The sequence below is a fragment of the Corvus moneduloides genome, chromosome W, assembly GCF_009650955.1.
Source record: "Corvus moneduloides isolate bCorMon1 chromosome W, bCorMon1.pri, whole genome shotgun sequence".
NCBI lineage: Eukaryota > Metazoa > Chordata > Aves > Passeriformes > Corvidae > Corvus > Corvus moneduloides.
Window position 1 is genome coordinate 6,288,655 of NC_045510.1, and position 144,179 is coordinate 6,432,833.

The 144,179-nt window shown below is 45.1% G+C and overlaps 1 protein-coding gene across 1 annotated transcript; it reads left to right on the forward strand.

Annotated features, from left to right (window-relative positions):
• The first annotated feature begins 38,837 nt into the window (after nucleotides 1-38,837).
• On the forward strand, nucleotides 38,838-89,306 carry LOC116437454 (creatine kinase S-type, mitochondrial). Its single transcript, XM_032095099.1, has 9 exons — nucleotides 38,838-39,007; nucleotides 54,972-55,170; nucleotides 56,556-56,651; nucleotides 58,635-58,856; nucleotides 62,776-62,861; nucleotides 67,737-67,860; nucleotides 85,776-85,910; nucleotides 86,240-86,365; nucleotides 89,075-89,306. Exons 1-9 carry the CDS (start codon nucleotides 38,856-38,858, stop codon nucleotides 89,192-89,194), a joined length of 1,260 nt encoding a protein of 419 aa, XP_031950990.1. The 5' UTR covers nucleotides 38,838-38,855; the 3' UTR covers nucleotides 89,195-89,306.
• Nucleotides 89,307-144,179: the final 54,873 nt, after the last annotated feature.

The window sequence follows — 144,179 nt, forward strand, 5'->3', positions numbered from 1 at the left end:
TGTCAGACAACGCAGCGGGGGCAGGGGCCGGCAGAACGGCCGCGGGTATCGGGACCGGGGCCGGAGCCGGGACTGGGGCCACCACCAGGGCCGGAGCAGGGGCACGGGTGGGACGCCGTAAGGGGATGCTGGTTTGCCGCCGGACCCGCAGGGGCTGGAGGGGGCGACGGGAACACCGGGGCTACCGGCGGAGCCGCCGCTGCTGGGACAAGCGGTGGAGCCGCGGGCAGTGCTATAAGAGCCGGGACAGGCGGGACCTCGGGCTCCAGGAGCGGCGGCGCAACAGGAGCCTGGGCTTGGGGGGGGGGGGGCAATGCTTCCAGGGGGGCTCAACCCCTCTCTTCCTTGTTTTCCTTTTTCTCCTTTCCTTGGGTTTATTTCTCCTTTCGGGACAGTCCCCCCCAATGTTCTAGTATCCAGCCTAGGGACTATTTCTCGGGATTTTAGGTATCCCTTGTTCCTTCCCACCCCCTGATTTTTCTTGGGGTTTTCTCGGGATTTTACTCTTTTTCTGTTCCATCTTAAAGAAAAAAAAATAAATAAAAAATTACTTCGCTAGCGTATCTTACCTGGATTTTGTTGAGTCCTCTAAATTCCTGAATTCGGTACCGTTTCGAATTTGTATTTAATTTGTTATCGGTCTAGTAGCCCTCGCAGAGGACTGCCCTGGGGGTTTTCCTCCGGTAACTGCTCTCGAAGTTCTGACTTTTACCTGGACTAAATATGTCCGAGACTAGGGGGCTTACCAATCCTTGAACTCGATAAAGGACGTACCCTTCCCCCTAGCCGTCCGCGGTCGATCCCCCGAATTTCTCGATTTATTCGGGCTTGACGTGTGGAAAAGAATTAGGTTTTTCTTTCACTTCCCCCGTGACCGACCTCTTCCCTCGCGGGAGAGAGGAACTGCGATCTTGGGGTCTGCACTCACTTCGTGATAATATCAAGTCTCACACACACGCTCGACCGCTCCTCACTCAACCACGCGATACTTACGGTCCATTTTCCTGCGTGGATTCTTCGTGCACATAGATTTTTATGAGTGAATTACCCTGCCGTGGCTACGGGGATCCCACCCTGGGTCCCCCCCGAGTTCCCGGAGAGCTCGTTTTATTTCCTTTTCTTGATCGAGGTGCCACTTTAAATTAGATTCGTTGATACGATTGGTCCGCGGGATCCCCTGTCCGGCCAGGCCGCTAGAAAAATTAGCGGGGCGCCTCGTGACCGAAAAAGGGGTCCACGATACCCCAAATCACATCATGTCGGGATCACCATTTGAGGTAAAGAGATTCAGCCAAATTAAATTTAATTTAAAAAATAGATTTTATTCTGCGACCGAAAGATCGGTCACACAGAAAGCCACGATCGAGAAAAGCAGCTCCGAGCCTGGGGTCGGAGCTGGGTGAACACGCATAGATCTGATCTCTATCGCACCAGACCTCCCAAGTCCACGACTGCTGCTTCGGCTGGTCCCTTCTTATACAGTTTTTGAGCAGAGTCTGAATTAATTCTATTCTTCTCGTAATTTTAGCATATTCATGAACTTTTCTTGTCCCGGAGTTGGGCTGCACAAAGCCTTTCCTGGGTCCGATGAATTGTCCATCCTGGGTGATGAGTGGGCCATTTCTGGTGATGGAAGGGCCATCTCTGATGATGAATGGGCCATCTCTGGTTCCTGGAACAGTTATTTTTAGTTCCCAGAATATCCGATTCCTTATCAGATGAGATGTAGATATCAGAAGGTGGTAATCAAGTCGTCATGGTGCAAATGTCCCGGTGATAAGATCTAACCCCACCTAGGTGGAATCCTCACGTATTGTGAGAGAACTTCTTTTAGTGTTGTGAAATTTTTCTCTTAGCCAGGCTGGTGGAGGGATTTTGAAACTCTGTCTCTACATGGTCTGATTACATTCCAGTTTTATACATAATAGCATGAATTACATACTTTATTTATAACAAGGAGGAACATGAACAAGTGACACGTGCTGAAGAAGCTCCACCATACAACCAACTGCCATCAGAAGACACACGCTACACTCTTTTCACTGGCGGTTCTTGTCGCATCGTAGGGATGAAACGAAAGTGGAAAGCAGCCGTATGGAGTCCCACACGACGGGTTGCAGAAGCTACTGAAGGTGAAGGTGGATCAAGCCAATTCGCTGAACTCAAAGCTGTTCAACTAGCCCTGGACATTGCTGAAAGAGAGAAGTGGCCAAAGCTCTACCTCTACACTGATTCATGGATGGTAGCCAATGCTCTATGGGGATGGCTGGACAAGTGGGAAAAAGCTAATTGGCAGCGTAGGGGAAAACCAATCTGGGCTGCTGAAGAGTGGAAAAACATCGCTGCCCGAGTAAGAAAGCTGGTTGTAAAAGTCCGCCAGGTAGATGCCCATGTCCCCAAGAGTAGGGCTAATGAAGAACACCAAAACAACAAGCAGGTAGATCAGGCTGCAAAGATAGAAGTGTCACAGGTAGACTTGGACTGAAACACAAGGGAGAGTTGTTCCTAGCTCGATGGGTCCATGATGCCTCAGGTCATCAAGGCAGAGATGCCACCTATAAGTGGGCACAAGATCGAGGGGTGGATGTAACCATGGACTGTATCTCCCAGGTTATCCATGACTGTGAGAGATGTGCTGTGATCAAGCAGGCCAAGCAGGTGAAGCCCCTGTGGTATGGTGGGCGGTGGTCCAAATACAAGTATGGGGAGGCCTGGCAGATTGATTACATCACACTGCCTCAAACACGCCAAGGCAAGCGCTATGTGCTCACAATGGTAGAAGCCACCACTGGATGGTTGGAGACCTACCCTGTGCCTCATGCTACTGCCCGAAACACCATCCTGGGCCTTGAAAAGCAAGTCCTTTGGAGGCATGGCACCCCTGAGAGAATTGAATCTGACAATGGGACTCATTTTAAGAATAGCCTTATTAACACCTGGGCTAGAGAACATGGCCTTGAGTGGGTGTACCATATCCCTTACCATGCACCAACTGCAGGCAAAGTGGAAAGGTGCAATGGATTGTTGAAAACCACTTTGAAGGCACTGGGTGGGGGAACCTTCAGAAATTGGGAGCAGCATCTAGCAAAGGCCACCTGGTTAGTTAACACCCGAAGTTCCACCAATAGAGCTGGTCCAGCCCAATCTGAATCCCTACATACAACAGATGGAGATAAGGTCTCAGTAGTGCATGTCAGAGTTCTGTTAGGAAAGACTGTGTGGATGAATTCTGCCTCGAGTACAGACAAACCCATCCGTGGGGTTGTCTTTGCTCAGGGACCTGGTTGCACATGGTGGGTGATGCAGAAAGATGGAACAACACGTTGTGTACCGCAGGGAGATCTGATTGTTGTGTGAAAACCCCCTCTAATGCGAAATACTTGTATACCACTGCTTGCTGAGTGTCACTGTCACTGTTCGCACATAGCTGTGTGTATATATATATATATAGATATATGTATTAATGTGTGTGTGTAGAATTAGAATATATTAGTTTGGGCATTGAGCCAACAATATGGGATAAGGGGTGGAATGTCTTGGGGTGACTTTGTGATGTGTATCCCATATCGCTGCCCTATGCCCAGAAATTAATTCTTGTGCCTTTCTATGCCTTTAAACTGAGTCTGAGAGGGGGAAGGAAAAACTGAGCAAAACTTTCTCAAAGCAGTTTGCAGCTTGTTCAAGGTCACATAGGGACTTTTTTTTTTTTCAGATGCAGCAGGGGAGCGAGGAAGCACCCAGCTTGCTGCTTCCCAGTCAGCTTTTGGCCAGTTGTTCAGCTTCTTTTTCTCCAGAGAGAGACTGAGAGTCGAATTTTTTTTCCCCTTCCCTGGAATTTCGGATTTTCTCCCTTTTCTACTGGACTGCTTCAGTATTAGAACACATCGGGAGGACTTTCCACCAAGCGCAGAGGGCCTGGCCCTGGGCCAAGCCCCAGCTCTGAGGAGACCAAAGGGAGGACTCTAACACTTTCCCAGGTTTTTTCTCCACAGCGAGAGATTTTATTATTTAGCATTATTTTCCTTTTCCCGTGTGTTTGTTAAATAAATAGTTTTTATCTCTTTCATTTTCCTTTGAGGAAAATTTATTCATTCCCGAACCTGGTGGGGGAGGGGTGGTGACCTGCCTTCTCTCAGAGGATATATTTCTAAATTTGGCCAAACCGGTACACCGTCGGACTGATCAAAAGTTTTAATTTCAGGTCTGGCAAAAATTCCCATTCCGCCTCCGGAATGGCCGCACTCCCCCCCCCCCCCCCCGCCGCCGCCTGTGGTGCCTGCAGGAATTCATAATCGCTTTTGCTAAGAATCTCGGGGACTTTCGCACGAACATCGCGTTTTCCGCCCGTCTCTGAGGGTGGGAAGGGTTCGAGCGGGGTTTTAAAATCTCCCGCTGCTTTCACGGGTGTCAGCCAAGTCTCCGTGGGAGTTTTAAACATCTCCTCTTCGTCAGAAGCAGGAGGTGCCAGCTCTAGAAGCATTTCATAAATTACTCTAGCTGGTGATAGTAATTTCTGAGCTGTTTCATCTCTTAGACCCGCGTAATGGAATAGAATAGAATTAACATTCTCCCAAAAAGATGGTAAATACAAATCTCCAACTACTGCACCAGGAAACTGTCTTTTTACCCAGGACAGCAAACAACATATTTCTTTTTTAGATGCTGGTAAGGGATGGTTACGAACTAGGTTTTCAAAACTATGTATTATATTTGCCTGCGCTTGGGACAGAACTGCACCCATAATTTGTTTCTTGGTCTAGTTTTGGATAGCTTACCGTATTTTTGGTAGATGTTATCGGCTCATGAAATCCCAGTCCGAGTTCCGTCCATCAGTCCATGGCTCCTCCTCCCCCCTGTGCACCGAGGTTAGGAGATCCTGGAGTTTCAAGGCTGACCCCGGGGTTTTCTTTTCTTCTGTTTCTGGTCGCGTGCTGCTGTCTAAAACGTTCTGGCTTGCTTCGTTCCGATGAGGCTGAACACGGGGCACCAAATGACACTGAACCGTGCCATAAGTCCCTCCTGATGGGAGATAATTTTCTAAAAGTCCTTGCAAGGAGTTTCAAAGATAAACCGAGACTTTTCCTTGATTTTCAATACTTCCAGATAGTTGTTTATGAAGTCTTATCAGAGGAACAGAGCCACTAGCTTGACCCAGGTACAGCATAGAGCACAGAAAGCAGGAGTGAAGTCTCTTTATCAAGATTTACACAGCCTTTTAAAGATAATTTAACCAATAGTTACTAAAAATGTATATTATTTTCACTTTCCTACCAATTATTCAGTAACACGGCCAGGAACTGCAGAATTCTCTATCCAATCATTCCAAACTACTTTTACTGCAGAACATGGAGTAGTAGAAGAAGGAGAAGAAGGTTTAGAGAACAACAACAAACCTCCATTTTGATATTTTTTACTCTTATCTATTTACTACAAAGAGAAGCCCAAAACCTCTAAATTTTTCACCCTGTGACAATCTTACATAGTAGTCTATCACCTAATTCACACCACTGTATTTTCTAGTTCTTGTCTGAACATTGGTAATTTTTTCCAAGGTTGGTTGGAGGCTAAAACAGTGTTGTTCAGGGGGGTAAGAACCCTTAAAAACAGGCAGAGAAATATTCTCAGCACTCTGGGTTCCTACAATGATTGTCCCTTTTTCAGCTGCTTTAAGGACCTCATTCAAAGGTCTCACCAGTATACCGTAGTTTGATATCCACAGGCGACATCAACCTACCATCCCGAAGAAGGCCTAACGCAACCGGGGGCTTGTCACCACAAGCCCCGGCGTGCCCTCGGGCAGAGGGGACGCAGCGTTAGCCTCCACAGCGTCCTCGCTGGACGGCTCAGTGGAATCAGCGTGAGATGGGTGCATGCGCTGGCTCCTCCTCAGAGGAAGCACGTCGTCGGGCAGCCGATGATCAGGCTGGTGTTAGCCCGGAGGCAAAGAAGGCGGGAGGGGCTTCTGGTGTGAGTTCCAACAGATTTATTTGCAGGAGGGACCAGGGACCAGCAAAAGCCCTGAGGAGACGCAGGCTCGCCCCTTTATGGGGGAGTGGAGCAAGGCAGGGAAAGAGAAAACAACCAATGGGGTACAAGCAGAGGGGAGGATACAATTTTTCAGAACAAATGGGGAAAACAGGGAGGCAGGAGTCATAACAGGGAACCAATTAATAACTACAAAAGGGAGAACTTTCTGGAACAGGGGGAGGTAATTTAGGATTGGGAGCCACCCAGGGGGAGGTAACCTAGACCTCAGTGATCTCTTCTGGTGACTGACATTTGATGGTTTCAGCCCGAAAGCAGGCTGAGCCACCCCAACAAAGGCCTGCATCTCCCCTTATGGTATGGGGCTCTGGAAGTTGACAGATGGCTTCCTTCCATTCTCTGCTGAGTTGTCGATGTCCACAGAAAATTTCCAGGCCCAGGTATACTACTGTTTCCCTGGCAACCTGTGCCTTCTCTTTCGAGACCCGATACCCACTTTGGCCTAAAAAGTTCAACAGACTTACAGTGAGTTTTATGCAGTCATCTCATGTCTTGGCCGCTATTAAGATATCATCAACATACTGGAGAACCGCTCCTCCTGGTTCTTGTTTCCTCCAGTCCTCAAGCTCCTTTGCCAGCTGGTTTCCGAATATGGTTGGGCTGTTTTTGAATCCTTGTGGTAAAATTGTCCAGGTGAGCTGGGTCTTTCTCCCTGTTTCAGGATTCTCTCACTCAAAATCAAAGAGTTCTTGGCTATTCTTATGCACAGGAATGCAGAAAAAGGCATCCTTGAGATCTAAAACAGTGAACCACCCTAATTCATTTGTTAGTGTTGTCAAAAGTGTGTAAGGATTCGCTACCACTGGGTATATGTCCTCTGTTATTAAAAAATGCCCTAGGGTATATCACCGTGTCCCGCAGCCATAGGGAGGAGGAGAAGATTCAGCACGCAGGAATTGTGCAGCCAGATTGATCTATTTAATTATTTTACAAACTCTTTTATAGACTTTTTTCTTCATAGTCTAATTGGACAAGGATCAGCCACCCCTTGGGGGTGATTGGCTAGAATCCTAAAACATCCATTGTCAAAATATTTTTCTACTATACTATAAACAAGACTTCTCAAGGTTGCAGGTGTTTGGTTGTTTACTGTTGAGGAATTCCTTGTGGAACGGGGGCATATGATACCCCAGGAGAGCTTGGGCACCCCAGGGTTGTTGCAGAAGTACCCCTGATGGGGCCTCAGGCTGAAGATAGGCTTGCAAGGCACCTGCTAGCCGGCAGCCTTGAACAGCCTTGGGAAAAGGTATACACTGGTCAGCTCCCCCACTGCTTAGAGGCTTTCTCATGAGAAAGGGGCGTGAACTTTGCAAAGTATAACTTGGTGTAAGTAAACGATAAAACTGGAGCACGATGCTCAAATCGCATCGGTGTTTGTGTCATGACTGGCTGGTTCCCCTGCACCCAGGACCCGCCTCGCTAAAGTTTACAGAACTCTGCTACCTCTTCTGTGAGAGAGAAAATTCTCTCACGGACTTAGAAAATAGCAAGAAAACCCTTGCTAGCAGCATTTTTGAATCCACACTCTGTTATCTTGTTGATTTCCCTCAAATCCTGTACCAACCTGTAGCTTTTATCATCAGCTTTCTTTACTGGCAAAAGTGGTCTGTTGTACCCGGATTCACATTCCACTAACTACCCAAATTTGAGAAACTTTTCAATCCAGGTACTAATCCCTTGCGAGCTTCTAATTTCAGAGGATATTGTCTTTGCCTTACTGGTGTAGCCCCTGCTTTGAGTGTGATACTCACAGGTTCAGCTTTTTCGGATCTCCCAGGAGAATCATTGGCCCACACTATTTGAATGACAGCCTCTTCAACTAATTTGGGAATTTTTCCATTGCATTCCTGTACAAGTATAGCAGCTGCTTTGATAATTTTAGATTCGGGGATTATAACTTTCACTCCCTCCTCCTTGGAAAACTTAATTTCTGCTTCCAATTTTCCCAATAAATCTCTGCCCAATAATGGCATTGGGGAATTTGGCATATACAGGAACTGGTGAGTGACCCAGTGTTTTCCCAATTTAAATTTTAAAGGCTGGAAAAAAGGCTTTGTTTCACTTACCCCTATAGCTCCGATCACATCCACAGTGCTGTGACTCAGTTTAAAGTGTTTAACACAGAATACGTTACCCCTGTATCAACCAGAAATTTAACATCATCATTCCCCAGCTTAGCTACAACCGAAGGCCCTGCTGGGGTAGTTGCCTTCGGTCCCCGTCAGTCTGTATTTACAGTTAGTTCCGGAACTGGGGGCTTCTTTTCTGCTCGTGATGGACACTCATTTTTCCAGGGTTCTGGTTTGGCCAAATTTAGAAATATATCCTCTGAGAGAAGGCACAACCACCCCTCCCCCACCAGGTTCGGGAAAAAATAAATTTTCCTCGAAGGAAAGTGAAGGAGATGAAAACTATTTATTTAACAAACACACGGGAAAGGAAAATAATGCTAAATAATAAAATCTCTTGCTGTGGAAAAAAACCTGGGAAAGTGTTAGAGTCCTCCCTTTGGTCTCCTCGGAGCTGGGGCTTGGCCCAGGGCCAGGCCCTCTGTGCCCGGTGGAAAGTCCGCCCGATGTGCTCTGATGTTAAAGCAATCAAGCAGTCCAGTAGAAAAGGGAGAAAATCCGAAATTCCAGGGAAGGAAAAATTCAACTCTCAGTCTCTCTCCGGAGAAAAAGCAGCTGACCCACTGGCCAAAAAAAAAACTGTCCTAGGAGCAGCAAGCCGGGTGCTTCCTCCCTCCCCTACCGCAGCTGGAAACCAATTGCTATCTGTGTGTGACCTTGAACAAGCTGCAAACTGCTTTGAAAAAGTTTTGCTCAGTTTTTTCCTTCCCCCTCTCAGGCTCAGTTTAGAGGCATAGAAAGGCACAAAAATTAATTTCTGGGCATAGGCAGTGATATGGGATACACATCATAATGTCACCCCAAGACATCCAGTGCCCCCACTTTTTGCAAATTGCGCATTAGTCCTCAGCTAGGGGAAAAGGGGGACCCCTTTTTGATTTGTCAAATGACTTTCCCTTATCATACTTCTTCTTGTGGTGGGGTTTATTATGTTTATCTTTGTCTGCTAAGTCTTTGTTCTGGTATACCTTCCAGGCTACATTCAACAATTTACTTATGTCCGGTGGCCCATCTATCTTTGCAGCTTTTTCTTTATGTCATTAGGAGATTGACCTATAAACAGGTAAGCCAGGTGGATCTGCTGCTCAGGTGAGTCAGGGTCTAAGGTAGTGTATTTTTGTGCAGCCTCTTTAAGCCTATTTAGAAACTCTGGGGGGGTCTCATTTGCATTTTGTTTGATCTCATATAACCTAGCCCAATTCACTGCTTTAGGAACAGCACATTTTAACCCAACAGCCACACATTTCTGGTATCGCTTCAGCTTTTCCATCTGTTCTGGGACATTGGGATCCCAGCCAGGGTTTGCTAGGGTATAGATATCATTAACTGACCCTTGGAGACTCCCAGTTGCAATTTGAGTTTCTATAGCAGATATAGCAGCCTTGTTGACCATTTCTTTCTCCGTGTTATCCAATAATTCATCTAGCATAACATTTAGATCACCCCAATCTGGGTTTTGGGATTTTATGGCCATTTCTACACGCATAGCTACTCTCTCCGGGTTGTCCCTGTACTTCCCAATTGAGTTTTCCACTGCTGTAATTCTCCAAGGGAAAACGGTGTCTATATAAATGACTCTTCTACCACCCTCCCCGTGAGAACCATCTGTATCAGAATCATCCCATTTGCTTTTAATTGAAATTGCTTCATTGGTTTTAAAGATTGTTCCAGGCGAATGTTGATCAGGAACTGTCTCGCTTTTTGCGGCAGTGGAGGGGTAGGGAGGAAGGGGCTGCAAGCAGCTTCTCCTGTCCCTAGCTCTGCAAGAGGCACCTGGGTCGGGGCCATCCCATCTGCCTTCAGCTTTAACATTGGCCGCGCCGCAGGGTGGGGAGAGCGAGCGGCTCCTCCTGTCTCTGGCTCGGAAACTTGCGGTTCTCTGTACCGGGGAATGCCGCCGCAATTGCCCATGTCCATTTCTGCCTTCACTTCCGTCTTCAGGGTACTCGGGGAAAGGTGGCCAGCCCACCCCTTCCCCATCTCTGCCTCTGGAAAAGACAGGGGGCGGTGGCCAGTCTGCACTTTCTCCGCCTCTAGGGAAGTCGGGGGTGGTGGCATACCCGCATCTCTCCCACCTCCGTGCCCGCCCTCTGCCCCGATGAAGCTGGGGGCGGGGAGGCCCTGCGCCGCTCCTCTAGCTCTGAGCTGGCTGCTCTCTCCCTCCCTCCCCTGACCCCCCTCGGACAGCGGCAGCGGAGCCACTGCCCCTCCACCTCCCAACCCGACCCCCACCTGTGCGGGCTGCCTCGGCGGCGGTTGAACAGGGTGGGGAGACCCCCCCATCGCGCAAAGCTGGGCCCACCATATCTAGATCTGTCATATCGATTTCTCTGTCCGTATTAGCATATGAGCTAGCTTGCTGCGGCTTTTTCTTTCCCTTTCTCCTCCTTAACGTCATTTCCATATTACTTTTGTCTACTACATATGCTTCTTCCCTGTTCAGATACACAGCAAAAAGTTCTGCATATCTTAGTTCATCAAACCTACATAATGATCTCAGTTCTATCATCAGGTCAGTAATGATGTTACTTTCCAAACTCCCATAGCGAGGCCAATTTCCTTGACTTAATTTTAAAGTTGGCCAAACCCATGTGGACAGTCTGATCAATTCTCAGGTGTCCAAAGTAGTTTTTCACCCTGTCAGCCATTTCCAGTGTTTTATTATCAATTCCAATGGGCTGTTAGGAGGGATATTTCATTTTCATCTGAAAAAACACCACCCGTGTTTGCTCACAGACAGAAAAACTCTGCCAGAGGGAAGCTTTTAACTCTGGAATTCAGCCTGCAATCTGGCCTTGGAATTCTGACTTCCCGGGCAGTTTATCTAGCTTACTACACAAACACTTCAAAACAGCACTTTAAAATACTAAAAAGCAACTAGTTTTAGCAAACAGTAAATGCGCACGCGCGAAAATCTGGTCTCAACAGGATTCGAACCCACAGCCTCCCGAGGTCCCAACCAACCAACCTCTGAGCCACTCCTGCAGCTGTGTAGGGTGCAGCCTCTGGGCTCCTGTGGACTCCATGGAGGGCGTCCCCTCCTTTCCACAGTTTGCAGGGGAAAAGTTTAAGCTTTCCCCTTTTGTGGGCTTCTATGCCCCCAACCTTTCCAACCCCCTCAGAGATCTTTCCTAGTGCTAGCACAATCTCGGTAAAATCGGTCCCCTTTTCACTCACCTCTCTTTCCGTGCTTCTGCCTTTCCTTGCTGGGTCCTAAAGTCCTGTTCACAGCCTTAGATTGTGGCTCTGGTCCCTCTGTAATTTGCCAGCAAAGAGAGGGGCAAAGCAAGATGTGTTCCAACCCAAGACTGTGAGTTTCAAGGTCTTTAGTGTCCCTTCGTAGTCGCCAGCAACTGATGTTTTTTCCGGTCTTAAAATCAAGAGTCATACATGGTTAGAAGGGGAAAAGGGATTTTACCTTGGTGTTTATTTTAAGGATCCTTAGGTGCACACGTCCAGGTCAAATGCATCGAAATGCACCCCACAAAAAAAAAATGCCCGCCCCAAAAGATCGGGTATAACATTATAGGTCTTACTAATTAGCATAGCTATCAAAGATTTCTCAATGAGAGGGTCAAGTGAGCCCCCCTCTCCAAGGAGCCTTCTCCTGGATGGTTCTATCTTAGTTTACAGAATGTGTTCTGGAGAGGACCTTGGGGTCTGGGGTGCACTGATCCCTAGCTACGAAGCTTCTAAAATGTTTAGTCTCTTAGCTTGACAAGTCCAAGAATGTAGGCAAAAAGCACTAAGAATACAGAAGTTGCAAAAACGGTATCACAGGGGTATAAAAGAAAAGGCAAAAATCTTCATGGCATCACTTCAAGGACAGGCTGCTCCAGCATGAACCCCTCTCTGCACAGGTCTCCCATGGGTTCACAGCCTCTTTCAGGCATCCACCTGCTCTGGTGTGGGTCTACTTCACAGGCTGCAGGTGGATCTCTGCATCCCCATGGACCTCCTTGGGCTGCACCTGCTTAACCATGGTCTTCACAATGGGCTGCAGGGGAATCTCAGCTCTGGTGCCTGGAGCACCTCCTCCCCCTCTTTCTCCACTGACCTTGGTGTCTGCATAGTTGTTCCTCTCACATATTCTCATTCTGCTCTTCTCTGGCTGCAATTACAACTGCACAATAACTTTTTTTATTCCTCTTCTTAAATATGCTATCATAGAGGTGTTACCACTATTTCTAATTGGCCCAGCCTTAGCCAGCGGCACATCGGTCTTTGGAGCCACCAGGGAGGACACAGTCTTAAGCTGCACCAAGGGAAATATAGGTTGGATATTAGGAAAAAGGTTTTCACAGAAAGAGTGGTGAAGTACTGGAATTTTCTGGCTGGGGAGGTGGTAGAATCACCATCCCTGGAAGTGTTTTAAAAAAGATTGGATGTGGCACTTGGTGCCATGGTTTAGTTGAGGTGTTAGGGCATGGGTTGGACTCGATGATCTTAGAGGTCTCTTCCAACCTGGTGATTCTGTGATTGGCTCTGTTGGACACTGAGTGTTGTAGTGAAAGCTCCTCTGGACTCAGGCCCAGAGGGAAGCCAAAGCACACGGGTTGAATTAAAACCTTTGGACAAGCTGAGATACATGAAGCCACACCAAAGTGAAATAGAAATAGAGATTTTTAACTTTTAGTAGAAATACATGCTAAGTGCCTTAAACATTAAAAAGCTGTAGCAGAGATCTTAAACACAGTTCTTGCTGCAGCAGTGTTACCTTTTCACAGAATTCTTAACTTTAGAAAAAATATAGATAGAACTATACTGTTCACATTTTTTAGCTAGAGTGTTCACATAAACAATAAGAACTGATAGAAACTGTATACGCAAATCTGTGTAATACCTATGTAACACTTGTGTAATATAGGAGAAAGTTTCACGAAGGATGTCTGGACTTCAGATGGCTCTCTTGAAAGCTGTTTATTGCATAGGCGAAGTTACAGCATTTCAGGGAGTGGGTATCCAGAGCCAGCCCTACAGCTGTCAGCTACAGCTTGTAGGCACACCTGAAGCCCCTTTCTGTTCAAGTTACAAAGCATTTTATACCTTTCTTTGCAGAGTATCTTAATACATAACAACCAATAAGCACCATACACAATACCTTTACATTTGCCTATAGCCTATCATAACTACTACCATCACCATATTATAGTCATTATTATCCAATCACAAGAGTAAGTAAGTTACAATTTAAGCTTACAATGGAAAATTCTCAGACCTCTTTTCTTCTTGCTACATCAACATTTCTTGTTTGCCTGTGATATCTCTCTTTTTGGTAAAGACATGTTTTCTATTTACTTATGCTCTTCTTGAGACTTATTTACTTGGTGAAAAACATGTCTTTGTTTGTAGTCACATACCTTTGTCCTATTCCTAAAAATCTCCTTCCAACTCATCTCCAACCTTTGCCTTCTCAGTTATTCAGTGGTCAGTGTTTCAGCCAAACATCTTTTACTCTCTATCAAAACTTGCTTTCGTTTCTATTTCATCCTCAGTTTCTATATTCAGAGATCTTTCTACCAAGCCTACATATCTGTGAAACTTTCTTACTAAACTTTCATCCTCTCCAACAGTGTAAGACTTACAACTGTTAGAATTAGACCAGGATAGGTTAAGAAAAGAAAAACTAGAATCATGTGTTAATCTTATTGGTCAATTAACAAATATAATCCACACTTCTCTAAGAAAAAAATATAGAGTCTAGAGTATATAGAGCATATAGAAGAAGCTGATTTTGCCTGCTGTTTGCTGTTGCTTCTTGCCTTTATCATGAACCCCCTTCAAACTCTGCCTTCAAGAAAGCTATGAGACTATGAAATAAAGAACTTAGCAAAACAACAGCCTCCTCTGCTCTCTTACCCTGGTCCGAGAAGGAAAGGTACCCCATCAAAAGCTCAACAACAGAGGAAGCTTCCAGCAACTTCTCACAAAAGCTACTCCTACAGCCACCACTCACTCACACCTCCCCCCAAAGCTTGTCCATGCAAACCCAATATATTAGCTCACAAGTTTTCTCACTTTTACTCTTTCAATTCTCTCCCCTATCCCACCTGGAGGAAGTGAATGAGCAGCTGTGTGCTGCTTAGTTGCCAGCTGAAGTTGAACCACAACACCCCCCTCATTACTCTGAAGTCATAAATGCTTTAGGGGAGAGATACATATATTTTATTAAGTTTCACAAAGCTGACATTTGGGTTAGGAAATTGCCAAGTATAATTCAAGAAATATTAAATGCAAAAAGGAAAAAAGTGTTTTAAAGTCTTGGATTTTTAAAAAATATGTTCAGCATTGGCCTCTCTGTTCCTCTGTCAACCTCCATAAATGTTCAGCTTCAGTGGGAGCAGAGTTTTGTGAATTAAATGGCATTTTTTTTCTTTGCACTTACACCCATCATGTATTATTTCTTCTAGTACACTACCACTACGCAGCTATAGTAATTCTAAATTGAAGGCTTCATATATCCTTAACAGTTGTTTTCTGTCATCACATTTTAGATTTCATGCTTCTGGACTTCTCTGCCAGAAGTCTGTCAAATTCACAGTCAATTAAAAAGTAATAAAAAATCATATAGGCCCACTGTGATCTCATCTCATTCTCCTGACAACTTGGGTCCAGTTTCCTGCTCTGACCAGCTTCCATTTGGGGTGTTACAAGTGGATTTCTCCTGCTCTTATGCATATCTAAGGGGTAGTTCGGGCAGGTGAGGCAAACCAGCACAGAAGCTGCTCATGAACTTTCTCCTTTCAGTGTTGCCAGATAGGCCTTTGGGGTGAAGCAGTGGAGAGGCATCTCATTGCAGTTAAGCATCTGGCCAATCATTTACTAATGTGATCTCTTTCCCCTTGAGAGGTCTTTGAAAGATGATGTTGCTATTACCCAACTGTGCCAAAACTTGAGAAGACAACTACTAATGGGGTCCTTCAATGTACTTCACAAGGTGTTTGCTACAATGAACCACACTTGAAATGTTTCTATACCAGCAGATGCAGCATGAGGAACAAACAAGAGGAGCTCAAGGCTTTGGCCCAGTCCCAGAGATTTGACATCATTGGCATAAGTGAAACCTGGTGGGATGAGTCCTGTGACTGGAGTGCCCTGTTGGATGGTTACAGGATCTTCAGGAGGGATAGGCAAGGCAGAAGAGGCGGAGGGGTGGCACTGTATGTAACAGAAGGGTTAGAATATATGGAGCCCACAGTTGGCAGTGGTGCAGTTGAGAGCCTCTGGATAAGAATCAAGGGGCAAAGAAATAATGCGGATGTTATCATGGGAGTCTTCTATAGACCTCCTAGCCAGGATGATGATGATGCCAACGAATTATTCTTTTAGGAGCTAAGGGATGCTTCCAAGTCAACTGCCTTTGTCCTTATGGGGACTTCAACTTGCTAGAAATTAACTGGGATCATCACAAAGCTGGTACAACCCGGACCAGAAGATTCGTAAAAAACTTGTCTGACAACTTTATGGAACAGGTCCTAAGGGAACGAACTCAGAAAGATGCCCTCCTTGATATACTGCTTGTCAACAGACCGGATCTCGTGAGCGAAGTGGAGATTGGCAGCCATCTTGGCCACAGTGACCATGAAGCGATTGAATTTAAAATCTCTGTTTACAGGAGGAAAAGTGCCAGCAAAACCTCAACTCTGGACATGAGAAGAGCAGACTTCAGGCTGCTCAGGGAACTAGTGAGTAAGGTTCCCACGGGAAATGTTTTTGCGGGTGCTAGGGTCCATCAGTGCTGGTCACTTTTTAAACCTCACCTCCTAAGGGCACAGGAGCAGTCAATTCCTAAATGTTAGAAGTCTAAGCAGGCAGGGCAGAAGGCCCGCTTGGCTGAACATGAATCTTCTCTTAGAAATAAGGCAAAAAAGGAAGGTGTGTGCCCAGTGGAAACAAGGTCAGGCGACATGGGAAGAATAGAGATATTGCTCGCCAGTGTGGGGAGAAAATTCATGTGGCCAAGGCTCAACTGGGGTTGAAGCTGGCCAGAACTGAGGGGGACGATAAAAAGCATTTTTTAAAATATGTTAATGGCAATATACAGTATAAAAATAACATTGGCCCGTTACAGGATGAGGATGGTCACCTCACAAAAAGGGACAGACATGGCAGAGATGTTTAATGCATTCTTTGCCTCTGTCTTCAACACAGATGACAGACCAAGGGGGTCTCAGTTCCCTGAACTGGAGGACCATGACTGTGAGAATGATCAACTCCCACTTGACCAAGAAATTGTGCGGGATCTGCTGCATCAGCTGGATGCCTACAAATCTATGGGGCCTGATGGGATTCATCTAAGAATCCTCAAGGAACTGGCTGATGTCATCACAAAACCTCTCTCAATGATTTTTGAGCAGTCTTGGGAATCCGGAGAGGTTCCAGCTGACTGGAAGTTGGTGAACATTGTCCCGATTTTCAAGAAGGGCAAGATGGAGGACCCTGGAAACTACAGGCCTGTTAGTCTCACTTCAGTGCCTGTTTAAGTTATGGAGAAGATTATTCTGGGAGGTATTGAAAAACACCTGAAGGACAACACAGTCATTGGTCACAGCCAGCTTCATGAGAGGAAAGTCTTGCTTATCAAACCTGATTTCCTTTTATGACAATGTAATCCACCTAGTTGATCAAGGAAAGCCAGTTGATGTCATCTTTTTGGATTTCAGTAAAGCTTTTGATACTGTCTCTCACAGGATCCTTCTGGAAAAAATGTCCAGCCCCCAGCTGGATAAACACGTCATGTGGTGGGTGAGCAACTGGCTCAGGGGTCAGGCGCAAAGGGTTGTAGTAAATGGGGTGACATCAGACTGGCGACCTGTCACTAGTGGGGTTCCACAGGGCTCCATCCTTGCCCCTGTGCTCTTCAACATCTTCATTAATGACCTGGACACAGGACTGGAAGGGATACTAAGGAAGTTCTCAGATGATACAAAACTGTGAGGTGTCAACTCCCTCAAAGCCAGGGAGGCTCTGCAGAGAGATCTCAACAATTTAGAGAGATGGGCAATCACCAACTATATGAAGTTCAACAAAGCAAAGTGCCAGACTCTGCACCTGGGACAGGGCAGCCCTGGATGTACAGATAGACTGGGGAATGAGATGCTGGAAAGCAGTGCCCCAGAAAGTGACCTGGGGGTCCTGGTCAACAGAAAGTTGACTATGTGTCAGCAGTGTGCTCTGGCAGCCAGGAGGGCCAAGCGTGTCCTGGGGTGCATCAGGCACAGCATTGCCAGCTGGTCAAGGGAGGGGATTGTCCTGCTTTGCTCTGCACTGGTGCGGCCTCACCTTGAATATTGTGTGCTGTTTTGGGCACCACAATATAAGAAAGACATTAAGCTACTAGAGAGCATCCAAAGGAGGGCAACGAAGATCATCCTTGAGGGGAAGCCTTAGGAGGAGCAGCTGAGGTCTCTTGGTCTGTTAAGCCTGGAGAAGAGACTGAGGGGAGACCTGATTGCACTCTACAACTTCCTCGTGAGGGGAAGAGGAGGGGTGGACACTGATCTCTTCTCTGTGGTGACCAGTGACAGGACCCAAGGGAATGGCCTGAAGTTGTGTCAGGAGAGGTTTAGGTTGGGTATTAGAAAAAGGTTCTTCACCCAGAGGATGGTTGGGCATTGGAACAGGCACCACAGGACAGTGGTCACAGCACCAGCCTGACAGAATTCAAGAAGCATTTGGACAATACTGTCAGGAACATGGTGTGACTCTTGGGGATGATCCTGTGCATGGCTAGACATTGGACTCGATGATCCTTGTAGGTCCCTTCCAACTCACCATATTCTGTGATTCTGTTAAATGGCCTCCTTTTGCCACATCCTATTTATGTCCTCAAGGGCACCCTTGTGTGAGCAAATGTCATTGCCATAACTGAGTGAAATAGGATTGGCCACTGCAGCAATTATTTTCCCTTCTGTCTCCTCCTTTCCCGTTCTCATATTACCTGGAATCCCATGAGCACACCAACTTGTTATTCTCTTTACACTCTGGGCTCACTGCATGTAGCAGGACGTGTCTACCTTCAGCTTCAAGGTCAGTTTAACTAACTCCATTGCTTATCTTATTTGAGGTAACTCAAATGGTGGCATTTCAAATACAAGGCTTAGTAAAAATTAATTGAAAGCACCACAGGATTTGATGTAAGTTTGTTATAATTTATTGATTTGCATAACTAATTAGTGCAGAAAAACATGTCAGCCCACTGTGAAGCTGTTTCAAATGTCAACCCTTAAATAACAATTTAATTGAGGGGAAACATAAGTTCCTTTGCAGAGGTTCAGTGAAACCATCTTTCTTTTGGGAAGTTACTGGAGAGTTTATAACTGTCTGCACCGCGGGGATTAGGTTTTCATATTGTAAAATAGTGGCTGACTGATTCAAAAAGGCAAGTACTACCAACACCTTTGACTGGCTTCAGCAAGACAACTTGGGGTTCTAAATCTCAACAGGTCAAATTTAATGGAGTAGATCTTTATTTGGTAGAAATCAAAAAGAGTGTTTTGACTGAAGAGTAGTTGTGTGACCTATTAAGAGTCACAGTCTTTTCCTTATCTCCTCCTTTCATAGCAAGGAATTTTGAATTTTTTGGTTTATTTTTTTTAAAAATAGGCTTTGATTTTTATACCAGTTCACTTAGCTCTGGAATTATGAGGAGAAAAGAAAACTGAATTTTAGTTTATTTTTCCTAGAAACATTCCATGCTATGATGAAGACATACTTAGCATGATGTCTGCACTAACATTATTTATGCACTATGGAGATTTTTATATTAAACAGAGATCAGTCAGAAGGGATCACATCTTGCTCAGGCTGAGCTATGAGAAACTGTTGCAGCAAGGATTTCTGCAACATGTATAGACAGCGAGGCCTGTGGAAAGAAATAGAGACTGATTCTTGATAGATGTTTCAGAGACCTTTATTCTCCAGCCACATGGCTGGGGTACTCCCAAAGAACTGAGCAATCATGGGACAACCAGGGTCCTCCCCGTGCAGGGGAACACAAAACAACCAATGGGGAACAGGATTGACCAGGGAGTAGGGAAACCCTGTAGGCCGTGCCTCTACTCCAGGGTCCCCTCCCCCTGGACCCCACACCAGGGGGGAGGAACCCCAACAAGAAACTGAAAAAAAACCCCACCAATATTGTTTTATGAGATTTAATGTTTTAATTTAGATCTTATCCTCTGACCTTGTAGAATGATATAGCAGATCAAGATCAATGTAAACTGTTTTTTAGGCATCTAAAAATTATATACCAGACATTTAGTCACTTATGACATTCCTTGCAGATGTTTCTAAGGTGCCCACAACTGCTGTAGAAGGGCAGAGAAAAATTTGCACTGGGTTCTGTGGATTCTAGATCAAGCTAAGGATGACTCAAAGGAATTATTTCTCAAATATAAAAGACCGGTATCTTTTGTAACCCATTTCTCGACCACATGGAAAGTTCTGCTCAGTACAGTATCACCATTAGACAGCTAAATAGTTTAAAATTTGCGTATGTGTTGTTTATGTATCTGTGTGAACTTTAGCTATGACTCTGCTATTCCTCTAAAATGTCACTCAGGATCACATGGTGTGGTACTTAATATACTCATGACATGATTCAAATATTTAAACCAGTCCTATTTCTAGAAATGTCACCAGTCAGTCTGTAACCCTTGTACCTTCTTTCCATCCTTGGCTAAAAGAACATGTGCAGTCTAGTCTAAAATAAAAAATAATCAACATTTATGTTCAACTACATGAATATCCACCTAAGAAAACAAAGCTGACAACTTTCTCTTTAAAATAAGTTCAAGAAAGTAAAGGGTTAATTTCAAAAAAGTTTGTTTCTATTAATAGTTCTGCAAATTCCTTGAAGGGTAAAGTAGTTGTTTGTGCATTTATGATGATTCAATCTCTGAAATGGATGGACTGGTTTCACCTCTTTGCAGGTCACAGGATCACTGTGTACAACATGACACTGCTGAAATAGTTTGAACAAGGTTGTAGACATGAATCAAATGTCCTGAAGCTCAGTTGGTTAGAGCATGGTGCTAATAAAACCAAGGTCATGGGCTTGATCCCTGTATGGGCTATTCTCTTAAGAGTTGAACTTGATGATTCTTGTGGGTACCTTCCAACTCAGAATATTCTGAATAGCAAGGGGAGTTTTGGTTCAATAGAATTTTCATAAGTTATTGATTTAAAAAGGTATCTTTTTAGTGTTGGTAAGGGACCTGTATTTCTTTTGAAGCCTATATTCGCCTTTGACAAAGTCTGTAATCTAGATGTATTGTGAAGAGGGAAAACTGGTTTAATGCCCTAAAAGAGGCATCATCTTTTTTTTTTTTTCTATCCTGTGATTCAGAAGCTCCACCTTAAATGATGTTTTGAATCCTTTGGCCTGCTTATCAGCTATCCCCACAATTTCTGCAGTGACATTTACTCAATCTTGGAGCTGGCTTTTGTCTCTGCATTCTATGTATAGTAGGTTTTATATATATAAATAGAATTTTGAAACATAATACACTCCTGACAGAACACTAATGTTCTAAAGGCTGGTTACAGGTAGCTGAGCAAATCCTGGGGAGACAAAAAAGGCTATGACCTCCAAGACCATGACCTTTCAGATTGCTTTTGCTAATTCACTGGAAGTCATAGATTACTGAATATTGCTCTAGAAAAGGCAATTCCAATTTGGCTCTGAATTTGCTTACCCTATATAGTGCTGATGTAGTGGGAGATCAGTAATAATTGTGTTCAGCTATGAAGAAAACTTGGTTTTTGCAGACACAATGCTATATGTTGTATGGCTTAGTGACTTTAAGTCAATATAGCATTTAATCCCCTCATAATTAATCACTTCACACATGAAATGACCACTCTATTAACTTTATCCACAAGATGGCTTTTAAGGAATTAATCAAAATTGTTCACTATAGGAGTAAACATGTTGCATGGAAAATACATAGCAGCTGTTACTAAGCAAATTTTTCTGTATTTCTTCACTTCTGTAGAACAATATTTCTGCTTTCTTCAAGTTATAGTACAAGTACAAATGTCCTTTGAAATAAAAGTTTAAAGGACTTATTGCCGGTGACAAATTCCACTCTCAGAACTATTGAGCCAAAGGAACGCATAGTCCTGGAGGGATACAAAAGATATATTAACTAGTTATCATGAGGCAAATACAGCAGCAAAATTGTGAGCAGAATGACATAATAAAGGCAAAATGTATAAGGCTAGTTGTCTAAGCATTTTGTAAAGCTGTAAGTTAGATTCAAATCCCAGGCGTCATCAAAATGTCTTGCATCACACATGGCTAACAAGAGAAAAATTCCTCTATCTGACCCACAGGAAAACCACCTGATGCTGGATACCAGCTGATACATGTATATCTTACCCTCCTCATTCAGCAATTAATGGATACACAATTGTGGTTACTGCTGAAGCTTGTATCTGCCATCTGCAATGGAAAGAAAAACAGAAATATTATAGGCTCTGGGCAACAACAGAGCACAACTGTGTAGGGTATGGGACAATCACCCCAGGCAGTGGTAAGGAAAAGCAGAATATCTAATGACTTAATTAAGACTGTCACATTATGACCAGTAACCGTTGCAAGCCACTTGCATTGAATAGTTGTCAAGCCAAACCCAACAGTGATGCCAAGTGCAGTAAACACAGATGTACCCTCCCAGTTGCAGCATAGACTGGTATAGCAGTGCACGAGGTACATTTTTTGTATCTCTGTGACCTGCTATGGTATTTGAGAAGCTCCTGCTTTTTTCTAGATGGCATTCTCTTTCTGCTATTCTTTTCACCAGCCCGCAATAACATCAATGATGTCTTAATCTTTGGATCTGAGTTAGCATTCCAATTTATATTTCTACACTGTGAAATAACAGTTCTCATTTATTTACTCTGGACTGTTGTGTTTCTTGATGTGCTAACTTTTGCTTATCTGCATATAGAATATATACAGTGCTCTAGATTCAACAGTCTTACACTGAAACAGTTCATTTTCAGTCACTTTCCTGAATATTTCTAATACAGTGTGCAAAATAGATTAGGCGCAGAAATCCCTGACATCATCCAATTAATAAAGAAAGAAGCTGTGTGTAATGCTTTGGAAAAACACTTATTACTATGAGAGTATCATCTGAGCGACATATGGTTGTGGTCTCTTGCTACAAATCCTAAAAGTGTCCTTCAAATATATAAAATAAAATTACTAAACTTTATACTTAGTTAAGATGCAGTTCAGTCCTATATGTTTCCAAAATAAAGTGCAAACATGTATGTAGCTTGTGGTGCATTGAAAGAACTCATTTCTACCAAGATTGATGCAGTTATAAACCAACTAGCAGAGTGGTGGGTTAACCCTGGCCAGCAGCCAAGCACCACACAGCTGCTCATTCACTCTCCCAGCCCACTGGGACAGGGGAAGGAATAGGAAGAGGAAAATGAGAAAATTCATGGGTTGAGATAGAGATAGTTTAATAAGCAAAGGAAAGAAAGCAAAGTGAGTGATGCAAAGGCAATCACTCACCACCTTCCACAAGTAGACTGATGCCCAGCTAGTCTCCAAGCAATGGCTACCTTCCAAATCCCTCCTCCCCTAAGTTTTTATTGCTCAGCATGATGTTGTATGGCATGGAATAACCCTTTGGTCAGTCTGAGTCAGCTGTCCAGGTTGTGTCCTCTCCCACTCCCAGCCTACTCACTGCAGAAAGCCCTGATACTATGCAAGCACTGATCAGCAATAGGTAAAACACTAGTGTGTTATCAACACTGTTTTAGCTACAAATCTAAGTTACAGCACCATACCAGCTGCTATGAAGAAAGTTAACTCCACTTCAGTCAAATACAGTACAACCTCTATACATTATTCCATACCATTTATGTCATGCTTGGGTCCCACACTATCCGATACATCCTCATTAATCACCACTCCCCCTTCCTGTCTCTTGCTATACACACAGATATCATTCCCTTAGTCTATGGGTGTAGCTGGTTCAGTTCGAAAACCAGGCAGAAACACCATTTAGAGTGTAGTGGTTTGGTCCAAAATACTCATTACTATTTACCTTCTGTGAGATAAGAATTAGGAGAAAGCAAAGCAGGCACAAAACTTTAAAGAATATAAAGAAGTTTATTAATAGACCTAAAAGAAGGGAAAAAAATAAAATAAAATCATACCATACCTTCAGAACACTTCTCCTCCCCCCACCTTTCCCCCTTCTCCCACTGTAAAAAAACCCTTGAGATGTTTACCACCTTGAGATGTCTGTTTACCACTTCCATAATAACCTTGTTCAGTTCACTTAGGGAGAGGAGTCTCTCTTGCTCATGCTATGGAGACATCTCCACAAGAGGTTCTCTCATGGCTCAGTATCACAACGAGACAGCCACCCGGGTTGGTTCTCTGCTCGCATGTGAGAGTCCCTTCCCCCAACTTGCAGCTTTTCCCACAACTGCTTTCAAGGGTCCAATCTTGAGCTACTGGGGTACCATTTTAAGGATGAGCTGTTCAAAAACAAAGGTTCTCTTCACCCATCTCTGGGAGCATTTCATGTCTAAGAATAGAGGCCCTCCTCCTTTCCTGGGAGAAAAGGGTCCTCATCATCTTCATCTCTAAGACTATCTCTGGGAGTATCTCTAGGAACAGAGGTCTTCTCCTTCCGATTGGAGCAAAAGTCCTCACCGCTTCCATCTCTCCCTGTTCAAACTTCTCATCAAATTACAGCTGCTTCAGCATTTACTTATTCCAGCACAGGTGCTTTTGCTCACAAGTACAAGTTGAACGCTCCACCCCCCATGCTTTCATGAAATTACAACGGGTACTCTGATATAGCATAGTCCATCACCACCATAGCTTTACAACAGAATTTCAGCTTTAAGCATCTCCTCTTTCTCCTCCCTCAGGATTTCAGCTCTTCTTTCTTAATGTCTGCAGCACTTACAGCATTAAAAGGGTTAATCTCACCCAGGCCTTGCAGCTGGAATTTCGCTTATCGCTGCTGGTCACATGATCTTTGCCGGACAGCAGGGCAGCTTCAGCTGAATCTTCGGCCGCACTGGAGGGGGGAAGCCAGACCGCGCTGTCTGCACATAGCAGGGCTGGGGGAGGCCGTGGGTGGAACAGGGCCCATCGGCTCCAGGATGGCTGTGTCCCAGCCTGGGCCCGGCCCAAGCAGGTCCTGGCAGGGCCCGGCAGGGCCCGCTGGGCCCTGTATGGGCCCAGCCCAGTTACCAGTCCCCCAGCCGGAAGCAAGAGAGCCAGCTTCCCGGGGTTTGTCCATTCTTAAATGTGGACCACAGAGGCGGTCAAAGTTCTAAGTGGATTAAAAAGTTGCCAATATTCAAACTAGCCAGTTGATAGGTTCTGTCAGGTCATAGAGGAAGCTGTCAGAACCTCTTTGCAAGAAAATCACTTCCGGGACTATGCTTGTGTAGTGGTTTGGTCCAAAATACTCATTACTGTTTATCTGCTGTGAGATAAGAATTAGGAGAAATGCAAAACAGGCACCAAACTTGAAAGAATATAAAGAAGTTTATTAACAGACCTAAAAGAAGGAAAAAAAATTATACCACCTTCAGAACTCTCCTCCTCCCCCCACCTTCCTCCCTTCTCCCACTGACAATGTGAAAAGACAACCCTTAAGATGTTCAGTCTGTTTACCACTTCCACAATAACCTTGTTCAGTCCATTTAGAAAGAGAAGTCTCTTCTTGCTCATGCTATGAAAACATTATCACAACGAGACAGCCGCCCACTTCCAAATATTGTTCAGTCCATTTAGGAAGAGGAGTCTCTCTGCCTGCGTGTGAGTCCTTTCCCCCAACTTGCAGCTTTTCCCGCAACTGCTTTCGAGGGTCCACTCTTGAAGTTTTTTGGGGTACAATTTTAAGGTTGAGCCGTTCAGAAACAAAAGCAGAGGCCCTTCTCCTTCCCTGGGAGCAAAGGGTCTTCATCATCTTCATCTTTAGGACTATCTCTGGGAGTATCTCTAGGGACTGAGGTTTCTCCTTTCCCGTTTGGAGCAAAAGTCCTCATCTGGTTCATCTCTCCCTGTCCAAACTTCTCATGCAATTACAGCTGCGTCAGCATCTGCCTATCTGAGCGCAGGTGCTTTTGCTTACGAGTTGAACACTCCACCCCCCATATCTTCATGAAATTACAACAGGATACTCTGATATATCATAGCTTCACAACAGAATTTCAGCTTTAAGCATCTCCTCTCTCTTCCCTCAGGTTTTCAGCTCTTCACAGCAATAAAAGGGTTAATCTCACCTCGGCCTTGCAGCTTTGCAGCTGGAATGTTGAATTTTTCTTATCGCAGTGGAGAGGGGGGAGAGCCGAGCCGCTCCGGCTGCCCACGGCAAGGCAGTGGGGGGGGTTCCACGGCTGGAACAGGTCCATTGGCTTCAGGATGGCCGTGGCCCGGCCCGGCCTGGCCCAAGCAGGGCCTGGCCGGGCCCGCTGGCCCCCACACGGGGCCCGCAGCCACCTGTCCCAGCGCCGGAAACGAGAGAGAGCTTGGAGGGGGAGTTTGCCTGTTCTTAAATGTGGATAACAGAGGTGATCACAACTTTAAGTGGCTTAGAGAATTGTCCATATTCAAACTGGCCAGCTGATAGGTTCTATCAGTTCCCAGAGGAAACTGTAAGCACCCCTTAGCAAGGACGTCCCTTCCGGGACTATGCTTGCTAACCTATGACAGCTTGCTAACCCACGACAATGGGCCTCCCCTGTAAAATGTCCATAAAATGTCCATAAAATGTCCATTGAGTTCACTTAGTCTGTGATTCAGGCTCCATTCATTATGCTGGTCACTCAGGACAAGAGAGATTGCATGTTATGTTGAGTTATTGGATGCTAAATCCAGCTCAGATTGGGTCACTGCTGTACTTGCTTGGTTTCTTGCAAGGCTTATTCTCTGTTGGTTCAGGTGATTCCTGCTGTTGTACTTCCTCTAATATACAACTCAAATCATGCATTATTTTCCCCTAGGGTTAAATCTCCTTGAGGTGCACAACAGATTTCCCTACCATCCCTCATTATCCAAAATTTATATCTGGGTCCTTGACTGAAAGCAATCTCACGATTGGATTTGCCCATGATATCTTTCCCAGCCAGTTCCCTACATGTACTACAGGGACCTTATCTCCTTCTACAGCACATAGGAGTTTTGTTTGGGCAGGGCCCGGTCAGTTATTTGATTCTCTGGTATTAACCAGCCAAGTGGCTTTGATAAATTTGCATCCCAATGCTTCTATGTTCCAGCACTTATTGCTTTCAGTACAGTCTTTAACAGTCCATTGTATCCTTCAGTGTTTTCAGAAGCTGGTTCATGATAGGGAACGTAGTACATACAATCTTGTTTGGCAAAATGCTGGAACAGGTTGCCCAGAGAGGTGGTAGATGCCCTATCCCTGGAAACATTCAAGATCAGGTCAGACAGGGCTCTGAGCAACTTGATCTAGTTGAAGATGTCCCTGCCCATTGCAGGGGTGTTGGACTAGATGACCTTTCAAGGTCCCTTCCAACCCAAACTATTCTATGAAACTATGATCAATGCCATGTTTCCTGGCCCAGGTGTTCATGAAGTTGCTTTGGAAATGAGTCCTGTTGTCTGACTCAATTCTTTCTGGGGTGCTGTGCTGTCACAGAACTTGCTTTACAAGGATCAGGATGGTGTTTCAAGCAGTGATATTAGTTACAGGGTGTTTTGAACCCTCCGCCGATCACCTCCATCAGGGTAATCATGCAGTGCTTGCCTTGGTGGATTCATGGCAGTGTGATATACTTGATCTTCCAGGCCTCCCCATATTGGTATTGTAGCCATCGTTCCTGTTACAGCGGGGATACTGTAACATGCATATATCAAACCAGGAGTCCCGTGGAAAAGAAATACATATAGACAGATTCTTGATAGATGTTTCAGAGATGTTTATTTCCTCAGCCGCATGGCCGGGGCTCTGCCGAGGAACTGTTACAGTCACGGGGCCAAGGGTCCTTTTCCCGTGCAGGGGATCACAAACCAACCAATGGGGAATGAGGCTGACCAGAGGCAGGGAAACCCCGTGCCTCCCCACCAGGGCCCCTCTCCCAGGACTACATGGCAGGGGAAGGGACCCCAACACGTTCCCTATACCAGAGAGGCTTTACTTGGCTTGCTTGATTATGGTGCATGTTTTGCTTTCATGGATGTCTTGGTTTGAAAGACAGGTGTCTGCTAAGGAAGGCAGAAGCCTCCCTTGGAATGGCAGATGTAACCCCTTTCCCTCTGAGTTATTATAATTTTGAAATCAAGGGCTTTTAGGCAAAGATGTGGGAAATAGGAATAACAGTTCTTTACTATTATATATATAACCAGTCAAACAAGCAACAATAACTATGGCAGTAACAGCAAACAGAACCACAAACCCAGTCCCAGCCTTCTCGGCTGTCAGGACCTTTTCCCCTCGGGTGCAGTTCTGGTTGCAGCCGGCAGGGGCGCTGGCGGCTCCCGGTGAGCAGGGCAGGTGCGATGGTTCCCCCGCGGCTGCAGGGGGTGCTCCGGAGCGAGCTCGGGGAACACGCGGCGCCGGTGGTCTGGGGTCCCGGGGACGGATGGAACAAAGGCTTCACAAACCCCTGGCCAGACCCTCGGGAACAGCAGGCTGGAACGGCAGGCTGGAACGGCGGGCTGGAACGGCAGGCTGGAGCGGCGGGCTGGAACGGCGGGCTGGAACGGCAGGCTGGAGCGGCAGGGATGAACACAAATCCCGGGTGGCAGACACAATGTATCCAAGCGGGGAACCCCCCGGAGGTCTAGGCAGGCAGGGTGAGCACGGCTACAATGTAGCGAAGGCTTGAAGCAGCGGCGGGGCATGGCGGCCACAGCCCGGCCTCCAGCGGGGCAGGGAAGGTGGCTTTGGGATCCCAGTGTTGTTTCCAGCAGAAAGAAAAGCGGCCGAAAAGAACCAGCAGCTCCTCTCTCTCCGAACGCTGAGACCCAACTGCCCACACACGCAGGTGAAACAAAAGGAGCAGCCAGGTCTTTTGTTTTCTCTTAAGCACCCAGCGATTTGTATCTTGGTAACAGTTTGGGGGAAAATTCCTTTAACAGAAAAAAACTAGACCTCTTAAAACCCCAACAATGGAAAACCTGTGTGATGGCTTCAGTGTTCAGGCCCATCCCTGGATGTGTATGTTGCATTTCTTCCTAGATGTGCAGATGTTGCATGGACCCACTGAGCTACAAATACCTCATCCTTATACTCCCAATCCAGGTCCATCTGAACCACTTCAATTTTACAACCTTGTCTATCTGTTTGTTTCAATGTTCTTCAGTAGCCCAGTTCTTAGGCACATGAGCATCTACATGACATACCTTTACAGCAAGGTTCTCTACCTGGGCAGCAATGTCCTGCCACAATGCATCAGCCCAGATAGGTTTACCTCTGTGCTGCCAATAGGTCATCTTCTACTGCTGTAGCCAACCTCATAGTTCATTTTGCATCATCCATGAGTCAGTAGAGAGATAGAATACTGCCCACTTTTCTTATTCAGTAATGTCTAGGGCCCGTTGAACAGCTTTCACTTCTGCCAACTGACTCAACTCACCTTCTCCTTTGATGGCCATTACTGAAACTTGGTGGGACGAATATCATGACTGGTGTGCTATCACCAACTTCCAATGGTGACAGGCTTTCCAGAAGGGACAGGCAAGGAAGGAGGGGTGGAGGAGTTGTCCTCTGTCAAGAAATTGATAGATTGTGAAAAGTTGTCTTTGAAGAATAGCCATGGGCAAGTTGAAAGCTTATGGGTAAGAATTAGCGACCAAAGCAACAAAGGGAACCCTATGGTTGGTGTTTACTACAGGCCGCCCCATCAAGGGGAGCCTATTAATGAAGCCTTCTTGCTCCAGCTACAGGAGGCATCGTGTTTGCAGGCTCTTGTCCTGCTGGGGGATTTCAACCACCCCGACATCTGCCAGAGAAGTATCACGGTGAGCTGAAGGCAATCCAGGAGACTCCTGGAGTACATCAAGGATAACTTTGTAAGCCAGGTAATAGACAGCCGTACCAGAGGGGATGCAATACTGGGCCTGATGGTCACCAACAAAAGTGAGCTGATTGGTGACATCAGCATTGGAGGCAGCCTGGGCTACAGTGATCATGTGCTTGTAGAGTTCGCAGTCCTAAGGTATATGGGTCAGGCAAAGAGTAAAGTCAAGACCCCGAACTTTAGGAAAGCAAACTTCCAGCTGTTCAAAGAGTTAGTCAATAGGACCTGCTGTGAAACTGCACACACACAGAGGCATTCCAAGCATCCCAAAATGTCTCAAGACATCAATCTTTTCCAGTCTCTGACAGCTGGTCAAACTAAAGAACAAGAAGGAAATGCACAGGCAGTGGAAGCAGGGACAGGTATTCTCAGAAGAGTACAGGAACATTTCCCAGTTGTGTAGGGATGGGGTCAGGACGGTCAAGGTATGGCTGAAATTGTCAAGGGACACAAAGAATAATAAGGGCTTCTACAGGTATATCAGCCAGAAAAGGAATGCCAAAGTGTACCCCCTCTGATGGACATGACTAGCAAACTGGTAACAATGGACAAGGAAAAGGCTGAGGTACTCAATAAATTTTTGCCTGTCCTGGGTTGCAGTGTATTCTATTACCATCCTCATGAGCTGTTGAAACCAGGTGGGGCAGTGTTTCCTTGCCTCCTCCCTTCGGACTATTTTCTGTTAATGGCCCATCAATGCCTTGCCTCATGACTCATCATCCCATTGTGAGATGCTCCACCCAGAAGGAGGAACCAAGCATTCCATCCTGGATATAATCTGTGATTCCAAACACCACAGAGATCCCTTTCCACTGGATTTCCAGAGGACAGGAGCTACATAGCCACCACTGGACCTTCTGAGGAAGAGCAGACCTTTTCTACAGGATCATCACTTCAACAGAACCACATCCACCACTTCAGGAGGACTGCAGCCACCATTTTATTGGACTGCTACCGCCACCCTGACTAACAGGGTGTCAGGTTGTATCCTGACTCTGTCAGTATAACCCAGTGTTTTCTGCCTTTTTTTTCTTTTTTTTTTTTTTTCCCTAATTTCCTTATTAAATTGTTATTCTGACTTGGTGTCTCCCACTAGTTTGTTTTCAAGCTAGTACATTGCCTCAGCCTTCAATGGTAATCTCTTCCCATACCTCTTGAGTGGATGAGGGGATGCAGTCCCTCCAACTGTAAGAGAAGATCAAGTTTGAGACCACCTGAGGGACTTGAACACACACATGTCCATGGCCCCCAACAAGATGCTTCCCAGAGTTCTGAGGGAACTGGCAGATGTAGTTGCAAAGACACTCTCCATGATATTTGAAAAGTCCTGGCAGTCAGGTGAAGTCCCAGGTGACTGGAAAAAGGGAAACATTTCACCCATTTTTAAAAAGGTTAAAAAAGAGGACTGGGAACTACAGACCTGTCAGCCTCACCTCTGTGGCTGGGAAGATCATGGAATAGATCTTCCTAGAAGTTAGGCTGAAGCCATATAGAAGTCAGGGAAGTGATTAGAGACAGCCAACATGGCTTCACCAAGGGCAAATAATGACCGACTCATCTAGTACCCTTATATGATGGAGTGACTGCATCAGCGGACAAAGGAAGAGCTACAGATATCAAATATCTGGACATCTGTAAGGCCTTTGACACAGTCTCCTATCACATTCTTGCCCCTGAATTGGAGAGAGATGAATTTGAGGGATAGACAGATGGATTTGGGTTTAACCCTGGTAGGCAGCTAAGCTTCCTAGTGTACCTCCTCAAGTTATCTCTCTGAGGAGAAAAGGGTAAAGGTGTAATTTCTGACTGTCTTCATGAGATGGTGCTTGGAGTACTGAGACAACAGTAATGTAGGGCCCAAAAGCAGATGAGCATAATGTCCTAGGTAATCCAAAATTTTATTGTATTCTATATCTATCTGTGCCCAAGAATTGTTAGTGTTTAAGGCCCAGTGGTACAGCCAGAACTGGAATTGCAGGACAGTCGGGCAGTGCTGGTCCCTTTGAAAGGTCAAGGCACCCAAGCTGACTTCCTCTTTTGCTTGGTGGCTTTTGAAGGCAGAGGCTCCACTTTGGAGGGGGTTGTTTTGGGCAGGTTTCTGGGCTTGCAACAGTAGCAACTCAGAAAAACTGCATTTCACAATTAGAAACTGTTTCAGAGTGAATTTTGCAAACCCTATCAGCAGCGCAAAGCTTGAGTCAGTCCCTGGGGCCAGGCCACCCTGTCTCAGTGCTGACAGACCAGTTCTTCTCCCCCCAACACACCCGCAGTGTGTATGACAGCAGCACCAACACCGGCGGAGTCCAGCAGGTGGCAGGAGGAAGCGGCGAGCAGCAGAGCTGACTCCACACACTCCGGTAATTCTTCATCTGCCACTAGAACTGGTCCATAAGGTCCTACCTTCCGGGAAGGGGGTTTTTTTTGTCCGCCATCTTTCTCCCTTTGTCTCCCAGACTGGCGCAGTAGACTGGAGCACACCATCTTGGGGGAGAGAGCTGATGCCATTTTCCCTTTGCTGTTTTGCTTGTTAGTAAACTGCTATGTTTTCACTCATATCTACTCATATTTTGTTTTTCCTTATTAGTGGAAAGGGATTAGTTGAAACTAAGGGGAGATAACTCATTTTAGTGTTCAACTTTAAATTGTCCTTAACCAAGACACATAGCTAACACTATAGCTTAACACTGCGAGCCAGAACCTGGGCAGAATGGGGGAAGACTACAGAGCCCTGGGGGTGCAAGCAAAAAGTATTGGTGCCCAAGTTATCTTTTCCTTCATTTTACGATTACAGACAGAAATAAATGTATAATTCAAATCAACTTCTAGCTTTTTGGCTAGTGCCTCTGTGAAGGTTTTGACTTTTATTACAGGACATTCTTCAATGACTATAGCTTATTAGGGAGGAATGGGTTCCACCTGTCTAGCTGCCTCCCACGATGAGAACCAGAAGACCTCAAATGTATGTATACCAATGCACACAGCTTGGGGAACAAACAGGAGGAACTGGAGCTCTGCATCCAGTTAGAAAGTTATGATATCATAGGAATAACTGAAACATGGTGGGACAACTTACATGACTGGGGATTAACAATGGATGGCTATAGGCTGTTTCGTAAATACAGGCAGGGAAGAAGAGGAGTCGTGCTCTATATTAAGGAGAACCTTGAATGTATAAAAGTCAACTACAATGCCTGTGGAAGCCTTATCAAATGCCTCTGAGTCAAGATTAGAGGAGTTGTCTCCAAGGGGTGATCTTACAGTAGACATCTAGTACTGACCTCCAAACCAAGATGCTAAGACCAACAAAGCAATATTTGGGTCACTTAAGCAAGCTTTGGCCCAACAGAACCTGTTTTTTATGGATAACTTCAACTATCCTGACATTTGTTGGAAGAACAATACAGCAGCTCACATGCCATCCATCAAATCCCTGGAATACATAGAGAACTGCTTCCTCATACAAATGTTGGATGTGCCAACCAGGAATGAGGGGATAGCCTTGGCTGCAGTGATCACAATATTATGAAGTTTGGGATCCAGCTGACCATGCTTAAAGTTAATACTAAGACAAAGGTTTTAGATTTTAGAAGAGCAAACTTCAGCTCACTCAGAGCTCATTTGGGAGGGATTCTGTGGGAAGCTTCCATGGAGGATAAAGGAGCCAGCGAGTGCTCAGAGTTTTTCAGGAACACTCTCCTGGAAGCACAAAGACAGTTCATCCCCTTTAAAGGTAAGGGAAGTAGGCGGAGAAAGAGACTCTTAGCTTAACTGCAAGCTTCTGAATCTGCTCAAAACCAAAAGTGAAGGATACCAAAGATGGAAAAGCAGGCTTATACATGTTGAGAATTACAAGAGCATTGCCAGGGTGAGTAGAGATGCAGTTAGAATTGAAATCAGCCAGAGATGTCAAAAAACATAAAAAAGGGTTCTTCAGATACATAACCAACAAGCAGAAGCGGAAAATACTGGTCCACTGTTAAACAGGAGATGTGAATTAGTTACCAAAAATGCTGAAAAGGCAGAGGTTCTCTGTCGCTGTTGTACCAAGGAACGGCCAGAATCACGACACAAGTCCAAGGAGAAAATGGAATTCCTTTATTAAATACAAGCTAGGTTTATATGCCTTTGTACGTAAGAGAGCATGATATGATTGGTTGCTTGACCAGCCACCCCATAGAGAGATTGGCTGAGGTTCTCTAACACCCTTTCAAAATATTTTCTCTAGTGAACCATAACAACTTGCAGGTGCAGAGATAGAGAATTAGTTTACAAAACCATCTTTCACTGTTTCTCAGCTAAAGCATGAGAAAGAAAAACTTCACAAAATTGTGCAGCAGCTGGAAAATTCCTCTGCCCCAAACTTTTTAGCATCCACAGTTTTCAACATTTTCTTCATCTCTGTCTTTACCAGCACTGTGCAGCCCCAGGACCTGGGAACAAAAGTCTAGGCTGATGCAAACAGAGACCCAGAATCAGTGAAGGAAGAGTTGGCGTGTGAACTATTACAGGAGCTTGGCCCCTGCAAATCGATGAGCTCTGCAAATATCCACCCGAGGGTGTTAAAGATGTCTGATGTCATTGTGAGGCCACTCTTTATGATGTTTGAGAACTTGTGGAGATCAGGGGATGTGCCAGAAAACTGTAAGAGGGCTAATGTCACCCCTATCTACAAGAAGGGCTTAAAGGAGGATCCAGGAAATTATAGGCCCATCAGTCTTATTTCAGTCCCTGAGGAAGTTATGGAACGAATCCTTCTGAGGGCTATCACAACTCAGATGAAGCACGGGATTGGGAAAACTAGCACGGATTCGCTAAGGGCAAATCGTGTTTGACAAATGTGATCATCTTCTATGACAAAGTAGCCTGCTCGGTTGATATGGGATGAGCAGTGGATGCCATCTACCTGGATTTCTTCAAGGCTTTTGATACAGTTTCATGCAGACTCTTTTTAGAGAAATTGATGCATTATGGTCTAGACAAGTTGTCTGTGTGGTGGGTGGGGAACTGGCTGACAGGCCACACCCAGAGGGTTGTGGTAAATAGTTCCTTTTCAAACTGGCAACCTGTCACAAGTGGGGTCCCTCAGGAATCGATATTGGGCCCAATGCTGTTTAATATCTTCATAAGTGATCTGGATAATGATGGGATCAAGTGTTTGCCAATGATACCAAACTGAGTGGGGAAGTAGACACCTCATAAGGGAGATCCACCCTGCAGGAAGACCTGGATAGGCTGAAAGAGTGGACTGACAAGAACCTTATGAAGTTCAACAAGGACAAGTGTAAGGTCTTGCACCTGGGAAAACATAATCCAGGAGTACAGCACAGGCTGGGATCTACCTGGCTGGAGAGCAGCTCTGTGGGAAGGGTCCTGGGGATTCTGGTGGACAAAAAGCTCAATATGAGTGATCAGTGTGCTGCTGTGGCAAAGAAAGCCAACAGAATGCTGGTTTGCATCAACCAGCAGAGGTGATGAAGTCATTATCCCACTCTACTCAGTGCCACACCAGGAATACTGTGTCCAGTCCCCACTACTCAAAAGATGTGGACAAGACAGAGAGGGTCCACAAAAGGGACACAAAGATGATCAAAGGAGTGGGAAGCCTGCCATATGAGGAAAGGTTGAGACAACTGGGTTGGTTCAGCCCTGAGAAGAGAAGGCTTAGGGGACACCTTATCACCATGTTCCAGTATTTAAAGAATGACTACAAAGAAGATGGAGACTCTTTTTACAAGGAGTTACATGTAAAAGACAAGGGGTAATGGATACAAGTTACTCCTGGAGAGATTCTGATTGGACACAAGAAGAAAATTTTTCACAGTGAGAACGATCAACTATTGGAATAATCTCCCCAGGGAAGTGGTGGATTCTCCAACATTGGGCACTTTTACAATTTGGCTGGACAGGGTGCTGAGCCATCTGGTCTAGACCTTGCTTTTGCCAAGAAAAGTCAGACCAGAAGATCCTTGAGGTACCTAGTATTATACAATTCTATGAAATCTGAAACACATCTCCTGTATTTCTCATCTGACATATCATGACTGAAGTTCAAAGTAGATATTGCTTTGCAAGTCAAATTCATAGGAAGAAAAAATATGCATTCTTTTCTTCAGCCTTTTATAGAATGGGCCATTTTCTCTGTTAAACTCCAAGGTCTCCTGTACTCTAGACATAATCCCAAAACCATAGCTGCACTGTGAACATACTGCTGGGAATAATTAACACAAATTCCTGGTAAGTATGTTCCTGGATTATCTTCCCAGAGCAATGTTGCCCACAATAACTTCCTCTCTCTAAACAGCTCTCTCTTCCCTAGCTCACTGAAAACATACTACAGGAATTTTATAGGAACATGTCATGAGGCAGGCTCTACACATTTTCATCTTTAAAAGAGCCCTCCCTCTACCCCCCTACTCCTCAAACTAAGAACATTATTGAATTGCAGCAATGCCTCTAAATTTGAAATCCTTTATGTTTATTCTTATTTTAAAGTTTTGTGCAGTACATGCGGTATAAATACAAAGGAGATTCTCTCTTTGTCTTGAAGAATGAAATATCTCCATTTCTTGAGAGACAAACATAATCCTAGTTTGGTGCCTCAAGACTGATTGTCATGTGAAAAAGGGAGATTTCCTCAACCCTTAATATTTAATTTGTCTGTCAGTGCCCCAGGAAAGCTGAGACCCTTGTGCCCGACCAGTCTGTCAGCATCCCCTTATGGGGACCCTTCACTGAACAGTCCTGCTGGATTGGAGGGCAATTCAACTGATTTATTCAGGGAGATATGCCAACAGCATAAGGGAGACCTCTCAGTGGGTCTTCCCGCTTTATGACCCTTCAGTGGGCCTTCCATTGTATTTGAGTATGTTCCCCGCTGCCAGCGATTTCCAGCACCCATGAAGGACTCACACTAACAGCTTATGGAATAACACTCTTTATTAATAGAAAATTGTGACAGGTTAAGGTTCGAGGATTGTCAGTGATAGTTTCCGACTGCAAAAACATATTCAAAGCAACACACAGACAAGCTCTAATCCCCTGTAAAAGTATTCAGTGCACATAGAATATGGTTCCTACCCAACAGACATCCCTATGGGAGAGAAGACAGGTTCAGCCCATCGACTGATCCTAGCAGTTAGGATGGAGTTTTCCCTAACTTCCCTCCCCATTCGTGACTTACTTTTATACTATTTCTTTGTTTTTAAGTGGAGCTTGAGTGACTCTAGTCATGCATACCTTTGTTACTGAGTGGTGTAAAATTCTCTTGCTTCACTTTTAAAGATACAGTCAAAAAAATATAGAGCACATTCCCAGTGAGGGGTGGTTGTACCTTGGAGGTGGGTAACTTTGTGATGGAGGTGTGCTCTAACATTACAATTAGACTATAATGACCCAAGTTCATCTGGGGAGAACAATTTCACCACAGTTGTTGGCTCAGCAGTAAGACATCTCCTATCTCCCCTGGTTGACAGGTGCTATGTGGTTTATCAGCTGCAAAGTACAATTGAGCTCCCCTCCCTGCAAGGATTTCAATACAGCCTGGCTGCGGTGTTTCCACTCCACTACACCCTCTGTTCCATCCCCCTTAGCAGGCGCTATGGTTGCAGATTGTGTGTGTGTATGGGGAATCATTGCAGAATAGGTCTCGAGCATGCCAACCACATTCCATTTAGGGAGCAGCAACTGTATTTTACCCTATAATTTCTGTACCATTATAACTTCTCTTAGGATGTGAATATAACTTCTCAGTTTCCTCTAATTTTACCCCCAGCCATCTTTCCACACTGATCCAGAAAATGCTACTTATAATGTGCCTCTAAGTGACACCTTGTGGCTTGAAGAAGTCATCTTACTTTGCTTTCTTTAGTCATGTTTGTTGTTCTGAAAGATGATTGTATACTTCCATAGTAATCTAAATGTCAAGAACAATAGTACTGATCCAGACCAGGGGTCTTCATAACCTAGTACTCTGTCCAACAATGGCCATAAATTGATGCTCAGAGAAGAGAGCAGAACAAATGTGATATTCCTTGATACTCTCATAGCTTTCAGATATTTTCAGATCAGGGAATTCTGTTAGCCTGTTTTCATGTGTCTGTTTAAAGCTCACAATGCATTTCTTCCATGTACTTGTTCAGTCTCCTGTTGAACCCATGTGAATGTCTTGCATATACATCAGCCTTTGAGAAGGGGGGTGTCCAAAGGAGAGCAACAAAGATGATGAAGAGTCTTGAGGGGAAGCCTTAGGAGGAGCAGCTGAGGTCTCTTGGTCTGTTAAGCCTGGAGAAGAAGAGACTGAGGGGAGACCTGATCGCACTCTACAACTTCCTTGTGAGGCGAAGAGGAGGGGCAGACACTGATCTCTTCTCTGTGGTGACCAGTGACAGAACCCAAGGGAAGAGCCTGAAGTTGTGTCAGGGGAGGTTTAGGTTCGGTATTAGAAAAAGGTTCTTCACCCAGAGGATGGTTGGGCACTGGAACAGGCACCACAGGGCAGTGGTCACAGCACCAAGCCTGACAGAATTCAAGAAGCATTTGGACAATACTGTCAGGCACATGGTGTGTGACTCCTGGGGATGATCCTGTGCACAGCCAGGAGTTGGACTCGATGATCCTTGTAGGTCCCTTCCAACTCACCATATTCTGTGATTCTGTGAGATTGCATAAAGATTCACCTACCTTTGTTTTGAATGTTGCTCCCACTAATTGCCTTTAATGGACTGTATTCTTATATTGGAAAAGGCAAAGAAGAGTTGATCTCTATCCATGTTTCCCATGCCACTCAGGATTCTTAGGTCCTTACCATATTCCTCCTCCAAACTCTCTCTTTTTCAGGCTGATGAGTTCTGGCCTACTTCAACTTTGTTCAAATGGAAAAAAAAGCACAGTGTTTAACAGGTCAGGCTAGTATGAAAAGGCACATGAGTTTCTGTAGGTGATAGCACTGAAACTTAGCACCTACCTAATGCCATATCCTGCCACATCTGACTTTTCTGACTGGACAGCCACTTACAGCAGTCACCTGGAAACATTTTCAATAAAAATATAGAACTCATACTTCTGACTTTGCAGGATGCCTTATCTCACTCCATGCCACAAATCCATGCAATCTACAATCATCATTATATAATTGATTATACCATGAAATATTCATAACCTCCATATGATTTCAACCTCCTTTCATCTTACCCCTTTCACCAAAATATTCCTTTCACTTTAAATGCTTTTGTCTGCCATTTCTTACTACAATATTGCACCTTTTTGGTCAGCAGAAAGACATCTCTGTGTAATGCATTTTTGCTATGAAGCAAGCTAAAGCATTCAATTATGGCCCTAAATCATTAAGACAATTAAAATACTCTGGGTGTTGTTGGGTTTAGAATTGTATGCTCAATATAGCACTAAAAATCAATTGATTTCCAAGTCTAACAGAGGTATATATATATATATATATAAATACAGCAAATTCTAACCATTTTTCTTAATGCACTGTTTCAATGCAAACCAATAATAAAAATTAATTGCTTCATTTATTGGACTACAGTTAAAAGTGAGGGTTTATTTTTCATTTGCATTGCCTGAGGTCTTCTGTGTTGATTTCAGGTTGTCTTCTCTTTTAGAAATTGTGTCCTTTCAAGACAAATGGCTAGCACATTCTGTCGTCTTCTGACTGGCCGTGCAGCTGCTGCATCCTTTGCAGCAGCAGGGACAGGAATCCTAACTGCTGGGTACCTCTTCAGTAAGCAAAATGTTAAGGCTACTGTTCAAGAAAAACGAAAACTCTTCCCTCCAAGGTAAGCTCTTTGGGTTAAGTAGTCAGCTGAGCATAGGGCCCAGCTAACTGGGCTAGGCATAGCATTTAACTCTTTGGGGGAGAAAGATCTCCATTAAAGCTGCAGAGCACCTATTCCCTCACTCAAACACACCATCTCTGTGTCTGCATACAGATTGTTAACTGTCAACCTAAAACCCAGTGGGCTTTATTAATAACTCCAGTTTTAGATAGCACTGACAATGGCCTTCAAGGATAGAAAATAAGGATGCTAGATCATATCAACATACTTACAAAATCATTGCGAAACAATTACAAGCCTGAAAAATGGTTCAATTTTTTTGGCAAAGCACCAAATCAGTCCTTATTTTATCTTGTCAGCTCTTGAATGTTTACAATGTCAATTGGACTGGCTGATTGCATAGATTCTAATATTAGGAAGCATAAAAGCATTTTAATTATGCAAGTAGTAAAGAAATGTCTTCTATAACTACTGAACTTGAAATATTCCTAATTCTGTTTAAAACCTAGTTGGTTGATAATTAGAAACTAACTACAAATATGTAAGTTGACTTTGCTGGCCATATTTGTGAAAAAAAAAAACAACCCCCCCCCCCCAAAAAGGACCAGGCTTTGACATACTTTTTTTTCCTGTGGCAGATAGTTCAAATAAACCATTATAAAAGTGTTGCAGTGGGGATACTGTAACATGCATATATCAAACCAGGAGTCCCGTGGAAAGGAAACATATATGGACAGATAGAGTCCTGATAGATGTTTCAGAGAGATGTTTATTTCTCCAGCCGCATGGCCGGAGCTCTGCCCAGGAACTGTTCCAGTCACGGGACCAAGGGTCCTTTGCCCGCGCAGGGAAACACAAACCAACCAATCGGGAATGAGGCTGACCAGGGGCAGGGAAACCCCGTGCCTCCCCACCAGGGCCCCTCTCCCAGGACTACATGGCAGGGGGAAGGGACCCCAACATTTCACCCGTTTTATTTTAATAAAAGGAGAATGAAAACAACTGGATAAACATAACAAGAACAGTTTCAAAACAAAACAAGCCACCCTCCTGAGTCTTTAAATGTCCAAACAGATTCTCTGGAACATCTTAGGGCTGACAGAAGGGACACAGGACTCTCTGAGCATGCTTTGTGGGGAAACTGAGGCAGGAGAGGGTTTAATTTCTTCCCTCCCCCTTTTCCTCCCCCACTCGGCATTGGAAAGGGATTTTTGGGGAAACAATTGGCAAAGGTATGGTTTTTTGAGGGAAACCATGGATGAAAAAACGGATTGGGAATACACTGGGGGTAATAGGATATAGGGTAAAAGGGAAAGGTGGGATTAGGAAAGGGAGACTGTAGAGGGGGCTTACAATGGAGATATTGTCTAACATGACTACGATTTTTTGCATATATACTGCCTTTTACAGGAACACCATCAGGCCCAGTGACCTGCGATGCTTGTAACCCTTTTCTACCTTGTATAATTTTGAATTCCACCACCTCTCCATCTCCCGAGCTTGGGATGCATTTTTCAGGGTTATTCTTTTTAATAGCAGTTCTATGCAGGAATATGTCTTGCTGGTTGTCACACCTTGTTATAAAACCATAATTTTGCTTAACATTATACCATTTTACTATCCCTAAGATCTTAGCTACTATGATCTTTTCCTTTTTCCGAGTGGCTGCTGTTTTCTGTCTCGCTGCGTCTTTGCTCTCTCTTTCGGTCGCTCCCGTGTTGGAATTGTCGGGGCTGCTGGTGCCTGCTCGCTTTTCCCAGGGTCGCATTCGGGGCTGCGCGGGCCGGGCCGGGCCGGGCCGCGCCGCTCAGTTCTCCGTGCGTCGCCTCCTCTGGTCACAGCTTCGCTGCCGTTGCCAGGTGCTGCATCTCAGCCGGGCCCCCAAGCGATGACTCCCCCGCGCCCTGCTCCAGCGCGCGTCTCGGCTGGGCACGGCTCCACTCTATCGCCACCACTGCCAGCTGCCACCTGCGAGCCGCCCCTCTCAGTCGGGCGTTCACGGGGCTCGCTCCACCACGCGCTGTGCGGGGCCGGGCGGGCACCGCTGGGTCCCACCCCTCCCTCCGCGCCTGGCTCCGCTGCTGACACTGCGGCTCGCGTGGCTCTGCCCGCGCGCGGGAATTGCCTCGCTGCTGCTCGCAGAGCGCTCGGCGCACATGGCCTAGGTCGCACGGTCCCTGAGCCAGGCTTCCCTTCACCAGGACACAGCTGACATTGCTCAACAGTCTCGGCAATTAAATAATATTCACGAAAATATTCTTCCATCGGCATATATTTTGACTCAAATATTAACTGTGTCCAAACGGCCTTCCAAAAGTTCTTGGTAAGAATTAAATCTCAAGAAACATAGAAAAAGTTCTTAAACAACCATGAAAGGAAGTGTTTCAGTTCTTTTTGAGCTTGAATCAAGCTAAAATTTACAAATTGTTGTTCAAGAATCATTTTAAGTTTAAGATAAATGTCCATATGCGGCTCTGAGAGCCAACAGTCTTCCCACGGTTCCTCCATAGTTTAGATATGGAATAGCAAAACAAAAACAAGAAGAGGAATCCAAAGTTTCTAGGGTTTACTCACACAAATCAGTCGCTTAGGGATTGGGGATCATTCTGCCTACATCATCCACCATTTGCTACAGTGGGGATACTGTAACACGCATATATCAAACCAGGAGTCCCGTGGAAAGGAAATATATATGGACGGATTCTTGATAGATGTTTCAGAGAGATGTTTATTTCTCCAGCCGCATGGCCGGAGCTCTGCCCAGGAACTGTTCCAGTCACGGGACCAAGGGTCCTTTTCCCGCGCAGGGGAACACAAACCAACCAATGGGGAATGAGGCTGACCAGGGGCAGGGAAACCCTGTGCCTCCCTCCCCGGGCCCCTCTCCCAGGGCTACATGGCAGGGGGGGAGGGACCCCGACATAAAAGCAGTGGGGTTGTGCATAAAGCAAAGTGCTATCAAAACAAGGCAAATGTGATCTGACTCACAAAAATGCTTTCCTAAAGCATATCTTCATTTTCTCTGCTTTATTATACTGTACAGCTTTTGGTAAATAAAACCATTAAAACAACCTCAAATATTGTAAAATAGATTTCCAGCTGATATAGATCAGACAGTTACACTGATGTCCACAAAGCTGCAAGAATATCTCAGTTCAGAATGAGAGCTCTTATCCAGTTAAACATAATTAATTTCCTACTTGAACAAAATAATGTTAGAGTGCTTTTAATTCACATTAAGTGTCTTAGAAGAGATTTAATAGGCTTTAATGCACTTTCAAGGATTCATTTTTCTGGTTGCTCCGAGTAACAAAAAGCTGCTATTGTCTGTTAGTGGGGTTGCCCAGCAGTGCAGTGTGGAGTACTTTGAGTGACTTCAATATTCCTCCCTTCTGAAATTTCAGTGCAATGTATTGTGATGGGTTATCCTTGTCTGACTGTCATACGCCCACACAGCCACTCTCTTACTCTCCCTCGTCAGCAAGAAAGGAGAAAATAAGATTAAAAACCTCACGGGTAGAAATAAGGACAAAGAGATCGGTCACCAATTTCCATCATAGGCAAAACAGACTTGACTCGGGGAAGAATAACTTTAAAAATTGCCAATCAATTGTAACAGAGTAGGATATTGAGAAATAAAAACAAAACTAAAATCACCTGTCCCCCACACCCCTTTTCTTCCCAGGCTTGACTTCACTCCTAATTCTGCTACCTCCTCCTCCCCAAATGGCATAGGAAGGGATGGGGAATGGGGGTTCTGATCAGCTCATACCACTTTGTCTCTGCAACTCCTTCCACACTGTTCCCCGGATCCAGAGTGGGTTTCCTCCCATGGGATACATTCCTTCATGAATGTGTTGGTTTTGCACAGCCTGGTTTTTGATAGCAGGGGGCCACGGAGGTGGCTTCTGTGAGAAGCTGCTAGAAGCTTCCACCATGTCCAGCAGAGCCAATCCCTGATGGTTCTGAAGATGGACATGCTGCTGGCCAAGCCTGGGCCAGTTAGAGAAGTTGGTAACGCCTCTGTGATAACATATTTAAGAAGAAAATCAAAACAAAGTGGTGCACTGCTAATTCCAGCTAGAGAAGAGGAGGAGGTGAGAACATGTAAGGGAAACAACATGGAGACACCAAGGTGTGTTGGTTTGAAAGACAGGTGTCTGCCAAGGAAGGCAGGAGTCTCCCTTGAAATGAAAAACAAAATTGCAGCCCCCTTCCCTCTGAATTATTATAATTTTGAAATTAAGGGGCTTTCAGGCAAAGATATGAGGAACAGGAATAACAGTTCTTTAATATTATATATCTATATGTGTATAACAAGGAAAACAAACAACAATATCTATGGCAGTAATAGCAAACAGAACCACAAACGCAGTGCCAGCCTTCTCGGCTGTCAGGCCCTTTCCCCTCTGGTGCAGTTATGGTCGCAGCCGGCAGGGGCGCTGGCGGCTCCCGGTGAGCAGGGCAGGTGCGATGGTTCCCCCGTGGCTGCAGGGGGCGCTCCAGAGAGAGCTTGGGGAACACGCGCCACTGGTGGCTTGGGATCCTGGGAAGAGATGGAACAAAGGCTTCACAAACCGCTGGGCAGCTGATCCCGGTGTCCGGCCGGACCCTTGGGAACAGCAGGCTGTAACAGCACAGACGAGCACAAATCCCAGGTGGCAGACGAGGTGTATTGAACTCTGGAGCTGCGGTGGGAACCCCCCAGAGGTCTCAGTAGGCAGGATGTGTGGGGCTACAGAGTAGCGAAGGCTCAAAGCAATGGCGGGGGCAGGGCGGCCACAGCCCGGCTCCCAGCCGAGCAGGGAAAGGTGGGCTTGGGAATCCCAGGGTTTCTCCGGTAGAAGGAAGGCAGCCAAAAAAATCAGAAGTCTTCAGTGCTGATGATTTCCTTCCAGCCTCTCTCTCCGTCCAAACGTTGGGAACTAACAGCCCACAAGCCCAGATGAAAGAGAGTAGCCAGATGGACCCCTCCCTCTGTGGCCAGGTCCTTTGTTTTCCTTAAGCACCCAGTAATTTGTCCCCCTGGCAACATGTATGGGGAATATTCTTTAAGAGAAAAAAGAAAACAGAAGGAGAACTCCTAAAACACAAACACAAGGCCAGTGGAGAAGGAGGGGGAGGAGGTGCACCAGGCACCAGAACTGAGATGCCTCTGCAGGCCATGGTGAAGACCATGGTGAAGCAGGTTGTCCCCCGAAGCCCATGGAGGTCCACGGGGGATACAGAGATCCACCCACAGCCCGTGGGGGAGGTGCTCATGCCACAGTGGGTGGATGCCTGGAGGAGGCTGTGATCCAGTGGAAGACCTGGTGGAGAGAGGGAGCTCTTACTTTGAATCGTGCCAAAACCAGGCCAGGAGACACTTCAGAGACAGAGTCAGAGAAGTGGGTATTTGCTTTATTTGGCGCGCCAGGTGTGTGGGGATCGCTCCTCCAAACACACACACACCAGTGCTCCCTACAACACAGTACTAAGGGTTAAATTATGAATATTCATCACATTCCTTGGGACAGGTGTGGTTATACAAATTATTTCTTGGATGTCATTAATATCATTAGCATATGGGTCACGCATGCGCTGTGTGTCCTGGTGGTCGCACTGAGGAAGACCTCTCCTCTTCCTCGGGGGTCTTTCTGATGAAAACCAGTAGTCATCCTCTCATGAACTTTTCACCTTTCTCCCTGGGCATGCGTAGTCCTTTGAGGAATGATTCAGCAGTCTCTGAGATGATCCTTGTCCCCTCTATCTTGACAAGATTAGGGTGAATTCGGCTTCTTAGGTTTTGCAATTAACATCTGCTGTCTGAACTAACATTTGTTGTCTCCCAATAGTTAACTTGTGCTTACATGAGTTAGTTATTGACTGCCCTTTCCTCAACCCTCCCTTTTCTTTGGTTATTTGTAATTCTTTACAAATCTCGCATATGTTTAAAGTAAGTACCTTTTTCTATCTTATTTCTAAGTTTGTGCTTGTGCTGTTGGGCATAAGCATCACGATTCCAAGTACATAATATCATACAACAGTAACTACTAGTACAAACACTAAGTAACAATGCAATAACACAAATAGCTATTACAAACAATTGTTTAAGCTAGGATAAGTTGGGTAACCATGATGTAAGTTTGTTTTATACCTCTTTAAACTTTCAAGAAGTGTCATCTAACGTGATCTGATGCAATGTTTGTACTGATTGTAATTTTTGATCTAAATGCTTTATATAATCTATTAGGTAGCTTTGCCCTACCAGAGCCACACTGTCATTGTGAATCACGTTTGTTCCATAGGGCTTTCTATACAGAATTTCAAAGGGACTTAATTTTTCTTTGAGCCGTGGTTTTACCTTAATTCTTAGCAAAGCCATGGGCAGAGCTTGATACCAATATAAATTAGTTTCTTGACAAATTTTGGCTAATTGTTGCTTTATTAAGTGATTCATCTTTTCTACTTGTCTACTTGCCTGAGGCTTGTATGGTGTATGCAACTGCCAGTGTATGCCTAGTAAATGACTGACTTTCTGCACCACCTGGGCTACAAAGTGTGATCCTCTGTCAGAATTAATTTCTCTGGGTACCCCAAATCGTGGAATAATTTCTTCTATTAAAGCTTTAACAACTTCTCTAGCTTTATTTGTTTTACAAGGGAAAGCTTCTGGCCAACCTGAGAAAGTGTCTGTGAGGACTAGAAGGTACTTGTATCCCCCCCTTCCTAGGTAGTTCAGAAAAGTCAATTTGCCACACATCCCCTGGTAAAACTCCTTTAGTGATAGTTCTTGTGTTTAGCCTAACAGTGGTATTAGGGTTGTTTTTAAGACAGATTTCACAAGTGGAAGTTATGTCCTCAATTCTTTCCTTTAATTTTGATGCCTTCACTTTGTCCTTCAAATGGTTATATAAAGCATCAACTCCCCAATGTGCCTTAGAATGTTCGCTTTGGGTGAATAATTTTAGCCGTTTTCTGGGTATTACAATGAGATCTTTTATTCTAGCCCACCCATCAGATCCTATTTGCTCCTTCCCTTCTTGTATCCAATTTAAATCATCAGTGTCATATGGTGGGGGTTTTTCACCCATAAGGATGTGAGGAGGTATCTTTTCAGCTTTTTACCGGCTAGTGCTTGTAGTTCAATGCCTTAGAAAGCCTCGAGCAACCCAGAGAGGTAGCACGGGCAATCTAGCACTTTAGTAGCTCTAAAATCGGTACCTGTATCAGCTGCAAAACAAATACCACCAGCAGAAGCAAAGAGGGAGAAATATAGCTCTCTGCTCACTCAATTTCCCGCAGTTAGAAGCTTTCAAAAGAAACAGACTACAAGAGATCTTCGCAGAAAGGGTAGCAGAGCCAAGAGAGGCAGGGCCTCCCTTGATAGTCTCTTTTATTCAGAGAAGGGGAAAGGGGAGGACTGGGGGCAGACCCGGGGTGACCGGCCAATCAGACTCTGCTAAAGAGTTTGAGTTACATTTGGTTTTGCCTGGGCTTAGAACAAAGGAGCTCAGAGCACATGACAGAGACAAGTGTCTTAGGGAGGGGGAGGGGAAGCTCAGAACAGGCAGCAACAAGGATGCTAGAAGGGATTAGAGCTAGGGCTTGAATTTGATCTCCACCAGCAACTGCCTTTGCTGTTTTTTCTGCCATAGCATTAGTTCAGGGATAGTGTTACCCTGGGAGTGTCCTTTACAATGCATTATAGCCACTTTTGAAGGTTTTATCACTGCTTCCAGTAACTGTATGATTTCAGTAGCATGCTTGATTTCTTTCTTCTGTGAGGTTAATAAACTCCTTTCTTTCCAGATAGCCCCGTGAGCGTGTACCACCCTGAAAGCATACCTTGAATCAGTCCAAATGTTGATAGGTTTTCCTTCGGCCAACGCCAAGGCTCGAGTTAGGGCTATTATTTCAGCCTTTTGAGCTGATGTCCCCACAGGTAACGGTTTTGCCTCCATGACAGCGTCTGTGGTTGTAACTGCATACCCAGCAAGCCGCTTACCATTCTTGACATAACTGCTCCCATCGGTGAACCAGTTTTCCGCATTTTCTAGCGGAGAGTCGTTTAGGTCTGGACGGCTGGAGTAAACTGCCTCCATGGTTTCAATGCAGTCATGCTATACGGGCTCCTCAGTAGCCTTGCCCTGGAGGTAAGCTGCTGGGTTTAAAACATTAGTTACTTGGATACTCACATCCTCCGATTCTGCTAGGACAGCCTGGTATTTGAGAAAGCGAGATGGGGTTAACCAGTGATTTCTTTTCTGTGTGAGCACTGCTGACACTGTGTGAGAGACAAAAATGGTTATCTGCTGGCCCAGTGTGAACTTGCGAGCTTCTTCTATGTTCAGGATCACAGCTGCCACTGCACGCAGGCAGGCGGGCCATCCTTGGCTGACCACGTCCAGCTGCTTGGAGAAATAAGCCACTGGCCTTCTGTATGGTCCCAGCTTCTGTGCCAAAAGTCCCAGCGCCAGTCCTTGTCTCTCATGTGAGACCAACAGAAAAGGTTTAGTGACATCTGGTATGCCCAATGCTGGAGCTTGCATTAACTCACGTCTCAGAGTTACAAATGCATTATTAGTTTCTGGTGTCCAGCATAGGTGAGTTCCCCCAGTCTCTTTTAGGAGTTGGTATAAAGGTTTCACAATGAGTCCATAGTTGTAGATCCATAATCTACACCATCCTGTCATTCCCAGAAAAGTTCTCAGTTCTTTGGTTGTAGTTGGCTGGGGCATTTGACAAATTGCTTCTTTCCTGTTGTCTCCCAAGGCTCTCTCCCCTCCTGCCAGTTCATACCCCAGATATGTAACGTTCTGGAGGACTAGCTGAGCCTTTTCAGGAGAGACTCTATATCCACTTAGTCCCAGAAAATTTAAAGGACTTACAGTCCAGTTCTTGCAGTCTTCATGGGTCCTTGTTGCTATCAGTAGGTCATCAACATACTGCAGGAGTGTACCTTCCCCAAGTGGTGGCATCCAGGCTTCCAGTTCCTTGGCTAATTGATCTCCAATTATTGTGGGGCTATTTTTGAATCTTTGTGGCAATACACTCCATGTAAGTTGGCTTTTTCTCCCTGTTCTGGGGTTTTCCCATTCAAAGGCAAAAATTTCCTGACTGCTTTCAGCTAATGGCAGACAAAAGAAGTCATCCTTTAAATCTAAAACTGAAAACCACACCCAGTTACTTTGTAATTTTGTGAGTAAAGTGTAAGGATTGGCTACTATGGGATGTAGGGTTTTTGTTATTGTATTTATTGCCCTCAGGTCCTGAACTAACCAATAACTTCCATTTGGCTTTTGTACTGGTAGAATTGGGGTGTTGTAGGAAGATCTACACTCTCTCAACAACCTCTGATTAATAAATTTAGTAATTATTGGTTCTATTCCTACTCTTGCTTCATGCCTTAGTGGATATTGTTTAACTGACACTGGTTGTGCCCCTTCCAGTAGTTCAATAATCACTGGGGGAGCCCATTTTGATCTCCCTGGAATTTCAACATCTCATGCTAATGGGATCACTTGATTTGTTATTTTACTGTCTATGGGTATTTCTCTTCTTTCAGTCTTGTTTGTTTGGTCGGTTGGTTTGCTGGTTTTTTTGGGGTTTTTTTGTTTTTTCTTAGGCCTGAGTTGATCAAAGAATGGGTTTTCCCTTTATCTAATCTTAGGCTTCTTTGGTTGTAGCTTCTTTATACAATTTTTGTTATAATAATATTGTTACTCTGCTGTATAATTCTATACATTATGAAGGATTAGTTTTTATGATACAAAACTAACACACAAAACATTTTCATACAAAATGTTCCCATGCAAACATATCTTTATATCAGGGCTATGCTCTGTTTTCTAGGAGACAGATTATAGCACTCTTGTCATTTAATCTTGACACAAACTACAAACTGTGACTTTATTTTTGGTGGGATTAAAACTGAAATGAATTTTCTTTCAAAATTATTTTTTTTTATCTCAAGTAGCCTTTTTTGTTTGTTTGTTTGTTTTTAATTTTAGTGAATAAATTGCCTTCATCCCATTCTGCACCTACAACTGAGACTGCAGAATGTGCTATAAATAGGAGGGGTGAGGAAAAGTTAAAATACCCTCTTAAGACATATGGCATGAGATTCAACAGTACATTAGTTTGAGAGCTGGTAGAAGGCTTTTCTGTATCCCTCTTGGTTTAGGAAGGGGGATTCAATCATTTCTCATGTAGCATTTGCTTGTGTTTTGTCAAGATTCTTTTTAATTCACTAATTAGAAAATCCAAAAAATTTAGCCAGATTATAATAATTTTGAAGCCTTCTGAGGCAGAACTGGGAAGGTTAGTACATATTTGTATGATTTCAAATATGTATCAATTCTTATACCAACTCTCAGGATAAAATTGGTTGAGACAAATTATACATTCATAAGACCTTAACCAGACCATTTTTCAGTAAAAAGACAAAACAAGTTAGACAGAAATTAAACTCAAGAATATGTAGAATGCTTTAACTACTATTTGATCTTTCACCAAGTCAGTTGCAATGAAAACACAAACAAATTACAAACATTAACAAACTGACAATGCGAGCAATTACGGTGACACTTTAAATTTCATTGGTTTTCACACATCTCTATCTCATGTATTCGTAGATTCCTATAAAAGAAAAGTGAAAATTTGGCCCACTAGACTGATTATTAAAAAAGAAGTAAAACTTTTTTTTTTTTTGGGGGGCTAACACAAAGTGACAGTGAAGCAATGGTTATCACATTTAGGTGTGGTTTTGCTGCTTGCAGTTTCCTTGCTCTCAAACTGCTTTCTTTATCTTTGATGTTGGGACATTTGACATTCCTAGAAAAGAGAAAAGAAACAAACTTCCCAAAAAAATATTAAAAATATGTCTGAGTGAAACAAGAGTTTAATTGCATTAACTTATTCAAGTGGAGTTTTAGTTTTTATTCTATGAAGTGCTGGTTGCACCACTTTTGTTGTTTCCCACAGGTTTTCGGTGGGGTTTCCTCCAGTTGATTGTTCAGCAGAGGGAGTGAGACTGCTTTTAAAAGTTTTGCAAGAGTTGCAGTCTGTGAATCAGGCATTTGAACTGCTTTTTCTTTTTCTTCAGGGTTTTAGTAGGCTTTTGCTTTTTGCCCTGGAGCTGTTTGCCTTATCAGTTTGGTCTTCATGTTCTAGCGATTTTCCTTTTGGACAAGATTGAGTTTGGCGGCAAGCAATGCTACTGCCTAAAACCCCCCTCCTTTTTTTTTCTTTAATAACTAATCACATTTTTAGTAATCATTCATCTTTTAGTAACTAACTGCTCCTTATCTCAATTTTTTTTTTTTTTTTTAACTGGCCAGTCAGGACAGGCATTTTCCCTAAAGCTTCTCTATAGCCCCCACAGACGAGGCTGCATGACAAATACTTAGGCCTGCCTAGGGACAACAACATCCCCACAAGGCAGCAGCTGCGGAATTGGCTTTAGGATTAGAATCTGCCAATTCTAGTTCTCCACAATAAACCACAGACTGGTGGGGGGGTTCTCCACAAGACAGGAGCTCCGGATTCACCTAAGGACTGAATCCTGCCAATTTTGGCTTTTCATAACAAAACACAAAAGGCACAGGGGCATGGGTCCCCTCCAAACAGGAGCCTTTCAGCTCTGCATAAGCACTACTGTCATAGGTTAGCAAGCATAGTCCCAGAAGGGATGTCCTTGCTAAGGGATGCTTACAGCTTCCTCTGGGACCTGACAGAACCTATCAGCTGGCCAGTTTGAATATGGACAATTCTTTAGGCCACTTAAAGTTGCGACCGCCTCTGTGATCCACACTTAAGAATAGACAAACTCCCTCCCCCCCCCCGGCCCCCAAGCTCTCTCTCTCGTTTCCGGTGCTGGGACAGGTGGCTGCGGGGCCCGAGTGGGGGCCAGTGGGCCCGGCCCCTGCTCGGGCCAGGCCGGGCCGGGCCACGGCTCCAGGATGACCCCCCCAGCAGGGCTGTGGGCAGCCAGAGCGGCTCGGAACCGCCCCCCCCCTTCCCCCCCCCCCCCCCCCCCCCCCCACTGCAGCCAAGATTTCAGCAAAGCGGCACCGCTGTCCAGCAGAGGTCAGGTAACCAACAGTGATAAGACACATTCTAGCTGCAAGGCCGAGGTGAGATTAACCCTTTTATTGCTGTAAAGAGCTGAACACCTGAGGGAAGAGAAAGAGGAGATGCTTAAAGCTGAAATTCTGTTGTGAAGCCATGATATATCAGAGTATCCCATTGTAATTTCATGAAGATATGGGGGGTGGAGTGTTCAACTGGTAAGCAAAAGCACCTGCGCTGAGATAGGCAGATGCTGACGCAGCTGTAATTTCATGAGAAGTTTGGACAGGAAGAGATGGAAGCGATGAGGACTTTTGCTCCAAATGGGAAAGGAGAAACCTCAGTTCCTAGAGATGCTCCCAGAGATAGTCCTAAAGATGAAGATGAGGAGGACCCTTTGCTCCCAGGGAAGGAGAAGGGCCTCTGTTCTTAGAGATGAAATGCTCCCAGGGAAGGAGAAGGGCCTCTGTTCTTAGAGATGAAATGCTCCCAGAGATGGGTGAAGAGAACTTTTTTTTCTGAACGGCTCAACCTTAAAATTGTACCCCAAAAACTTCATGAGTGGACCCTCGAAAGCAGTTGTGGGAAAAGCTGCAAGTTGGGGGAAGGGACTCGCATGCGAGCAGAGAGACCTCTTCCTAAATGGACTGAACAATATTTGGAAGTGGGCGGCTGTCTCGTTGTGATACTGTTTTCATAGCACGAGCAAGAAGAGACTTCTCTTTCTAAATGGACTGAACAAGGTTATTGTGGAAGTGGTAAACAGACTGAACATCTTAAGGGTTGTCTTTTTACATTGTCAGTGGGAGAAGGGAGGAAGGTGGGGGGAGGAGAAGAGTTCTGAAGGTGTGGTATAATTTTTTTTTTCCTCTTTTAGGTCTGTTAATAAACTTCTTTATATTCTTTCAAGGTTGGTGCCTGCTTTGCGTTTCTCCTAATTCTTATCTCACAGAAGATAAACAGTAATGAGTATTTTGGACCAAACCACTACAACTACATAACAGGAGCCTTACAGCTCTGCACAAAACACCAAGCAGAAAAGGGAACTAAACACTCAAACCTATTAACCACAATGTCCACAATTCTTACAACCTTTGCCATCACCTTTGCCATTGCTTTTGCCTTTTCCTCATCTCTTCTTACATACACTTGCTGTACTTTTCTAACCAGTTCCTCTAAAATTTCTTACTATTCTCTGTCACTCTCTCCTCACTCTAACATTATCTACACCTTCATTTTTTTTTGCCAAGTTCTTTATTCCTGCTCTTTGATACCAAGCTCTCTCCTCTGGCAGCTTGGACACCACCCACTCCATCTAGTAGAAGTACAATACCACTTCCTCTCACAATTAATACATGCACACAAATACAAGCTTCACAACTGTTTTCACACACTAAACACAGGATTTCAAAAGGGAAATCAGATGGAGCTATATTAGAAAGGCATTGGGGGTCTGGATGTTTTCAATTCAATAGCTAAAATCCTTCTCTTCTAAAATCTGCCCCCCCTTTGGACAGTAAGGTTGAATTCCAAACCAACAGTTTATATGATTTATCCTCATTCACTCTTTGCCAAACGCTTCGCTTTTGTCTGGCCGAGCCCGTCGCCGGGGTACGGAACCGCAGATAGAGCTTCTCACTCGCTTCGTACTTTGACAGCACGTCTCATGCACTCTCACTCACACAGCAGCAGAATAGCAACAGACAAAACAAACAAAAATAGCAGTACAATAGCACATGACAGTGGGATCCAACCCCTTAAAGGTACCTTTCACAGTGGGGTCCAACCCCTGGGGGTCCAACCCCTTTAAAAGTACTTTTCCTCTTGCCCAGGACTAATTTTGGGAGACCCAGTCTTCCTCGGGACTTTCAACCCACCCTCAGGGACTCGAACCCTGGACCTGAAGGTATTTCTGTGTTTAAAAGGAATAGCAAATACCTTAATTTGGTGCAGATGGTCCTTGTCTGCCCCTGCTGTGAGCCAAAGGAAAGCTGAGCTCCCCCTGAAAATTCAGGGTCGTGACTGGGAGGTCTGCTTACCCCTGGATCCGGCAGCTGGGCAGAGAGGGTCCCATCTGGGGTGCCAGATTGAATCACACCAAAACCGGGCCAGGAGACACTTCAGAGACAGAGTCAGAGAAGTGGGTATTTGCTTTATTCGGCGCGCCAGGTGTGTGGGGATCGCTTCTCCAAACACACACACCAGTGCTCCCTACAACACAGTATTAAGGGTTAAATTATGAATATTCATCACATTCCTTGGGACAGGTGTGGTTATACAAATTATTTCTTGGAAGTCATTAATATCATTAGCATACGGGCCACGCATGCGCTGTGTGTCCTGGTGGTCGCACTGAGGAAGGCTCCTCTTCTTCCTCGGGGGTCTTTCTGATGAAAACCAGTAGTCATCCTCACAGTGCACTTTTCACCTTTCTCCCTGGGCATGCGTAGTCCTTTGAGGAATGATTCAGCAGTCTCTGAGATGATCCTTGTCCCCTCTATCTTGACAAGATTAGGGTGAATTCAGCTTCTTAGGTTTTGTAATTAACATCTGCTGTCTGAACTAACATTTGCTGTCTCCCAATAGTTAACTTGTGCTTACATGAGTTAGTTACTGACTGCCCTTTCCTCAACTTCCAAGCTGGAGCAGCCTGTCCTTGGAGGACTGCACCCCGTGGAAGAGTGACCCACGCCACAGCAGTTTTGGGAGGACTGTTTGCCCATGGGAGGGACTCACGTTGCAGCAGGTGTGGTAGGACTGCTGTTCGTGAGAGTAGACCCATGTTGGAGGAGTTAACGGAGAACCGTCTCCCATGGGAGGGACCCCATGGCATAGCAGGGGAAGGACTCCTCTCCCTGAGCAGCAAAAGAAAACCTCAGGTGATGAACTGACCAAAACCCTCACACCCTGTCTCTTTGCACTGTCGATAGGAAGGAAAGAGGGGTTGGGGGAAGAAAAGGTGTTTTTAAGGGTTTATTTTACTTCTCATTATCCTGCTCCGATTTTGTTAGTTATAAATTCACTTTGTACCTCTAAGCCGAGCCTGTTTTGACCTTGGAGTGTTTTCTCCCGGTCCTTATCGCAACTCATGAACCCTTCATTTAATTTTTTTTCTCTCTTCTGTCCAGCTGTGGCAGGGGAGGGCGAGTAAGCGACTTTCATGGCTGCCTGGTATTTGGCCAGTGTCAAACCACAACAATGAACTTCAGTGTGAATCCTTCCCAAGAACAAACTGCATGGGTCCTCCACAGACCACAGTTCCTGCCAGAAAACCTGCTCCTGCATGGTCTACTCTCCATGGGCCACATTTCCTGCCAGGAGCCTGCTCCATCATTGGCTCATCATGGGCTGCAGCTTCCTTCAGGGCACATCATTCTCCTCTGCCATGGGATCCTTCATGGGCTGAAGGGGTTCAGCCTGCCTCACCATGGTCTTCACCACAGGCTGCAGGGGAATCTCTGATCCGGCACCTGAATCACCTCCTCTCCCTCCTTCTTTACTGACCTTGATGTCTGCAGGGTTGTTTTTCTCAAAATTTTTCTTTCTTTTCTCTCTCACACCTGCTATGCAGTATCTTTTATCCTTTCTTAAATATGTTCTCACAGAAGCGCCACCAGCTTCACTGATTGGCACAGCCTTGGCCAGTGGTGGGGTCCATTTTGGAGCCCACTGAAACTGTCTCTGAGCATGGAGGCAGCCCCTGATTTCTTCTCATAGAAGCCATTCCTGCAGCCCCTCCACTAAAAAATCTTGCCACATAAACTGAATATATGTATAAACCAAGAACTAATTATATTTTTCAGCTATGCTGTGTATTCCATGTTTCCTGATCGCTTAAGCAGTTTCTTAAACTAGCAAGGATTACTGTTTAAAGATATCATATTAAGTGCTTATGATGCTTTTTTCTCTTCAGTGCAGACTATCCTGATCTCCGCAAACATAACAACTGCATGGCTGAATGCCTCACACCAGCAATTTATGCCAGGCTAAGGGACAAGATGACTCCCAATGGCTACACCCTAGACCAGTGTATCCAAACCGGGGTTGACAATCCTGGCCATCCTTTCATTAAAACTGTGGGCATGGTTGCAGGTGATGAAGAATCCTATGAGGTAAAGTATTTTCACAATGCTATCATATTTTTTTCAATTTGTATGGTATAGTTCACAAGAGCTCATTATATGAACACAGATTCTTAGTAGAATATGGACTCCTAAGAAAAATTGTGTCCCAGAGAATATATATGGGGCAGATCATGTACATTTTCCCTACTCTTTATGAGAATTTGAATACTATTCTACATTAGGAAATGCAGTGAATATGAGGCATTGCTAAAGGAGCCCTCTCTACTGCAGTCAAAGTCAATAAAATATGGTTGCTTGGGAGCAATCCTCTATTTGCCTCCAACAGCAGCTCTCTTTCCTAATACTAAATGTAGTTTATGGAAAAACGACAAGAGACATCAAAATAAAGGTAATATGGAAATTACACTGTAAAACAACTGAGGCAGAACTGAAAAGAAAATAGCTTCTGTGAAGTGCTGGGAATCTTTAAGCCATAACTAGTGGACCATGATAAAAGCCAAAGACAGTATTAGTATATAAAAAAGAAGAAAATCCTTATTTTTATTGACCTCTGTTGTCTGCTTCCTTCAGTCTACCATACAATAGTATATTATTATATAATCTCTTAAGAGTATCCCAAATGCTAGGCTGCTCAACATGGAAGAAGACATCTGGTATTCTGGGACTACTAGCTTCTGTGATTTGTTTTACTTATTTAGACATGGTGACTGCCTTGAAAAGCTCTGCTAGAGTTATTGCTGCACAACAGAATGAAGGTGTGATTGTGATCAGTGTTGACATACCTGTGCTAAATGGTTCTAACTAGCACCAGTAATCAATGGCAGTGAAGACAGGTATTCTCATACAACCTAAGAACAGGGCACAAGCTGCCTGGGGACTGAACATGTATTTTAGTTGCTAATAAATCCTGAAATTTAATCTGGTTGCCACCACATATAGTACCTATCTGTGGTAACTAGAATAAGCTTGTAAATAAAGTGCAATTTTTGTTGTGAAGATGAGCAACCACTATAGAGCACTGTTTAGGTCAAAATGACTGAAATCCGCCACCAATAATCTCCCAATTTATTGTTAGGAGATAGAGGTTGAAATTCCATGTTCTGCTTCTAAGATGTACAGGAGAAACTCAGAGCAATTGCAAAACTCATGGCAAACTACTGGCAGTTACCATCTGCTACATAAACAATAGACCTATTGAAAATCGATTTTGAGAGGTAATTTTTCAGACAAATTTTCAAAGATACAACCCACATATGACTCTTCCCTTTATATTTACCACTGTTAGCACTTGCTAACATCCATGGCTATCATCCAGAAGCCGTTACCAAGGGATTTCCCTTGTGACTGAAGTTAGTGCATTAAAGTGTTTCTATAATAGTGAAGACTTTTTGTAGATTCTCTTGACTCCATAGGTATTTGCTGAAATTTTTGACCCTGTCATTAAAGTGAGACATAATGGCTATGATCCATGCACAATGAAACATCACACAGACCTGGATGCATCCAAGGTAGGATTTAAATAAAATAATGAGGAAATAAAGATTCAATGCTGCTGCTTACAATGATGATATTGTATGTAATAGTACTTTTTTTCCTCCTGATCAAACTCCAAAGAAATTGAGGAAACTGGCTAAAGAAGCTGGAATGCCACAAATTACTGAAATGGCACATCCCACAGGGAGTATGTCTAAACGAAGTGAGCTCTGGTTCTGCCCTTTCTTATTGCAAGCCTGTTAGTTTACAGCTTAGATTTGCTGGGGTTTTCAGCATCTGACAAGCTAGAATCTACATGGCCTTTCTTTCTCTTCCTTATTCTTTTCTTCTAATTTCCTCTCTTTACTGAACCACTTTCACCTGACTACTTTATTCAATTACACCCTGACATTATGCAGAAGTGTCAGAGGTACAAGACTGGGCAAAAGGAGCAAGCCAGGAGCCAAGAGTGATAGCAAGACAGGAGAAACAGCGGGCCCACCAAGGGCACATTTCCACAGTACCCAAGCAAGTAGAGAACAGATGAACAGGTCTAGTTACAGTAACCAGGTTCAGCCAACAGGCCAGTGATTGACAGAAAAGCCCATAGCGACAAGGTGTTGCTATTCAGGAGAGCCGAGGGTGGACAACCCAGTGTGCCACGACCTTCCTAGAAAGAGTGTCCTGCAAGGAACAACTTTTCCAGGACCGGTGGCCGGCTTCCCTGGGCAGGAAGTGATTTCAGCGAGTGTAGTGATTTCTCAGCTACAAGTGATTTCAGCTCTTGCGATTCAGCCCTTTGTGAAGTCACCCAAAGCGAACTTGGGGATTGAGAGACAGGAGCCTCGTATAGCAGTTCCACAGAGGTAGCCTTTATTGTCCAGCAGCCTCTGTGAAGGGAAGGCCAGGGACAAGAACTCCCTACTGAGGGGCAGAAACAGGGGGCTTTTTATGGGAAAGGCAGGGGGTGGGGTAGAAACCAACTAGCCAACTGGGTACAGGCTATTGCCATATAGAAACAAGGCATGCTGGGGGTGGTTCACTTTCTCGCCATGACCCAGAGGAAAGCTGCTTATCTCTGGGGAAGGTTGTCTTGCCATCAGGCCTCTCTCCTCCAAGGGAGTGCAGAGGGCTCTTGTGCCAAGGGCTCCCAGCCCTCCACAACAAGGCAAGTCTGAGGTCAGGTCAGTGAGGCAGGGTCAGGATAAACAAGGTACAAGGCCAGGCACAGGCATACTTATAAAGTAGCTCAGATAAGGACTGAATTAAATTAAATGCAGCTCAAACCAAGGTGTAAAGACTGCAGATGAAACTTCTCAGAAATCTTTTTCAGACAGCTATTTTCAAAGTTGTTGGATCCATGGTTACACAAGTGTGCAATATCAGAGCTGGATAAAACCCAGTGGAGAGAGGGTGAAAGGTTTTCAGAGATCCTTGGTGCTCTCATGGCCCTAACAGCAAGCTAGTTGCATTCCTACCTTGTTCTTAACAGAGGGATTGATCCCAGCTGGTACAAAACATTTGGGCCTTTGCCTAATGGCACTATGAGCCTGTTCATGAGGTAAAGTTAACCATGTATTTAAGGATCAGAGTGAAAGCATTCCCCTTTTCCTGCACACAGAATCTAGTCTTAGCCATTTCTTAGTATTTCCTTCATAGTTCAATAATGGCATTGATTAGTATCATCTTGGACTTCTTTCAAAAGAACTTCCATACCTGGCCTTCTTTCTATGTTCATATCCATATTTCCAAAAGCCATTCAGATCTTTTCATACTCCATGCTGGAGCTAAGAAGGATCAGCTGGTTACTTTGCCACATTCAGTCAGCAAAAGAACTTTGGAGTTCCTAAAAACACCCTTAGTATTTGAAACACTGAGGGGCTCCTAATGTTCTGTGATATCTAGAAGAGGTCATGATTCCTGAGCAGAAAGATGACCTGTTTTTTATAATAGGATTTTTAAATGGTGGTGTACAAAATGGGTGACTGTATGTAAATTAAAAAACATTTTTCCTTCAGATCACTCATGGTCAATTTGATGAGCGATATGTCCTCTCATCACGAGTACGTACTGGTCGTAGCATCCGGGGTCTCAGCCTTCCTCCAGCTTGTACCAGGGCAGAGAGAAGAGAAGTGGAAAATGTTGTAGTCACTGCTCTAGCTGGGCTGAAAGGAGACCTTTCTGGAAAGTACTATAGCTTGACAAATATGTCTGAGAAGGATCAGCAGCAGCTTATTGATGTAAGTATAACTCCATGTTACATGTCTGGCTTTTGCATGTGTCCTCCTTTACTAAATGAGATGTCTTTCATGTCTATTTCTTCTTGTGTATAGGGGTGACTGATACCAGCACAGGCTGGTTCTCTGGTTCAGTGGCAGTGTCTGTCACAGGGGTTGGAGTAAGTGCAGGACCTGTCACCGGGGTTCAAGTAGCCACAATGTTTATCATTGGGGTTGGAGTAGCCTCAGTGCCTGTCGTTTTGTCATCAGATCCAGAGACCTTCTCTTCCCCCTGAGGGTACTGAGTAGTGTAGAACAGTGCTCTGCCAGGCCCCAACAGGTTGCAGTGATTTGTGTCTCTCTGGAATTGCCAGGGTGACAGCATACTTCTTCCTAATATTTTACTAGTTTTTCAGGATTCTGCACATGTTCAGGGGTTCCAAAATGTTGGAGGTGGTCACTATCCTAGGTACTTGCCCATACTATCCCACACACCCTGCCATTCATAACTATCCATCCTTGAGACAGATGTCTGGGTGATGTTCTTAAACAGCTGTTTAACCTTAAACAAGACCTGAACCATATTCAGCAACTTGCTGGCTCCTAGCACAAGGATCAGGTTGGTTTCAAGGGTATACAAAGGATATTCAAAATCTTTAAAGTTCTCAAATGTTATTGTAATCAGTAGAGGAAGGAAGGAAGGAAGGAAGGAAGGAAGGAAGGAAGGAAGGAAGGAAGGAAGGAAGGAAGGAAGGAAGGAAGGAAGGAAGGAAGGAAGGAAGGAAGGAAGGAAGGAAGGAAGGAAGGAAGGAAGGAAGGAAGGAAGGAAGGAAGGAAGGAAGGAAGGAAGGAAGGAAGGAAGGAAGGAAGGAAGGAAGGAAGGAAGGAAGGAAGGAAGGAAGGAAGGAAGGAAGGAAGGAAGGAAGGAAGGAAGGAAGGAAGGAAGGAAGGAAGGAAGGAAGGAAGGAAGGAAGGAAGGAAGGAAGGAAGGAAGGAAGGAAGGAAGGAAGGAAGGAAGGAAGGAAGGAAGGAAGGAAGGAAGGAAGGAAGGAAGGAAGGAAGGAAGGAAGGAAGGAAGGAAGGAAGGAAGGAAGGAAGGAAGGAAGGAAGGAAGGAAGGAAGGAAGGAAGGAAGGAAGGAAGGAAGGAAGGAAGGAAGGAAGGAAGGAAGGAAGGAAGGAAGGAAGGAAGGAAGGAAGGAAGGAAGGAAGGAAGGAAGGAAGGAAGGAAGGAAGGAAGGAAGGAAGGAAGGAAGGAAGGAAGGAAGGAAGGAAGGAAGGAAGGAAGGAAGGAAGGAAGGAAGGAAGGAAGGAAGGAAGGAAGGAAGGAAGGAAGGAAGGAAGGAAGGAAGGAAGGAAGGAAGGAAGGAAGGAAGGAAGGAAGGAAGGAAGGAAGGAAGGAAGGAAGGAAGGAAGGAAGGAAGGAAGGAAGGAAGGAAGGAAGGAAGGAAGGAAGGAAGGAAGGAAGGAAGGAAGGAAGGAAGGAAGGAAGGAAGGAAGGAAGGAAGGAAGGAAGGAAGGAAGGAAGGAAGGAAGGAAGGAAGGAAGGAAGGAAGGAAGGAAGGAAGGAAGGAAGGAAGGAAGGAAGGAAGGAAGGAAGGAAGGAAGGAAGGAAGGAAGGAAGGAAGGAAGGAAGGAAGGAAGGAAGGAAGGAAGGAAGGAAGGAAGGAAGGAAGGAAGGAAGGAAGGAAGGAAGGAAGGAAGGAAGGAAGGAAGGAAGGAAGGAAGGAAGGAAGGAAGGAAGGAAGGAAGGAAGGAAGGAAGGAAGGAAGGAAGGAAGGAAGGAAGGAAGGAAGGAAGGAAGGAAGGAAGGAAGGAAGGAAGGAAGGAAGGAAGGAAGGAAGGAAGGAAGGAAGGAAGGAAGGAAGGAAGGAAGGAAGGAAGGAAGGAAGGAAGGAAGGAAGGAAGGAAGGAAGGAAGGAAGGAAGGAAGGAAGGAAGGAAGGAAGGAAGGAAGGAATCTCCCCCATAGGTTGGCTCTCTGGGAGAGAAAAAGATGTAATTATTAATAGTTCCCAGTAGATAGCTGTTTTGATGGTGGGCAGGGTCAATACCAAAGACAGACACCAACTTAAGGAATTGTGTAATTTACTATAATGCAAAACTGCAAAGAATTACAAAGGAGAAGCAAAGCAATGCATCTAATCATTACTACAAAATAATGTCTATAGTGATTAAGAAAGATACATCACCAGTGTGGACACAATATTGCTGCTAGCAAGAATTTTCTTGCTTCTTTCTAAGTCCGTGGGATACTTTTCTCTCTCATGGAAGATATTGCAGAAGTTCTGTAAACTATGAACACCTGCAACCTTGTAGAACTATGTTTATGGTACAGTAGAAAAATATTTTGACAATGGATGTTTAGGATTTCTAGCCAATCCACCCAGGGGGTGGCTGAGCCTTTGTCCAATTAGACTATGAAGAAAAAAGTCTATAAAAGAGTTTGTAAAATAATTAAATAAATCAATCTTGCTGCACAATTCCTGCCTGTTGGATCTTCTCCCTACGGCTGCGGGATACAGTAATATTTGGAGTTCTACCAGGTCGCAGGTGTTCATAGTTTACAGAACTTCTGCAATATCTTCCGTGAGAGAGAAAAGTATCCCACGGGCTTAGAAAGAAGCAAGAAAATTCTTGCTAGCAGCAATATTGTAACCACACACCAGTTTCCCCAATACTTTACCACTTCATCCAGATCCACACAACAGCTGGGGGAAGCCACTGTCACAGTGAAGGACTGGAGAACCACTCCTGGTAACTGGGAATTCCTACAGGTGCACCCACCTACAGGCAAAGAGGCTTCCAACTTCACTGTGAGAGTAGCCCAGCTTTTATATTGTTGAATAAACAAGCTACTATTACTTCTAGTATGGAAACATCTGGTTTTATTCTCCTGTTGGGTTTCTCCCAAAGCCTGGCCAGGCCTCAAGGAGGAACCAAGGGAGTTGTCTTTGTTTCTACACCCCCAGACAAGGCCAGATGTGGCCTTGTCTGGTTTGTAAATATGGAAAGGTAAATACATGTTTTGCCAATGAATGGATGCATATACCATATTGCTAATAATACTTTTTAAATGAGTGGATACATATAACATTTGGTTGGAAGGTTCATCTAGAGGTCAACTTTGACTCAAGGCCTGTTGTTCAGGCCTTAGTACTTCAATAGCTCCCAAAGTACAGAGGTAGTGGCAATGCTGAGTGCATAGACCACCTTAGTTTCACCACCAGCAAGTCTACTACATCATAAGCCAATACTACAAAGTCCACTACAATCATAATCTGAGCCCAAGTCCCAACGACAATAAATATCCACAGGGAACACATACAGCAAGTAAGGCATTATGTAAAAAAACCTGAGAACAAGCACAACAGCTCTGAGAGCAAATGAATCAACATTTTGACCAGCAACTACTAAACCAACACAATGAATGCTTATAACAAACTTGTTTTAACATAGTCTTTTCTGATCTTCCATGATCTCAACCCAAGAAAAGTCTGTCATGGTTTAACCCCAGCTGGCAACTAAGTACCATGCAGCCACTCCTCAGCTGCTCCAACTCCCCTCAGTTTATATAATGAGCATGATATTCTATGGTATGGAATATCCCTTTGGCCAGTTCAGGTCAGCTGTCCAGGTCATGCTCCCTCCTAGCTTTTTGTACACCTCCTCATTGGCAGACCATGGGAAACTGAGAAGTCCTTGAATTAGAGTAAGCACTGCTGAGCAACAACCAAAACATCAGTGTGTTATCAACATTATTCTCATACTTTAAGTCAGGAAAAAATCAGGTTCACAAGCCATGCTATTTAATTTAATTGTATTGACTACCTTAATATTAAATGCATAAGACAGGGTTATACTGCTTCCCTTAATAAACTTCAATTTATTTTGTATCTTTCTCTGTTTTTATTTCTCTTTCTGGCTCCGTTTTTGTGTCCAGGATCATTTTCTTTTTGATAAGCCAGTGTCCCCTTTGCTAACATGTGCTGGGATGGCACGTGACTGGCCAGATGCCAGAGGAATCTGGTATGTTGTGTGATACGTAGAAGCTTGTGTCATGTTTTAAAAAATGTATTACAAGTCTCCTTGCTTCTCCTAACCCCACAGTCACTCTGCACTGGTACTCACAGCATGTTCAGTTTGTTTTTAAATATTTTTTTAGTGTTTTAAATGATTAATTGAAAAAAAAATTAAGACCTTTATATTCTTATATGCAAAGACACAAATAATGCAAGGATTGTTGAAGTGTTAGAAACCACAGAAGAGCTTGATAACAGTCACAAAGGAATTAGGGCTTGTCCCACAGTAAAGGTGGAAGGATCGATACCCCAACTGAAGTGCATCTACACCAATGCCTGCAGCATGGGCAGCAAACAGGAGGAGCTGGAAGTCATTGCACAGCTGAAAAACTATTATATAATTACAGTCATGAAAACATGGTGGGATGATTCATAGAACTGGAGTGCTGCAATGGATGGCTATAAACTGTTCAGAAGGGATAGGCAAGGAAGGAGAGGCCATGGGGTAGCCCTGTATGTTAAGGAGTGTTTTGACTGCTTAGAGCTTGCCAATGGTGATGAAAGGGTTGCATGTTTATAAGCAAGAACCAAGGAAAAGGCTAACAAGGCAGATATCCTGGTGGTCATCATCCAACCAGGATGAAGAGGCAGATTAAATATTCTATGAGCATCTGGGAGTAGTCTCACATTCACTAGCCCTTTTTCTCTTGGAGACTTCAACTTACTACTTGTCTGCTGGAAATACAATACAGCAGAGAGAAAACAGTTTAGAAGGTTCCTGGAATGTGCAGAAGAAAACTTCCTGGCACAGCTGGAGAATGAGCCAACTAGGGAAGGCATGCTCACTGGACTTTCTGTTTGCGAAAAGAGAAGGAATTGTGGGTGATATGGTGTTTGGAGGCCATTTTGAGCACAGTGATCATGAAACGATAAGAGTTTTCAATTCTTGGAGAAGTAAGGAATATGGTTACCAGAACTGCTACCTTGGACTTCTGGAAGGTAGACTTTGGCCTGTTTAAGGGCCTGGTTGAGTGAGTCCCTTGTGAGGCAGTCCTGAGGGTAAAGGAGTCCAGGAAGCACAGCTAGAACTTAATATGGCAACTGCCATAAAAGACAATAAAAATAGTTCTATAAATACATTAACAACAAAAGGAGGGCTAAGGAGAATCTCCATCCTTTATTGGATGGGAGGGGGAAACATGGTGACAAAGGATGAGGAAAAGGCTGAGGTACTTAATGCCTTCATTACCTCAGTCTTTAATAGTAAGATCAATTGTTCTCAGTGCACCCAGCCCTTTGAGCTGGAAGACAGACAGGGAGCAGAATGAAGCCACATAATCCAAGGGTAAATGGTCAGTGACCTGCAACACTACTTAGACATACAAAAGTCAATGGGGCCTGAAAGGATCCTTCCAAGAGTACTGAAGGAGCTGGAGGAAGCACTCACTGAGCCACTTTCAATCATTTACCAGCAGTCCTGCCTAACTGAGGAGGTCTCAGTTGACTGGAAGTTACCGAATGTGAAGTCCATCTACAAGAAGGGCCAGAAGGATGATCTGGGGAACTACAGGCCTGTCAGCATGACCTTGGTGCACAGGAAGGTTATGGAGCAGATCATCATGAATGCCATCAAATGGCATGTACAGGACAACCAGGGGATCAGACCCAGCCAGCATGGGCTTAGGAAAGGCAGATCCTGCTTGACTAACCTGGTCTCCTTCTATGACAAGGTGATCCACTTAGTGGATGAGGGAAAGGCTGCAGATGTTGTTTAGCTGGGTGTCTTGGGGTGACTTTATGATGTGTATCCCATATCGCTGCCCTATGCCCAGAAATTAATTCTTGTGCCTTTCTATGCCTCTAAACTGAGCCTGAGAGGGGGAAGGAAAAACTGAGCAAAACTTTTTCAAAGCAGTTTGCAGCTTGTTCAAGGTCACACAGAAATAGAGACTTTTTTTTCCCAGCTGCGGCAGGGGAGCGAGGAAGCACCCGGCTTGCTGCTCCCGGGTCAGTTTTTGGCCAGTTGTTCAGCTTTTTTTTTCTCCGGAGAGAGACGGAGAGTTGAATTTTTTCCCCCTTCCCCAGAATTTTGGATTTTCTCCCTTTTCTGCTGGACTGCTTCAATATCAGAACACATCAGGAGGACTTTCCACCAAGCACAGAGGGCCTGGCCCTGGGCCAAGCCCCAGCTCCAAGGAGACCAAAGGGAGGACTCTAACACTTTCCCAGGTTTTTTCTCCATAGCGAGAGATTTTATTATTTAGCATTATTTTCCTTTTCCCGTGTGTTTGTTAAATAAATAGTTTTTATCTCTTTCACTTTCCTTTGAGGAAAATTTATTTTTTCCCGAACCTGGTGGGGGAAGGGTGGTGACCTGCCTTCTCTCAGAGGATATATTTCTAAATTTGGCCAAACCGGTACACTGGGCTTCAGTAAAGCCTTTGACACAGTTACAGCATTCTCCTGGAGAAACTAGCTGCTCATGGCTTGAATGGGCGTACTCTCTGCTAGGTAAAAAACTGACTGGATGGCTGGGTCCAAAGAGCTGTGGTGAATGGAGTTAAAAGTCACAAGTGGTGTTCCTCAGGGCTCAGTATCGGGTCCAATTCTGTTTAATATCTTTATTGATGATTTGGATCAGGGCATCAACTGAACCCTCAATATATTTGCAGATGACATCAAGTTAGGCGAGAGTGTTGATCTGCTTGAGGGCAGGAAGGGTCTGTAGAGGGATCTGGACAGACTAGGTAGATGGGCTGATGCCAATTGCATGAAGTTCAACTGGGGTAAATGCCAGGTCCTGCACTTGGGTCACAACAACCCCATGCAACACCACAGGCTTGGGGAAGAGTGTCTAGAAAGCTGCTCAGTAGAAAAGGACCTGGGTGTGTTGGTCAGTAGCCATCTGCATATGAGCCAGAAGTGTGCCCAGGTGGCCAAGAAGGCCAATGGCATCCTGGCTTGTATCAGAAATAGTGCGGCCAGCAGGGCGAGGGAAGTGATTGTCCTCCTGTACTCAGCACTGGTGGGGCCACACCTCAAATACTGTGTTCAGTTTTGGGCCCCTTACTACAAGAAAGACATTGAGGTGCTGGAGCGTGTCCAGAGAAGAGCAACAAAGCTGATGAAGGGTCTAGAGCACAAGTCAGATAAGAAGTGGCTGAGGGAACCAGACTTGTTCAGTCTGGAGAAAAGGACACTGAGGGGAGACCTTCTCACTCTCTACAACTACCTGAAAGGAGGTTGTAGCCAGGTGGGGGTCAGCCTCTTCTCCTGGGTAAAAAGCAATAGGATAAGAAGAAATGGCCTCAAGTTGCACCAGGGGAGGTTTAGATTCGATACTAGGAGAAATTTCTTCACCAAAAGGGTTGTGAAGCATTGGAACAGACTGCCCAGGGAAGTGATGGAGTCAACATCCCTGGAGGTATTTAAAAGACATGTAGATGTGGCACTTAGGGACATGGTTTAGTGGTGGACTTGGCAGTGTTAGGTTAATCGTTGGACTTGATGATCTAAAGTGTCTTTTCCAACCTAAATAATTCCATTATTCTATGGTTCTACATAAACAATCATTACATTACAACACAATGTAGCACCATAAGCATGGGTCCTTCTATGGGTTTTTTATATCTGTTTTTTCTATTTCAAGATAAAAGTTTGATTTTAGAAAGAGTCTGTGAATCACCATGAAATTACTTCCATAGGCTTTTGTCAGGTTTTACAGTGCATGCTCCCTGACAAAGCAGGTTTAACTTATCAGAATAATACTGGATATGCTTCTGAACATGATGCAGTATTGCCATAGAACAGATTTTTTTCCTCGTTGTGGTATCACTCAGCATTCCTTAATTCAATAGGAAGATTCATTTATTTAAAGGAGAAGCTGAGTCAGGCCAACATCTATCTCTGGACAATCCTACCCTGAATATTTGTACATGACTGAAAATGAAATAACTGGACCTCTCTGTAACTATAATGTCAGGCCACAGGATGCTTGCACCTATAAAGTTTGGCATTGTCAAAGTGTGAAAAGTGAGTTGCAGTAAGAGGCAGGCTGCAAGTTAGGCTCTCAGTGAAGTTGCAAATTTCATGTGTTTCAAACTTGGTCATATTCTACTGTTTGTATGTACAAATCTTATCAATCACTTTCTACATTCTGTAGAAAGATTGTTGCAAAAGACAGAAAAAATGGAGAAAAGCAAAGAAAAGTGACCTCAGGTTTGACCTAGCACTTTATAAACCTAGTCATGACTGATCTGTCTGGAACAAGAGTAGATAAATTCTCTGTAGGCATTATCTTAATTGACAAGCCAGCATCTTTAATGCAGTGTCCAGAAGCAACATGTAGCTGTTTTCCTCAGACATATAATTTGACTGATGTGGCAATTCAGTGTTATAAAGTGATATGAAGGGCACTGGCATTTGATTTAGAAGACAATACAATTAAGTAAGGTCATATGGCTGTGCCCCCAGTCAGTTTTTTTCTAACTGCACAATTTTCTAAGAACAGTAAAAACCATCCCCAGTGACTGAAGATGCAGAATTTGGCTTCTCCCTTTACCTGTTCCCTCAGCAGCTGTACATCCCAACTGTGTTAATGTTTGAAGACATGTTCCTCATAGCTCGGCTTCAGGGCAGCATGATGTGATCAGAGAAAACTGCTCTTCTCACTGTGACTTGAGAAACCTGCATAATTCCATTGGCATGGGGGATCAAGATGTGAAAGTAGCTTAACTGTGTCCTTAACTGTGCAGAGCAATGTTATTTTGCAGTGCTTAACCTCTTCACAGTCCTGAAAGACTGTAATGAAACTAAGGATACTGAGAGTTATTTTTCAGGGCCTATCTTGTGCTTTAAAACTGCTCATTTTTCTCTCAACCAGGCATAACAATGACAAGACATTTCTTGTCTGGATTAATGAAGAGGACCACACCAGGGTGATCTCCATGGAAAAGGGTGGCAACATGAAACGGGTGTTTGAAAGATTTTGCCATGGTTTAAAAGAGGTAAGAATGAATTTATTATGCCTGTTTGTTTATTGTTGGGCTGTTGTCAGCATTACTTAGCATGATTAACACTGAACTGACATCTCCAGAAGCAACAAAATAAAGTAACAACAGTTCAAATAGCAACCCACATTAGTAGCAGTTAAAGAAGGAAACAAATTGTTAGCTGAGTTGTAGGAAAAATGGGTAAAATGTCATTTTAGCTTTTATATTACAATCTTCAGCACTGAATGGCTAAAGAAATGTTTTTTCTTTTACCTTGGAACAATTGCTTTATTCCTTTCACTTTGGCAAAGCAGCTTTCACTCTAGCTTCTCTGGATTTCTAGGCTCCCCTGTCTCAGGAAATCCCCAACTGCTGTATAGCTTATACAATTGTACACTCCCATATTGCTTCAAAGCCACCAGCACAGGCCTTCACCTGAAGAAAACCCAAACAAATACCACATGGCAAAGTAAGGAACGCAGGGAACTATAATGGCTTCTACATGTATGTTAACCAGAAAAGGAAAGTCAAAGAAAGTGTACCCCTCCTGATAAACAACGCTGGTGAACTGGTAACAATGGATGAGGAGAAGGCTGAGGTACTCAACAATTTTTTTCTCAGTCTTCAATGGCAACCTCTCTTCCCACACTTCTCCTGGGGATAGACAGTGTTGTAACTGCTGGACTCTGTCTAGCAGGCTGCTGCAGCCAGAAAGCTCAGCGAGGGTTTCCTAGGGCCATGCGATTAATTACTCCCCCCAGGCGCAGGCACCGCTCCTGCTGCCGACACTGCCCGGGGCCGGTGCGGCCCCACGCAGTCCCGGGGCCGGGGAGCCTCGCCGCTTTTTGCCTCTTTTTTTTTTTTTCTCTTTGTAAAATTTTAAGAAAAGTTTAATAAAAGGGACAATTAGGAGACAACAGCAAAAAGGGTATTACGGCCGGGTGCTTTGGCAGAGATCCAAAGGCACACCTCTACATCCAAAAGATCGTCTTTAAAAGTACATCTCTTATTGCATATTCATCACCGTCATGCACGATTCATAAATTCTTTGGAGTTTCTGTGTATCATCCCATCAGCCTTATCTTCTTCCTTGGCTCCATTCCGTCTCTGCTCCCTCCATAAATTCTTCTCTCTCTGGTTTCTGGTTTTCCTTCTTCTCTGATAAGATACTCCAGGAATGTGAAGACTTTCTCTGCCTATCTTTTATAAATTGACTACATAAACAATAGACATTCTATATCATGTATTACATTACAGAACCTAGGTAAAGTTTTTCTAACATTAAGGTACATGAAAAAAAACCAATATCACAATACATTCATAACAATTATGTAACATGCGAAAAGCCAACATCACAATACATTCATAACAATACCTCCTTTTTCCTTTTTTTACAGATCATTTGGCTTGAGCAGTATACCTTGTTTTCTAGCCTTTATTATTTGCTCATTTTTTTCACAAATCAATCTTGCTTCTTCAAAGGGGTCTTTGATATCATTTTGCTTCTTTAACACCATGATCTTTTGTGCCATTCCAGATGTAGCCAATTTTGGTTTCAAAGGCATTGGTACTATTTGCATGCCTTGGACCATGGTAGATATTAATCGAATGAAACAGGGGATCAGGCAAGGGAGAAATATCAAGCCTGTGGTGGCACATAAAAGGAAGAAACCTAGCTTCTTCCACCATTCTATTCCCAATACATTATCCCACCAGATAAGTTTTAGTGCAGATTCACACTTTTGGACCAGTACATGGGCTATTTTTCTGATATTTTTGGCTATATCTAGAACGGCATCCCCATGGTCATCTATCTTCAAACAACAATCTGATGTATTAAATTTTCCACAAACACCTCCTTCTTCAGCCAATAGATAGTCTAAAGCCAACCTATTCTGATACACCATTATTACAGCTGGGATGGGGTGTCAGCGGCTCTGACCCAGGAAGAGGTGACCGGTCCGGGGAGATGGTCCCGAAAGGAATCGCCTTCCCGAGGCCCAGTGTCTTCCCTCAGCTGCTGGCAGGAGGGCCCTTGCAGAGACTGTCAGCTCTTTAGTGATTATCAGCTCGTGATTCCAGCTCAGCTCTGCAGGGCAGCCTCCAGGCCAAGCCAGACCAGAGAGAGAGAGACGAGAAGGCTCGTGTGGCTGGTTCCGCACAGAGGTAGCTTTATTGTGGGTCCCCTCCGGCGAAGGGGAGAGCCAGGGACGAGAACCCTCTCCGAGCCACAGGGGCCCATAGGGCTTGCTTTTATAGGGATACAGGGGATCAGTAAAGGACCAATGGATTACAGAGGATCTGGGATGGTTACAGGCCAATGGGTTACAAAGAAATCTGCATAGTGTCTCCCAAAGGATTGTGGGTCTGTCTTTCCTCACCATGACCAAAGTGGTTGCCTTTCCAGGGAGTCCTGCTGGGCGATTGCGAAATCTCTTATCTCAGCAGAGATCCCTCCAGGGCAGGGGCTGGGCATACCCCACACACCATAGCTCTTGTTTGGCTTTGTTGGCTAGCTAGTAATTCCAATGCTTGACCAGTTTGGTTCGTTATTATTTCTACAACTGCTTGGAGTCTTATAATCCAATTCAGCATGTAAATTGGGGTTCGATACCCCCAACTCCCATCTTGTGCCCAGGTGGCTGGCCCATACGTTTCAATTATGCGCTCAGCAGGCCATTCCTCATCTCTCCATTTTTGAGATACTCCAATCAATTCTCTTTTATTCCTTTTCAGATCCTCATACACTGGTATTCCTAGTTCATCTCCGTCTGGCTCGGGTAAAAGAAAGAATCCTGGGTGTATGATTCCCAGGGTACAACTCCCTTTCCACTGAGAGGGGAGCTTTGCATATGCTCTTTTTCCACATATCCAAAATAGGCCATCTGGTGCCCTCCAGTAGTCAACTTTTTGTTGATTTATATTTTCCCAAAATGTCTGGGATCCCAATATAAGGATTTTTGTATGTATCATTGCATTGAAAGAGTTTGACCTTATTATTGTACTTACAATTATTTTCCCTTGTTTTTTCCTGAGTCCAATACAGAGCTGGTTTCTTGGGGACCCACCATGTAAAAGTTCCATTACTGACTTTATATCTCTTACAGGGAGTATTTCCTACTTCTCTGAGGAAATTGTTCCCGGTACGCCAGAGACACTCCTCTCCTATCACTGTTGAACTCAGTACCCACCCTTCTGGTCTGTTTTCTCCCCTTATCCTTGTCCGATTCCACTTAAGGAGTTCTATTGGGCTTAAGCTACTGCCTTTCCATGGCTATTCCTCTGTCATCAGAGGCCCTCCACAGACCCAACAGTTGGTTACATTAAGCTCTTTACCTATCCTTTCCCCTAATTCCACAAACAGATTTTTCCCAAATTTTGAGATTTCCTTTTCATTTTCTAATTCTTGTTTGAGTTTCACATACATGTCTTGAATTTGGGTCGATATAGAGTTAGATTGTTGTGCTGGCTTTGCCTTCTTATTTACCAGTTGTTCTTTTACTAAGCCTGAGACTTTACTCTCAACAATATACGTGAAACAAATCCATCTTTCTCCTTTCGGACATTTACTTCCCAACCTGCTACCACTTGTTCCTAGGTTTTCTGCAATCCAGTACTTTTTCCCATTTTGTATACAGTTTTCTAATTTGGATGGGTTGTAACAGTGACTGTTGACACAGGTATGCGCAATGAAAAAGGAACCTTGGTGTTTTTCCATAGACAGCTTTCGGTAACACCTATGGCATGGCTTTGTCGGTATCCCCAGAGGGAAGAGACAAAAAAGGAGTGACAGATAAAGGAATAACAGAGGTCCAATATGGCTTATACCTCCACCTCCCATGCCTATGGGGTTGCTACCCACAGCAGTGGTATATGATCTTCTTGGTGGCAAGTACAGTGGTCAATTCGGTCTTGCCCTCTATTTCCTCGTCACTTCCTCTTTGCTAATTTCCAGGCAAATTGCTTTTGACACTTCTTAATTGTAACTTCCCACCATTCCTCAGGTATCTCCCATTCAACAGGCACTAGTAATTCCCATCCACAAAGCAAGGTTACTATTTCAGCTGTTCTTTGCTCTACTTGGATGGGGAATAGATTTGGCGTTCAACACTTCATGCAATGAGAGTGCCATTTTTGTGAACTACAATACCAATAATTTTTTATAGTCTAGACATTTACATTTAACCCAGCTATCATGTCCAGTATTGGAGTGAATCAGACAAGGTATATGGTATGGCACTGTTGGAAGTGGCAATCCCTCCTCCTTTTTAAATAAATCACAGGCTAAGGCCAGAATATGAGAACCCTCAGACCGAAATAGTCCTGATCCTCCTGTTTGGAGTGGAAGTATTCCTCCCCAAGGGGCGTATCGGAGGTGTCTCAGGACTTGTCCAGGAAACACTTGAAACCACTGATATAAGCTTGGCCTTATTTCCCAATCAGGTGTGATTCTTGGTGTATCTCTTGAATCATTTGGGTTTTCCCAGCACATTACCCCCCAGTTCCCTCTTAAGAGTTAACTTGGTATCACCAGGCTTAGATGTTATAGTCCACTCTTTAGGTTCTTCCATGGGTCCTTTGATTCTGCTGGCATGGATCCACCCTCGCTCCTTGGTCCGGATTGCTGTCTCAGTCGTCAGTAGCACCTGAAAAGGACCTTCCCATTGTGGAGCTAAAGATTGCTCTTTCCACATTTTTACTAGTACCCACTCCCCTGGATGGATATTATGGATTTTAAAGTCTAAAGGTGTGGTTTGAGGGATTATCCCTTTTAACCGCAAATCTTCAAGGGTCCTTACAATTGTGTTGACATATTCTTTAACACTCATTTCCCCTAATTCATAGGTAGCAGTTTCATGTTGGGTGGTCAGAAGGGGTAACTCAAACATCATGTCATAAGGTGACACTCCCAGGTCTGACCTGGGTTGTGTCCGAACCCTCAATAAAGCCAGAGGTAGGCATTTTACCCATGACATTTGAGTTTCAATTATTAATTTAGTTAAGGTTCTTTTTAAAGTTTGGTTCATCCTCTCTACCCGTCCTGAACTCTGTGGGTGCCATGGAGTATGTAGTTCCCATTTTATTCCCAAGGCTTGAGTTAGTTGCTGCAGAACTTTTGACGTAAAGTGTGTCCCTCTATCTGAGTCTATCCTATTAATCATTCTATACCTAGGAATAATTTGTTCTAAGAGGGTTTTACATCCTACATTGGCTGTGGCTCTGACAGTGGGAACAGCTTCCACCCAATGGGTAAGATGGTCTGTTATTACTAACAAGAATTTCTACCTCTGCACTTGGGGGAGTTTGCTAAAGTCCACTTGGATACTTTGAAATGGTCAGAGAGCCAACTCCAGACCTCCTGAAGTTGTTTTTCTCATCACCTTTTTATTTACTTTTTGGCAAACCATACATCTTTCAGTTATTTGTTTAGCCAACCCATAAATTCCAATGCACCCATAATTCCTTAGAAAGTGATCACACAAAACCTTAGTGCCCCAATGAGTTTTTTGATGCCTGTTTTCTAATATTTTTCTGGTGAGTGATTTATTAAGTAACTGCCTTCTGTCCGGAAGTCTCCATTTTCCACATTTGGTCTGGCTTTCCCCCTATCTTAATTCTTTTTCCTCTGTTTCACTGAATTTTGGAGTCTCCAATTTTTCATTCTTTGAGGTCAAAATTAGCATAACCCTTTTTATCCCATTTTCTGCAGCATCCTTAGCTTCTTGATCTGCCAAATTATTTCTTCTTATTTCTGAGGTCATTCCCTTCTGGTGTCCTTTAATATGTACTACAGCTATCTCTTCAGGTAATTTTAATGCCTCTAAAACCTCTAAAATAAGTCCTTCATGTATCAACCCCTTTCCCTTTGAATTAAGTAATCCCCTTTCTTCCCAGATTTTCCCAAAGGTATGTACTACTCCAAAAGCGTACCTTGAATCAGTATATATAGTTCCCTTCTTGTGTGCTAAATGTTCCAGTGCCCTTTTTAGGGCATATAATTCACAAGTCTGAGCTGACCAGTTTGAGGGTAATTTTCCTTTTTCAATGGTTTGCATAGTCCCCCCATCAACTAAAGCATACCCTGACATTCTTTTTCCTTGTACACATCTGGAAGAACCGTCTACATATATTCCTCCTTCTGAAAGGGCTTGTTACTCAAGATCTGCTCGAACTTTGGTTTGGTATTGGATAATTTCTAAGCAGTTATGTGTCAGGTTATCTTTTGGCTCTCCATATAAGAATTGAGATGGATTTAGGCTCTTACTCACTTCTAATGTCAAATCATCACTATCTATCAGAATTGCTTCATATTTTAGCATCCTAGAGTCTGTTAACCATTTTTTGGCTTTCTGGTTTAGCACATTTCGAACTGCATGAGGTGTGTACACTATTAGCTTGCTCCCAAAAGTAAGTTTATGACTTTCTTCTACCAAGATTGCAGTAGCTGCTATAGCTTGAATACATATTGGCCAGCCATGGCTTACTGGATCTAACATCTTTGACAAGTAAGCTATTGGTCTCTTCACTCCTCCCCACTCCTGGACCAGAACTCCATGAGCTACTCCACTTTCCACATTCACATACAGATGAAAGGGTTTTTCTAATGAGGGTAAGCTTAAAGCTGGTACTGAGGCAAGTTTTAATTTCAATTCCTCTAATTTCTCATTATCCTCTTTGGTCCATTTTATATCATCTCCTTCTGTCAATTTTCCATACAGAAATTTTACAGCTTGTGTATATCCTTCGATCCATAGTCTACAATATCCCAATAATCCAAGTAGCTTTCTAATTTCTCTCTTTGAAGAGGGAGGGGGAAGGGATAGAATGCCTTAGATTCTCTCGAGGTTTAATTTTTGACTCCCCTTGCTTATTAAGTGACCAAGATATTTTATTTCTGATTCTACAAATTGCAGTTTCCCTTTTGATACTCTTCACCCCTTTTCTCCAAGAAAATTCAGAAGTTTTATTGTTGCTTTTCTGACTTCACTTTCATCTTCCCCAGATAATAAGAGATCATCCACATATTGGATGATTTGTATTCCTGGTGGAATAGGGAAAGTTTGTAATATTATTTCTAAAGCTTGTCCAAATAGGTTTGGCGATTCTGTAAATCCCTATGGTAATCTTGTCCATCTCAGTTGCTGCCTTCTTCCGGTATTTGGATCCTCCCATTCAAAGGCGAAAATATCTCGGCTTTCTTCAGCCAGTGGGCAGGTCCAGAAAGCATCCTTTAAATTCACTACACTAAACCACTGGTGCTGGGGTGGGACTTTACTCAGGAGAGTATAGGGATTGGGTACCACAGGATAACGAGCCCGAGTCCTCTTATTAACTTCCCGTAAGTCTTGCACTAATCTATAAGTCTGTAGCGGGTTGAGTTCGAAACCAGGCAGAAACACTAATTAAATGTAGTGGTTTTGGTTCAAAATATTCATTACTTATTTTCCTTCTGTGAGATAAGAATTAGGAGAAAAGCAAAGCAGGCACAAACCTTAAACAGTTGCAGTACAATGAAAGAGTTTTATTACTAATAGAATTAAAAGTAAAGAGAAAATAACAAAACAAAATTAAAGCAAATCCCCCCCCCCTCCAGCACTTCTCTCCTTTTACCCAGCTCACACAAGGGATAACAGAACATGGGATGTTAGTCAGTGTTCCAGTTCTTGAAAAGTCTCTCTCTTATGCTTAAGGAAAAAAGGGTTTTCCTTCAGTTGCACGTGGTTCCCAAACTGCCACTAACAGCAGATCCGCCCGGAAACAATCAATCTGCTGTGTGTAGAACATCTCTCCCATGAAAAAGTTCACAGTTCCTTCACACTACAAAACATGGGCCATCACATGGGGTTATTAATCTTTTTAAGGATAAGTTCTTTTGGCCTGCACACAAAGGCTTTTCTTCGCCACAAGTCTCTAACAGCCTCTTACTACTTCTATATAGCCTGGCATAGGCATTCTTCACAATCTTCACAGGCACACGAAGATACTCCATCCCCCCATGTTCTTCAAATGGATTAAAGAGACAAACAGTTTGTGGTATTACAGTTTCTTACCACGGCATGCAAGAAGGTTTCTTTTAAGCTGCGCGCCAGAATCACGGCACCGCCCTCTTTTCTCCCGTCGCCATGCTCAGCTCCGTCCCACGTGACTCACTTCTCTTTCTCTCTGACTCTGAAGCCGCCATGTTGAAGAGTGTTCTTGTTCAGGCTTTACGGTGGGGAAAGCCTCGCTCCCTTTGTGCTGCTGGCTGCGTGGTGTCCTCTTCAGTTCAGCACGAAGTGTGCTGGCTGCAGACAGGAGGCTCTGCCGGCTCCCGTTGACTCCGCCGGCTCCGCATGGAGAGGAGAGGGACCTGCCTGTCCCCAGAAGCTGCGCTGGATGAGTTTAGCTGTGAGCAGTCCATGGCTGGTTTTAGCTGCCTGCGGCTCTGGGACAGTCCCCCCCGCAGTGATCCAGGGTCCATGCCGCAGTGTTGGGAAAGGGGGAAAGGGGCAGTGGCCCCGGCCCGGCCCGGCGGGGCCGGGAGGCTCGGAGCCCCCCCACCTTCCAGCAGGCGACCTCCGACAAAAAGGCGAAGTCCCGCCTTTCTGTGCGGTTTAAATATGTAAACTGTGAGAAGCGTAATTGGTCTTAAAGACTGTCCATCAACTCAGGGTCAACCCAATACAAAGTCCCATCAGGCTTTTTTACTGGTAGAATAGGGGTGTTATGAGGAGACATACAAGGTTCTAATGTCCCATCCTTTATTAGTCCTTCTAGTACTGGTTTTAAGCCTTCTCGTCCTTCTAAGGATATAGGGTACTGACGTACATGTATGGGACATTCTTCTTTCTCAATCGTGACCCTTATGGGGTCAATGTCCAGTCCTCCTCTATTCCCTTCTCCAGCCCACACCTCCTTGTTAATTTTCTTTTCATCTTCTTGACCAAGTTTTAAAATTTTAGCCGTCATTTTCCTTTTTCTGGTATAACTCCTATTCCCAACTCTACCTGTAAATCCCTCCCTAATAAATTGCAACCTGCCCCAGGGACTAATAAAATATCCCCCATCCAAATTCTAGTTTCCCCTTCGATTACCACGTCTTTTATGACAGGGACTGTAAAACTTTTTCCTTTTGCCCCTGTTACTTTTATGGTATCTTTACTTATACTACAACCTTTTGGAGTATTCACTAGACAGGTTCTTTTGGCCCCTGTATCAACCACAAATTCTAACTCCTCCTCCTGGGCACCGACTTTTAAAGTTATCACAGGCTCTAGATGGTATTTGTCCCCCAGAAAATAGAGCCGGTGACATCCCTATTCCTCGTCTGGGCCTATTTCTCGGAAGATTTTCATGTCCTTCCTTAAGTGAGGGCATTCTCTGCTAAAATGCCCTTCTTCTCCACAGTAATAGCAAGCAGTTTTAGAATGCTCCTGGGTTTTTTGTACTGAGTTCCTGTTTTTTCCCTTTTCCCCTTTTCTAAAGCCCGAATTTCTAGGAGTGGTATCCAGGGACTTCAGATTCCTTTGAAATTTACTTTCTCTCATAGTGGCTACCATAATTTTGGCTTCTACTTTGGTTTTTTTCTTCATCTCTCCTGACATAAACGTTTCTGAGCCTCTTTTAATAAATCATTTAATGATCTTTAGTGCCAGTCTTCCAATTTTTCTAGTTTCTTCCTAATATCTGGCCAAGCATGAGTGACAAAAGTGACTCAGTAGAGCCTGCCCAGCTACTGTCTCGGGATCTATCCCAGAAAATTGTTTAATATTTCTCCTAAGTCTCTCTAACCATTCAGTTGGAGACTCTTCCTTTCCCTGTTGCCCTTCAAAAGCCCTTTTTAAATTCTGCCCTCGAGGTGCTGCCTCTTTTATTCCTTTGATTATTAAATTATGGTAATCATTCATATTCTTTCGCCCAGCCTCTTCATTGTGATTTCAAGCAGGGGGTGTCAATGGCATCTTCTGGTCTCCTGGTGGTCCCTGCTGGTTTTCTCTTTCCCAAATTCTCATACCCACAACTCTAATCATTTCTCGTTTCTCTTGAGAAAATAATATTTTCATTATTGCTTGCATCTCTTCCCAAGTGAAAATGTTTGGACCTAAAAATTGATCTAATTGTTAGGCTGTACCTATAGGATCATCCAATAGTCCTTTGATCTCTTTTTAAAATTTTCTAACTTCTTAAGAAGTGAGTGGGACATTTACAAATCCTTTTCCCCCAGCTCCCATTGGAATTTCCCTTAAAGGGAACAAACGGACCTCCCCATCCCAATTCTTGTGTCCTTTTTCTCTTATGATACTTCTTTCCTGTCTTGGGGGGGGTGTCAGGAGAGGGCTGTTCTGGAACTGAGCTCCCCGTACTTTGGTATGTTGCTTCCTCCTTAAGAGGAACAGCAGAAGCGGTCGTTGCCAGGGGAACGGTGACGCAGGTGAGGGAGTGGGGGTAGGAGGTGGGAGTCCTCTCCAAAGCTGATTCCTCCAGGAGTTGGGGGGCGTAGGCGGGGACTGCCACTGGAACCGCCAAGGGGACATGTTCCTCTGGCGGATACCAGATTTTAGTGTGGACTCTCTGCACGCGGTCCATAGCAGTCATGGCAGCAGGATTCTGTGTTGCCAGCGGACCCAGCGCGGCCCGCGGGGCCGAAGCCGGGTTCAGTGGAGCCGTGGCAGACAACGCCGCGGGGACAGGGGCTGGTTAACTGGCCGCGGACATCGGAACTGGGGCCGGAGCCGGGACCAGACTCAGGGTAGGGGCGGGGGGAACCCCAAAAGCGGCGGGCTGGGCTGCCACAGGACCCGCAGGGGCTGAAGGGGGCAGCAGGAACGCCAGGGCCACCGGCGGAGCCGCCACCGTTGGGACAAGTGGTGAAGCCGCGGGTGGTTCCATAAGAGCCAGGACGGGAAGGACCGCCAGTGCAGCTGTGAGTGGCGCAACACGAGACTGGGCCTTGGGGGGGACAAGCGGGAATGGAGGAGGCAGTGCTTCCAGGTCGTCCCAGCCCTTCTCTTCCTTGTTTTCCCTTTGCTTCTTTTCTGGGGTCTCTGACAACTTAAAAATTCTTATCCCCTTAGGCTCTATGTTTCCCACCCAGCATGAAGCATACTTGCCTTCTTCTGTGTTAAAGGGTTCTTTTGAATTTACAAATACTTGTAAAGCCTGACAGATCCAAACTTCAAAAGAGCCATATCTGGGCCAGAAAAGATCAGATCTTATTTCCTTCTCGGCCCAATCAAACATACAAAACGCTATCATTTTGACTTTGCTCTTTTTTCTTGTACTTGGGTTAGTATTCCAGTTAGCTAACATAACTCCCAGAGGGCTTTCCTGGGGTATCTCTGCTGGCATGCCTCTATTCCCTTTTTTTATTCTTTGACTCTTGCTTACTAGTTTTATGTCCCATTTTCTCAGAATCTTATCTATCCTTCCCAAGCCTTTGTTTCCCACCTTTTTAATAAAAACCAACGAAACAAACAACTATTCGGACCCCACCACCTCTTTCCCCTTTCTTCTCCTAGAATACAAAAGTTCCCTCCTCTTAATAAAATATGCCTCCTTCCAGAAAATAAAGCTATATTTCAGGGTTTAACATTTCTACCACATGCATTTTCATTCATTCTCACTCACTCCTTTTTATTGTTCCAATTTCTCTTTCTCAAGTGCTATCAGTCACAACCACACAAGATTAAGGTACCTTTTTGTTTCAAATTGTTGGCCAATATTCACCCCTGGGCCCAATGTTCCAGGTATCTTGGATTAATCCTCAATTTAGCAGAATTAAGCCTAAATTTCTTGGATCCAACCCTCAATTCGACAGTCTCAAACCCCAAATTTCTTGGAGTAATCCTAAATTTGGCAGAATTAAGCTCAAATCTCTTGAAATCAACCCTCAATTCAGCAGTCTTAAAACCTAAATGTCTTGGATTTATCTTCAATTTGGCAGAATTAAGCCTGGATTTCTTGGAATTTTTAATCCTCAGACTAGCAGTCTTAAAACCCAAATATCTTGGAATCATTCTCAACCTGGCAAATGTTTAGGGGTTCTTTTTGTCTCGTTTCCTCGTGGTTTGTACTAGGAAACTCTTGACTCCCCTCCTTCAAGGAGTCCAATCTCTCCCCTGCAACCCAGTCCCAGTTAGACCGGGGGTTCTCTCACTCCTTTTATCTTTCGCTTCGCCTCTTTACTGACTGCTTCCCTCGCGGGAGAGCAGAACTGCGGCCTCAGAGGCTCCACACTCGCTTTGCAGGTCTGGGGTAACCAGCCCGCGTCTCATGCACACACTTTCATCCCCCGTATCCCCCCAAAAAAAGAGGAAAGAAAAAATACTCACCTTTCTCTGAGTCTTCGTGCACAAGATTTTACGTGTTTAACTGCCGCGGTATCTTAGGGAGCCTTTTCTTTCCTTTCTCTTTTTGCTTTGTCTCCTCTCTTGTCCTCCGGGTGTTTGACCTGCAAACCCCCCTGACCATGCCGGGAAACACAAAGCAAGGCCGCCAAAAGCGGGCGGGGGCACCCCCCCCCCCCCCCGCTCTGGGTTCCCCGGCAGATCTTAGAGGTGAGGTCTGTTCCCCGTACGGGCCACCAAATTGTGAAAAACGAGGTTCACTCTTTGTAAAATTTTAAGAAAAGTTTAATAAAAGGGACAATTAGGAGACAACAGCAAAAAGGGTATTATGGCCGGGTGCTTTGGCAGAGATCCAAAGGCACACCTCTACATCCAAAAGATCATCTTTAAAAGTACATCTCTTATTGCATATTCATCACGATCATGCATGATTCATAAATTCTTTGGAGTTTCTATGTATCATCCCATCAGCCTTATCTTCCTCCTTGACTCCATTCCGTCTCTGCTCCCTCCATAAATTCTTCTCTCTGGTTTCTGGTTTTTCTTCTTTGATAAGATACTGAATCACGCCTCAACTGGGCCAGGAGACACTTCAGAGACAGAGAAGTGGGTGTTTGCTTTATTCGGCGCGCCGGGTGTGTGGGGATCGCTCCTCCAAACACACACACACCTGGTGCTCTCTACAACACAGTATTAAGGGTTAAATTATGAATATTCATCACATTCCTTGGGACAGGTGTGGTTATATAAATTATTTCTCGGAAGTCATTAGCATATGGGTCACGCATGCGCTGTGTGTCCTGGTGGTCACGCTGAGGAAGACCTCTCCTCTTCCTCGGGGGTCTTTCTGATGAAAACCAGTAGTCATCCTCTCATGAACTTTTCACCTTTCTCCCTGGGCATGCGTAGTCCTTTGAGGAATGATTCAGCAGTCTCTGAGATGATCCTTGTCCCCTCTATCTTGACAAGATTAGGGTGAATTCGGCTTCTCAGGCTTTGTAATTAACATCTTCTGTCTGAACTAACATTTGCTGTCTCCCAATAGTTAACTTGTGCTTACATGAGTTAGTTATTGGCTGCCCCTTCTTCAATACTCCAGGAATGTGAAGACTTTCTCTGCCTATCTTTTCTAAATTGACTACATAAACAATAGACATTCTATATCATGTATTACATTACAGAACCTAGGTAAAGTTTTTCTAACATTAAGGAACATGAAAAAAAACCAATATCACAATACATTCATAACAATTATGTAACATGCAAAAAGCCAACATCACAATACATTCATAACACTCTTCTCAGGCGCTGCTATCGCCCCGCGGTCCGAGCTGGCTGGCGGGGAGGGATCGGAGCAGGACCGTGGCGGGGGGGGGAGGGGGAGGGCTGAGACAGGGATGGGATGGGCTTGCCGGTGAATGGGGGCGTGCCAGGAAGGGAGAAGCCGCCGCAGCAGTCTGCGCGGGCACGGGGGAGGGGGGCGCGCGGCTGGAATGGACCACGCGAAGACGGGGGGGAGGGGCTGCCGGGGGCACACGCGGCGCTGCAGGGACAGGGACTCGCACAAAGGCACAGCGACCGACGCAGGGGTCGGGGTTAGGGAGGAGCCAAAGGTTTTCGCGCGCGCGGGAAGATACAAGAAGAAGACAACATGGTGGGGCCGAACCACGTGGCCGCAGCCATCTTGGCTGCTACTTAGAGCCGGCACGACGGGGGTTTTGGGGGTCGGGATAGGGGTTTAGGGGAGCTCCCGAGCCAGGGTGGTCAGCCCTAGCGCGGTAAGGGGACAGGGGAGACACAGAAGGGTCGGAACATTTTCCGATCTCTCCTGAGGGTCAGAGGGAGAGAATCGGAGGTGCCTGTTTCCAGATGACTGAGGGAAACAAAACAAAGGTTAGATTTCTCACGCACGAAGACCACCCACGCACTGCTAAAATAAACTCCCAAAACTGGGGGCATTAAATTTGTATCTTCTCTTGTTAGGGATGGGGTTCTATTTTTTGCCAGGCTTCCATGAGGCACGACCTCCTTCACCTAGACAAGAACCCACCCCCAACCCTCCACCCAAACCAAGGCAAAAGGATTAAACTAAAAAGAAAAACAACCCCCCGAACCAGGCCTTTCCTGGCTCCCTTCTGAGGCTTACCAGCAACAAAGAGACTCCCACTCTTTTTACCAGGCCCACCAGGCTCCTCTTGAGGGCTTTCCAGAACAGAGAATCAACTAAAAGCACTTGGTTTAGTCCATCACTGCCAGCCGACCTCTATCAAAAGCGGTACTCTTCTCAGGAGTCTACTGGCTGTCCCTTCAGTCGGGGAAATGGCTTCCTAAAGGTGACTAGCCTCTCCAGGGCACATATTGCCTCACATTGGGCACCATTTGTTGTAACCACTGGACTCTGTCTAGCAGGCTGCTGCAGCCAGAAAGCTCAGCAAGGGTTTACTAGGGCCATGCGATTAATCGCATTCTGGAGTCCATTTCGGACAGCCCTGCGATCTGGCTCCAGCAGCTAGCAGCATTACAACACAGTGGATGGTAAAGAAGGTAGAGAAGGGTCTCTCATGAGGGTTTGAGGTGACTTTAATCACATCTTGTCCCCGCAATGTTCAGAGGTGGAGAGACAGCATGGTCTGAGTGCGGGATGGTTTTGTCAGGGGTCCAGGGGCGGTCCCTGGACAGGGTTGGGGTACAGAACAAATAGGGAGAAATCAAGGGAGTGGCCAAGGCTAGGAGGGGAACAGGCCACCACAAGACAGCAGTATGGGGACTGAGGACCAATGTGCTTCCCACTGTAAGCAAAGATCAGGTTCATGACCACCTGAGGAACCTGAATGTACAAAAGTCCATGGGACCCAATGAGATGCATCCCAGAGTCCTGGAGGAATTGGCTGATGTAATTGCCAAGCCACTCTGCATGATATTTGAAAAGTCTTGGCAGTCAGGTGAAGTCCCAGGTGACTAGAAAAAGGGAAACATTGTACCCATCTTTAAAAAGGATAGAAAGCAGGACCCTGGGAATTACTGACCTCTCAGCCTCACCTCTGTGCCTGGGAAGATCATGGAACAGATCCTCCTAAAAGCTATGTTAAGGCACATGGAGGACAGGGAGGTGATTTGAGACAGCCAGCACTACTGTACCAAGGGCAAGTCCTGACTGACCCATCTAGTGGCCTTCTATGATGGAGTGACTACATTAGGGGACAAAGAAAGAACTACAGATGTCATTTATCTGGGCTTCTGTTGGTCCCCCCCAACATCCTTCTCTCTAAACTGGAGAGAGATGGATTTGATGAATGGACTGTTAGATAAGAAATTAGTTGGACACTCACATCCAGAGGGTAATGGTCAGTGGCTCAGTCCCAATGGACATCAGTGGTGAGTGGTGTCCCTCAAGAGTCTGTATTTGGGCCAGTGTTATTCAATGTCTTCATCAATAACATAGACAAAGGGATTGAATGCACCCTCAGCAAGTTTCCAGATGACACCAAGCTGAGTGGTGCAGCTGACATGCCTGATGGACAGGATGCCACCCAGAGGGACCTGGACAAGCTCAAGAAGTAGGACCATGGGAATCTCATGAGGTTTAATAAGACCAAGTGCAAGGTGCTGTACCTGAGTAGGGGCAACCCCCGCTATCAATACAGGCTGGGGGATGAACAGATCAAAAGCAGCTCTGCCAAGAAGGCCATGGGAAGTGCTGGTGGATGAGAGGCTGGACATGAGCCGGCAATATGTGCTTGCAGCCCAGAAAGCCAATTGTATCCTGGGCTGCATCAAAAGAAATGTGGCCAGCAGGTCAAGGGAATTGATGCTGCCCTTCTACTATGCTAATGTGAGACCCCACCTGGAGTACTGCATCCAGCTCTGGGGTCGCCAGCACAGGAAGGACATTGACCTGTTGGAGTGAGTTCAGAGGAGGCCACCAAGATGATAAGAGGGATGGAGCACCTCTCCTATGAGGAAAGGAAGAAAGAATTGAGATTGTTCAGCCTGGAAAATAGAAAGCTTCGGGGTGACCTAATTGCAGCCTTCCAGTACCTGAAGGGAATTTACAAGAAAGATGGGGCAAGACTATTTAAAAGAGCATGTAGTGATAGGACAAGGGGGAATGGGTTCAAATTGAAAGAGAGTAGGTTTAGATTAGATATTAGGAGAAAATCCTTTACTGTGAGGGTGGTGAGGCACTGGCACAGGTTGCCCAGAGAAGTTGTGGATGCCCCATCCCTGGAAGTGTTCAAGGCCAGGTTGGATGGGGCTCTGAGCAACCTGGTCTAGTGAAAGGTGTCCCTGCCCATGGCAGGGGGGTTGGAACTAGATGATCTTTAAGGTCCTTTCCAACTCAAGCCATTCTATGATTCTATGATTGTCTGATGAGGAAGTGGTCCCTGAAGGTAAGTTCAGAGCATTTCTAAGAATTTTTGAGTATGTGGTGAGTTTGGGAACATGGAGAAACAAAAGTGTCTAGTGCATGCTTCGTTGGCATCTGGGTGGTTCACTAGGATCTGGTATGCTTCTTAGGCATATCCATGAGACTGAGTAATGTACAGGATTGTGGTCTAAGTGACATAGCTTGTGGATGTTGTTTCCATGTTTTCCTCTGCTACCGTGCTTATCTCTTGTTCAAGAGAAGTTGACCTCTGGACCTTGACATATGAAGTGGTCAGATAGCTTTGGAAACTGACCAGAGCAGGTGTATGAGGCAGGAAATCAGATCTAGTTTCTTACAAGCAATTTCTGCATCCCCACACAATATTTAAATGTCAGGACAGTCCATTATTTTATATCCTTCTGCAGAATGGAATTATTTGCCTATATTGCAGAGGACTTGTGAACCTGAACTGGCATAGGTATCTGATTCTCTTCTGACAGTGGTTTTACTGAACTGAAATTGTATTTGGGTCACAGAATTAAGTCTCAGAAGTGTATCTGAGTGGACAGAATAGTGGCTTATTCAAAGGTCAATAGACCTTTGTGATATTTCTGAGGATAATGATTTCAGTCTCCTTTGTAACTGGGTTTTAGAATTACTAATGAAAATCATTATAGAGGACCTATGTAGTCTTTTCATAGTGGAAGCAGGGCTATGAAATTTAAGCATTTAGAAATCAAGTGTCCTTCACCTAGCATCATGTAATCACCTTGAAAATCATATAAAACTAGGTTTTGGCTCCTTTTGTTTGCTCCACAGTGTTTGAGATGCTTGGACTGGTGCTTTGCAACTTTGCTCTAAAAGCACCAGGGCTAGAAAATCATTTATACTATAGGTAAAAGTCAGAATTATTATGTAACCATATCATTTCATGGGCTAAGGCCATGTGATAAAGTGCTAAAGAGCCTTCAAGTTAATGGTATTTAGAAAATGATGAAGAAATTTTTGTAATATTCACTGGAGAACTTGATGCCTGATGAATGCAAAGGTTCATACTAGAGCCAAACCAGACTTAACTTGAGTATATGTGTATGCACCTCCATTGGTAAATAATGAAGTTCATCGTCAACATAGATACAAAGTGAAAAGAATTTCATCTATAAACAAGTGTCAGAAGATGAGATGTTTGTATGCAGTTCTTTCTTTTTCCTTTCTCTTTTTCTTTGCCTTCATAGGTTGAAAGATTAATTAAAGAACGAGGCTGGGAGTTCATGTGGAATGAACGTCTTGGATATGTTCTGACTTGTCCTTCGAACCTAGGAACTGGTTTACGTGCTGGAGTCCATGTAAAGCTGCCAAAGCTTAGCAAGGTACATAAATTGTTTAAAAGGCCAGTGACATAAATCAGGTCTTCAAATTAAAAAATAAATAAAAATAGGACAGTTTACAGCAATTGGATGTTTGCAAGATGTGCAACAGCTAGGTCCCAGGCATAATGCATGACTAACTGAGCATACTTGTATTATGAAAATTATTATATTTGTTATGGAAATTAATCTACTCAGCAGACAGACACCAAGACAGGCTGTAATCCAGAGGAAATTGTCTCTGCCTGTCTTTCTGGAGATGGTATTAGATCATGGATAAAAACAATAAGCAAGGCAAAAGACAATATGAACAAACCTATTTCTTCTGTTAGGATCCCAGGTTTCCAAAAATCCTGGAGAACTTGAGGCTACAGAAGCGTGGCACTGGTGGAGTGGACACAGCAGCTGTAGCAGACGTGTATGATATCTCCAACCTGGACCGCATGGGTCGATCAGAGGTAGCTTGTTTGTTTTATTCCTTGCTTTTAAACTCAGATCTGCAGTAAGACAGTTTCCCTCCATTTGAGTTCACTAGGAATTCAGTCATTTTTTGGAGTTATGGCAGTTTTTTCTACTTGTGAATTTGATCCAATGAAAAGGCTTACACAACAAAAAATTACTACTGTGCATGCAATGTTTGCCAAATATGACTAGTTTCTAAGCAAGTTCCATAAATGTGACTTGTTTATATCATGTGCTGAGGCATTTTGTTGAAAGCGTGCAGGTACTGGAAACATTTAGTTGTAGTAACAGAATTCCCTTGGGACAATGTTTCTCAGCATCACAGCATGAACTTTTATACCCGAATACCTCCTGGAGTGCACAGCTATGAGCTAGGTGTACAGGTTGTCTCTCCAGTGCTGGGCATGAGCTAGGTATCTAAGAATCATAGAATCATAGAATGGTTTGGGTTGGAAGGGACTTTAAAGATCATCTAGTTCCAACCCCTCTGCCATCGGATGGGATGTCACCAACTAGATCAGGTTGCCCAGGGCCACATCAAGTTTGGCCTTGAACACTTCTAGGGATGGGGCATCCACAACTTCTCTGGGCAACCTGTGCCAGTGCCTCACCACCCTCACAGTAAAGAATTTCTTCCTAATATCTAATCTAAACCTACTCTCAATTTGAACCCATTCCCCCTTGTCCATCTTTCTGAATGAGGTTCACTGAAGTTGTACACTGGGAACAGAGCTAGGTACTGTACATTGGACAGGTATCTGATGTACCCAGTGCAAAATGCTGAGGAAAGAAGCAGGATTTTAGGACTAACCCACACAGGGAATCAAGCACTGACATTAAGACTGGATTAACATGCAGTTTTCCTTTAAGTCATGCACTTTCACTGTATTGAGTTTGGCTGGGATGGCATTAACTTTCCCCATAGCAGCCCCCCTAGTGCTGTGCTTTGCACTGGTAACCAGAAAGGTGCTGATAACACACCAGTGTTTTGGCTACTGCTGAGCAGTGCTGGTGCAGCATCAGTGCTGTCTCTCCAACATTATGCCCCCCTCACCAATAGGCAACCCAAACTGACCAAAGGGATATTCCATACCATATGACATCTGTTCAGATATAAAAGCTAAGAAAAGGAGGAAGGAGGGGAGGCATTTGATATTTACAATGTTTGCCTTCTGGAGCAACCACTACACGTGCTGAAGATCTGCTTCCTGGGAGGAGGCCATAGATTACTTGCTGATGAGAAGTAGAGAATAAAATCTTTGGGGGTTTTTTCCATTGTTTGCGCATGTGCAACCTTTGCTTTTTCTTTAGTAAACTGCCTTTATCTTGACCCATGAGGTTTTTTTCCCATATTATTTTCTCCCCCCCATCCAGCTGAGGAGGGGAGTGATAGAGTGGCTTGGTGGGCAACTGACATCCAGCCAAGGTCAACCTACCACAGCGAGTTAGTCTAAACAGCTGTGGCCAAAAGTCTAGTCCTGCCATCCTACCAACTCCCAGTCATGTGAAGGAACCCCCACTTCCTTCCTCTACCCCATACATCCAGAAGCATTCAGGGCTCATGCTACTACTGGATTGGGGAAATGAGTGTGTCTCTTCCCCTCCTTGCACTCCCATTACAATTAGTTTTCAGTTGACTGTTTTCTCCTAGAAGAACATAATTTTTGCTTTTTCAGACAGATAACTATATGGCTTTACAGTTAAATAGCACAAAACCATACTAGTATCTTAATATCACAGAATAAGTTTTAGTTTCTACAGTTGATGATGTATAGATTATCCTCTGCAATTCACTGGTGTCCATTTGGATGCAGTGCATTCTTTCTTCTACAGTACTGACTGTATATTGAATAAAGCTGTTATATTTCACAGAATATAGGTAAACAACAGTCTAAACCATCAAGAAGTAAGCACATATGTAGAGATGCTTTAAGCATGCTAAACAGTAAGGGAGGGCTCTGCATGATTCTTCAAGTCATTTCAGTATTACTCATATATCTCATTACTATCCATCAAGAAAATACAACTATCCCACTTTTTTCACAGTCATTTACCAAATGTCAGACCAATGTTCCATAGCTTTTAAGCCCAAACACATTTGGATAAAGGCATTAATCCAAACCTCACAAGATGCTGTTGGCAAAACACCAGAACCTCTTTACTTACATTGGCATTTGTTGCTTCAGAGAGAACTGCCCAGTGACTCTAAACATCCATGGCACTGCCTTTTCACTTTCTTTGTCCTAATATGTAAATTGTGAGAACATAGCAAATGGGAGCCCATGGCTTTAACATGCTGTAGGTCTTGGCATCATGTATTCTCAGTGGTAACATTTGAAATAGGTCTCTAAACTCATGCCTAAACCTTTTATTTAAGCATTTCTGTTTGTCTATTTATATAGGGATATGTGTAGGAGCAGAATTTGGTGGAAATTAAGGGACTATTTGAAAATTTCTAATGTCAGAAGGCCAAGCTCAGCATGAACAGGAGAAGGGGTAGGGAGAAGGGAATTACTATGGGCTTCCACTTGACCAATGCATGACCCATATTTCCTGTGTCACATGTGTGATCTCTGTGTCCAGGTCATGACCCTCCTTGGGTCTGGCTTTACTTGCAGTCTTTGCCATACAAGCCAATTTTTTCCTTCCTCTATTAACAGCATTGCCTAAATCTTTTATTATTATTGTTTTTCTTGTTGTTGTAGGTAGAACTAGTTCAGATTGTCATTGATGGAGTCAACTATCTAGTTGACTGTGAGAAGAAACTGGAAAGAGGTCAAGACATTAAAGTACCACCACCGTTACCTCAGTTTGGCAGGAAGTGATCTTGCAGCTGATAGCTGTTAACGATAAAAAATATGGCTGCCATTTTAACGGAAAGGCACCTCTGTATATCTCTATATAAATACCTTGTTTAATAAAACACTGCCTGATACTCAACGTCTCTCTAGATGACTGGTTACACTGACAGAAAATAGTCCAGCTTTAGTAGGACAACCACTTTGTAGGGACTGCTTCCCTTTCTCCTTTGTCTTCTCAGCAACCTTTACTTAGGCTTTGAACCTTTCTTTCTTGGCTGATGATAAGGAAAGTATTACTTGAATAATGCAAAAGGCACAAATACATAACTCTAGCTTGTATGTACACTTATGGCCATATTTATGCAGACTTCTGAGCACCTGAGTTTTATTCACAGAAACACTTCTCTTGAGTGCCTGTCCAGAGTACAAAAACCTCTCAGCCTGAAGGGCGGGTGCTTGCAAAGTGCTCATTACTTTTTCAGCATTCAACACCATGTTCAAAAGTTAACTAGAGCAAGCAGCTGCAAATGGCTTCAGTATCTAAAGTCCACCACTTGACCTGTCATCTGGAACCCATTGGTGTCTCTGTATGGGAGATGTCTCTTCTCTGTCCAGGACTGGTTTGCAGACAAACTTCTTTACCATGTCATCCCAAACCCTCGGACTTTCTTAGCCCTGGTGGAGAGTTCACCAGTTCACCAGGTCGCTTTCAGGTGTTTTCCTCAGGTACCACCTCTGGCCTTAGACTGCAGCAAGCTGAACCAAAAATCAGAAGTAACAAATATCAGTTTGCTGATATTCTGTATCCAACAGAAACCTGCCCAGCATGACCTCTTCCAGTCTTTTCCTGCAGCTTTCTGGTCCCCAGTAATAGGGACCAGGCTCCAGCATTAGTCACCCAAGTGCCCAGGATATACTGGGATACAGTACCCTGAGTAAAATCTTCTCAGTGCTCACCACTGTTCCATGTGGTGAGCAGCTTGGAAAAACAGCAGACAGTTTAGAGTCCCTTTGCTAATCTTTGGCATATGTAATATATTCAGTGTTTCACAGTAACCTTTCAAAACATCAGTTTTTATCAGAAGAAAAAAAAACATGCTCTGGTGAATATGCTGTCTGTGTTGCTGTTGAGCTGGGAGTAGTATCTGTAAGGCTATGTAGAAGAGAAAGGTATCCGCTCGTGTATTGGATTTGCATGGCAAGGTTTTGGTAGTGGGGGGAGCTACAGGGATGGCTTCTGTAAGATGTCAGAAACTTCCCCCATGTCTGACAGTCAGTTGCAGCCAGCTTCAAGACAGACTTGCCACTGGCCAAAGCCGAGCCAATCAGCACTGGTGGTAGCACCCCTGTGATAACATTTAAGAAGGGGAAAAAGGTTCTGTGCAACATCAGCCAGAAGAGATGAGTGAGAATATGTGACAGAAACAACTCTGCAGATACCAAGATCAGTGAAGAAAGAGGGGGAGGAGGTGCTCCAGGCTCCCCCATTCCCTGTCCCCATATACTGCTTAGAGGGAGGAGGTAGAGAATTCAGGAATGAAATTGAGCTCAGGAAGAAAAGGGGGGGGGAAGGTGTTTTAAGATTTTTTAAAAATTTATATCTTATTATCCTACTCTGGCCTTTGATTGGCAATAAATTTAAATTAATTTCCCTAAGTCAAGTCTGTTTCGCCTCTTATGGTAATTGCTGAGTGATCTTCCTGTCCTTATCTCGACCCACAAGCTTTTTATCATATTTTTTTTCTCCCCCTGTCCATTTGAGGAAGGGGAGTGATAGAACGGCTTGGTGGGCACCTGGTGTCCAGACAAGGTCAATCCACCACAGGTCCCTTAAGGGTATCTAGTCAAGGATCTTTTTAATGAAAAAGGGGATAAAAAGAAAGGAGGGAAGCAAGGAAAAACACATAGAAGATACAAACCTGACCAACAGACAATAAGTGAAGCAATAGCAAGAACCAAACCTGGTAAGTTACACTAATTGATAAGGATATGAGGAAGGTGAGAATACTTATTTCAGTAAGATTATCTGATCAAGAACCTTGTCAAAATGGGATAAGGAAAAGGGTGAGGCAACAAGCAAAACATCCAGACCTGACAAACAAACAAGTGGCCGTGACTGAAGGAAAGTCTGGGGACTGAGATTGAGCTGTACAGGTGGGTTCTTGACTTCAGGGACATCCGAGCAGCAGCCCCCAGCCTCGTCAGGACCTGGAAGCTCTTGGCAGCCAACCAGGTGAGGAGGGAGCAGTGCCCGGAGCAACCAAGGGAGATTTAAATGGTTCCAAGGAGCTCAGCATGTCAGTGAGGGCATAGTGTGGCAGTTCACATGGTAGGGCGAGGAGGTAGAGCTCCTCTCTGACCATCTCTGAGCAGCCAATAGAGGCAGCAAACAGACTCAGCAGCTGATAAGGAAGAGCAAAGAGATCCTTTTAGCCCCAGTCTTGTTAGCATACTAGTTCAAGCTTCCTCAGTTATGGTGTTGACATGCAGTAAAGCTCAGTCTCATGTAGCTGCAGGAGTCACTGAACCAGCCATGTCAGAATCCTCCAGCCAGCCAGACCTGCTAATGGTAGATGCAGCTCTCCAGGTCACAGATTGCCAGGACTGCCTGATGCCTCTTTGTGAGGCTAGAGCTGACAAACAGTCCTTTTGCAGAAGGTGTGCTGTGGTTGAGGAGCTGTGTAGCCAGGTGTCTTGGTTTAAAGGACAGGTGTCTGCCAAGGAAGGCGGGAACCTCCCTTGGAATAGAAAATATGACCCCCTTCCCTCCAAATTATTATAACTTTGAAATTACAGGGCTTTCAGGCAAAGATATGGGAAAAGGAATAACAGTTCTTTACTAGAATATATATATATATATATAAAAATATATATAAAACAAGGCAAACAAACAACAACAACAACGGCAACAACAACAAACAAAACCAGAAACCCACCAACAGCCTTCTTTCGGCTGTCAAGCACTTTTCCCTTTGGTGTAGTTATGGTCACAGCCAACAGGGGCGCTGTTGGTTCCCAGCTGGGCAGAGCAGGTGCAATGATTCCCCCGTGGCTGCAGGGGGCGCTGTGGAATGAGCTCAGCCACCTCTCTCTATGCAGTAATGGTGGGTGAGCCGGTGGGAGAGATAGAAAAGGGGCTTCCTTTACAAACCCCCAGGGGCAGTCAGACTCAGTGCCCCTCCAGATGGTGAAATGGGCTGTAGCAGGAACCTCGGAGTAGCAGGCTGGAACAGCAGAGGCGGTGTGCCGGTTTGGCCAAATTTAGAAATATATCCTCTGAGAGAAGGCAGGTTACAACCACCCCTCCCCCACCGGGTTTGGGAAAAAATAAACTTTTTCCTCAAAGGAAAGTAAAAGAGATAAAACCTATTTATTTAACAAACACACGGGAAAAGGATAATAATGCTAAATAATAAAATCTCTCACTGGGGAGAAAAACCTGGGAAAGTGTTAGAGTCCTCCCTTTGGTCTCCCTCCTCCTCGGAGCTGGGACTTGGCCCAGGGCCAGGCCCTCTGTGCTTGGTGGAAAGTCCTCCCGATGTGTTCTGATATTGAAGCAGTCCAGCAGAAAAAGGGAAAAAATCCAAAATTCCAGAAAAAACAAGTTCAACTCTCCGTCTCTCTCCGGAGAAAAAGAAGCTGAAAAACTGGCCGAAGGCTGGCTGGAAAACAAAACTGCTTCCTCTCGCTCCCGACGCTGCTGTTAGAAGCCAGAGGAGTCTGTATCTCTGTGTCCTCGAAACATGAAAACAAAGCTGCAAAACTGCTTTGAAGAAGTTTTGCTCAGTTTTTCCTTCCCCCTCTCAGGCTCAGTTTAAAGGCATAGAAAGGCATATATACTAATTTCTGGGCATGGGCAGTGATATGGGATACAACATAAAGTCACCCCAAGACAGGCGGGCACACCTGGGGGTGGCAAACAAAATGTAGCTGAAACTCCGGGGCTATGCCAGAAGCCGCGGGGTGGCCGGATGTAGGCTTAAAGTGTAGCAAGAAGCCCTGAAGCAGTGGCAGAGAACAGCAGGGCTGGGCGGGGAATCGCTCCCCTGGATAGCTCACCAGCGATGGCTGGTTCCGGGAGTCGGGCTGTGCAGAGTGAGTGGACCTGGCGGGGAGGGGGGGGTGCGGCGGGCTCCCAGCGCAGCATGCACTGGCTCTGGGCTCCCATGCAAGTAAAGCCAGGGGTGGGAGAGTGGGGGTAGTGACCATTTCTGGACACAAAACAAACAAAAAAATGAATATGGGATAGAAACCGTTCCCAAGACACCAGGTGAAGGAGCTACAGGAAGAAGTGAACAGGCTATGTAATATTCAAGCGAATGAGCAGGAGATAGACTGATTATTTTCAGAGATGCTAGTCTCAGGACTCTCAGGAGTCTCAAACCTCCATTGTAGTGAAGAAGCAGGTCGACTCAGAACCCTGCAGGGTAATTAGGGAACTGTTAGTCAAGGGTGTGTTAAAGATGAAGGCTGGAAGCAGGCCACTGCACATACCAGAAGGAAGATTCCTCCTTCTCAGATTATGACAAGTAGGACTGGTACCTTCTGCAACAGGTATGAAGCTCTGGAACTACTGAGGTGGGCAAAGGTCCTTCTGGGATAGTGGGGCCTCCTAAAACAACACTACCTGTACCCTGCATCAAGACCTCCTCTGTTAAGAAGAATAGTTGTAATAGGAGACTCCCTTCTAAGAGGAACAGAGGGCCCAATATGCAGACCGAACCCAACTCACAGGGAAGTCTGCTGTCTCCCAGGGGCATGGATAAGGGACATTACTGGAAAACTCTCCAGTCTAGTAAGGCCCTCTAATTACTATCCACTATTGGTTGTTCAAACTGGCAGTGATGAAATAACAAAGAGAAGTCCAAGGGCAATCAAAAGAGACTTCAAGGCCTTGGGACAATTGGTAGAAGGATCAGGAGCACAGGTAGTGATTTCCTTGATTCTTCCAGTAACAAGGAATAATATTGATAGGAATAGGCAGATCCATCAGGTCTATGCACGGCTCTGAGGTTGGTGCTCTGAATTTTAGGTTTGTTGACCATGGGAGGATCTACTAAACACCTGGTCTACTGTCACCTGACAGTATACACCTATCTCAGAGGGGAAAAAGAGTTCTAGCACAGGAGCTAGCAGGGCTCATTGACAGAGCTTTAAACTAGCTTGGAAGGGGGAAAGGGACAATACCAGGCTGGCCAGTGATGAGCAGTGGAATGATGTGCCAAAACTTGAGGAAACAACTACTAATGGGATCCTTCAATGTGCTTCACAAGGTGTTTGCTACAATGAACCACACTTGAAATGTTTCTATACCAGCAGATGCAGCATGAGGAACAAACAAGAGGAGCTCAAGGCTTTGGCCCAGTCCCAGAGATTTGACATCATTGGCATAAGTGAAACCTGGTGGGATGAGTCCTGTGACTGGAGTGCCCTGTTGGATGGTTACAGGATCTTCAGGAGGGATAGGCAGGGCAGAAGAGGCAGAGGGGTGGCACTGTATGTAATAGAAGGGTTAGAATGTATGGAGCCCACAGTTGGCAATGGTACAGTTGAGAGCCTCTGGATAAGAATCAAGGGGCAAAGAAATAATGCAGATGTCATCGTGAGAGTCTACTATAGACCTCCTAGCCAGAACGATGATGCCGACGAATTCTTTTAGGAACTCTGTTGGTTTTGGCAACCAATGGGGAACCAAACTCCTGTCGGCAAGGGAGGGACAATAAATGAGAGATGATGAGTTAAAAGAACAATTTACTAAAGACACAAAGCAATGGAATGAGACACGTACAATTAAAAGAAAATTGTACAGAGGAGGGAAATGTTATAACCAACAAAAAGCAAGGTGTTACGTAGCCCCCTGGAACAGACAGAATGGCTCCTGCTTCCCGGTCAGCCCATGTGGTCCTCCTAGAACAAAGACATGAGGGCTGCTGCCCCCGGGCAGTTCCTTGTGGTCCAGGAGAACAAAGACAAGGTGCCGTAGAGGGTCTCCCAGCTCAACCTTCCCTCCCCTCCCTCACACGCCACCCCCCCCCCCCCCCCCCCCCCCCCCCCCCCGCCGTCTGGGAGCAACGGAAAAACAAACGGGGATAACAAAACCTGGAGAGCTAGTTCGTTCGACTCGGGGGTTGCACTGCTGAAACGCTGGTTCCTACAATGACAGCGCGGGAGCACAGGCTCTCTTTCTCTGCGGCGTGGTTGCAGAAAGCGGTAGACTGCGGTGCGGCAGGAGGCAGGCGCCCTTTCTCTCCCCACCTCCCTGTCTATCTCAGCGGCAGCGGCGGCGCGGGTATTTCCGAAGCAGCACCCGATTGCGAAATACAGCTTCGCAGGCTATGGCTTTGAGATCTGCCCGAGGTGACTCCCTCGGGAACCCAGAGAGAACAAATAAGGTCCCCTGCGTTTCCGTTCCCTGTTTAAAGGGGCACAGCACCACACCCCTTCTGCGAAAGGGGTAAAACAAAACAAAAAAAAATTGCTTCCGGTGTCAGTCTACTGTTCGGAAAAATTCACGACGCCAGAGGTTTATGTCCAAAAGGAGACAGAGGAGTCCTGCAACTTTATTCGAATAAAGGGAAGGAGTCCACTGGGCATACCCCGTGGGGTCTCTCTCGAGGTTTCAGAGGGCGCAGCCTCCTTTTAAACTCCCGGCCGCATGTTGGCCTCTTCCTTTCCCCATTGGCTGAGGTACTAGGAAGGTACAGCCTTCCTGAACCGCCTACCACATAATCCCCGGCCTTGAACCTATCATTTTCCTCCAAAGTTCAGAAACTCAGGCTTGTGACGACCCATTTGTCTATTTCAGGAGTCAAACTGTCTGGGTTCTGTAACAAACCTGCGGCTTGAAGTGAGTTAAGACCCATTTCAAAGATGTTAACACCCATACCCTCACCAATCAAACTGTTTGTAAAGACATTGGCAACGAACCTTTCCTATCACTAACCTGCTGGAAATTGCCCCCTTCCGGGCCACCTTCCCCCCATACACACACACCTTGCTCATGGTTATGACGTAAAAAATGGTATTGAATAAACAGCTCTGAAAGCTTCACTCCCTTGTCTTTAGACCCAGGACATTATCCACCCCATATGCTGTACCATTCAAATTATACCCAGTTTTTATACCTTTCAACTGTATACATATATACAAAGAAATAACTATATACAGTTATTATTTCAGTAGTCACTGACCATCCCTCCCAAGATGTTTGTTGAGTTCATTTTAGTCCATCACTGGTGTAACTTGAGCAGTCCATGTTCATTGTCCAGGATATTTTATGACATATGGTGGCAGTGTCATTCAACAACCAATATCACATATACAATTCAACATGATAGGAAAAGATGTGTGCTAATGTCTTTACAAACAATTTGATGGGTGAGGGTATTGATTCAAAGGAATCTACTCCACAGTAAGGTACTGTAAAGTAAAGCACACCTTTATTGGCCCGGCTGGGGGAGCATGCAGGAGTTAACACCTCCATATGCATGTCCGCCATGTTCATCTTACAGAGGTTATTTATACATTTACAAGTTCGGCATCCACCCTTTTTGTTCATTTATCTAAAAGTTACAGTCTTAGGGGTTGGGGTCTTACGTAACTTGTGGTTTCCTGCTCTTAGGGTTACAAACACGACATGCTATTCTTATCTAATACATTCATCACACACCTATTTTGCTAATAAACACTTAATTTTACTATTGCACACTTTGTTAGTTATACTTCATCTAGAATTGTGTATTGATTATGTTCTTATTCTCTATTACATATAAAAATTGCATTTTTCTACCCTTTGTGACAGCTTTCCATTAAAACTAGCTTCCCTTGCTTACAGTGGTTAGCATGCCTCTTCCTTCTTATCATTTAGCCCACAGGGGCTAAACCCTAGAAAAGCGGTTAGTCATACACATTAGCTCGAATTCCTTTCTCTTATTATCTTAGTCCACTCGGATTTGTCTTTTCCAAGAGCAGTTAGAGTTAGGCATAGCATCTAGTATTCTCTTATCATCATAGCCCCTTCCAGGGCTAGGCTTCTTGTCTTGCAAAAGCAGCTTGTTCTGTAGAAGCAGTTTCAGTTAAGCATAGCAACTAACACTTAATCTATACTTTATACTAAGGTGCTTGTATATTAAGGTGCTTATGTTAAAGGAGTCCTGTGTTTCAGTATGGGTGTTAATGTCTTTGAAATGGGTCTTAATGTCTCTACCAACCTCAAGCCACAAGTTTGTTACAGACCCCAGAGAGTTTGACTCCTGAACTTTAGGGTAATAGACAAATGGGTCCACACAAAGTCTATTGCAGAACCCAGATAGCCTGAACTTCTGAACTTTGGGGTAAAATGACACATTAAAGGGGGAATATGTGGTAGGCGGTTCAGGAAGGCTGTACCTTCCTAGTACCTCAGCCAATGGGGAAAGGAAGAGGGCAACATGTGGCCGGGAGTTTAAAAGGAGGCAGTTTAGGATAAAAGGAGGCTATGTCCTCTGAAACCTTGAGAGAGACCCCACGGGGTATGCCTCAGTGGACACTCTCTCCCTTTATTTGAATAAAGTTGTAGGACTCTGTCTCCTTTATGGACACTGATTTTTCATAGCATGGTTTTCCACACAAACATTACAGATGGTTCTCACCCAAAACCAAATCCCTCTGAGGTACACATCTTCCACATGTTTCCCCATCCCTCTGCATTACCAACCAAGTGCACCTAGATCCTTGAGCAAAAAGAATCCCACAGATGATTTTGTCTTTGCTTGAGGCAGGACTGATCCAAACTGTCTTTCCTAACATATTTCTCCTATGCACCACAGGGACTTTATCTCCATTTATGGTACATCTGACTGAGCAGAACCAGCTCCATTGGTAGAGCTTCCAGTGTTAATCAACCAGGTGGCCTTTGCTAAATGCAAATCCTAATGTTTAAAGGTCCCACCGCCCATTGTTTTCAATGTGGTTTTTAACAATCCATTGTACCATTCAACTTTCCCAGAGGCTGGTGCATGATAGGGAATATGATACACCCACTCAATCCCATGCTCTCTGGGCAAGGTGTCTATGAGGCTATTTTTGATATGAGTCTCATTGTTGGACTCAATTCTGTCTGGGGTGCCATGTTGCCACAGGACGTGCCTTTCGATGCCAAAGATCCTATTCTGGGCAGTGGCCTGAGGCACAGGGTGTGTTTCCAGCAATCTAGTGGTTGTCTCCACAATTGTCAACACATAGTGCTTGCCTTGGCAGGTTTGTGGGATTGTGATGTAATCAATCTGCTAGGCCACCCCATATTTATATTTTGACCATTGTCCCCCATACCACAGAGGGTTTGCCATCTTGGCCTGCTTGATCACAGCACACATCTCACAGTTATAGATAACCTGGGAAATAGCATCCACGGTTGAGTCCACCCCTTGATCACAAGCCCATCTGTATGTTGCATCTCTTCCCTGATGATGGGAGGTGATATGGACCCATTGAGCCATAAATAATTCACCCTTGTGTTGCCAGTCCAGATCTACTTGAGATACTTTAATCATGACAGCTTGATCTACTTTACTATTGTTGTGATGTTCCTTGTTAGCCTGACTCTTAGGTACATGTGCATCTACATGACATACTTTCACGGTCAACGTCTCTATCTGGGCAGTGATGTCTTGCCACAATTCAGCAGACCAGATGGGTTTTCCTCTGAGCTGCCAATTTACCTTCTGCCATCAGTCCAGCCACCCCCACAAATTTTATGGTGGGGCCTCCTAAGCACATGCCACCCACTCTTCTTCCTCTTCTGATGATAGCACAAAATTTTCACCTTTGGACCAATTTGTGATGACCTCCAAGATCCCAGAGTGATTAGGATAACACACCAGTGATTTGGCTACTGCTGAGCGGCACTGGTGCAGCATCAGCGCTGTCTATCAACATCTCCCCCCCGCATCAAGGGGCTGGGAGTGGGAAAGATCCTGGGAGGGGACACAACCAGGCCAGCTGACCCAAATTAACCAAAGGGATATACCATACCATATGATGTCAGCTCAGATATAAAAGCTAAGGGAGGGAGGGAGGAGGAATGGGGGGCATTTGTTTTTCTATGTTTGCCTTCTGGAGCAGCTGCTACGCATGCTGAATCCCAACTTCCTGGGAAGTGGCTGAACATTGCTCGCTGATGGGAAGTAGAGATTAACTTTTCCCTTTATATGCGCACAAACTTTTGCTTTTCATTTTTTGCTTTAGTAAACTGCCTTATCTCAACCTACTAGTTGTTCTCCATCTTATTTTCTGTCCCCTGTCTGGCTGGGAAGGGGAATGATAGAGGGGCTTGGTGAGCACCTGGCACCCAGCCAAGGTCAACACACTACAAACCCCCAGAAGTAGCAGCCCAGACCAGGACGGGCAAACAACAATGAATACACCTCCCAAATGATCTTCATTGCCTTTGATGTTATCATTCTATAAACTGATATCACAAAATGCATTTAGGTGGCCACCTCAAGGCATCAGCATCAACAAAACAATCTTGATTCCTCTCCCTGATTTGAAAAAGAGCACCATGGTGGGCAAATAGTTCCACATATACAGACACATATACAAAGTTAGGTGCCACACCCCCATGAACAGACTGATCAACATGTTGACCAGGGAGTTCTGTACAAATGCTTCAGCCAAAATTGTTATTTTAACTTATCTCTCATGCCGTACATTGGGCGCCAATAAATGTGTTGGTTTTGACAACCAATGGGGAAATAAATGCCAAATAAGCCACGCCCCTTTCCCCTGTCAGAAAGGGAAGGACAATAAATGAGAGATTGTGTTGGGTTTGCATGGCCTGGTTTTTGGTAGCGGGGGACCACAGAAGTGGCTTCTGTGAGTATCTGCTAGAACCTTCTACCATGTCTGGCAGAGCCAATCCCTGATGGCTCTGAAGATGGACATGCTGCTGGCCAAGCCTGGGCCAATTAGGGATGATGGTAACACCTCTGTGATAACATATTTAAGGAGAAAACCAAAACAAAGTGGGGGCACAGTTAATTCCAGCTAGAGAAGAGGAGGAGGTGAGAACATGTGAGGGAAACAACATGGAGACTCCAAGGCCAGTGGAGAAGGAGGGGGAGGAGGTGCACCAGGCACCAGAGCTGAGATGCCTTTGCAGGCCATGGTGAAGACCATGGTGAAGCAGGTTGTCCCCCTGCAGCCCATGGAGGTCCACAGGGGATGCAGAGATCCACCCACAGCCCGTGGGGGAGGTGCTCATGCCACAGCGGGTGGATACCTGGAGGAGGCTGTGATCCAGTGGAAGACCTGTTGGAGAGAGGGGGCCCCTGCTTCCAAGCTGGAGCAGCCTGTCCTTGGAGGGCTCTACCTGGGGGAAGAGTGACCCACGCCACAGCAGTTTTGGGAGGACTGTTTGCCCATGGGAGGCACTCATGTTACAGCAGTTTTGGGAGGACTGCTGCGCGTGAGATTGGAACCATGCTGGAGAAGTTCATGGAGAATTGTCTCCCATGGGAGGGACCCCATGGCATAGCAGGGGAAGGACTCCTCTCCCTGAGCAGCAGAAGAAAACCTCAGGTGATGAACTGACCAAAACCCTCACACCCTGTCTCCTTGTGCTGTTGGTAGGAAGGAGAGAGGGGTTGGGGGAAGAAAAGGTGTTTTTAAGGGTTTATTTTACTTCTCATTATCCTGCTCTGATTTTGTTAGTTATAAATTCACTTTGTACCTCTAAGCTGAGCCTGTTTTGTCCTTGGAGTGTTTTCTCCCGGTCCTTATCTCAACTCATGAACCATTCGTTTAATTTTTTTTCTCTCTTCTGTCCAGCTGTGGCAGGAGAGGGCAAGTGAGCGACTTTCGTGGCTGCCTGACATTTGGACAGTATCAAACTGAGGCAGAGATGATGAGTTAAAATAACAATTTACTAAAAATACAAAGCAATGGAATGAGACACACAATGAAAATTGTACAGAAGAGGGAAATGTTTTAATCAACAAAAAGCAAGGTTTTACGTAGCCCCCCTGGAACAAAGATAAGATGGCTGCCACTGGCCTGGGCATTTCCTTGTGGCCCAGAAGAACAAAGACAAGATGGTGAAGCATAGAAATAACACCAACATTTGACCAGTGTTAAGCAGGCATTCTTTATTAGAGGTGTTCGAGAAGCACTGGGGATTTTCCTTCCATCAATGCTCCCCACAACTGGATAAATTAATGCAGTTTATATTTACAAGGCTGTTACATATTCATTTTACAGACAAAGAAACCAGTAACATAAAACACGCCTATTTTAAAAAATTATTATGAGCATGAGTTAACTATTTCACGGTCTTTGCTGCCATCTATTGTCCTTTTGTAAGAACGCGGTCCCTCTTTAAAGGAATGCGAGAGATTTGTCTTTACAAACAAGCTCTGGGCCTGCTGACAGGTAAAAGCTCGATACTGAGAGGTGGAAGAAACAATGGGAGGAATTCCACTGATTGATGAAAGGAGTGAGAGGGATTTGTCTTTACAAGCAAACTGTGGGTTTGCTGATAGGTAAAGAGATACTGAGAGACAAAAGAAGCAATGGAAAGAACCATAAATTCCATAGGAAAAGAAAAAGAGGGGGGGGGGTATACATTAGAAGGGGGGCTGTATTAGGCGATTTGGGAAGTCTGTACCTCTTAAGTATTTCAGCCAATGGGGAAAGAGAGAGGGAAATGCAGCTGGGAAATTAGGATAAAAAGGAGGCTTCGTCCTCTGACGATTTGAGAGACCCCAGGGGAATGCCCCATGGCCTCTCCCTTTATTCAAATAAAGTTACAGGATTCCTCTGTCTCCTTTTTGGACATAAACCTCTGGTGTTTGTGGATTAATTTTCCTGACAATTTGGGGGGCTCTTGTCCAGGAGATTTCAACCGTCCAGGGGTGGTGGGCAGCGAGCGGAGCTGAAGGCATGCCTCACCCAGTTTCGGTGATCAGGTCCCCTTGGTAGCGGCCGTTTGGGCTCCCAAGACTGTCCAGGAGACAGACGAGTGGCAGACCAGGGGTGTCCGTGAAGAGTCCACAGGGAAGGACCACTGAAAATCTCACTGGTGAGTACAATGGGATCTTCGGGGAGTAAACCTGGGAGGGCAACCATGGAAGGTAGCACAGGTAAAGCCGGGAAGAGGCCCCAGCAAAAGGGATGACGATCCCAAAATATCTCCAAAGAATCCATTGGAAGAATGTGGAGTCAGTTTACACATTCTCCCAGAGGTAATTAAAGACATGGATGCCCAAAGAGGCCAATAAGGGAAAGTCAAGAAGGGGTCTTGACAATCCATGCCCGGGGGGGGCAATAAGGGGAGTCGAGAAAGAGTCTTCGCAACAGGATATGGACAAATAGTGTTAATATGTTGAGAAAAAAAAATTTAGTTGAAGGGGAGTGTAGAGAAATATGGTTGATGCAAGGAGAGGCAGGACTGGGAGCAGACGTGTGGGACCGGGAGCACGGGCTGGGGGCCTGTGGGGGCTGTGGGGCAGCCGGGACTCAGCTCTAGGCAGTGCCTGACCCTGCCACTCCCGGGCAGGGGCGGCAGTGGCCCCCGGCCCCATGAGGTTGCAGGATGCCCCAGCCAGCTGCAGTGCTGCCAGCCGTGCCCTGCTGGGAGAGCCGGGGGGGAAGAGCCACGTTTGGACACAACGGCAGGACAGAGACTGACTCTGGTATATGATGTGTAGTAAGGGGAGTGAGCACAAGGAGGAGGAGGAGGAAGAAGGAATATCCGAGAAATGCAGATTGTACGTTGTAGCGGGTTCAGTTTGAACCGGGCAGAAACACCAATTTAGTGTAGTGGTTTGGTCCAAAATACTCATTACTGTTTACCTTCTGTGAGATAAGAATTAGGAGAAACGCAAAGCAGGCACCAAACTTGAAAGACTATAAAGAAGTTTATTAACAGACCTAAAAGAGGGGAAAAGAAAAAATAAAATCATACCACACCTTCAGAACTCTTCTCCTCCCCCCACCTTCCTCCCTTCTCCCACTGACAATGTAAAAAGACAACCCTTAAGATGTTCAGTCTGTTTACCACTTCCATAATAACCTTCTTCAGTCCATTTAGGAAGAGGAGTCTCTCTTGCTCATGCTATGAAAACATTATCACAACGAGACAGCCGCCCGGGTTGGTTCTCTGCTCGCATCATGTGAGAGTCCCTTCCCACGACTTGCAACTTTTCCCACAACTGCTTTCGAGGGTCCAATATTGAGCTACTGGGGTCCAAATTTAAGGTTGAGCCATTCAGAAACAAAAGTTCTCTTCACCCATCTCTGGGAGCATTTAATCTCTAAGAATAGCGGCCCTCCTCCTTCCCTGGGAGCAAAGGGTCCTCCTCATCTTCATCTCTAGGACTATCCGGCAAAGATCATGTGACCAACAGCAATAAGCGAAATTCCAGCTGCAAGGCCTGGGTGAGATTAACCCTTTTAGTGCTGTAAGTGCTGCAGACATTAAGTAAAGAAAGAAGAGTTGAAATCCTGAGGGAGGAGAAAGAGGAGATGCTTAAAGCTGAAATTCTGTTGTAAAGCTATGATGTATCAGAGTACCCGTTGTAATTTCATGAAGGCATGGGGGGTGGAGCGTTCAACTTGTACTTGTGAGCAAAAGCACCTGCGCTGAGATAGGCAGATGCTGAAGCAGCTGTAATTTGATGAGAAGTTTGAACAGGGAGATGGAAGAGATGAGGGCTTTTGCTCCAAATGGAAAGGAGAAGACTTCTGTTCCTAGAGATGCTCCCAGAGATAGTCCTAGAGATGAAAGTGATGAAGACCCTTTGCTCCCGGGGAAGGAGGAGGGCCTCTATTCTTAGAGATGAAATGCTCCCAGAGATGGGTGAAGAGAACTTTTGTTTCTGAACGGCTCAACCGTAAAATTGTACCACAGTAGCTCAAGATTGGACCCTCGAAAGCAGTTGTGGGAAAAGCTGCAAGTCGTGGGAAGGGACTCTCGCATGATGCGAGCAGAGGTCCAACCCGGACGGCTGTCTCGTGATAATTTCTCCATAGCAAGGGCGAGACAGACTCCTCTTCCTAAATGAACTGAACAAGGCTATTGTTGCAAAATGATTAGAGGATCAGGGACATGGATCATTGATAAAGGGAACAAATCAATAACTGTACAAGCAAAAGGCCTGCAAGCAAAGGTTTATGTGAGAAACTGCCTGCATGAGAAAGCACCTATGTGTGAAACAGGCCTGAGAACAAAAAGGGAGTTTTGAGGATGTGCAGCTGTGCAGATAAGATGTACTGACCATGAGAAGGGAGGGTGAACTCTGAATTCTTTAATCATAATATAACTAGTAGAAGCTTGCCAATGTAGTCTAATTATGTAGAAGCAGAAATGTGCTTTGATAGGTTTAAGCCAATTAAGAGTTAGCAAGCTTGTATACTATATAAGTGCCTCTGGATTGCTAATAAACGGAGCTTGCTTTTTATCGATCACATTGGTTGTCTGCAATGTCTCCCCCCGCCGAAGTCATCGAACTTTTTCAACATCTGGCGCCCGATCAGGGACTGGCAGTTCATTTCTTTTGACTCGGTGGGAGTCCAACTGAGGCGCCGGAGCAGCGCCAGCGGGCGTAAGGATCAGCAGCTGCGGGCCGGCACCTGATCCCAGCCTGGACCAACCGAAAAGTGGGGTCTGCCGTTTGGCTAACAAGGGCAAACCTGAAAGGCTGCACGACCCTGACAGCAGGGACAGAAGTAAGACGCAGAGTTGCGGTGAGACGCAGATATTGAGGTGAGACACAGATATTGCGGTGAGACACAGATACAGCAGTTAGACATGGAGTTGCAGTGAGACGCAGATATTGCGGTGAGACGCAGATATTGCGGTGAGATGCAGAGTTGCGGTAAGACGCAGATATGGAAACAGAGGTGGGCCTTGATTTATTTTTACGCTTTTTAGAAAAGCGGGGAGTTAAGGAAGTAAACCTTTATAAGGAACTAGCTGATCCAAGATCATTTAAAAAGAAAGCTAAAGAAGCAAAAGCTCTCAAATTAACCTGGAGAGCAGTAACTGGCACTCTCGCAGAGATGAAAACAGAAAAGACAGTGGCCGCAGCCGCCATAGAGACTTTAGAGAGTGGCAGCACTGGCTGTAGCAGCTCCGAGAAAGGAACAGACGGGGGTCTTACGGAGCGGCGGGCAGAGACCGGAGCGGAGCCCAGGTTAGCACGGTCCTTCGGGCTGGCCGCAAGAAAACTGATTAAAAGCACAGCAGCACCCGTCCGCTCACTGCAGGAGCTGCTGAACTCAGCAGGGCAGGATGTTACCCCTCCAACATCTAAGAGAGGAATGGCTGCGAATGCGGAAGCAGAGACACCGGACCCAGGGGGTGGGGTGCAGGCGGGCCAAGGAGACACAGGCAGTCCTGGTGTCCGGCCGAAAGTGGCAGAGCAACGGAGCGGTCCTAAAGCCCAGCCAAAAGCAGCAGAGAGCAAACCCCCCCGTAAGAGACGGTCCGAAGATCCCTCATCTGCCTCACGATCATCGCCGAGGACAGAGACTGAACACAGGAGTGTATAAAAGGTAATAAAGGTGCCCTGTTTTGATTAAAACTGAAACCTCTTGTGTCCTTTTACACTCTGAGAACCATAAACGAACCATCACGACCCCCACTTGCATTAGCAGATCGTGACATTAAACTGGCGTCACGGACAGGATCTGACAGACAGAAGGGGTTGCAAGGTTGTGTGTAGTCTGTAATAGGGGAAGGACGTTTCACTCCTGTACTAGTTTGAAAACAAACCAGTGGGAGGCACCAAGTCAGAATAACAATTTAATGGAAATTAAAGAAAAGGGAAAAAAGGTAAAGGAAAACACTGGTTCAAACTGACAGAGTCAAGGTACGACCTGACACCCTGTTAGGCACGGTGGTGGTAGCAGTCTGGTAGAATGGTGGCTGCAGTCCTCTGAAGCAGTGATCCTGTAGTAAAACAGTCTGCTCTTCCTCAGAAAGTCCAGTGGTGGCTGTGTAGCTCCTGTCCTCTGGAAATCCAGTGGGAAGCGTTGTCTCTGGTGTTCAGTCACAGATTATATCCACGATGGGATGCTTGGTTCCTCCCTCTGGGTGGAGCATCTCACAATGGGGTAATGAGTCATGAGGCAAAGTGTTGATTAGGCTCATTAACAGAAGATAGTCTGGAGGGAGTTATCTCTGAGTCATGGGCAGGACAATGATGGGCAATTAACAGAAAGATAGTCTGGGTGGAGAAGGCAAGGAAACACTGCCCCACCTGGTTTCAACAGCTCCTGAGGATGGTGATAGAATACACTGCAACCCAGGACAACTCCAGCCGCACCTAGCCCGACACCCTGAAAAGGGTGAGCGGTGTCTAGAACGCAAGGGGGGTGACTCGAATTTCCCGCAAACTGCACACGCCTGGGTGAAAAGCACCCCATACTCAGTTGAGGGCTCTGTCTTCAGATTTTTCGCAAAAGATCTCTTAGTGTAAAAGGGGGAACTGTGTTTTTTGCTGTGTGCGTGAATTTGGACTGCTTGGTGTAGTGAAGAGACAACCATAAGTAACTTAAGGAGTACCTCCCAAGCAGATTTGGTCTCTTCATCCACCCAGGGAAGCGAAGGGAGACACAGCGAAGCTGTGTGTGTCGCAGTGTGTAATTAACTTTTACCTCCCTGTGGTGGTTTTGATCCCTTCATAAAATGACTGAAAACCCTAGTGCAAAACTTAAAGCTGCGTTTTATGCTCTGCTAGCAAAACATAATGCCCGGCCCTCTCCGGGAGGGGAAGAATGGGCTCAAAATAACTGGTTTAATTTGGATAATGTAACTGATAGAGTATGTTCTTTACAACATGAGACTAGACTTAAATTTGGCCGAAATAAAACCATAATCTGCTCTGTTTTAGGAGCATGCCTTGTGGCAGCTATAGATCATAGCTTAAAGCGATGTACTGAGGAGAAAGCAATCATAGATTCCCTTCAAAACCTAGTAGAGATTTTACAGAAACAATTAGATGAAGAGAAGAATAAAAATCATTTGCTAGAGGCTGCTTTAAAAGAGGAATATTTTAGGAATTCAAAGAATGCTGACTCACCAAAAGAGACAGAGGAAAGGGAAACTCCTCACATTAACCAAATATACCCCCAGAAAGAACTAGTGCTAGTGAAAAATTGTGGGGAAAACTGCTGCCCTCGTATGAGACCTCTGATTAAAACAGAATATAATTATATGAATGATGAAGATTTTGAACCGCATATCACCACTAAACAAATACCATACACTGCTGTTGAATTGGCCAGGTTAAAAAAGGAGTATGGGCGGCTCCCCCACGAATCTGAGACGGAATATGTTTTCCGAGTGTCCCTCACTGGAGGAGACCAAATTCAATTAACTGAACAGGAGGCCAGTGGATACTGGGGACATGGAGTTTTCTTGACAACAGGAGACAAACATGGCACATGGTCGCTGACTCAGCGTGCAGCTTTCTGGGCTGGGGGACTCAATCCTTTAGAAAGGGGAGACCCTTTAGCTATAGTTGGTACCCCCGATCAACTTCTAGAAAGCGTCCACAAAGCTGCCTGTTTGCAAATGATCCATGAAAGGAAATTAACTCCTGGATATGAATCCCCAATGCAATTACCTGTGAAACCTGAACTGATGACCCCTTTAATTCGAGGCCTTCCAGGATCACTCAAACCTACAGCAACTGTCCTTGAAAAAGCCATAGCAGCTGTAGGTCCCGTAGAAAGGCTGGATAGATTCCTTGGAAACCCGAGCGACCAAACTGGATCTTGCGATCCTGGGTTTACTCCATACTCAACCCCCTCTCAGCCGCCAGGCTCACAATCGAATTCACCTGCCGGTGATCGCAAAGTTTGGACATGGAGTGAGGTTGCAGAAGATCTGATTAATTACAGTAGGAAATATGGACCTATAAAAATCCCAGAGGAAAAATCAGACAAAACAAAAGGTGTCAGGTACATTAGGGCTCCTCATAGTGAAAAACCAGAGAATGTAAAACAGATCCCTAAGCGACAGCATTGGTGGTTGTTAGGCATTAAAATTGGGTCCCCAGAGATATGATGGATGGCTTACCCCCTGATAAATTGAGTAAGGTAGTGTCTAACTGGCACTGCCAAAAACCCATTCTACCAAATCCGTCAATTCCACCCAGTGCACCCCTCCTCCCTCAGAATCTGGGCAGTGAGTCAAAGCAACCTCTCCCTCAAAACCAGGGAAACTAGACCCTCTGTCTCTTGTCACTGGGCGAAGAGACGGAGCATGGGTATACCTGAGAATGCTCACTAAAAATAAAACAGGAGATATAATGATCACAGCTATTACAGGCCCTAAACGGGCACCTGTAACTTTTCTGATTGACACTGGAGCACAAATTTCTGCGCTGACAAAGAAAGATGCCCAGAGGTGTGGAATTGTTCCGACAAAGAACCGATATTGTGTTTTAAATGCCTTGGGAACGGTCTCACTACAGGGACCAAATGATCCTAAGAATTCTGCACACTACCCTGGACAACCTGTTTTGGTAGACCTTCCTACTGTAGGAGAAGTACCACTAGTGCTAAAAAGCCCTCTGAATAAATATGCATGGGTAGCCTCTGATGCCCTAGGGAGAGAGCATCGGATACATACACGCTGCATAATTCCATCATTCTAATTTTTCTGCCTTTGGTGGCAGATTCTGTTGTGTTTGCTTTTCACAGAAGAACTCTGAGGGACATGAAGAATCCGGCATGGTTCCTCAAACAAGTTAAATTGCTGATGCAAAACAATGTCTCAGAAGTTCAGCCAGCTTGTTCACCTTTTCTGCAAACTTCCTTCGAGGGGTGGACAACCTGGTTGCGAAAGTGGAACCCTTCTAAGAAACGAACGCAAAGAGACATAACCAGTGTTATGGGAACAGGATCGGGAATCTTAAATAGTATTGATTCAGAAGTACTAATGAATAAATTGTCTGCCACAACTACAGATTTGACTAAAATACAACAACCACTGCAGTCATCCCTATTAGCCTTGGGAAGCCATCAGTGGTTGTTATCAAACATATTACCAAATTGGGAAAAGGTAAATGTGAATGACCACAAATTGATAATTGACGCAAGAAGGCACTTTTCCTACTGAAATTCGGAAAATAATCTGGGACAGTGCCACTGATTTTGAAAGAGAATTCCAATCCTGGTGGAACTTAGTAAATTTTACCTATGATCCCATCACAAACACAGCCACAGCCTTTGTACTGACCATACGTAATGCTTCAGTGCATTTGATATTCCCTGTCATTGCATTAGGGCTGAACCATGATGGAGCTGTTCTCTATCCTTTCGAGCATAGAGAATGGGCCCGTCAAATTGGCAACAAGTGGCAAACTGTTAATTTAGAAACTTGTATTGTCTGAGAACAACAAGGGTTCATCTGTGAAAGTAATGCAATTAGAGCTCAAGACATTTGTTTAGATACAGAACAAAATATCTGTCATTTTGAAATTCATCCTAACGAGATTCCTGAAACAGTGCTTGTCTATATAGGTAATGGATGTGCATGCTTAAGAACTGCTTGTGATAAAGTATTTGTAGAAAATTTAGTAGTAGATACTAAAAATCATTCAAATTTTTGTGTTTGTAACTTTACTAAAATCATAGGATGTGATTTTTCATATTTAGCCCCAGTTACTTCTTATCACCTTTTACAGTCCAATTACACACTGATCCACCGATTATTGCCTATCCCCATTGGGATGAACGTTACTTTGGTAAAACAATTGTTGCTTCACCAAGATTTAATTGAAATTTTGGAAAAGATCAAGAAAAACGGACAGAAAACCTTGGTAACTGTTCATCACAATGTGAAAGAAATACATCGTGTTCTAGAAAGGGTAAAGAAAGATGCTGAACACAGGTGGTGGGATACTCTTTTTGGGTGGCCACCTACTGCTACAGGTGTCCTGAACAAATTGTGTCATCCCATCACTGTTCTCTTGATTTTGGTTTTGATTGGTTTTGCTTTATCAGCAGTCTTATACATCATGAATTGGAGAATGATGAAACGGTTAACACAGTTGACATCTATAATAGATGTCCACGTCCCATCTACTGTGGACATCCCCAAGGTTATTGACATGAGACAAACTACACGAGTATTAAAATAAGATGTGATAAGAAATTAGAGGTATTTTGATTAAAAAATTACATGTGTATTCTGATTAAAAAATTATTTATTTCTTTCTTTTGTTTCCTTCTTTTCTTTTCTTTTCCTTCCTTTCTTATGTTCTCTACCCTTTTCCGGGATATGCTACCAACATTGACGAGTCCTGAAGACTTCGCAACGACACTACGAAATCGTGCTAATGGAGTTCGCTTGACAACAATCGTGAGTCACGGGGTGGTATAAGAGACGGTCCGAAGATCCCTCATCTGCCTCAAGATCATCACTGAGGACAGAGACTGAACACAGGAGTCCTGGCCCTGCTGAGGTGGGATGTCTGCCAAGTGTTGCCTACGGGTGTGCCCACTGGGAACTGGTATGCATTCCTGAGGAAAATTAGTGCAGGTCACAATGGACTGTGCTGTTCTTGCTGCCCAGGCGGGAAGGACTGTGCTGAAGCGGAAAGGAACGACCTGTCCTGTACACCTCTCCGGTACACCTGTCTTGTACGTCTGTCCTATACCTGTTTCCCAAAGCAATGGACCCCATAACAACGGCTGTAGATTTCCCAACCTCTTGGCCAGTTGCCCCTCGCTTCTGAAAAGGACTATAAAGGGACCTTCTGAAATAACCGAGTCTGAGATCTCCCCGCGGAAAGAAGACGAATCTATTGGCGAAAGACCACGAGGACTTTGTCTCATCCGTTGTTAGCTATTGCCCTCTCTACTTTGTTTTTCTCTCTCTCTCTCTTACTCTCTTCTATCGCATTACTGTGTTGTGGGCACTTAATAAAGGTGCACTGTTTTGATTAAAACTGAAATCTCTTGTGTCCTTTTACACTCTGAGATCGATAAACAAACCATCACGACCCCCACTTGCATTAGCGGATCGTGACACCCCCCCGCCCCCCCCGCCAAACAACAAAGTAATGTCCGGCAGCGAAGTAGCTTCTGCGGTTTCGTCGCCTGCAAAGCCAGAGCCAGCCGGGGCTGCCGGGGTCAGCCCCAAAAGGGGGAGAAGTACCAAGAAATGATACAAGAAGTAATCAAAAAGCTTGCTGACTTATCTACACGAAGTATTTTGCAGTTTATCTTTACAGCAGATGTTCTGTGTCCGAATGATTGCATCAGCATCACACAGTTGTTGTTAACCCCTTCACAGTTCCTGCTCTGGGAACGAATGTGGAAACAGCTAGCACAAGAAGAAGCTAGCAAACACCAGAGTGACACACAAGACCCACTGTATGCACTCCAAGCTGACATGCTAACTGGCAGCGGAGCTTATGGGGCAACAGTAACACAGCTGACCATGCCCGTAGTCATTCATCAGCTGTCACAGACTTTTGCCCACAAAGCCTTGTTGTCAGTACCTGAAAAGAAGAAGTCTCACTCATATGCAGCAGTCTGACAGGGGCTGTCAGAGCCATATGATCAGTTCATTGACTGTCAGCAGCCTTAAAGGATGCAACTGAGCTCTCTGAAGAGCTCCAAGAGCAAATGTTCCAAATACCTGCATTTGAAGATGCTAACAGGCAAGCTAAGACAATTCTTGCCATGCTGCCCCAAGGAGCAGGTGTAAACAAGATGCTCGTACATGCTACCTGTGCGGAACAGTCATCTCAAACAGCTGCCTTTACTGCAACACTGCAGAATGTCCTGCGACAACAGGGACAAGTCATCGCTGCATCACTGATCAGAGGAGTGCCCAGCAAGTGGTGCTGTGCTATGCATACAGGACCCCGAAGCAAGAAGGCGCAGTCAGCATCGGCTCCTGAGGAAAGTGACGCCACTACTTCAACAGCTGGAACTCTGAGACCTCTGTCCCGAGAAGCCTTGGGAGAGGCTGCAGACGTGGCTGAGTGAAGGAGCTGAGGACTTGCCAGATCCACCACTCTCCATAGTAGGAGAAATAGCGAGACTCTGGGGCGAATGTAACAGCTGCCCTAAGTGGTTGCTAGTGACTTGTGGTGGGTGTCAGGGAACCCTCTCCAAAGACAAAACTAAGAAGGAGAGTCACATAAATTTTTAGGTATAGCATCAGACACAGAAATAGAGTAGGGAATTAGTTTTTTGACTGTCTTAAGACAAGAGCATTAGTGGACATTTTCAATCAGCTGTCTGCCCATTTAGATCGAGTGAAGGCAGTCAATTTGGCTAGCATCTATGTTTTTACCTGGTGCTTTAGCAGCCAGGGCTCACACTATTTTGCATAAACTTGCTTGCTGGGAGAGGGATAAGTTAAACATAACTTCGCAAATGCTTAATGAGTTAAGTGTAAATGTTACTAGTGTTAGACATACAATATTACAAAAGTAAGTAGCCATTGATTTTTTACTATTAGCTCACAGCCACAGCTGTGAAGAGTTCTAAGGCATGTGCTGTATGAATCTTTCTAACCACTCTGTCCTAATTCACAAGCAGATAAGTGAGTTACATCAATTAACCACCCAATTGCAGAAAGAAGATGGTCTCGGCTTGGAAGGATGGTTGAAGTCACTAGGTTTGGGACCATGGCTGGTTTCACTCGTGCAGCATTTGATTACTGTAAGACTAGTAATATTATTAATAATAGTGTGCTTACCTTGCCTGTGCCAATGCTTGCAGAAGATAATATACAAAGTCACTACATCTGTGACCAATCAAGCATTGCTTGTACAAAAAGAAAAAGGGGGAATTGTTGCAAAATGATTAGAGGATCGGGGACATGGATCATTGATAAAGGGAACAAATCAATAACTGTACAAGCAAAAGGCCTGCAAGCAAAGGTTTGTGTGAGAAACTGCCTGCATGAGAAAGCACCTATGTGTGAAACAGGCCTGAGAACAAAAAGGGAGTTTTGAGGATGTGCAGCTGTGCAGATAAGATGTACTGACCATGAGAAGGGAGGGTGAACTCTGAATTCTTTAATCATAACATAACTAGTAGAAGCTTGCCAATGTAGTCTAATTATGTAGAAGCAGAAATGTGCTTTGATAGGTTTAAGCCAATTAAGAGTTAGCAAGCTTGTATACTATATAAGTGCCTCTGGATTGCTAATAAACGGAGCTTGCTTTTTATCGATCACATTGGTTGTCTGCAATGTCTCCCCCCACCGAAGTCATTGAACTTTTTCAACAGGCTGTTATGGAAGTGGTACACATACTGAACATCTCAAGGGTTGTCTTTTTACATTGTCAATGGGTGAAGGGAGAAAGGTGGGGGGAGGAGAAGAGTTCTGAAGGTGAGGTATGATTTTATTTTTTCTTTTCCCCTCTTTTAGGTCTGTTAATAAACTTTATATTCTTTCAAGTTTGGTGCCTGCTTTGCGTTTCTCCTAATTCTTATCTCACAGAAGGTAAATAGTAATGAGTATTTTGGATCAAACTACTACCTACGTGGAAGAATTAGGATTTTCTTTTAAGGATTTTGTTTGGTTCACTGGAGAAACTAATGATTTTGAGCTGTGGTGATACGCGGAAAAGACTCCACTACTGAAATAAGTAGTAAAGTAGGTATGTTTATTCCAGCACTGGGGCACATGTGGATTGCTCCACCAAATGCATGCGTGCCTGCAATACCATTTGGCTTGGTATATATTGAGTTACAAGCTGCATATTCATTAAATTTCCCAATGCGCCTACATATATTCATTTCCTAGCTCTGCCTAGCCTCGCTTCTTTTTATAATAAGCCCAAAGTCATTTCCATATGGCTTGCGCTTGTGCAGTGCCTCGTGCAGGGGTTTCTGGGATGAAGTAAGGAGTCTTTGTCAGATGAAGTAAGAAGTCTTCCTTGCTTTAAACTTTTCACCTTGCTTCCTTGCACATGCTCCCTGAGTCCCTGGCTCAAGTTCAAACCCCAAGGCAGGTTTGAGGTGGTTCCTAGGTCCAAAGTAGGATCTTTTCATCACCGTTGCTTCTCCTTATCAATAGTCTTGTATCCTCCCTTTTCCTACTTGACAAAGTGTCTTGGTTTTGAAAGACAGGTGTCTGCTAAGGAAGGCAGAAGCCTCCCTTGAAGTGGCAGATGTAACCCCTTCCCCTCCGAGTTATTATAATTTTGAAATCAAGGGCCTTTAGGCAAAGATGTGGGAAATAGGAATAACAGTTCTTTACTATTATATATATATATATATATATATATATATATATATATAACCAGTCAAACAAAACAACAATAACTATGGCAGTACCAGCAAACAATCACAAACCCAGTCCCAGCCTTCTCGGCTGTCAGGCCCTTTTCCCCTCGGGTGCAGTTCTACTTGCAGCCGGCAGGGGCGCTGGCGGCTCCCGGTGAGCAGGGCAGGTGCGATGGTTTCCCCGCGGCACTGGTGGCCTGGGGTCCGGGGGAAGGATGGAACAAAGGCTTCACAAACTCCCGGACAGCTGGCCCCGGTGTCCGGCTGGACCTTCGGGAACACCAGGCTGGAACGGCAGGCTGGAATGGCAGGCTGGAGCAGCAGGCTGGAGCGGCAGGGATGAGCACAAATTCCGGAGGACAGACGCGATGTATCCAAACGGAGAACCCCCCCGGAGGTCCAGGCAGGTCGAGTATGGCTACAACACAGCGAAAGCTTGAAGCAACAGCGGGGCAGGGCGGCCACAGCCTGGCCTCCAGCGGGGCAGGGAGGGCGGCCTTGGGATCCCAGTACTGTTTCCAGCAGAAAGAAAAGTAGCCAAAAAAAGAACCAGCAGCTCCTTTCTCTGCAGCTTCTCTCTCCGAACGCCAAGAGCGAACTGACCCCACACCCAGGTGAAACAAAGGAGTAGCCAGGCCCTCCCCACCCTCCATGGGTAGCTCTTTTGTCTTCCTTAAGCACCCCAGCGATTTGTTGTCTTAGTAACAGTATGGGGAAAATTCCTATAACAGAAAAAAAAACTAGAACTCTTAAAACCCCAACACAAAGGTAATAAATTTTAGGCAAGCTATATGCATTGTTTTAGCAATCAGCCCCTTTAGTAATTTACTTAACCCCTGTTTCCCCAACTCAGTGGGAGAATGAGTACCCACCGGCAGTAGCGGGGGGGACTAGAGGGAGGGCAGAATAAGCTCCTGGATGAACTGGTTAGAAAGATACAGAAAGCATATGTAAGAAGGGATGAGGAAAAGGCGAAAGCAAAGGCAAAGGTGATGGCAGAGTTTTTACGCCCCCAGAGGGATAAACTGCAGGGCCCAAGGGGTCCCCCAGGATAGAAGGGACGGGGTCAGCCACAAGGAAGTGGCAGAAGCATTCCCTCCTCAGCAGGGGAGAGCCGACCCAAACAGCGGTTGGGAAGGAATCAAGTGTGCTATCTGCAGGGCAGAGGAACACTGGAAGCGGGACTGTCCGAAGAGACAGCTGCATCCTCAGGAGGAGGAAGTCCAGAGGATAATAGATTGTTAGGGGTGTTAGGGGTTCCCATTATACCAGGGACCCACCACACTGGACCCCTTGCTAACTTTTAGGGTGGGTTCGGATCAAGAGAAGGTGTGTTTCCTGGTAGACACAGGGGCCTCTTGATCCATTTTGAATTTTATCCCTAAAGGGGGAAAATTGTCAAAAAGATCTTTGATTATTCAAGGGGTTGTGGAAATTGTGATTTCTTCTGTAGGCTTAGAAGTTTGAACACATCTTTCTCTGAGGGAATTGTGGAAATTGTGGTAAATGGATTTAGGGATTTAATGTCTTTGTCTACGTGGGGTTTTGTGCAGGGCCTAAAGCTCCTGTTTGGAGGGGACCCACGCCCCTGTGCTTTTTGTGTGTTTTGTTGTGAAAAGCCAGAATTAGCAGGTTTCAGTCCTGAAGCCAATTCTGCAACTCCTGTCTTGTGGGGAACCCCCCCCACCAGTCTGTGGTTTGTTGTGGCGAACTAGAATTGGCAGGTTCTAATCCTGAGGCCAATTCTGCAGCTGCTGCCTTGTGGGGATTGTGTTGTCCCTATGCAGGCCTAAGTATTTGTCATGCAGCTTCCTCTGTGGGGGCTGTAGGGGAAAATGCTTTGTTATCCTTCCTTGGTTAATTTGTTAGTCACCTCTCTATCCCTGGAATGGACTTTATGCAAAAAATTGAGATAGGGAGCAATTGGTTACTAAAAAGATTATTGACTCCAAAAAAGGTGATTGGTTATTAAGAAGGGCTTTAGGCAGTGGCATTGCTTGCTACCGAATTTGATCATGTCCAGAAGGAAAATCACTGGAACAAAAGGAGTAAACTGATAAGGCGAACTGCTCCAAGGTGAAAAGCAGAAGCCTACTAAAACCCTGAGAAAAAAAAAAACCAAAACAACTCAAATGCCTGATTCACAGACTGCAACTCTTGCAAAACTTTTTAAAAGCAGTCTCACTCCCTCGGCTGAACAATCAACTGGAGGAAACCCCACTGAAAACCTGTGGGAAATAACAAAAGTGGTGCAACAAGCGCTTAATAGAATAAAAGCTAGAACTCCACCTGAATAAGTTAATGCAATTAACAACTAGTTTCATTCAGATGTATTTTGCCGGGCAAGTTTGTTTCTTTTCTCTTTTCTACAAATGTCAAACATCCCTGCATCAAAGATAAGGAAAACAGTTTGAGAGCAGAGAAACTGCAAGCAGCAAAATCACACCTAAATGTGATAACCATTTCTTCACATGGACTCTGTCATTTTGTGTTAGTCACAAGTTTTTACTTCTTTTTAATAATCGGTTTAGTGGGCCAAATTTTCACTTTTCTTTTATAGGAACCTACCAACACATGAGATGGATCTGCACGAAAAGCAATGAAATTTAAAGTGTCACCATAATTTCTTGCATTGTCAGTTAGTTAATGTTTGTAATTTGTTTGTTTTTTCATTGCAAGTGACTTGGTGGGAGATCAAATAGAAGTTAAAGCATTCTACATATTCTTGAGTTTGATTTTCGTCTAACTTGTTTTGTCCTTTTACTGAAAAATGGTGTGGCTACAGGTCTTAAGGATGTATAATTTGTCTCAACCAATTTTATCCTGAAAGTTGGTATAAGAATTGATGCATATTTGAAATCATACAAATATGTACTAACCTTCCCAGTTCTGCCTCAGAAGACTTCAAAATTATTATAATTTGGCTAAATTTTTCAGATTTACTAATTAGTGAATTAAAGAATCTTAAAAAAACACAAGCAAATGTTACATGAGAAATGATTGAATCCCTCTTCCTAAACCAGGAGGGGTAGCCATGGACTGCAAATAGGACATGAATAAAATACAGAAAAGCCTTCTACCAGCTCTCAAACTAATGTACTGTTGAATTTCATGCCATATGTTTTAAGAGGGTATTTTAACTTTGCCTCACTTATCGTATTTATGCCAATCAGTGTAGTGACTACAGCACATTCTGCAATATACATGCTTCTCAGTTGTGGGTGCACAATGTGAGGAGGGCAATTTACTCACTGAAATTAAAAAGAAAGAAACTACTTGGGATAATAAAACTCAGTTTGAAAGGGAGTTAATTTCATTTTTTAATCCCACCAATAACAAAGCCACAGTTTCTGGTTTGTGTCAAAATTAAATTACAACAGTGCTATAATGTCTCCTGGTAAACAGAGCATGGCCCTGATGTAAGGATATGCTTGCATGAGAATATTTTGTATGAAAATGTGTGCCAGTTTGGCCAAATTTAGAAATATATCTTCTGAGAGAAGGCAGGTTACAAACCACCTCTCCCCCACCAGGTTCGGGAAAAAAAACTTTTTCCTCGAAGGAAAGTGAAAGAGATAAAAACTATTTATTTAACGAATACACAGGAAAAAATGATACTAATGCTAAATAATGAAATCTTTTGCTGTAGAGAGAAAACCTGGGAAAATTTCAGAGTCCTTCCATAGTCTCTCTCTCTCCCCCTCCTTGGAGCTGGGACAGGGTGGTGGGCCCACCTCCAGGGCCAAGGCCTAGGTGGAAATTCCTCCCAATGTATTCTGATGTTGAAACAGTCCAGCAGAGAAAAAAGGAAAAAATGAAGTCCCAGGAAAACAAAGTTCAACTCTCCGTCTCTCTCTGGAGAAAAAGAAAGCTGAAAACTGCCCGGAAAGCAAGCTGCTTCCCCCCGCTACGGTTGCTGCAGAAACAGACCGGTTTTATCTCTGTGTCCTCGAAAACATGAAAACAAACTGCAAAACTGCTTTGAAAGTTTTGGTCAGGTTTTTTCTCTTCTCAGGCTCAGTTTAAAGGCATAGAAAGGCACAAAATTATTTTCTGGGCATAGGGCAGCAACATGGGATACACATCATAAAGTCACCCCAAGACAAAATGTTTTGTGTGTTAATTTTGCATCATAAAAACTGTAAAAAGAAGCTACAACCAAAGAAGCCTCCCTGAAGATACCTGACTGGGACTTTGGACTGTAAGTTAAACCACTGAGATTAGATAAAGGGAAAACCCATTCTTTAATCATCTCAGGCCTAGGAAAACACAAACAAGGCTGAAAGAGAGGACTGTATCTACAAGAAAGCCAAATGCAGCAGAGATTCTTTCCTGGCTGAGTGGGGTGGAGGAGACCACAGCCCACAGAAGCCAGGTTTACACAGCCTCCCACCCAAAACGAAGCGGGGGGTGGGAATAAGTGATGTATATTTAAAACAATATGTGGCCTGGATACTGTCTCTTGTGAAATCTTTTTGACAGGAAGCTCAGCTGGCACAGATCCTGCCTTTGGACTTTGCTGTTCATAGCATCCAGCCAGGAGATTGGGTCCTAGTTAAGGAGTAAAGAAGCACCACTTGTGGCTAAGTGGCGTGGACCTTTCCAAGTGTTATTGACCACAGAAACAGCCGTCAAGACAGCTGAACATGGGTGGACCCATCACATTTGGGTCAAGGTATCTGAGGCCCCAGAGATTTGGACATCTCAGCTGGAGGAGAAGGACTGGATGCTGTGACTGACACTCTGCAGGAGTGGGCCGGAGCAGCAGCCAGTGCGTCGACATGGGGGGAAGCCCTGTGTGCCTACCCACAGACTGCCTGCTGAAATAGTCTGTATGGGCATCCCTCCTTTTGGATCTCCAGTCACCGGGGGGCTATTCCTCACTGTCATTGTTTTCTTTATGTTCAGCTGTTTCTGTGCCTTCACTCGCCACAGGTGGTGCAGAAGACAACGTGAAAGTGAAAATTAGGTTAGGAGATTAGATTACACCATTAGAATGTTTTTCTTAATAATCTTACCTTTATATTGTCAGGTAGGTTTGGGCCAGAGGTGGGAGAATCATTTTTTAATCCTAGGAGAAGAAGTAGCAAAAACCTTTATCCTTAGCAATTGTTGGGTCTGTGGAGGGCCAGGAGGATCTGAAGACTGGCCATGGGTAGCCAGCCCAGTCGAACCTAAATGGTGGGTCAGCACCCTGAGTGAGGTCCATAAGAGAACAGGATTTTGGGGTGAAGAAGAAAGTCCATGGCGACTTCATTCTTCTGAAAGAGGCATTTATTGTCTAAATAGAAAAGGAGGTGTATACGTGGGGAAAAGTGTTTGTGACTGGACTTTATCTTTGGGTTTATCTATTAGCAGAAGAAGGGGGAGTGTGTGGCAAATTAAATGACTCAAACTGCTGTTTGCAAATAGATGACAATGGAAAAGTGGTGAAACATATAACAAAGGGAATAAGAAAGTTAACACATATACTGGTCCAAACGTGGAAAGGATGGGAATGGGACATGTTTTCGTGGTTACCTGGTGTACTATGGGTTAAACAAATGCGTCTTTTCCTCTTATGTGCTGTAGCAACTCTAATCTTTTAACCATGCATGATCCCTTGCTCAGTGCAACTTATTCAACATGTGATCAAGGAAATGCAGGTAGTAGCCATGCCTACTAATCCAGAAATGGCTACAAAAGGACAAAATATGATGTCACTGCAAGTGTCTTGGTTTTGAAAGACAGGTGTCTGCTAAGGCAGGCAGGAGCCTCCCTTGAAGTGGCAGATGTAACCCCTTCCCCTCCGAGTTATTATAATTTTGAAATCAAGGACTTTTAGGCAAAGATGTGGGAAATAGGAATAACAGTTCTTTACTATTATATATATAACCAGTCAAACAAACAGCAATAACTATGGCAGCACCAGCAAACAATCACAAACTCAGTCCCAGCCTTCTCGGCTGTCAGGCTCTTTCCCCTCGGGTGCAGTTCTGCTTGCGGCGGCTCCCGGTGAGCAGGGCAGGTGCGATGGTTTCCCCGCGGCTGCAGGGGGCGCTCCGGAGCGAGCTCGGGGAGCATGCGGCACCGGTGGCCTGGGGTCCAGGGGAAGGATGGAACAAAAGCTTCACAAACCCCCGGACAGCTGGCCCCGGTGTCCGGCTGGACCTTCGGGAACACCAGGCTGGAACGGCAGGCTGGAGCAACAGGCTGAGCACAAATCCTGGGTGGCAGACGCGATGTATCCAAGCGGGGAACCTCCCGGAGGTCTAGGCAGGCAGGGTGAGCACGGCTACAACGCAGCGAAGGCTCGAAGCAGCGGCGGGGCAGGGCGGCCACAGCCTGGCCTCCAGCGGGGCAGGGAAGGTGGGCCGGGGATCCTGGGATCTTTCTCCGCAGAAAGAAAAAGCGGCCAAAAAGAACCAGCAGCTTCTCTCTCTCAGAACGCAGAGAGCGAACTGACCTCACACCCAGGTGAAACAAAAGGGTAGCCAGGTCTTTTGTTTTCTCTTAAGCACCCAGCGATTTGTCGTCTTAGTAACAGAATGGGGGAAAATTCCTTTAACAGAAAAAAAAACTAGACCTCTTAAAACCCCAACAGCACGTAATTGCAAAACCAAAAACAAAAAAAAAGACCCAAGAACAGAAAATTAAGTCAATGATAAGTTTGTAAAGACAATTATTGAGGCAATAAAAGAGGAAGGATTGAAAGGAATGAGAGAGATTTGTCTTTACAAACAAGTTCTGGGCCTGCTGACAGGTAAAAGCTCGATACTGAGAGGTGGAAGAAACAATGGGAGGAATTCCACTGATTGATGAAAGGAGTGAGAGGGATTTGTCTTTACAAGCAAACTGTGGGTTTGCTGATAGGTAAAGAGATACTGAGAGACAAAAGAAGCAATGGAAAGAACCATAAATTCCATAGGAAAAGAAAAAGGGGGGGGGGTATACATTAGAAGGGGGGCTGTATTAGGCGATTTGGGAAGTCTGTACCTCTTAAGTATTTCAGCCAATGGGGAAAGAGAGAGGGAAATGCAGCTGGGAAATTAGGATAAAAAGGAGGCTTCGTCCTCTAACGATTTGAGAGACCCCAGGGGAATGCCCCATGGCCTCTCCCTTTATTCAAATAAAGTTACAGGATTCCTCTGTCTCCTTTTTGGACATAAACCTCTGGTGTTTATGGATTAATTTTCCTGACACTCTGGTGGTCATTCCATAGTCTTCATCACTTGTCCTTTAATTGAACTTTCTTAATTGGCACATGCTCAGTCTCTGTTATCTTGTTTTCGAGCTATAGAACTGGTTCTTTCTGGTGTTATTTCCTTATCATCCTGGATGGCTTTCTTCATGATCTTGAAGGTTGGCTGATGACTGGCTGCTGATTTTTTCTAAGCGATATATATCCTGTCTGCTGTGATAGATACACATTATAATATTAGCTTTCTTCAAATGTTTTAATGAATGCTATATGTATAATGTTAAAGTAGCTTTGTTATTGTGATAGATACATATTATAATATTGGCTTTCTGCAAATGTTAAAATAGATGCTATATAATGTTAAAGTAGCTTTGTTATAAAGATATAGTTTTGTAACAATAACTAATGCCTTTATGTCTGTCATTAACTAAACTTAGACATAATAGTGAAACAGCTAATATAGTTATGCTTGTGGTAATTGAACTGTCTGCTTGGTTGGATAACATCCAATGAACGTGTGATGAAGACCCCTGCTACTGACATGCCAACTATCGGCAACTACCGTCTGCAGAAACCATGGACCAAAGCCCAATCTGGAGATGATAATAAAAACTGACTAAAACCACAGCCAAGAAATGCACATGCTCTAAAAAGGCGGATCCAAGGAGGAGCCATGCTAAACAGTTCCTGGAACACGTAAACTAGTTTGGGGAAAAGTTTGAATATGCATAATTGATTATGAATACGCATTAGGCTGATGCACTAGGACAGGTATGTAAAGAGTGTCTCCACAAAAACAGGTGTGCTCTTGGCTGAGTGCCAAAGCACCCAGTGCTGTGAATTTTGCTTTATTGTCTTTGTCCCCTATTGTCCTTTATTAAACTTTTAAATCCTAACAGGAGAGTGAACCTCATTTTTCACAATTGGGCACTTCGTCCGGGATTAACACCTCGCCTCCGAGACCCTGGGAGATCCCGAGCGGGGGAGGCGCACCCTGCTGAGTTTGGTGGCCTGCTCCATTTCTTCTGGTGTGAATCGGCAGTTGCAGGTTGACACCCCGTGGACAAGAAAGGGACAAATAAAGCAAAAGAAAGGCAAAACAGAAGCTCCCTAAGAAACCGTGGCAGCTAGCCCCACAATTCTCGTGCACGAAGACCCAGACAAGAAAAAAAACAGATTGTAAATATTTTTGGGGGGGCGGATACAGGGGTTGACTGGTGTGTGAATGAGACATGGGCTGGTTACCCCAGACCTGCGAAGCGAGTGTGGAGTCTCTGAGAGCTGTGGTACCATCTTTTTTGCGAGAAAAATGGCCAGCAAGGAGACGAAGAGAAAGATAAAAAGAGCGAGAGATCCCCCGGAGTAATTGGGACTGGGTCTCAGGGAGGGGTTGGACCCCTAGGAAAAGGGAGAAAAGGGTTTCCTAGCACAATCCACTAGGAAACGGGACGAAAGTGAGGGTCCCTGATTCCAGAAAAGTTGCCAGATTGAGGGTTGGAACACAGAGACTAGAAAAATTACTCTAGATGGGAAGTGTGTGATACTATACCCAAGAGAATCTTCGGTTGGCCAACTACATTTGAGATTTTACCATTTTATTTGAAAAATAATTCCTGTGGGTGAATATTAACAAGTGATTTGAAAATCAAGATACGTTATTATTGTATTGTCTTGTTGTGAGTGAGAATGAGTGAGACATATTAAAGAAATAAAAGTGAGTGAGTAAGAATGAATTAAAGTATATGTAATATAGATTGTTGATTTAAAGTTTGAATTTATTATCTGGAGGGAGGTGGATTATATTATATTATTAAAGAGGAAAGGTATTCTGTGCTTTGAGGGGTGGGTGGTGTTTAAGCTGTCAGAGGAGTGGGTTAGAGCAAAAAAAAGGGGCCAGGGACAAACAGATGAAATCCTGGGAAGATGGGACAAAGTGTAGAGGGATTCCTTGTGGAACAGGGGCATATGATACCCCAGGACAGTCTGGGCACCCCAGGGCTGCTTGGGAAGAACCCCTGAAGGGGCCTCAGGCTGCAGACAGGCTTGAAATACACCTGGCAGCAGGCAGCCTTGAAAATCCTTGGCAAAGTTACACACTGGTTTGCTCCCCCGCTGCTTAGAGGCTGTCCCGTGGGAATAGGGCATCAATCTTTGTAAAGTAGATATAAGTTGGTGTAAGTAAACAATAAAGCGGAGCACGATGCTCAAGTCGTATTGGTGTTCGTATCGTGACTCTGGCCAGCTCCCCTGTGCTCAGAACCCCCCCCCCCCCCCCCCCCCCCCCCCCGCCGCTAAAACAAAGAACCAGTAAGTTGGGTTCAAGGAAAAAAGGGAGTAAAAAGCTGCCAGCAGATATACCCCAAGATAGTCCCCTGGGAATTAAGTTAGTGTCTTGGGGTGACTTTATTATGTGTATCCCATATTGCTGCCCTATGGTCAGAAATTAATTGTGCCTTTCTATGCCTCTAAACTGAGCCTGAGAGGGGGAAGGAAAAACTGAGCAAAACTTTTTCAAAGCAGTTTGCAGCTTGTTCAAGTTCACACAGAGATAGTGACTTTTTATTTTCCCAGCTGCGGCAGGGAGGGAGGAAGCAACCAGCTTGCTGCTCTCGGATCAGTTTCGGGCCAGTTGTTCAGCATTTTTTTTCTCCAGAGAGAGACTGGGAGTTGAACTTTTTTCCTTCCCTGGAATTTCAGATTTTCTCCCTTTTCTACTGGACTGCTTCAATATCAGAGCACATCGGGAGGACTTTCCAGCGAGCACAGAGGGCCTCGCCCTGGGCCAAGTCCCAGCTCCAAGGAGACCAAAGGGAGGACTCTAACACTTTCCCAGTTTTTTTCTCCAAAGCGAGAGATTTTATTAGTTAGCATTATTTTCCTTTTCCCGTGTGTTTGTTAAATAAATAGTTTTTATCTCTTTCACTTTCCTTTGAGGAAAAGTTATTTTCCCCGAACCTGGTGGGGGAGGGGTGGTGACCTGCCTTCTCTCAGAGGATATATTTCTAAAATTGGCCAAACCGGAACAAATTTAGTGGCGCCCAACTGTGTGGCTCGAATGAAAGTGAAAAAAAAAACTGTGCTAATTACATTTTAGTTTGAATTTACTTATTCTGTGTGGGGGTAAAGTAGTCACCATGTTGGTTGAGTTCATAATGTCTCTCTGGCTTGATGTACTCATGTCTTTCTGGTCCTTAGGCTTCATTGAGGTACTAGTGCTTTTTTGGACCCTAGGGTTGTTTGTCTACCCACAACTTGCTCCAATCTTGTCCCTGATATGTAAATTTTACAGAGAAGGGAGACGAATCAGGATTTCTATTTTGCTGTGCTCGGTGATAATGATTTATAAGAAGTTGACAGAGGTACAGGCAGCTGTTCGAAGCGTGTATGATGTGTGGTTTCTCTTTCCTAACCCCAGTCCTAGCTTCAGTAGCCTGTTTTGGGAACTTATTAGTAATTGCACCCAGATTGTTAGAAGAGGAGGAGACGGGGTTTTCCTTCCCTTTAAATTTGATAGGATATCTTTTGAGAATGTTCCATTTCCCCTGGATGCTAAAGAGACCACCCTCCTGGTATTTAATCTGGTAGGGTTCCTCCATATGTCTCGCAGCTTGTCTAGAATGAGAGCTCAGATTTTCAGGGTGACTGATGAGACACCTGACCCAGAGGTGGAAAATCCTGAGTGGTGTGGGGAATGGGAGGACATCGACCAAACCCTAAAGAAATTCTCTGACCCGATAGTTTGGGATTTCCCGTCTGAACAAATTCAGAAACCAGCTGAGGTGGGGAAATATCTGAAAGAGAAATACAATGAAAATTCTGAGAAAAAGGTGTTTGCAATATGTTGGGCTTTTGGCATATGCCTATCGCACACTGCAGCAGGTAAAGGTAGAGGGGCAGGAAGATAAATCAGCAAAGCCTGCAGACCCCCCAGTCACTGAGACTGCAGCCACACCAGACAGCAAGCCCAAACCAGATGGAGAGTCTAAGCCATTGACAGTGGCTTCTGTCATGAGGAAAAAACACACAACCAAAACCGATCGCCCAGTGAAAGATGAGGATAATGCAGGGGAAGGAACCTCAAAAGATGCAGGGGAAGGAACCTCAAAACCACCAACTGACTCAGGCACAGAAAACATTACTGAGTCCATGTCCATAAAGGACCTTCACAGCCTAAGAAAGGATTACACCCGACAGTCTGATGAATCCATAATAAGTTGGATGGTCCGTATTTGGGATGCTGCAGGTGATGATGTGATGCTGGACAGTGCTGAAGCGAGGCATTTGGGATCCCTGTCACGTGATCCAGTGATCGACCAAGAGATGACAAGGGGGGATGACTCTGCCAGTCTCTGGAGACGAGTCTTGACAGGCGTGGTTGAAAGATATATGTGCGGAGATGATGTCTACATGCAGCAAACCATATGGAAGACCATAGAATAAGGGATCCAACGCCTGAGAGAACTAGGGGTGGTAGAGGTTGTCTTCACAAATGACCCAGGATTGAGGAGTCCAGACCGGGTCAGAGTTAATCCATTAATGTGGCGAAAACTCATACAACTTGGGCCACCAGAATATGCTTCTGCTTTAGCAATAATAAAACCGGACTACGCTGCGAATAAGACCGTGCAGGATATGGCAGTGAAGCTCCAAGTATATGCAGACTCCGTACATAGCCCAACACATGCAAAAATCGCAGCTGTGGAAACACGTGTGCAGAAAATGGAAGATAAGATGGAGAAGAGTCTCCAGGAGATTAAAGAGTGCCTTCTCCAAATCTCAGCGGTACAGATCAGAGATTCTGATACCAAACGCGGACGTTCCCAAGAGAGAAAGTACCTCCCACGAAGAGAGCTGTGGAAATTCCTGTGCGACAGTGGGGAAAACATGAGGAAGTGGGGTGGACAATCTACTTCTGCTCTGGCAGCACGAGTGCGTGAATTGAAGGAGCGCAAGTCTCAGAAAGGAAGTTCTACCAGAAAGGAAGTAGCTCCAGTTGCCTGTAGCAAAACTGCCGGAAATGATGGAAAAGACGATGACATGTCCAATTCCCATGGAGGAACCTCTAAGATGCAGGCCCCGGGAAAGAAGGATAACCAGGCATAGAGGGGCCCTGCCTCTAGCCAGGTAGAGGCCAGGGAAAACCGTGTTTTAGGGACTGTGTGGATTCGTTGGCCTGGCACATCAGAACCACAAAAATATGATGCCTTGGTTGACACTGGTGCGCAGTGCACAATAATCCCATCGCAGCATATGGGGGTAGAATCTGTTTCTATTTCTGGTGTAACAGGTGGATCACAAAATTTGACCTTGGTGGAAGCTGAGGTGAGCCTGACTGGAAATGAGTGGAAGAAACATCTCATTGTGACTGGCCCAGAGGACCCGTGTATTCTGGGCATAGACTTCCTCCGGAATGGGTATTTTAGAGACCCAAAGGGACTCAAGTGGGCTTTTGGAATAGCTGCTGTGGAGACGGAGGGCATTAAGCAATTGAACACTTTGCCTGGGCTATCAGAGAACCTGTCTGCAGTCAGCCTTCTGAAGGTGGAAGAACAAAGAGTACCAATTGCTACCTCGACAGTGCATCGTCTACAGTACCGGACAACTCGGGATGCTGTGATTCCCATCCACAAGATGATCCGTGAGCTAGAGAGCCAAGGGGTGTTCAGCAAGACCCACTCACCCTTCAATAGTCCCATTTGGCCTGTGCGCAAATCTGTAGGAGAATGGAGATTGACTGTGGACTATCATGCCTTGAATGAAGTGACTCCACCATTGAGCGCTGCGGTGCTGGACATGTTGGAGCTCCAGTATGAGCTGGAGTCCAAAGCAGTGAAGTGGTATGCCACTATTGACATTGCCAATGCATTTTTCTCCATTCCTCTGGCAGCAGAGTGCAGGCCTCAGTTTGCCTTCACCTGGAGGGGCGTGCAGTATACCTGGAATCAACTGCCCCAGGGGTGGAAGCACAGTCCCACCAGCTGCCATGGACTGATCCAGACTGCACTGGAAAAGGATGAGGCCCCAGAACATCTGCAGTACATTGATGACATCATTGTGTGGGGGAACACCGCAACCGAAGTGTTTGAGAAAGGAGAGAAAATTATTCAAATTCTCCTAGAAGCCGGTTTTGCCATCAAGAAGAGCAAGGTCAAGGGACCTGCTCGAGAGATCCAGGTCCTGGGAGTGAAATGGCAAGATAGATGGTGTCAGATTCCCACTGAGGTTCTCAATAAGATCACAGCGATTTCTCCACCAACCAACAAGAAGGAAACACAAGCTTTCCTAGGTGCCATAGGCTTTTGGAGGATGCATATTCCAGAGTATAGCCAGATCGTGAGTCCTCTTTACCTGGTTACCCGCAAGAAGAACGATTTCCATTGGGGCCCCAAACAGCAACAAGCTTTTGCCCAAATCAAGCAGGAAATCGCTCATGCGGTAGCCCTTGGCCCAGTCAGGACAGGACCCGAAGTGAAGAACGTCCTCTACTCTGCAGCCGGGAGCCATGGCCTGTCCTGGAGCCTTTGGCAGAAGGTGTCTGGTGAGACTCGAGGTCGACCACTGGGATTTTGGAGCCGAAGCTACAGAGGGTCTGAAGCCAACTACACTCCCACAGAGAAGGAAATCTTGGCAGCTTTTGAAGGAATCCAAGCTGCCTCTGAGGTAATCGGCACTGAGGCACAGCTCCTCCTGGCACCCCGACTACCAGTGCTGGGGTGGATGTTCAAAGGAAAGGTTCCCTCTACCCACCATGCCACCAATGCCACATGGAGCAAATGGATTGCTCTCATCACACAGCGTGCCTCGATCGGAAAACTGAATTGCCCTGGGATTTTGGAAATAATCACAAATTGGCCTGAAGGTGAAAACTTTGGTCTCACTGATGAAGAACAGGTGACACGTGCTGAAGAAGCTCTACCGTACAACCAACTGCCATCAGAAGACACACGCTACGCTCTTTTTACCGACGGTTCTTGTCGCATCGTAGGGATGAAACGAAAGTGGAAAGGAGCCATATGGAGTCCCACACGACGGGTTGCAGAAGCTACTGAAGGTGAAGGTGGATCAAGCCAAGTCTCTGAACTCAAAGCTGTTCAACTAGCCCTGGACATTGCTGAAAGAGAGAAGTTTGTTTCACTTTCCTTTGAGGAAAAGTTATTTTCCCCGAACCTGGTGGGGGAGGGGTGGTGACCTGCCTTCTCTCAGAGGATACATTTCTAAATTTGGCCAAACTGGCACAGTTAACCAACTGGGATAGTGATCCTTGTACAAAGGAAAAGGATAAAGTGAAGATGATTCGGTATTGTATGATCGAATAGACAAAAAAAGAAACAAGATCCGATCGCATCTATTGGCCTAGGTACAGGTCCTTTGAAGCTTGGATTTGTCAGGCCTTAAATATATTTGTAAATTCAAAGGAATCGTTTGATCCAGAAGAAAAAGAATATGCCTCCTGTTGGACAGGACACACAGAACCCCTGGAGTTAAAAGTCTTTAAGATATCAGAAACCCCAGAGACAGAGCAGGCAAAGGAAAAGAAAGAAAAGTGCTGGGACCCCCTGGAAGCATTGCCCCCCCCATATCATACCGCGCCGGGCACTCCCGCGCCAGCCACAGCCCCAATCACACCAGGCACTCCCACTCCTGCCGTGGTCCCGCTTCCGCTGGCTGACCTTGCCTCTGTCCCCTTGGCGGTTCTGGCTCCATCATCAACTTCCACCCTTGCCTCTGTCCCCTTGACGGTTCTGGCTTCACTGCCGACTTCAGCAGTTATGATGTGTCCCCTTCCCCGCAAAGAAGCACCATACCAAAATACTAGGAGAAACTCAGTTAAAACTCAAAGACAGCTCGATAATTCCTCTCCTGCCACTGCTCCAAAACAAAGGAAAAGGGTCTCTTCTAAGGTTATGATGACTGAGGAACAGAAAGGTTGGGATCAAGAAATCAGTTTATTCCCATTATGAGAAGTACCTATGGGAGGGGTTCAAGGGGGAACGGGATTTGTGAATGCTCCTTTGACCTCTTCAGAAGTCAGAAATTTTAAAAAGGAAATTAAAGGATTATTAGAATATCCCATAGGTACAGCTGAACAATTAAACCAATTCTTAGGTCCCAATATTTTCACTTGGGAAGAAATGCAGTCAGTAATGAATATTATATTTTCCCAAGAGGAGAGGCAGATGATTAGAGCTGATGGAATGAGAATTTGGGAAAGAGAAAATCAACAAGGTCCACCTGGGGACCAGAAAATGCCAATAGCACCTCCTAACTGGAATCACAATGAAGAGGCAGGGTGAGGACATATGAATGATTATCATATTCTGATAATCAAAGGAATAAAAGAGGCAGCACCCCTAGGGCAAAATGTCAGCAAAGCTTTTGATGGACAGCAAGGGAAGGAGGAGACTCCAACTGATTGGTTAGAGAGGCTCTAAAAGAATATGAAACAATACTCTGGAATTGACCCTGAGAGTATAGCTAGGCAAGCTCTATTGAGAGTTAACTTTGTCACTCATGCCTGGCCAGATATTAGAAAAAAGCTGGAAAAGATAGAGGACTGGCACGATCAGGCATTAAATGAATTATTAAGGGAAGCTCAAAAGGTTTATATATGGAGAGATGAAGAAAAAGCCAAAGTAGAAGCAAAAATCATGATATCCGCTATGCAAGAAAGTAACTCCCAGAGGAATCTGAAGCCCCCAAGTACCACTCCCAAACATTCGGGTTTCAGAGACAGGGAAAAGGGAAAAAACAGAACCCCAGCACGAGCAAAATCTCAGGAGCAAACCAAAAATGCCTGTTTCTATTGCAAGGAAGAAGGACACTATAAGAGGGAATGCCCTCGTCTAAAAAAGAACCTGAAAATATTCCAAGAGATACACCCAGAAGAAGAATAGGGAGGTCATGGGCTCTATTCTCCAGGGGATAAATACCATCTAGAGCCTTTAAAAGTAGGCCCCCAAGAGGAGGTATTAGAATTTATAGTTGATACTGGGGCAGACAGAACTTGTGTAGTAAATATTCCAAGAGGGTGTGATGTGAGTAATGACACTGTGAAGGTAACAGTAGCAAAAGGAGAAGGGTTTGAAGTTCCTGTCATTAAAAATGTAGTAATTGAAGGGGAAACCAGAATAGGGATGGGAGATGTTTTATTAGTTCCTGGAGCAGGTTGCAACTTATTGGGGAGAGACTTACAGGTACAATTAGGAATAGGGGTTATACTGGAAGAAGAGATGACAGCTAAAGTGTTAAAACTTGGCCAAGAAGATGAGGGAAAGATTAACAAAGAGGTTTGGGCTGGGGAAGGAAATAGGGGAGGATTGAATATTGACCCCATAAGTATTACCGCAGGCCTGGGCCCTAGGGTATATCACCATGTCCCGCAGCCATAGGGAGGAGGAGGAGAGAAGATCCAGCAGGCAGGAATTGTGCAGCAAGATTGATTTATTTAATTATTTTACAAACTCTTTATAGACTTTTTTCTTCATAGTCTAATTGGACAAAGGATCAGCCACCCCTTGGGGTGATTGGCTAAAATCCTAAAACATCCATTGTCAAAATATTTTTCTACTGTACCATAAACAAGACTTTTCAAGGTTGCAGGTGGCTTGGTTATTTACATACTCTGCTACCTCTTCTGTGAGAGAGAAAAGTCTTTCACGGACTTAGAAAATAGCAAGAAAATCCTCGCTAGCAGCATTTTTGTATCTATACATAAGGGTCATGCTTGAAAGAGAAGACTGTCCCATACATGTGTGTCAGTACCCCATATCCTTAGAAGGGAAGGCTTAAAGCCGGTAACAGAAGAATTGATAAAGAATGGGACATTGGAACCTTGTATGCCTCCTCATAACACCCCTATTCTCCCAGTTAAAAAGTCTGATGGGACTTAGAGATTAGTACAAGACTTAAGGGAAGTTAACAAGAGAACTTGGACCTGTTACCCAGTAGTACCCAACCCCTATACCCTGTTAAGTAAAGTCCCACCCCAGCATCAGTGGTTTAGTGTTGTGGATCTTAAAGATGTTTTTTGAGCTTGTCCGTTGGCAGAAGATAGTCAAAATATTTTTGCCTTTGAATGGGAGGATCCAAGTACTGGGACAAAGCAGCAACTAAGATGGACAAAATTACCACAGGGATTTACTGAGTCTCCAAATCTATTTGGGCAAGCTTTAGAAGAAATATTGCAGACTTTCCCCACTCCTCCTGGAATACAAATTATCCAATATGTGGATGATCTTTTATTATCAGGGGAAGCTGAAGTCGAAGTTAGGGAGGCTACTATAAAACTTTTGAATTTTCTTGGGGAAAACGAATTAAGGGTATCAAAAGGGAAACTACAATTTGCAGAATCAGAAGTAAAATATCTTGGTCACTTAATAGGTAAAGGTAGCCGAAAGCTTAATCCTGAGAGGGTTGCAAGGATTTTATCTCTTCCCCCTCCTTCTTCAAAGAAGGAAGTTAGAAGACTGCTTGGATTGTTGGGATATTGTAGACTATGGATTGAAGGATATACGCAGGCAGTAAAATTTTTATATGAAAAATTGACAGAGGGGGACAATATAAAGTGGACCAGGGGAGATGATAATAAATTAGAAGAATTGAATTTGAAACTAGCCTCGGTACCAGCTTTGAGCTTACCCTCATTAGAAAAACCTTTTCATCTGTATGTGAATGTGGAAAATGGAGTGGCTCATGGAGTTTTAGTCCAGAAATGGGGAGGAGTGAAAAGGCCAGTAGCTTATTTATCTAAATTGCTAGATCCAGTGAGCCATGGCTGGCCAGTATGTATTCAAGCCATAGCAGCTACTGCTATTCTGGTAGAAGAGAGCTGTAAACTTACTTTTGGGAGTAAACTAATTGTGTGTACACCTCACACAGTCCAAAATGTGTTAAATCAAAAAGCTGAAAAATGGTTAACAGATTCTAGGATGTTAAAATATGAAGCAATTCTGATAGATAGTGATGACTTGACACTAGAAGTAAACAAAAGTTTGAATCCAGCTCAATTTTTATATGGAGAACCAAAGAGTGACTTAACACATAATTGTTTAGAAATTATACAATACCAAACTAAAATTCGGGAAGATCTAGCAGAACAGGCCCTCCCAGAAGGGGAAAAAAATATATGTTGATGGTTCATCTAGATGCTTACAAGGAAAAAGGATGTCAGGATATGCCTTGGTTGATGGGAAAAATATGCAGACCATCGAAAAAGGGAAATTACCTTCAAATTGGTCAGCTCAATCGTGTGAGTTATATGCTCTAAAAAGAGCACTGGAATATTTAGCACAAAAGAAAGGAACCATATATACTGATTCAAAGTATGCCTTTGGGGTAGTACACACCTTTGGAAAAATTTGGGAAGAAAGGGGGTTACTTAATTCAAAAGGAAAATGACTGATACATGAGGCACTCATTTTAGAGGTTTTAGAGGCATTAAAATTGCCTGAAGAAATAGCTGTAGTACATGTTAAAAGACACCAGAGGGGAATGACCTCGGAAATAAGAGGGAATAATTTGGCAGATCAAGAGGCTAGAGATGCAGCAGAAAATGGGGCCAAAAAGGTTGTTAATTTTGACCCCACACCAGGAAGAATTGGAAGTTCCAAAATTTAGTGAAGCGGAAGAAAAAAAATTAAGTAAGATAGGGGGAGAGCAAGATCAATCCGGAAAATGGAAACTCCCTGATGGGAGGCAGTTACTTAATAAGCCACTTACTGGAAAAATATTAGAAGACATGCATCAAAAAACTCACTGGGGTACTCAAGCTTTGTGTGATCACTTTTTAAGGAATTATGGATGCATTGGGATCTTTGGATTGGCAAAGCAAGTAACTGAAAAATGTATAACTTGCTGTCTTGGGATGACTTTATGATGTGTATCCCATATTGCTGCCCTATGCCCAGAAATTAATTTTGTGCCTTTCTATGCCTTTAAACTGAGCCTGAGAGGGGATAGAGAGAAAACCCGATCAAAACTTTCAAAGCAGTTTGCAGTTTGCTTTCATGTTTCAAGGACACAGAGATAGAGATGGTGTAGGTACAAAAATGCTGTTAGTGAGAATTTTCTTGTTATTTTCTAAGTCCGTGAGAGATTTTTCTCTCTCACAGAAGAGGTAGCAGGGAATGTAAACAACCAAGCCACCTGCAACCTTGAAAAGTCTTGTTTATGGTATAGTAGAAAAATATTTTGACAATGGATGTTTTAGGATTTTGGCCAATCACCCCAAGGGGTGGCTGATCCTTTGTCCAATTAGATTATGAAGAAAAAAGTCTATAAAGAGTTTGTAAAATAATTAAATAAATCAATCTTGCTGCACAATTCCTGCCTGCTGGATCTTCTCTCCTCCTCCTCCCCATGGCTGCGGGACATGGTGATATACCGTAGGAACCAGGCCTGCGGTAATATTTGGTGCTGCTCGACGTGATCTGCACTCTCTGACGTGTCCTGCACGCTGCGAGCCAAGCCGAATTCCTCTAGAGGTACGCTGTTCCCCTTCCCCCCCGGGACCGGGAGGTCCAACGTGACTGAGAAATGGCGAACAGCGGCTCCCAAACTGACGCTGTGGTACTGGTCTGGAAAGGTGTGTTTAGCATATTGCACACCTCCATTCCTGAAAACTCAGTTTGGGAATTATTAGACTGGGCTACTTTAAAAGGGATTTCCATAGACAGAGGTACTACCCTGGACTTTGCCTTATGGCAGGAACTCGGCTCTGCTGTCCGACACGAGCTCCCGACTGGGGACCCGGCAGCGTTAGAATTATACAAAACCTGGCGTTCATTATTTTTTCTGCTGACAGCCCTTGACTGTGATAGCAGGGCTGGATCGCCTGTCTCGGTGATGAGTGACGGAGGAATGTCCGAGGGGGGCCCTGCTGACTGGGCTTCTGGGGCAAATGATGGTGGATTCAGAAAAAACCCCCCGGCTCCACAGGCAGAGCCTGCGCCGGCTCACCCTGCACAATCGCAGGACTCCGCAGCCCCCAGGGACCCCGCGCCGCCAGAGGTGGGGGGTGTCAGGGCAGAGGCAGGGCACACAGCCTGCCTTGCCGTTCGGCTGGGCGGCAGCCACGGCTTATCCAGGGCCGCAAATCAGCGGTTTGGCAACTTGGACGCCCAGAGCGGCTCCTAGCTCGGTTCCGTATGCACCTCAATCTAACTTCTTAGCCGGCGTAGCGCCGGGCGTGCCTGCTCTGAGACTGCCTGGGTGTGGTCCGCTGCCCTCCCTGGCGCTGGACTGTTCTGCGCAGTCGCAGAACCGAGCCATCGACCTTTTAATGCAGCATCTGCCTTTGCTGACAGAGCTACCGAACCTATGCCGAAGGATGGAGGACCTGCTCAGCCTGTTAGAGCGGCGGATGCCCGAGCCCGCACTGGCCGCGCCGGCCGCGGGAGACACGGCTCCGAGCCAGGAAGCGGTGCGGCCAGCGGCGAAACCGGAAGCAGCACCGCCGCGGGAAAACCCGGAAGCGGCGGCGGCTCTGGAGACGCAGCCGGAGACAGCGGCGCCGAGCGCGGCCGGGGAGCGCGAAACAGCCGCGGGGGCAGTGGTGCCGGGCGCGGCTGGGGAGCACAAAACAGCCGCGGAAGCGGCGACCACGCCGAACGCAGCTGCTGTGCGAGAGACAAGTATGGCGCCGAGCGCGGCCGTAGCCCCAGAGATGGTGGCTGCAGCTCCAGTACCGGTTCGGTCAGGACTGGCCAAGACGGCCTCCCGTAAAGAAACTGCTGTAAAAACTGCTGCGCAGCCAGCTGCAGTCTGTGCTGTCTGTTCTGCCTCTAGCAAACTTAGCCAAAGTGCCCCTCCCTGTCCATTTCTTTTCACTCCCAGCACCCCAAAGTTGCCTTTGCCTGATGATTCCTCATCAGGCAGTGAGGCAGATGAGGTTCTGGCCCCAGGTCGTCAGGCGGCTGTGGCCGCGCGGCGAAGAAAAAGTCTGCGCCGGTCTCGCCCCTGGACCTTTCAGGACTGCACGGTAATAGTGCGTCCGACCCACTACAGTCGCTTCTTAGAGTCAGTTAAAATGCGAGCATTGGAGGAGGGTGACTGGAGGTTATTGGAAACACTTGGAATGCCAACTAGATCTGAGGATTCTGGGGGTAACCGGGGAGCTGTTACACTCCATCCGCAGGCTGTTCCAGAAGTTCAGGATGGTAGTGGTTCCCCGAAAGAGATCCAAGCTTTCCCAGTGTATAAGGCTCTCCCAGATTCAGGGGAGCATGACAAGCATGAGGTAATTGCTTGGAAAGTTGCCCAGGACCTCCAATCCAAGGTGGCACAATATGGGCTAGGTTCTGCTGAGGTTATACAGATAATAAGGGTGATAAATACAGATTTGCTTTCTCCATTTGATATCAGACAGGTCAAATTCTATTTCAACCTGTACAATTTACAGTTTTTGAGAAAACCTGGAGAAAGCTGGCCAACAAGACTGCATTAGCAAATATGCATCTCCCTGCTGCCGATCCTAGAGAGACAGCAGGAATGGATGCTTTGATGGGGACTGGTCCCTTCTCTGATCCCAGTCTACAGGGTAACTTGTCCTCTAGCATCCTGCAGCAAGCTCAACAGGTCGGCATGTCTGCCCTGTTGAAAACCATAGAGTTGTCAGCACCCAGAAAGCGATATACTGAAATAGTTCAAGGCAAATCAGAGTCATTCCTCTCCTTTGTAGAGAAAGTCGCTGCTTCTCTCGAGAAGCAGGTTGAGGATGACGGGTTAAGACAGATGTTGTTAAGGCAGTTAGTGAGAGATAATGCAAACGAGGAGTGCAGAAAAATCATAGATGCCTTACCAGGGGATCCTGAGGTAACAGACATGGTCGAAGCCTGTGCTAAGGTGGGATCTGGGAACCAGAGAAGGTCTGCTTTGTCTGCGTTCCTGCAGCCTGTTCACACATCTTCTGGTCGTGAACCAAAGCAACCAAAACAGGTGAAGAAACGGAAGCGGCCTGAGCCAAACCAAAAAGAGAACACACCGATCCCCCAGTGCAAGAGGTGTGGCAGGCCAGGGCACTGCTCAGGCTACTGTAGATCCCTGACTCATGCCGATGGTCGGCCGTTGCCGGGAAACTTCAGCCGGGATGCAAGGAGGGGGAATTGCTCTCCGATGCAGTCTCTCCCCCAGAGAGTGGCACAGGTACAGGCACAGGCCTACACAGCCACCCTAGAGACGGCACCCAGGGATCAGACGGCACCCAGGGATCAGACGGGTTTGACGTCCACACCGCAGCCGCAGTCGTCTTAGACTCTAGCAGCATTTATAAGGTTCCCTTGGATGCATATGGACCCTTAGCCCAGGGATCCAGTGCAATGCTGGTGGGAAAACCTGATGTTGCCCATCAAGGAATCTTAGTGCACTCAGGAGTTATTGATGCTGACTTTAAAGGTCAGATTTGCGCTATGGTCTCCATGCAAAAACCCCCTGTAACTATTCCTGAAAAGACCTGCCTTGCTAAGTTAGTGCCTTTTAAGTCTTGTGTCCCCAGGATAGAACAAACTCACAAAGATAACAGCAGTGGATCTACGGGACTTCCGCAGGCCTTCTGGACTGCAGACATTTCTGACCAAAGGCCACAGATGACATGTACTCTGGTCCTGCCGAACACCCGTCCGCCCCGGATTCAGCTTCGAGGTTTGATTGATACGGGTGCTGATGTAACTGTCATCTCCTTCGCTGCATGGCCTCCCTCATGGCCTTTAGCCCCGGTGGGATCGGCCATCGCAGGATTAGGAGGAACCACACAGAGCTATTTAAGCGAACGGCCTGTGGTGGTGAAGGATTCAGAGGCGCACCCAGCTATGATTAGGCCTTATGTTGCTACCACTTCCCTTAACCTTTGGGGACGGGATGTGTTGGCAGCTTGGGGAGTACGGATTGGGACAAATTTTTAGCAGGGGTCACTGTGCGTAAGGGCGCACAGTATCCTACACTGCCTTTGCGGTGGTTGACTAACACACCAGTCTTTGAGCCGCAGTGGCCCCTACCAAAAGAGAAGTTAGACGCCCTTCATCAGCTGGTTCAGGAACAGTTACAACAGGGGCACCTTGAACCTTCTACTAGCCCCTGGAACATTCCTGTTTTCGTAATTAAGAAGAAATCAGGGAAATGGAGATTATTGCAGGACCTCCGGAAAGTTAATGCAGTAATGGAAGGTATGGGGGCATTGCAGCCTGGCATGCCCTCTCCCACCATGATTCCTACAGGGTGGGATATCCTGGTGATTGATTTAAAGGATTGTTTTTTCACAATTCCTTTGCATCCTAATGACAAACCAAAATTTGCCTTTACTGTGCCTGCCATTAACAATGCTGAACCTGCTAAGAGATACCAATGGAAGGTCCTCCCTCAAGGGATGAGGAACAGCCCAATTATCTGTCAGTGGTATGTTGCCCAAGCTTTAGCCGGAGTTCGCAAGCAGTTTCCTGATGCACGCTGCTACCACTACATGGATGATATCCTGGTGGCAGCGTCCACAAGGGACGAGCTCCTGAGAATACAGCCTCAGCTGCTCGCTGCTCTGCATGCCTATGGATTAGAGGTAGCTCCGGAGAAAGTTCAACAGCATCCTCCTTGGAAATATTTAGGAGTGAAAATTTTGGACCAAACTATCCAACGCCACGAGGTGCAATTCCCGGATTCGATTAAAACCTTGAATGATGCTCAGAAGCTGCTGGGTGTCATCAATTGGTTACGACCTTATTTAGGTCTAACTGCAAAGCAGCTTTCCCCTCTTTTTAATACATTAAAAGGGGACCCTGGTCTGAATTCACCTCGGGAGTTGACCCTGGAAGCGCGGCAAGCGCTTCAGGAGGTCCAACGGGCTGTTTCCGCTCGTCAGGTTTATCGAGTGGATCCCTCCATTGCTATCACTGTTTTCATTACTATTCCAGACCTCCATCCTACAAGTATCATTGGCCAGTGGAATGCTCAATGGCCTGATCCTTTGCATATCTTAGAATGGGTCTTTTTGCCTCACCAGCCAAAAAGGACTGTGACCACAGTGTTTGAATTGGTCGCTTCTCTGATAATCAAATGCCGTCAACGGTGTTTGCAACTGATGGCTGCGGATCCTGCAGTAATTGTCATTCCGATCTCAAAGGAATACTTTGAGTGGAGCCTCATCCATAGTGCTCCTTTGCAAAGCGCGCTGCAAAACTTTTCAGGGCAGATCACTTACCATTTGCCCAGCCATAAATTACTGCAGTTGGCAAAATCGACCGTGCTTTCCTTGCAGCCGAGAAATAGCCGAGTACCGGTGCGAGGACCCACCGTCTTTACGGATGGTTCAGGGAAAACTGGGAAAGCCATTGTTACATGGAAGGAAGGATCGGAATGGCAGGTGCTGAAGGAACACGAGTCAGGCTCTGCTCAGTTAGTTGAATTAAGGGCTGTTACCATGGCTTTTCAGCGATTCTCACAGGAACCTTTGAATTTGGTTACTGATTCTGCTTATGTAGTAGATATCACCCAATGCTTAGATGGTTCACTTCTGAAGGAGGTGAACAATGCGGCTCTGTTTTCACTGTTGCAAACCTTGTGGTCTGCAATTCAGGCTCGAGTGCATCCGTATTACATTCTGCACATTCGAAGCCACACCAATTTACCAGGGTTTCTAACAGAAGGCAATGCCAGGGCTGACATGCTGGCCAACCCTGCGTGGGTAGGGCCTCAGCCTGACAAAATTGCACAAGCCAAGGCATCGCACGGTTTCTTCCATCAAAGTGCACATACCCTGCAGAAGCAGTTTCATTTAACGCCAACCGAGGTGCGTGACATTGTCAGCGCTTGTGCTGACTGTCACGAACTCGCTGTGCCTTTGCCAGCGGGGGTAAACCCCAGAGGGCTAAAAGCCTTGCAGATTTGGCAAACGGATGTAACTCACATCCCAGAATTTGGTCAGCTGAAATATGTGCACGTGTCTATTGACACTTTCTCCTCGGCTATGTGGACTACTGCTCACACTGGAGAGAAGGGCCGTGATGTCATTGCCCATTGGAAATTGGCTTTCTCAGTCCTGGGCATGCCAGCTTCTGTGAAAACCGATAATGGTCCTGCCTACGCATCGGAGAAGATGCGGCAGTTTTTACACCTATGGGGTGTAGACCATACCTTTGGTATCCCACATTCTCCTACTGGCCAAGCCATTGTCGAACGCGCTCATGGTACCTTGAAGCGTGTTTTGGACAAACAGAAAAGGGGAATGCATGGAGAAACCCCACAGAGCCGACTAGCAAAAGCTTTGTATACAATTAATCACCTTACAGTACCACAAAATTCAAATAATCCTGTTATTCTGAACCATTTTCTCTCATTGCAGTCTGCAGGCGAGACACAACTGCCCCGGGCAAAAGTCTGGGTACGGAATTTACTCACTAACCAGTGGGAAGGCCCTCATGAGCTTATCGTTTGGGGTCGTGGGTATGCTTGCGTTTCCACAGATACTGGGATACGGTGGCTACCTTCAAAATGTGTTCGCCCTGACCTACAGCACCAGAGGCAGAACAGGCAACCTCCAAATGATGACAAAAATGCCAACCATCCAAATGGCGACCAGAATGTAGATCATCAGCCTAATGACTCTTCTGATGATGACCAGGATGTCGACCATCAGGCAGATGGTCCTTCTACAAGCAGAGACTGGGATGGCCTTTCCACAAGCAGAGACTGAACTTTAAATTTCTTGTTATGGAGTCCGATAGTTAAAGCCTTAAGGACATATTTAGAATTAATAACTGATGTAGATTTCTATTTAGGATTAATAGTAGAGTTGTTATCTTATAAAACAAAAAGGGGGAATTGTAGGTACAAAAATGCTGTTAGTGAGGATTTTCTTGTTATTTTCTAAGTCCGTGAGAGATTTTTCTCTCTCACAGAAGAGGTAGCAGGGAATGTAAACAACCAAGCCACCTGCAACCTTGAAAAGTCTTGTTTATGGTATAGTAGAAAAATATTTTGACAATGGATGTTTTAGGATTTTGGCCAATCACCCCAAGGGGTGGCTGATCCTTTGTCCAATTAGATTATGAAGAAAAAAGTCTATAAAGAGTTTGTAAAATAATTAAATAAATCAATCTTGCTGCACAATTCCTGCCTGCTGGATCTTCCTCCTCCTCCTCCCTATGGCTGCGGGACACGGTGATATACCGTAGGAACCAGGCCTGCCATAATAGAGATGGCTCTCTGCATTCTGCTGTGGTGAGAGCGGAGGGAAGCACTCTGCTTGTTTCTCAACCAGCTTTCAGCCCTTTTTCTCCGGAGAGAGACAGAGTTGAACTTTGCTTTCCTGGGACTTTGGATTTTTTCCCTTCTTCTTTTTTGGACTGTTTCAACATCAGAACACATCAGGACTTTTTCCACCGAGGTGGAGGCCCTGGAGGAGGGGGCCTGTAGTGGTTAGCTTCAAAATATCCATTACTTACTTATTTTCCTTCTGTGAGATAAGAATCAGGAGAAAGCAAAGCAGGCACAAAACTTAAAAGAATATAAAGAAGTTTATTAATAGACCTAAAAGAAAGGAAAAGTCAGACTAAACCTTCAGAACACTTCTCCTCCCCCCACCTTTCTCCCTTCTCCCACTGACAATGTAAAAAGACAACCCTTGAGATTTTCAGTCGGTTTACCACTTCTATAATAGCCTTTTTTCAGTTCACTTAGGGAGAGGAGTCTCTCTTGCTCATGCTATGGAGACATCTCCACAAGAAACAGTTCTCTCATGGCTTCAATGTCACAGCAATACAGCCGCCCGGGTTGGTTCTCTGCTCACATGTGAAAGTCCCTTCCCTCGACTTACAGCCTTCCCCACAACTGCTTTCAAGGGTACAATCTTGAGCTACTGGGGTACCATTTAAAGGATGAGCTGTTCAGAAGCAAAGGTTCTCTTCACCTATCTCTGGAAGCATCTTCATCTCCAGGAACAGAGGCCCTCCTCCTCCCCTAGGAGCAAGGGTCTTCATCACTTTCATCTCTTTCTATTAAAGCTTCTCATCAAATTACAGCTACTTCAGCATGTGCTCATTTCAGCACAGGTACTTTTGCTCACAATTGCAATTTGAATGCTCCAACCCCCCATGCTTTCATGAAATGACAATCGGTACTCTGATGTATCATAGTCCATCACCATAGCTTTACAACAGAATTTCAGCTTCTAGGCTTGAAGCATCTCCTCTTTCTCCTCCCTCAGGGTTTCAGCTTTTCCTTCTTTACTGACTTTGGTGTCTCTATGGTGTTTCCTTCACTTGCCTCCACCTTTCCTCCTCCTCTGACTCAGGAGAGGATTGATGTCTGCAGGCTTCATCTGTTCTGGAGGAAACTTATAGCACTAAAAGGGTTAATCTCACCCGGCCCCGCAGCTGGAGTTCGCTTATCGCTGTTGGTCACATGATCTTTGCCAGGCAGCAGCCTCAGATGAATCTTCAGCCGCACTGGGGGGGGGAGCCGGGCCGTGCGGCCTGCATGGAGCAGGGCTGTGGGTGGAACAGGGCCGCACGGCTCCAGGATGGCTGTCTTCTGGCCTGACCCAGGCCGAGCAGGGCCTGGCCCAGACCCGCTGGGCAGCGCGGGCCCCCCAGTTACCTGTCCAAAGGCCGGAAGCAAGAGAGAGATTTCCCAGGGTTTGATCGTTCTTAAATGTGGATCATGGAGGTGTGTCAAGCTTCTTAAGTGGCTTAAAAAGTTGCCAATATTCAAACTAGACAATTGATTGGTTCTGTCAGGTCATAGAGGAAGCTGTAAGCACGTCTTTGCAAGAGAATCACTTCCGGGACTATGCTTGCTAACCCATGACACCAGCACAGCAATCTAACTCTGTGTCAACCCCACGACAAGATTTGTATACAAAACTTAGACAGCAATTAGAAAAGGAAATAAATATCTCGAGATTTAGGTGTAGTGGTTTGTTCCAAAATACTCATTACTGTTTATCTGCTGTGAGATAAGAATTAGGAGAAATGCAAAGCAGGCACCAAACTTGAAAGAATATAAAGAAGTTTATTAACAGACCTAAAAGAGGGAAAAAAGAAAAAAAAAATTATACCACCTTCAGAACTCTCCTCCTCCCCCCACCTTCCTCCCTTCTCCCACTGACAATGTGAAAAGACAACCCTTAAGATGTTCAGTCTGTTTGCCACTTCCATAATAACCTTGTTCAGTCCATTTAGAAAGAGAAGTCTCTTCTTGCTCATGCTATGAAAACATTATCACAACGAGACAGCCGCCCACTTCCAAATATTGTTCAGTCCATTTAGGAAGAGGAGTCTCTCTGCCTGCGTGAGTCCTTTCCCCCGACTTGCAGCTTTTCCCACAACTGCTTTCGAGGGTCCACTCTTGAAGGTTTTTGGGGTACAATTTTAAGGTCGAGCCGTTCAGAAACAAAAACAGAGGCCCTTCTCCTTCCCTGGGAGAAAAGGGTCTTCATCATCTTCATCTTTAGGACTATCTCTGGGAGCATCTCTAGGGACTGAGGTTTTCTCCTTTCCCATTTGGAGCAAAAGTCCTCATCTGGTTCATCTCTCCCTGTCCAAACTTCTCATGAAATTACAGCTGCTTCAGCATCTGCCTATATCAGCGCAGGTGCTTCTGCTTACGAGTTGAACACTCCACCCGCCATATCTTCATGAAATTACAACAGGATACTCTGATATATCATAGCTTCACAACAGAATTTCAGCTTTAAGCATCTCCTCTCTCTCTTCCCTCAGGTTTTCAGCTCTTCACAGCAGTAAAAGGGTTAATCTCACCTCGGCCTTGCAGCTTTGCAGCTGGAATGTTGAATTTTTCTTATCGCAGTGGAGAGGGGAGAGAGCCGAGCCGCTCCGGCTGCCCACGGCAAGGCAGTGGGGGGGGTTCCATGGCTGGAACAGGTCCATCGACCCAGGATGGCCGTGGCCCGGCCTGGCCTGGCCCAAGCAGGGCCTGGGCCGGGCCCGGTGGCCCCCACACGGGGCCTGCAGCCACCTGTCCCAGCGCCGGAAATGAGAGAGAGCTTGGAGGGGGAGTTTGCCTATTCTTAAATGTGGATCACAGAGGTGGTCACAACTTTAAGTGGCTTAGAGAATTGTCCATATTCAAACTGGCCAGCTGATAGGTTCTATCAGTTCCCAGAGGAAACTGTAAGCACCCCTTAGCAAGGACGTCCCTTCCGGGACTATGCTTGCTAACCTATGACATTGGGATAAACCTGTTTGTAGAATTGGGGGAAAGAATCAGTAAGGAACTAAACATAACCAACTCTTGCATCTGTGGAGGGGCCTTAATGACAGAGGAATGGCCATGGAAAGGCAGTAGCTTAGGCCCGGTTGAACTCCTTAAGTGGAACTGGACAAATATAAGAGGGGAAAACCGACCAGAAGGGTGGATTTTAAGTTCAACAGTGATAGGAGAAGAATGTCTCTGCCGCACTGGAAAGAATTTTCTTAGCGAAGTAGGAAATACTCCCTGTAAGACATATAAAGCTAGTAATGGAACTTTTACATGGTGCATCCCAGAGGAACCAACTCTGTATTGGGCCCAGAGAAAACCAAAAGGGAAAAATTGCAAGTATAATAACAAAACCAGACTTTTTCAATGCAATGATACAGGCAA

Coding starts and splice junctions, on each gene's coding strand:
- LOC116437454 (XM_032095099.1), top strand. CDS start 38,856: ATGGCTAGCACATTCTGTCGTCTTCTGACTGGCCGTGCAGCTGCTGCA. Junction 55,171..56,555: donor GTGATGAAGAATCCTATGAG/GTAAAGTATTTT, acceptor TTGACTCCATAG/GTATTTGCTGAAATTTTTGA. Junction 86,366..89,074: donor ACCGCATGGGTCGATCAGAG/GTAGCTTGTTTG, acceptor TTGTTGTTGTAG/GTAGAACTAGTTCAGATTGT.